Source organism: Scyliorhinus torazame, chromosome 5, assembly GCF_047496885.1.
Source record: "Scyliorhinus torazame isolate Kashiwa2021f chromosome 5, sScyTor2.1, whole genome shotgun sequence".
NCBI lineage: Eukaryota > Metazoa > Chordata > Chondrichthyes > Carcharhiniformes > Scyliorhinidae > Scyliorhinus > Scyliorhinus torazame.
In genome coordinates this window covers 134,229,407-134,373,585 of record NC_092711.1, presented here as the reverse complement: position 1 = coordinate 134,373,585, position 144,179 = coordinate 134,229,407, and positions in this window count along the sequence as shown.

Below are 144,179 nucleotides of genomic sequence, written 5' to 3'. Positions count from 1 at the left end.
CTATATAACACACCGTGCGTTACTGGGTGCGACACTGTGTATACTATAGAACATACCGTGCGTTACTGGGTGCGACACTGTGTATACTATATAACACACCGTGCGTTACTGGGTGCGACACGGTGAAAACTATACAGCACACCGTGCGTTACTGGGCGTGACACTGTGTATACTATATAAAACACCGTGCATTACTGGGCGTGACACTGTGTGTACTATATAACACACCGTGCGTTACTGGGTGCGACACTGTGTATACTATATAACACACCGTGCGTTACTGGGTGCGACACTGTGTATACTATATAACACACCGTGCATTACTGGGCGTGACACCGTGTGTACTATATAACACACCGTGCGTTACTGGGTGCGACACTGTGTATACTATATAACACACCGTGCGTTACTGGGTGCGACACTGTGTATACTATATAATAACACACCGTGCGTTACTGGGTGCGACACTGTGTATACTATATAACACACCGTGCGTTACTGGGTGCGACACTGTGTGTACTATATAACACATCGTGCGTTACTGGGCGTGACACTGTGTATACTATATAACACACCGTGCGTTACTGGGTGCGGCACTGCATATACTATATAACACACCGTGCGTTACTGGGCGTGACACTGTATATATTATATAATAACACACTGTGCGTTACTGGGTGCGACACTGTGTATACTATATAACACACCGTGCGTTACTGGGTGTGACACTGTATATACTATATAACACACCGTGCGTTACTGGGTGTGACACTGTGTATACTATATCATAACACACCGTGCGTTACTGGGTGTGACACAGTGTATACTATATAATAACACACCGTGCGTTACTGGGTGTGACACTGTATACTATAAAATAACACACCGTGCGTTACTGGGTGCGACACTGTGTATTCTATATAATAACACCGTGCGTTACTGGGTGTGACACTGTGAAAACTATATAACACACCGTGCGTTACTGGGTGCGGCACTGTATATACTATATAATAACACACCATGCGTTACTGGGTGCGACACTGTGTATACTATATAACACACCGTGCGTTACTGGGTGTGACACTGTGTATACTATATAATAACACACCGTGCGTTACTGGGTGTGACACAGTGTATACTATATAATAACACACCGTGCGTTACTGGGTGTGACACTGTATATATTATATAATAACACACCGTGCGTTACTGGGTGCGACACGGTGAAAACTATACAGCACACCGTGCGTTACTGGGCGTGACACTGTGTATACTATATAAAACACCGTGCATTACTGGGCGTGACACTGTGTGTACTATATAACACACCGTGCGTTACTGGGTGCGACACTGTGTATACTATATAACACACCGTGCGTTACTGGGTGCGACACTGTGTATACTATAGAACATACCGTGCGTTACTGGGTGCGACACTGTGTATACTATATAACACACCGTGCGTTACTGGGTGCGACACAGTGAAAACTATACAGCACACCGTGCGTTACTGGGCGTGACACTGTGTATACTATATAAAACACCGTGCATTACTGGGCGTGACACTGTGTGTACTATATAACACACCGTGCGTTACTGGGTGCGACACTGTGTATACTATATAACACACCGTGCGTTACTGGGTGCGACACTGTGTATACTATATAAAACACCGTGCATTACTGGGCGTGACACCGTGTGTACTATATAACACACCGTGCGTTACTGGGTGCGACACTGTGTATACTATATAACACACCGTGCGTTACTGGGTGCGACACTGTGTATACTATATAATAACACACCGTGCGTTACTGGGTGCGACACTGTGTATACTATATAACACACCGTGCGTTACTGGGTGCGACACTGTGTGTACTATATAACACATCGTGCGTTACTGGGCGTGACACTGTGTATACTATATAACACACCGTGCGTTACTGGGTGCGGCACTGCATATACTATATAACACACCGTGCGTTACTGGGCGTGACACTGTATATATTATATAATAACACACTGTGCGTTACTGGGTGCGACACTGTGTATACTATATAACACACCGTGCGTTACTGGGTGTGACACTGTATATACTATATAACACACCGTGCGTTACTGGGTGTGACACTGTGTATACTATATAATAACACACCGTGCGTTACTGGGTGTGACACAGTGTATACTATATAATAACACACCGTGCGTTACTGGGTGTGACACTGTATACTATAAAATAACACACCGTGCGTTACTGGGTGCGACACTGTGTATTCTATATAATAACACCGTGCGTTACTGGGTGTGACACTGTGAAAACTATATAACACACCGTGCGTTACTGGGTGCGGCACTGTATATACTATATAATAACACACCATGCGTTACTGGGTGCGACACTGTGTATACTATATAACACACCGTGCGTTACTGGGTGTGACACTGTGTATACTATATAATAACACACCGTGCGTTACTGGGTGTGACACAGTGTATACTATATAATAACACACCGTGCGTTACTGGGTGTGACACTGTATATATTATATAATAACACACTGTGCGTTACTGGGTGCGACACTGTGTATACTATATAACACACCGTGCGTTACTGGGTGCGACACTGTGTATACTATATAACATACCGTGCGTTACTGGGTGCGACACTGTGTATACTATATAACACACCGTGCGTTACAGGGTGCGACACGGTGAAAACTATACAACACACCGTGCGTTACTGGGCGTGACACTGTGTATACTATATAAAACAACGTGCATTACTGGGCGTGACACTGTGTGTACTATATAACACACCGTGCGTTACTGGGTGCGACACTGTGTATACTATATAACACACCGTGCGTTACTGGGTGCGACACTGTGTATACTATATAACACACCGTGCATTACTGGGATTCACAGTGTGTGTACTATATAACACACCGTGCGTTACTGGGTGCGACACTGTGTATACTATATAACACACCGTGCGTTACTGGGTGCGACACTGTGTGTACTGTATAACACACCGTGCGTTACTGGGTGCGACACTGTGTATACTATATAACACATCGTGCGTTACTGGGCGTGACACTGTGTATACTATATAACACACCGTGCGTTACTGGGTGCGGCACTGTATATACTATATAACACAACGTGCGTTACTGGGCGTGACACTGTATATATTATATAATAACACACCGTGCATTACTGGGTGCGACACTGTGTATACTATATAACACACCGTGCGTTACTGGGTGTGACACTGTATATATTATATAACACACCGTGCGTTACTGGGTGTGACACTGTGTATACTATATAATAACACACCGTGCGTTACTGGGTGTGACACAGTGTATACTATATAATGACACACCGTGCGTTACTGGGTGTGACACTGTATATACTATATAATAACACACCGTGCGTTACTGGATGTGACACTGTGTATACTATATAACACACCGTGCGGTACTGGGTGTGACACTGTATATACTATATAATAACACACCGTGCGTTACTGGGTGTGACACAGTGTATACTATATAATAACACACCGTGCGTTACTGGGTGTGACACTGTGTATACTATATAACACACCATGCGTTACTGGGTACGACACTGTGAAAACTATATAACACACCGTGCGTTACTGGGTGCGACACTGTGTGTACTATATAACACACCGTGCGTTACTGGGTGTGACACTGTATATATTATATAACACACCGTGCGTTACTGGGTGTGACACTGTGTATACTATATAATAACACACCGTGCGTTACTGGGTGTGACACAGTGTATACTATATAATGACACACCGTGCGTTACTGGGTGTGACACTGTATATACTATATAATAACACACCGTCCGTTACTGGGTGTGACACAGTGTATACTATATAATAACACACCGTGCGTTACTGGGTGTGACACTGTGTATACTATATAATAACACACCGTGCGTTACTGGATGTGACACTGTGTATACTATATAACACACCGTGCGTTACTGGGTGTGACACTGTGTATACTATATAACACACCGTGCGTTACTGGGCGTGACACTGTGTATACTATATAACACACCGTGCGTTACTGGGCGTGATACTGTGTATACTATATAACACACCGTGCGTTACTGGGTGTGACACTGTGTATACTATATAACACACCGTGCGTTACTGGGTGTGACACTGTATATACTATATAACACACCGTGCGTTACTGGGCGTGACACTGTGTATACTATATAACACACCGTGCGTTACTGGGCGTGATACTGTGTATACTATATAACACACCGTGCGTTACTGGGTGTGACACTGTGTATACTATATAACACACCGTGCGTTACTGGGTGTGACACTGTGTATACTATATAATAACACACCGTGCGTTACTGGGTGTGACACTGTGTATACTATATAACACACCGTGCGTTACTGGGTGTGACACTGTGTATACTATATAACACACCGTGCGTTACTGGGCGTGATACTGTGTATACTATATAACACACCGTGCGTTACTGGGCGTGACACTGTGTATACTATATAACACACCGTGCGTTACTGGCTGCGACATTGTGTATACTATATAACACACCGTGCGTTACTGGGTGTGACACTGTATATACTATATAACACACCGAGCGTTACTGGGCGTGACACTATGTATACTATATAACACACCGTGCGTTACTGGGTGTGATACTGTGTATACTATATAACACACCGTGCGTTACTGGGTGCGACACTGTGTATACTATATAACACACCGTGCGTTACTGGGTGTGACACTCTGTATACTATATAATAACACACCGTGCGTTACTGGGTGTGACACTGTGTATACTATATAATAACACACCGTGCGTTACTGGGTGCGACACTGTGTATACTATATAACACACTGTGCGTTACTGGGTGCGACACTGTGTATACTATATAATAACACACCGTGCGTTACTGGGCGTGATACTGTGTATACTATATAACACACCGTGCGTTACTGGGTGTGACACTGTGTATGCTATATAATAACACACCGTGCGTTACTGGGTGTGACACTGTGTATACTATATAACACACCGTGCGTTACTGGGTGTGATACTGTGTATACTATATAACACACCGTGCGCTACTGTGCGTGATACTGTGTATACTATATAACACACCGTGCGTTACTGGGTGTGATACTGTGTATACTATATAACCCACCGTGCGTTACTGGGTGTGACACTGTATATACTATATAACACACCGTGCGTTACTGGGCGTGATACTGTGTATACTATATAACACACCGTGCGTTACTGGGTGTGACACTGTGTATACTATATAACACACCGTGCGTTACTGGGTGCGACACTGTGTATACTATATAATAACACACCGTGCGTTACTGGGTGCGACACTGTGTATACTATATAACACACCGTGCGTTACTGGGCATGATACTGTGTATACTATATAACACACCGTGCGTTACTGGGTGTGACACTGTGTATACTATATAATAACACACCGTGCGTTACTGGGCGTGACACTGTGTATACTATATAATAACACACCGTGCGTTACTGGGCGTGACACTGTGTATACTATATAACACACCGTGCGTTACTGGGTGCGACACTGTATATACTATATAATAACACACCGTGCGTTACTGGGTGCGACACTGTGTATACTATATGACACACCGTGCGTGACTGGGTGTGACACTGTATATATATTATATAACACACCGTGCATTACTGGGTGTGACACTGTGTATACTATATAACACACCTTGCGTTACTGGGTGTGATACTGTATATACTATAAAACACACCATGCGTTACTGGGTGTGACACTGTATACTATATAATAACACACCGTGCGTTACTGGGTGTGACACTGTATATACTATATAACACACCGTGCGTTACTGGGTGTGACACTGTGTATACTATATAACACACCGTGCATTACTGGGTGCGACACTGTATATACTATATAACACACCGTGCGTTACTGGGTGCGACACTGTGTATACTATATAATAACACACCATGCGTTACTGGGTGTGACACTGTGTATGCTATATAATAACACACCGTGCGTTCCTGGGTGTGACACTGTATATATTATATAATAACACACCGTGCGTTACTGAGTGTGACACTGTATATATTATATAATAACACACCGTGCGTTACTGGGTGTGACACTGTGTATACTATATAACACACCGTGCGTTACTGGGTGCGACACTGTGTATATTATATAATAACACACCGTGCGTTACTGGGTGTGACACTGTGTATACTATATAACACACCGTGCGTCACTGGGTGCGACACTGTATATATTATATACTAACACACCGTGCGTTACTGGGCGTGACACTGTGTATACTATATAACACACCGTGCGTTACTGGGTGCGACACTGTGAAAACTATATAACACACCGTGCGTTACTGGGTGCAACACTGTGTATACTATATAATAACACACCGTGCGTTACTGGGTGTGACACTGTGTATACTATATAACACACCGTGCGTTACTGGGTGCGACACTGTGTATACTATATAACACACCGTGCGTTACTGGGTGCGACACGGTGAAAACTATATAACACACCGTGCGTTACTGGGTGCGACACTGTGTATACTATATAACACACCGTGCGTTACTGGGTGCGACACTGTGTATACTATATAATAACACACCGTGCGTTACTGGGTGTGACACTGTGTATACTATATAACACACCGTGCGTTACTGGGTGCAACACTGTGTATACTATATAATAACACACCGTGCGTTACTGGGTGTGACACTGTGTATACTATATAACACACCGTGCGTTACTGGGTGCGACACGGTGTATACTATATAACACACCGTGCGTTACTGGGTGCGACACTGTGTATACTATATAATAACACACCGTGCGTTACTGGGTGCGACACTGTGTATACTATATAACACACCGTGCGTTACTGGGTGCGACACTGTGTATACTATATAATAACACACCGTGCGTTACTGGGTGCGACACTGTGTATACGAGATAACACACCGTGCGTTACTGGGTGCGACACTGTGTATACTATATAAAACACCGTGCATTACTGGGCGTGCCACTGTGTGTACTATATAACACACCGTGCGTCACTGGGTGCGACACTGTATATATTATATAATAACACACCGTGCGTTACTGGGCGTGACACTGTGTATACTATATAACACACCGTGCGTTACTGGGTGCGACACTGTGAAAACTATATAACACACCGTGCGTTACTGGGTGCAACACCGTGTATACTATATAATAACACACCGTGCGTTACTGGGTGTGACACTGTGTATACTATATAACACACCGTGCGTTACTGGGTGCGACACTGTGTATACTATATAACACACCGTGCGTTACTGGGTGCGACACGGTGAAAACTATATAACACACCGTGCGTTACTGGGTGCGACACTGTGTATACTATATAACACACCGTGCGTTACTGGGTGCGACACTGTGTATACTATATAACACACCGTGCATTACTGGGCGTGCCACTGTGTGTACTATATAACACACCGTGCGTTACTGGGTGCGACACTGTGTATACTATATAACACACCGTGCGTTACTGGGTGCGACACTGTGTATAATATATAACACACCGTCCGTTACTGGGTGCGACACTGTGTATACTATATAACACACCGTGCGTTACTGGGTGCGTCACTGTGTGTACTATATAACACATCGTGCGTTACTGGGCGTGACACTGGGTATGCTATATAATAACACACAGTGCGTTACTGGGTGCGACACTGTGTATACTATATAACACACCGTGCGTTACTGGGCGTGACACTGTGTATACTATATAACACATCGAGCGTTACTGGGCGTGACACTGTGTATACTATATAACACACCGTGCGTTACTGGGTGCGACACTGTATATATTATATAATAACACACCGTGCGTTACTGGGTGTGACACTGTATATACTATATAACACACCGTACATTACTGGGTGTGACACTGTGTATACTATATAACACACCGTGCGTTACTGGGTGCGACACTGTGTATAATATATAATAACACACCGTGCGTTACTGGGTGCGACACTGTGTATACTATATAATACACCGTGCGCTACTGGGTGCGACACTGTGTATACTATATAAAAACACACCGTGCGTTACTGGGTGTGACACTGTGTATACTATATAATAACACACCGTGCGTTACTGGGTGTGACACTGTGTATACTATACAACACAGCGTGCGTTACTGGGTGTGACACTGTGTATACTATATAACACATCGTGCGTTACTGGGTGCGACACTGTGTATACTATATAACACACCGTGCGTTACTGGGCGTGACACTGTGTATACTATATAACACACCGTGCGTTACTGGGTGTGACACTGTGTATACTATATAACACACCGTGCGTTACTGGGTGCGACACTGTGTATACTATATAACACACCGTGCGTTACTGGGTGTGACACTGTGTATACTATATAATACACCGTGCGTTACTGGGCGTGACACTGTGTATACTATATAACACACCGTGCGTTACTGGGTGCGACACTGTGAAAACTATATAACACACCGTGCGTTACTGGGTGCAACACTGTGTATACTATATAATAACACACCGTGCGTTACTGGGTGTGACTCTGTGTATACTATATAACACACCGTGCGTTACTGGGTGCGACACTGTGTATACTATATAACACACCGTGCGTTACTGGGTGCGACACGGTGAAAACTATATAACACACCGTGCGTTACTGGGTGCGACACTGTGTATACTATATAATAACACACCGTGCGTTACTGGGTGCGACACTGTGTATACTATATAACACACCGTGCGTTACTGGGTGCGACACTGTGTATACTATATAATAACACACCGTGCGTTACTGGGTGCGACACTGTGTATACTATATAACACACCGTGCGTTACTGGGTGCGACACTGTGTATACTATATAACACACCGTGCATTACTGGGCGTGCCACTGTGTGTACTATATAACACACCGTGCGTTACTGGGTGCGACACTGTGTATACTATATAACACACCGTGCTTTACTGGGTGCGACACTGTGTATAATATATAACACACCGTCCGTTACTGGGTGCGACACTGTGTATACTATATAACACACCGTGCGTTACTGGGTGCGACACTGTGTGTACTATATAACACATCGTGCGTTACTGGGCGTGACACTGGGTATGCTATATAATAACACACAGTGCGTTACTGGGTGCGACACTGTGTATACTATATAACACACCGTGCGTTACTGGGCGTGACACTGTGTATAATATATAACACATCGAGCGTTACTGGGCGTGACACTGTGTATACTATATAACACACCGTGCGTTACTGGGTGCGACACTGTATATATTATATAATAACACACCGTGCGTTACTGGGTGTGACACTGTATATACTATATAACACACCGTACATTACTGGGTGTGACACTGTGTATACTATATAACACACCGTGCGTTACTGGGTGCGACACTGTGTATACTATATAACACACCGTGCGCTACTGGGTGCGACACTGTGTATACTATATAAAAACACACCGTGCGTTACTGGGTGTGACACTGTGTATACTATATAATAACACACCGTGCGTTACTGGGTGTGACACTGTGTATACTATATAATAACACACCGTGCGTTACTGGGTGTGACACTGTGTATACTATATAATAACACACCGTGCGTTACTGGGTGCGACACTGTGTATACTATATAACACACTGTGCGTTACTGGGTGCGACACTGTGTATACTATATAATAACACACCGTGCGTTACTGGGCGTGATACTGTGTATACTATATAACACACCGTGCGTTACTGGGTGTGACACTGTGTATGCTATATAATAACACACCGTGCGTTACTGGGTGTGACACTGTGTATACTATATAACACACCGTGCGTTACTGGGTGTGATACTGTGTATACTATATAACACACCGTGCGTTACTGTGCGTGATACTGTGTATACTATATAACACACCGTGCGTTACTGGGTGTGATACTGTGTATACTATATAACCCACCGTGCGTTACTGGGTGTGACACTGTATATACTATATAACACACCGTGCGTTACTGGGCGTGATACTGTGTATACTATATAACACACCGTGCGTTACTGGGTGTGACACTGTGTATACTATATAACACACCGTGCGTTACTGGGTGCGACACTGTGTATACTATATAATAACACACCGTGCGTTACTGGGTGCGACACTGTGTATACTATATAACACACCGTGCGTTACTGGGCATGATACTGTGTATACTATATAACACACCGTGCGTTACTGGGTGTGACACTGTGTATACTATATAATAACACACCGTGCGTTACTGGGCGTGACACTGTGTATACTATATAATAACACACCGTGCGTTACTGGGCGTGACACTGTGTATACTATATAACACACCGTGCGTTACTGGGTGCGACACTGTATATACTATATAATAACACACCGTGCGTTACTGGGTGCGACACTGTGTATACTATATGACACACCGTGCGTGACTGGGTGTGACACTGTATATATATTATATAACAAACCGTGCATTACTGGGTGTGACACTGTGTATACTATATAACACACCTTGCGTTACTGGGTGTGATACTGTATATACTATAAAACACACCATGCGTTACTGGGTGTGACACTGTATACTATATAATAACACACCGTGCGTTACTGGGTGTGACACTGTATATACTATATAACACACCGTGCGTTACTGGGTGTGACACTGTGTATACTATATAACACACCGTGCATTACTGGGTGCGACACTGTATATACTATATAACACACCGTGCGTTACTGGGTGCGACACTGTGTATACTATATAATAACACACCATGCGTTACTGGGTGTGACACTGTGTATGCTATATAATAACACACCGTGCGTTCCTGGGTGTGACACTGTATATATTATATAATAACACACCGTGCGTTACTGAGTGTGACACTGTATATATTATATAATAACACACCGTGCGTTACTGGGTGTGACACTGTGTATACTATATAACACACCGTGCGTTACTGGGTGCGACACTGTGTATATTATATAATAACACACCGTGCGTTACTGGGTGTGACACTGTGTATACTATATAACACACCGTGCGTCACTGGGTGCGACACTGTATATATTATATAATAACACACCGTGCGTTACTGGGCGTGACACTGTGTATACTATATAACACACCGTGCGTTACTGGGTGCGACACTGTGAAAACTATATAACACACCGTGCGTTACTGGGTGCAACACTGTGTATACTATATAATAACACACCGTGCGTTACTGGGTGTGACACTGTGTATACTATATAACACACCGTGCGTTACTGGGTGCGACACTGTGTATACTATATAACACACCGTGCATTACTGGGTGCGACACGGTGAAAACTATATAACACACCGTGCGTTACTGGGTGCGACACTGTGTATACTATATAACACACCGTGCGTTACTGGGTGCGACACTGTGTATACTATATAATAACACACCGTGCGTTACTGGGTGTGACACTGTGTATACTATATAACACACCGTGCGTTACTGGGTGCAACACTGTGTATACTATATAATAACACACCGTGCGTTACTGGGTGTGACACTGTGTATACTATATAACACACCGTGCGTTACTGGGTGCGACACTGTGTATACTATATAACACACCGTGCGTTACTGGGTGCGACACTGTGTATACTATATAATAACACACCGTGCGTTACTGGGTGCGACACTGTGTATACTATATAACACACCGTGCGTTACTGGGTGCGACACTGTGTATACTATATAATAACACACCGTGCGTTACTGGGTGCGACACTGTGTATACGAGATAACACACCGTGCGTTACTGGGTGCGACACTGTGTATACTATATAAAACACCGTGCATTACTGGGCGTGCCACTGTGTGTACTATATAACACACCGTGCGTCACTGGGTGCGACACTGTATATATTATATAATAACACACCGTGCGTTACTGGGCGTGACACTGTGTATACTATATAACACACCGTGCGTTCCTGGGTGCGACACTGTGAAAACTATATAACACACCGTGCGTTACTGGGTGCAACACCGTGTATACTATATAATAACACACCGTGCGTTACTGGGTGTGACACTGTGTATACTATATAACACACCGTGCGTTACTGGGTGCGACACTGTGTATACTATATAACACACCGTGCGTTACTGGGTGCGACACGGTGAAAACTATATAACACACCGTGCGTTACTGGGTGCGACACTGTGTATACTATATAACACACCGTGCGTTACTGGGTGCGACACTGTGTATACTATATAACACACCGTGCATTACTGGGCGTGCCACTGTGTGTACTATATAACACACCGTGCGTTACTGGGTGCGACACTGTGTATATTATATAATAACACACCGTGCGTTACTGGGTGTGACACTGTATATACTATATAACACACCGTACATTACTGGGTGTGACACTGTGTATACTATATAACACACCGTGCGTTACTGGGTGCGACACTGTGTATACTATATAATAACACACCGTGCGTTACTGGGTGCGACACTGTGTATACTATATAATACACCGTGCGCTACTGGGTGCGACACTGTGTATACTATATAATAACACACCGTGCGTTACTGGGTGTGACACTGTGTATACTATACAACACAGCGTGCGTTACTGGGTGTGACACTGTGTATACTATATAACACATCGTGCGTTACTGGGTGCGACACTGTGTATACTATATAACACACCGTGCGTTACTGGGCGTGACACTGTGTATACTATATAACACACCGTGCGTTACTGGGTGTGACACTGTGTATACTATATAACACACCGTGCGTTACTGGGTGCGACACTGTGTATACTATATAACACACCGTGCGTTACTGGGTGTGACACTGTGTATACTATATAATACACCGTGCGTTACTGGGCGTGACACTGTGTATACTATATAACACACCGTGCGTTACTGGGTGCGACACTGTGCAAACTATATAACACACCGTGCGTTACTGGGTGCAACACTGTGTATACTATATAATAACACACCGTGCGTTACTGGGTGTGACTCTGTGTATACTATATAACACACCGTGCGTTACTGGGTGCGACACTGTGTATACTATATAACACACCGTGCGTTACTGGGTGCGACACGGTGAAAACTATATAACACACCGTGCGTTACTGGGTGCGACACTGTGTATACTATATAATAACACACCGTGCGTTACTGGGTGCGACACTGTGTATACTATATAACACATCGTGCGTTACTGGGTGCGACACTGTGTATACTATATAATAACACACCGTGCGTTACTGGGTGCGACACTGTGTATACTATATAACACACCGTGCGTTACTGGGTGCGACACTGTGTATACTATATAACACACCGTGCATTACTGGGCGTGCCACTGTGTGTACTATATAACACACCGTGCGTTACTGGGTGCGACACTGTGTATACTGTATAACACACCGTGCGTTACTGGGTGCGACACTGTGTATAATATATAACACACCGTCCGTTACTGGGTGCGACACTGTGTATACTATATAACACACCGTGCGTTACTGGGTGCGACACTGTGTGTACTATATAACACATCGTGCGTTACTGGGCGTGACACTGGGTATGCTATATAATAACACACAGTGCGTTACTGGGTGCGACACTGTGTATACTATATAACACACCGTGCGTTACTGGCCGTGACACTGTGTATACTATATAACACATCGAGCGTTACTGGGCGTGACACTGTGTATACTATATAACACACCGTGCGTTACTGGGTGCGACACTGTATATATTATATAATAACACACCGTGCGTTACTGGGTGTGACACTGTATATACTATATAACACACCGTACATTACTGGGTGTGACACTGTGTATACTATATAACACACCGTGCGTTACTGGGTGCGACACTGTGTATACTATATAATAACACACCGTGCGTTACTGGGAGCGACACTGTGTATACTATATAACACACCGTGCGCTACTGGGTGCGACACTGTGTATACTATATAAAAACACACCGTGCGTTACTGGGTGTGACACTGTGTATACTATATAATAACACACCGTGCGTTACTGGGTGTGACACTGTGTATACTATACAACACAGCGTGCGTTACTGGGTGTGACACTGTGTATACTATGTAACACATCGTGCGTTACTGGGTGCGACACTGTGTATACTATATAACACACCGTGCGTTACTGGGCGTGACACTGTGTATACTATATAACACACCGTGCGTTACTGGGTGTGACACTGTGTATACTATATAACACACCGTGCGTTACTGGGTGCGACACTGTGTATACTATATAACACACCGTGCGTTACTGGGTTTGACACTGTGTATACTATATAATACACCGTGCGTTACTGGGTGCGACACTGTGTATACTATATAACACACCGTGCATTACTGGGCGTGACACTGTATATACTATATAACACACTGTGCGTTACTGGGCGTGACACTGTGTATACTGTATAACAGACCGTGCGTTACTGGGTGTGACACTGTGTATACTATATGACAAACCGTGCGTTACTGGGTGCGACACTGTGTATACTATATAACACACCGTGCGTTACTGGGTGCGACACTGTGTATATTATATAACACACCGTGCGTTACTGGGTGCGACACTGTGTATACTATATAATAACACACCGTGCGTTAATGGGTGCGACACTGAGTATACTATATAACACACCGTGCGTTACTGGGTGTGACACTGTATATACTATATAATAACACACCGTGCGTTAATGGGTGCGACACTGAGTATACTATATAACACACCGTGCGTTACTGGGTGCGACACTGTGTATACTATATAATAACACACCGTGCGTTACTGGGTGTGACACTGTGTATACTATATAACACACCGTGCGTTACTGGGTGCAACACTGTGTATACTATATAATAACACACCGTGCGTTACTGGGTGTGACACTGTGTATACTATATAACACACCGTGCGTTACTGGGTGCGACACTGTGTATACTATATAACACACCGTGCGTTACTGGGTGCGACACTGTGTATACTATATAATAACACACCGTGCGTTACTGGGTGCGACACTGTGTATACTATATAACACACCGTGCGTTACTGGGTGCGACACTGTGTATACTATATAATAACACACCGTGCGTTACTGGGTGCGACACTGTGTATACGAGATAACACACCGTGCGTTACTGGGTGCGACACTGTGTATACTAAATAAAACGCCGTGCATTACTGGGCGTGCCACTGTGTGTACTATATAACATACCGTGCGTCACTGGGTGCGACACTGTATATATTATATAATAACACACCGTGCGTTACTGGGCGTGACACTGTGTATACTATATAACACACCGTGCGTTACTGGGTGCGACACTGTGAAAACTATATAACACACCGTGCGTTACTGGGTGCAACACCGTGTATACTATATAATAACACACCGTGCGTTACTGGGTGTGACACTGTGTATACTATATAACACACCGTGCGTTACTGGGTGCGACACTGTGTATACTATATAACACACCGTGCGTTACTGGGTGCGACACGGTGAAAACTATATAACACACCGTGCGTTACTGGGTGCGACACTGTGTATACTATATAACACACCGTGCGTTACTGGGTGCGACACTGTGTATACTATATAACACACCGTGCATTACTGGGCGTGCCACTGTGTGTACTATATAACACACCGTGCGTTACTGGGTGCGACACTGTGTATACTATATAACACACCGTGCGTTACTGGGTGCGACACTGTGTATAATATATAATAACACACCGTGCGTTACTGGGAGCGACACTGTGTATACTATATAACACACCGTGCGCTACTGGGTGCGACACTGTGTATACTATATAAAAACACACCGTGCGTTACTGGGTGTGACACTGTGTATACTATATAATAACACACCGTGCGTTACTGGGTGTGACACTGTGTATACTATACAACACAGCGTGCGTTACTGGGTGTGACACTGTGTATACTATGTAACACATCGTGCGTTACTGGGTGCGACACTGTGTATACTATATAACACACCGTGCGTTACTGGGCGTGACACTGTGTATACTATATAACACACCGTGCGTTACTGGGTGTGACACTGTGTATACTATATAACACACCGTGCGTTACTGGGTGCGACACTGTGTATACTATATAACACACCGTGCGTTACTGGGTTTGACACTGTGTATACTATATAATACACCGTGCGTTACTGGGTGCGACACTGTGTATACTATATAACACACCGTGCATTACTGGGCGTGACACTGTATATACTATATAACACACTGTGCGTTACTGGGCGTGACACTGTGTATACTGTATAACAGACCGTGCGTTACTGGGTGTGACACTGTGTATACTATATGACAAACCGTGCGTTACTGGGTGCGACACTGTGTATACTATATAACACACCGTGCGTTACTGGGTGCGACACTGTGTATATTATATAACACACCGTGCGTTACTGGGTGCGACACTGTGTATACTATATAATAACACACCGTGCGTTAATGGGTGCGACACTGAGTATACTATATAACACACCGTGCGTTACTGGGTGTGACACTGTATATACTATATAATAACACACCGTGCGTTAATGGGTGCGACACTGAGTATACTATATAACACACCGTGCGTTACTGGGTGTGACACTGTGTATACTATATAATAACACACCGTGCGTTACTGGGTGTGACACTGTGTATACTATATAACACACCGTGCGTTACTGGGTGCAACACTGTGTATACTATATAATAACACACCGTGCGTTACTGGGTGTGACACTGTGTATACTATATAACACACCGTGCGTTACTGGGTGCGACACTGTGTATACTATATAACACACCGTGCGTTACTGGGTGCGACACTGTGTATACTATATAATAACACACCGTGCGTTACTGGGTGCGACACTGTGTATACTATATAACACACCGTGCGTTACTGGGTGCGACACTGTGTATACTATATAATAACACACCGTGCGTTACTGGGTGCGACACTGTGTATACGAGATAACACACCGTGCGTTACTGGGTGCGACACTGTGTATACTAAATAAAACGCCGTGCATTACTGGGCGTGCCACTGTGTGTACTATATAACATACCGTGCGTCACTGGGTGCGACACTGTATATGTTATATAATAACACACCGTGCGTTACTGGGCGTGACACTGTGTATACTATATAACACACCGTGCGTTACTGGGTGCGACACTGTGAAAACTATATAACACACCGTGCGTTACTGGGTGCAACACGGTGTATACTATATAATAACACACCGTGCGTTACTGGGTGTGACACTGTGTATACTATATAACACACCGTGCGTTACTGGGTGCGACACTGTGTATACTATATAACACACCGTGCGTTACTGGGTGCGACACGGTGAAAACTATATAACACATCGTGCGTTACTGGGTGCGACACTGTGTATACTATATAACACACCGTGCGTTACTGGGTGCGACACTGTGTATACTATATAACACACCGTGCATTACTGGGCGTGCCACTGTGTGTACTATATAACACACCGTGCGTTACTGGGTGCGACACTGTGTATACTATATAACACACCGTGCGTTACTGGGTGCGACACTGTGTATAATATATAACACACCGTCCGTTACTGGGTGCGACACTGTGTATACTATATAACACACCGTGCGTTACTGGGTGCGACACTGTGTGTACTATATAACACATCGTGCGTTACTGGGCGTGACACTGGGTATGCTATATAATAACACACAGTGCGTTACTGGGTGCGACACTGTGTATACTATATAACACACCGTGCGTTACTGGGCGTGACACTGTGTATACTATATAACACATCGAGCGTTACTGGGCGTGACACTGTGTATACTATATAACACACCGTGCGTTACTGGGTGCGACACTATATATATTATATATTAACACACCGTGCGTTACTGGGTGTGACACTGTATATACTATATAACACACCGTACATTACTGGGTGTGACACTGTGTATACTATATAACACACCGTGCGTTACTGGGTGCGACACTGTGTATACTATATAATAACACACCGTGCGTTACTGGGTGCGACACTGTGTATACTATATAATACACCGTGCGCTACTGGGTGCGACACTGTGTATACTATATAAAAACACACCGTGCGTTACTGGGTGTGACACTGTGTATACTATATAATAACACACCGTGCGTTACTGGGTGTGACACTGTGTATACTATACAACACAGCGTGCGTTACTGGGTGTGACACTGTGTATACTATATAACACATCGTGCGTTACTGGGTGCGACACTGTGTATACTATATAACACACAGTGCGTTACTGGGCGTGACACTGTGTATACTATATAACACACCGTGCGTTACTGGGTGTGACACTGTGTATACTATATAACACACCGTGCGTTACTGGGTGCGACACTGTGTATACTATATAACACACCGTGCGTTACTGGGTGTGACACTGTGTATACTATATAATACACCGTGCGTTACTGGGCGTGACACTGTGTATACTATATAACACACCGTGCGTTACTGGGTGCGACACTGTGAAAACTATATAACACACCGTGCGTTACTGGGTGCAACACTGTGTATACTATATAATAACACACCGTGCGTTACTGGGTGTGACTCTGTGTATACTATATAACACACCGTGCGTTACTGGGTGCGACACTGTGTATACTATATAACACACCGTGCGTTACTGGGTGCGACACGGTGAAAACTATATAACACACCGTGCGTTACTGGGTGCGACACTGTGTATACTATATAATAACACACCGTGCGTTACTGGGTGCGACACTGTGTATACTATATAACACACCGTGCGTTACTGGGTGCGACACTGTGTATACTATATAATAACACACCGTGCGTTACTGGGTGCGACACTGTTTATACTATATAACACACCGTGCGTTACTGGGTGCGACACTGTGTATACTATATAACACACCGTGCATTACTGGGCGTGCCACTGTGTGTACTATATAACACACCGTGCGTTACTGGGTGCGACACTGTGTATACTATATAACACACCGTGCGTTACTGGGTGCGACACTGTGTATAATATATAACACACCGTCCGTTACTGGGTGCGACACTGTGTATACTATATAACACACCGTGCGTTACTGGGTGCGACACTGTGTGTACTATATAACACATCGTGCGTTACTGGGCGTGACACTGGGTATGCTATATAATAACACACAGTGCGTTACTGGGTGCGACACTGTGTATACTATATAACACACCGTGCGTTACTGGGCGTGACACTGTGTATACTATATAACACATCGAGCGTTACTGGGCGTGACACTGTGTATACTATATAATACACCGTGCGTTACTGGGTGCGACACTGTATATATTATATAATAACACACCGTGCGTTACTGGGTGTGACACTGTATATACTATATAACACACCGTACATTACTGGGTGTGACACTGTGTATACTATATAACACACCGTGCGTTACTGGGTGCGACACTGTGTATACTATATAATAACACACCGTGCGTTACTGGGTGCGACACTGTGTATACTATATAACACACCGTGCGCTACTGGGTGCGACACTGTGTATACTATATAAAAACACACCGTGCGTTACTGGGTGTGACACTGTGTATACTATATAATAACACACCGTGCGTTACTGGGTGTGACACTGTGTATACTATACAACACAGCGTGCATTACTGGGTGTGACACTGTGTATACTATGTAACACATCGTGCGTTACTGGGTGCGACACTGTGTATACTATATAACACACCGTGCGTTACTGGGCGTGACACTGTGTATACTATATAACACACCGTGCGTTACTGGGTGTGACACTGTGTATACTATATAACACACCGTGCGTTACTGGGTGCGACACTGTGTATACTATATAACACACCGTGCGTTACTGGGTGTGACACTGTGTATACTATATAATACACCGTGCGTTACTGGGTGCGACACTGTGTATACTATATAACACACCGTGCATTACTGGGCGTGACACTGTATATACTATATAACACACCGTGCGTTACTGGGCGTGACACTGTGTATACTGTATAACAGACCGTGCGTTACTGGGTGTGACACTGTGTATACTATATGACAAACCGTGCGTTACTGGGTGCGACACTGTGTATACTATATAACACACCGTGCGTTACTGGGTGCGACACTGTGTATATTATATAACACACCGTGCGTTACTGGGTGCGACACTGTGTATACTATATAATAACACAACGTGTGTTAATGGGTGCGACACTGAGTATACTATATAACACACCGTGCGTTACTGGGTGTGACACTGTATATACTATATAATAACACACCGTGCGTTAATGGGTGCGACACTGAGTATACTATATAACACATCGTGCGTTACTGGGTGCGACACTGTGTATATTATATAACACACCGTGCGTTCCTGGGTGCGACACTGTGTATACTATAGAATAACACACCGTGCGTTAATGGGTGCGACACTGAGTATACTATATAACACACCGTGCGTTACTGGGTGTGACACTGTATATACTATATAACACACCGTGCGTTACTGGGCGTGACACTGTGTAAACTATATAACACACCGTGCGTTACTGGGTGCGACACTGTGTATACTATATAATAACACACCGTGCGTTACTGGGTGTGACTCTGTGTATACTATATAACACACCGTGCGTTACTGGGTGCGACACGGTGAAAACTATATAACACACCGTGCGTTACTGGGTGCGACACTGTGTATACTATATAATAACACACCGTGCGTTACTGGGTGCGACACTGTGTATACTATATAACACACCGTGCGTTACTGGGTGCGACACTGTGTATACTATATAACACACCGTGCGTTACTGGGTGCGACACTGTGTATACTATATAACACACCGTGCATTACTGGGCGTGCCACTGTGTGTACTATATAACACACCGTCCGTCACTGGGTGCGACACTGTGTATACTATATAACACACCGTGCGTTACTGGGTGCGACACTGTGTATAATATATAACACACCGTCCGTTACTGGGTGCGACACTGTGTATACTATATAACACACCGTGCGTTACTGGGTGCGACACTGTGTGTACTATATAACACATCGTGCGTTACTGGGCGTGACACTGGGTATGCTATATAATAACACACAGTGCGTTACTGGGTGCGACACTGTGTATACTATATAACACACCGTGCGTTACTGGGCGTGACACTGTGTATACTATATAACACATCGAGCGTTACTGGGCGTGACACTGTGTATACTATATAACACACCGTGCGTTACTGGGTGCGACACTGTGTATACTATATAACACACCGTGCGTTACTGGGTGTGACACTGTATATACTATATAACACACCGTACATTACTGGGTGTGACACTGTGTATACTATATAACACACCGTGCGTTACTGGGTGCGACACTGTGTATACTATATAATAACACACCGTGCGTTACTGGGTGCGACACTGTGTATACTATATAACACACCGTGCGCTACTGGGTGCGACACTGTGTATACTATATAAAAACACACCGTGCGTTACTGGGTGTGACACTGTGTATACTATATAATAACACACCGTGCGTTACTGGGTGTGACACTGTGTATACTATACAACACAGCGTGCGTTACTGGGTGTGACACTGTGTATACTATATAACACATCGTGCGTTACTGGGTGCGACACTGTGTATACTATATAACACACCGTGCGTTACTGGGCGTGACACTGTGTATACTATATAACACACCGTGCGTTACTGGGTGTGACACTGTGTATACTATATAACACACCGTGCGTTACTGGGTGCGACACTGTGTATACTATATAACACACCGTGCGTTACTGGGTGTGACACTGTGTATACTATATAATACACCGTGCGTTACTGGGTGCGACACTGTGTATACTATATAACACACCGTGCATTACTGGGCGTGACACTGTATATACTATATAACACACCGTGCGTTACTGGGCGTGACACTGTGTATACTGTATAACAGACCGTGCGTTACTGGGTGTGACACTGTGTATACTATATGACAAACCGTGCGTTACTGGGTGCGACACTGTGTATACTATATAACACACCGTGCGTTACTGGGTGCGACACTGTGTATATTATATAACACACCGTGCGTTACTGGGTGCGACACTGTGTATACTATATAATAACACACCGTGCGTTAATGGGTGCGACACTGAGTATACTCTATAACACACCGTGCGTTACTTGGTGTGACACTGTATATACTATATAATAACACACCGTGCGTTAATGGGTGCGACACTGAGTATACTATATAACACATCGTGCGTTACTGGGTGCGACACTGTGTATATTATATAACACACCGTGCGTTCCTGGGTGCGACACTGTGTATACTATAGAATAACACACCGTGCGTTAATGGGTGCGACACTGAGTATACTATATAACACACCGTGCGTTACTGGGTGTGACACTGTATATACTATATAACACAACGTGCGTTACTGGGCGTGACACTGTGTATACTATATAACACACCGTGCGTTACTGGGTGCGACACTGTGTATACTATATAACACACCATGCGTTACTGGGTGTGACACTGTGTATACTATATAACACACCGTGCGTTACTGGGTGCGACACTGTGTATACTATATAACACACCGTGCGTTACTGGGTGTGACACTGTGTATACTATATAACACACCGTGCGTTACTGGGTGTGACACTGTGTATACTATATAATAACACACCGTGCGTTACTGGGGGTGACACTGTGCATACTATATAACACACCGAGCGTTACTGGGCGTGACACTGTGTATACTATATAACACACCGTGCGTTACTGGGTGTGACACTGTGTATACTATATAACACACCGTGCGTTACTGGGTGTGACACTGTGTATACTATATAATAACACACCGTGCGTTACTCGGTGTGACACTGTGTATACTATATAACACACCGTGCGTTACTGGGTGTGACACTGTGTATACTATATAATAACACACCGTGCGTTACTGGGCGTGACACTGTGTATACTATATAACACACCGTGCGTTACTGGGTGCGACACTGTATATACTATATAACACACCGTGCGTAACTGGGTGTGCCATGTGTATACTATATAATAACACACCGTGCGTTACTGGGTGTGACACTGTGTATACTATATAATAACACACCGTGCGTTACTGGGTGCGACACTGTGTACACTATATAACACACCGTGCGTTACTGGGTGCGACACTGTATATACTATATAACACACCGTGCGTTACTGGGTGCGACACTGTGTATACTATATAACACACCGTGCGTTACTGGGTGCGACACTGTGTATAATATATAACACACCGTGCGTTACTGGGTGCGACACTGTGTATACTATATAACACACCGTGCATTACTGGGTGTGACACTGTGTGTACTATATAACACACCGTGCGTTACTGGGTGCGACACTGTGTATACTATATAACACACCGTGTGTTACTGGGTGCGACACTGTGTATACTATATAACACATCGTGCGTTACTGGGTGCGACACTGTGTATACTATATAACACACCATGCGTTACAGGGTGCGACACTGTGTATACTATATAACACATCGTGCATTACTGGGCGTGACACTGTGTGTACTATATAACACACCGTGCGTTACTGGGTGCGACACTGTGCATACTATATAACACACCGTGCGTTACTGGGTGCGACACTGTGTATACTATATAATAACACACCGTGCGTTACTGGGTGCGACACTGTGTATACTATATAACACACCGTGCGTTACTGGGTGCGACACTGTGTGTACTATATAACACATCGTGCGTTACTGGGCGTGACACTGTGTATACTATATAACACACCGTGCGTTACTGGGCGTGACACTGTATATATTATATAATAACACACCGTGCGTTACTGGGTGCGACACTGTGTTTACTATATAACACACCGTGCGTTACTGGGTGTGACACTGTATATATTATATAACACACCGTGCGTTACTGGGTGTGACACTGTGTATACTATATAATAACACACCGTGCGTTACTGGGTGTGACACAGTGTATACTATATAATAACACACCGTGCGTTACTGGGTGTGACACTGTGTATACTATATAACACACTGTGCGTTACTGGGCGTGATACTGTGTATACTATATAACACACCATGCGTTACTGGGTGCGACACTGTATATACTATATAATAACACACCGTGCGTTACTGGGTGCGACCCTGTGTATACTATATGACACACCGTGCGTGACTGGGTGTGACACTGTATATATATTATATAACACACCGTGCATTACTGGGTGTGACACTGTGAAAACTGTATAACACACCATGCGTTACTAGGTGTGACACTGTATATACTATAAAACACACCCTGCGTTACTGGGTGTGACACTGTATACTATATAATAACACACCGTGCGTTACTGGGTGTGACACTGTATATACTATATAACACACCGTGCGTTACTGGGTGTGACACTGTGTATACTATATAACACACCGTGCATTACTGGGTGCGACACTGTATATACTATATAACACACCGTGCGTTACTGGGTGCGACACTGTGTATACTATATAATAACACACCATGCGTTACTGGGTGTGACACTGTGTATGCTATATAATAACACACCGTGCGTTCCTGGGTGTGACACTGTATATATTATATAATAACACACCGTGCGTTACTGGGTGTGACACTGTGTGTACTATATAACACACCGTGCGTTACTGGGTGCGACACTGTGTATATTATATAATAACACACCGTGCGTTACTGGGTGTGACACTGTGTATACTATATAACACACCGTGCGTCACTGGGTGCGACACTGTATATATTATATAATAACACACCGTGCGTTACTGCACGTGACACTGTGTATACTATCTAACACACCGTGCGTTACTGGGTGCGACACTGTGAAAACTGTATAACACACCGTGCGTTACTGGGTGCAACACTGTGTATAATATATAACACACCGTCCGTTACTGGGTGTGACACTGTGTATACTATATAATAACACACCGTGCGTTACTGGGTGTGACACTGTGTATACTATATAACACACCGTGCGTTACTGGGTGCGGCACTGTATATACTATATAATAACACACCGTGCGTTACTGGGTGCGACACTGTGTATACTATATAACACACCGTGCGTTACTGGGTGCGACACTGTGTATACTATATAACACACCGTGCGTTACTGGGTGTGACACTGTGTATACTATATAACACACCGTGCGTTACTGGGTGCGACACTGTGTATACTATATAACACACCGTGCGTTACTGGGTGCGACATGGTGAAAACTATATAACACACCGTGCGTTACTGGGTGCGACACTGTGTATACTATATAATAACACACCGTGCGTTACTGGGTGCGACACTGTGTATACTATATAACACACCGTGCGTTACTGGGTGCGACACTGTGTATACTATATAATAACACACCGTGCGTTACTTAGTGCGACACTGTGTATACTATATAACACACCGTGCGTTACTGGGTGCGACACTGTGTATACTATATAACACACCGTGCGTTACTGGGCGTGCCACTGTGTGTACTATATAATAACACACCGTGCGTTACTGGGTGTGACACTGTGAAAACTATATAACACACGGTGCGTCACTGGGTGCGACACTGTATATATTATATAATAACACACCGTGCGTTACTGGGCGTGACACTGTGTATACTATAAAACACACCGTGCGTTACTGGGTGCGACACTGTGAAAACTATATAACACACCGTGCGTTACTGGGTGCAACACTGTGTATACTATATAATAACACACCGTGCGTTACTGGGTGTGACACTGTGTATACTATATAACACACCGTGCGTTACTGGGTGCGACACTGTGTATACTATATAACACACCGTGCGTTACTGGGTGCGACACGGTGAAAACTATATAACACACCGTGCGTTACTGGGTGCGACACTGTGTATACTATATAACACACCGTGCGTTACTGGGTGCGACACTGTGTATACTATATAACACACCGTGCGTTACTGGGTGCGACACTGTGTGTACTATATAATGACACACCGTGCGTTACTGGTTGCGACACTGTGTATACTATATAATAACACACCGTGCGTTACTGGGTGCGACACTGTGTATACTATATAACACACCGTGCGTTACTGGGTGCGACACTGTGTATACTATATAATAACACACCGTGCGTTACTGGGTGCGACACTGTGTATACTATATAACACACCGTGCCTTACTGGGTGCGACACTGTGTATACTATATAACACACCGTGCATTACTGGGCGTGCCACTGTGTGTACTATATAACACACCGTGCGTTACTGGGTGCGACACTGTGTATACTATATAACACACCGTGCGTTACTGGGTGCGACATGTGTATAATATATAACACACCGTCCGTTACTGGGTGCGACACTGTGTATACTATATAACACACCGTGCGTTACTGGGTGCGACACTGTGTGTACTATATAACACATCGTGCGTTACTGGGCGTGACACTGTGTATACTATATAATAACACACAGTGCGTTACTGGGTGCGACACTGTGTATACTATATAACACACCATGCGTTACTGGGCGTGACACTGTGTATACTATATAACACATCGAGCGTTACTGGGCGTGACACTGTGTATACTATATATCACACCATACATTACTGGGTGTGACACTGTGTATACTATATAACACACCGTGCGTTACTGGGTGCGACACTGTGTATACTATATAATAACACACCGTGCGTTACTGGGTGCGACACTGTGTATACGATATAACACACCGTGCGCTACTGGGTGCGACACTGTGTAAACTATATAACACATCGTGCGTTACTGTGTGCGACACTGTGTATACTATATAACACACCGTGCGTTACTGGGCGTGACACTGTGTATACTATATAACACACCGTGCGTTACTGGGTGTGACACTGTGTATACTATATAACACACCGTGCGTTACTGGGTGCGACACTGTGTATACTATATAACACACCGTGCGTTACTGGGTGTGACACTGTGTATACTATATAATACACCGTGCGTTACTGGGTGTGACACTGTGTATACTATATAACACACCGTGCGTTACTGGGCATGACACTGTGTATACTATATAATACACCGTGCGTTACTGGGTGCGACACTGTGTATACTATATAACACACCGTGCGTTACTGGGCGTGACACTGTGTATACTATATAACAGACCGTGCGTTACTGGGTGTGACACTCTGTATACTATATAACAAACCGTGCGTTACTGGGTGCGACACTGTGTATACTATATAACACATCGTGCGTTACTGGGTGCGACACTGTGTATATTATATAACACACCGTGCGTTCCTGGGTGCGACACTGTGTATACTATATAACACACCGAGAGTTACTGGGTGCGACACTGTGTATACTATATAATAACACACCGTGCGTTAATGGGTGCGACACTGAGTATACTATATAACACACCGTGCGTTACTGGGTGTGACACTGTGTATACTATATAACACACCATGCGTTACTGGGTGTGACACTGTGTATACTATATAACACACCGTGCGTTACTGGGTGCGACACTGTGTATACTATATAACACACCGTGCGTTACTGGGTGTGACACTGTGTATACTATATAACACACCGTGCGTTACTGGGCGTGACACTGTGTATACTATATAACACACCGTGCGTTACTGGGTGCGACACTGTGTATACTATATAACACACCATGCGTTACTGGGTGTGACACTGTGTATACTATATAACACACCGTGCGTTACTGGGTGCGACACTGTGTATACTATATAACACACCGTGCGTTACTGGGTGTGACACTGTGTATACTATATAACACACCGTGCGTTACTGGGTGTGACACTGTGTATACTATATAATAACACACCGTGCGTTACTGGGTGTGACACTGTGCATACTATATAACACACCGAGCGTTACTGGGCGTGACACTGTGTATACTATATAACACACCGTGCGTTACTGGGTGTGACACTGTGTATATTATATAACCCACCGTGCGTTACTGGGTGTGACACTGTGTATACTATATAACACACCGTGCGTTACTGGGTGTGACCCTGTGTATACTATATAATAACACACCGTGCGTTACTCGGTGTGACACTGTGTATACTATATAACACACCGTGCGTTACTGGGTGTGACACTGTGTATACTATATAATAACACACCGTGCGTTACTGGGCGTGACACTGTGTATACTATATAACACACCGTGCGTTACTGGGTGCGACACTGTATATACTATATAACACACCGTGCGTTACTGGGTGTGACACTGTGTATACTATATAATAACACACCGTGCGTTACTGGGTGTGACACTGTGTATACTAAAGAATAACACACCGTGCGTTACTGGGTGTGACACTGTGTACACTATATAACACACCGTGCGTTACTGGGTACGACACTGTACATACTATATAACACACCGTGCGTTACTGGGTGTGACACTGTGTATACTATATAACACACCGTGCGTTACTGGGTGCGACACTGTGTATACTATATAACACATCGTGCGTTACTGGGTGTGACACTGTGTATACTATATAACACACCGTGCGTTACTGGGTGCGACACTGTGTATACTATATAACACACCGTGCGTTACTGGGTGCGACACTGTGTATACTATATAACACACCGTGCGTTACTGGGTGCGACACTGTGTATACTATATAACACACCGTGCGTTACTGGGTGCGACACTGTGTATACTATATAACACACCGTGCGTTACTGGGTGTGACACTGTGTATACTATATAACACACCGTGCGTTACTGGGTGTGACACTGTGTATACTATATAACACACCGTGCGTTACTGGGTGTGACACTGTATATACTATATAACACACCGTGCGTTACTGGGTGTGACACTGTGTATACTATATAACACACCGTGCGTTACTGGGTGTGACACTGCATATATTATATAATAACACACCGTGCGTTAGTGGGTGTGAAACTGTATATATTATATAATAACACACCGTGCGTTACTGGGTGCGACACTGTGTATACTATATAACACACCGTGCGTTACTGAGTGTGATACTGTATATACTATATAACACACCGTGCGTTACTGGGCGTGAAACTGTGTATACTATATAACACACCGTGCGTTACTGGGTGCGACACTGTGTATACTATACAACACACCGTGCGTTACTGGGTGTGACACTGTGTATACTATATAACACACCGTGCGTTACTGGGTGCGACACTGTGTATACTATATAACACACCGTGCGTTACTGGGTGCGACACTCTGTATACTATATAACACATCGTGCGTTACTGGGTGCGACACTGTGTATATTATATAACACACCGTGCGTTCCTAGGTGCGACACTGTGTATACTATATAACACACCGTGAGTTACTGGGTGCGACACTGTGTATACTATATAATAACACACCGTGCGTTAATGGGTGCGACACTGAGTATACTATATAACACACCGTGCGTTACTGGGTGTGACACTGTGTATACTATATAACACACCATGCGTTACTGGGTGTGACACTGTGTATACTATATAACACACCGTGCGTTACTGGGTGCGACACTGTGTATACTATATAACACACCGTGCGTTACTGGGTGTGACACTGTGTATACTATATAACACACCGTGCGTTACTGGGCGTGACACTGTGTATACTATATAACACACCGTGCGTTACTGGGTGCGACACTGTGTATACTATATAACACACCATGCGTTACTGGGTGTGACACTGTGTATACTATATAACACACCGTGCGTTACTGGGTGCGACACTGTGTATACTATATAACACACCGTGCGTTACTGGGTGTGACACTGTGTATACTATATAACACACCGTGCGTTACTGGGTGTGACACTCTGTATACTATATAATAACACACCGTGCGTTACTGGGTGTGACACTGTGCATACTATATAACACACCGAGCGTTACTGGGCGTGACACTGTGTATACTATATAACACACCGTGCGTTACTGGGTGTGACACTGTGTATATTATATAACCCACCGTGCGTTACTGGGTGTGACACTGTGTATACTATATAACACACCGTGCGTTACTGGGTGTGACCCTGTGTATACTATATAATAACACACCGTGCGTTACTCGGTGTGACACTGTGTATACTATATAACACACCGTGCGTTACTGGGTGTGACACTGTGTATACTATATAATAACACACCGTGCGTTACTGGGCGTGACACTGTGTATACTATATAACACACCGTGCGTTACTGGGTGCGACACTGTATATACTATATAACACACCGTGCGTTACTGGGTGTGACACTGTGTATACTATATAATAACACACCGTGCGTTACTGGGTGTGACACTGTGTATACTAAAGAATAACACACCGTGCGTTACTGGGTGTGACACTGTGTACACTATATAACACACCGTGCGTTACTGGGTGCGACACTGTACATACTATATAACACACCGTGCGTTACTGGGTGTGACACTGTGTATACTATATAACACACCGTGCGTTACTGGGTGCGACACTGTGTATACTATATAACACATCGTGCGTTACTGGGTGTGACACTGTGTATACTATATAACACACCGTGCGTTACTGGGTGCGACACTGTGTATACTATATAACACACCGTGCGTTACTGGGTGCGACACTGTGTATACTATATAACACACCGTGCGTTACTGGGTGCGACACTGTGTATACTATATAACACACCGTGCGTTACTGGGTGCGACACTGTGTATACTATATAACACACCGTGCGTTACTGGGTGTGACACTGTGTATACTATATAACACACCGTGCGTTACTGGGTGTGACACTGTGTATACTATATAACACACCGTGCGTTACTGGGTGTGACACTGTATATACTATATAACACACCGTGCGTTACTGGGTGTGACACTGTGTATACTATATAACACACCGTGCGTTACTGGGTGCGACACTGTGTATACTATATAACACACCGTGCGTTACTGAGTGTGATACTGTATATACTATATAACACACCGTGCGTTACTGGGCGTGACACTGTGTATACTATATAACACACCGTGCGTTACTGGGTGCGACACTGTGTATACTATACAACACACCGTGCGTTACTGGGTGTGACACTGTGTATACTATATAACACACCGTGCGTTACTGGGTGCGACACTGTGTATACTATATAACACACCGTGCGTTACTGGGTGCGACACTGTATACTATATAATAACACACCGTGCGTTACTGGGCGTGACACTGTGTATACTATATAACACACCGTGCGTTACTGGGTGCGACACTGTGTATACTATATAACACACCGTGCGTTACAGGGTGTGACACTGTATATATTATATAATAACACACCGTGCATTATTGGGTGCGACACTGTATATTTTATATAATAACACACCGTGCGTTACTGGGTGCAACATTGTATATACTATATAACACACCGTGCGTTACTGGGTGCGACACTGTATATACTATATAACACACCGTGCGTTACTGGGTGCGACACTGTGTATACTATATAACACACCGTGCGTTACTGGGTACGACACTGTGTGTACTATATAACACATCGTGCGTTACTGGGCGTGACACTGTGTACACTATATAATAACACACAGTGCGTTACTGGGTGCGACACTGTGTATACTATATAACACACCGTGCGTTACTGGGTGCGACACTGTTTATACTATATAACACATCGAGCGTTACTGGGCGTGACACTGTGTATACTATATAACACACCGTGCATTACTGGGTGTGACACTGTGTATACTATATAACACACCGTGCGTTACTGGGTGTGACACTGTGTATACTATATAACGCACCGTGCGTTACTGGGTGCGACACTGTGTATACTATATAACACACCGTGCGTTTCTGGGTGTGACACTGTGTATACTATATAACACACCGTGCGTTACTGGGTGCGACACTGTGTATACTAAATAACACACCGTGCGTTACTGGGTGCGACACTGTGTATACTATATAACACATCGTGCGTTACTGGGTGCGACACTGTGTATATTATATAACACACCGTGCGTTACTGGGTGTGACACTGTGTATACTATATAATAACACACCGTGCGTTACTGGGCGTGACACTGTGTATACTATATAACACACCGTGCGTTACTGGGTGTGACACTGTGTATACTATATAACACACCGTGCGTTACTGGGTGTGACACTGTGTATACTATATAATAACACACCGTGCGTTACTCGGTGTGACACTGTGTATACTATATAACACACCGTGCGTTACTGGGTGTGACACTGTGTATACTATATAATAACACACCGTGCGTTACTGGGTGTGACACTGTGTATACTATATAACACACCGTGCGTTACTGGGTGCGACACTGTGTATACTATATAACACACCATGCGTTACTGGGTGCGACACGGTGAAAACTATATAACACACCGTGCGTTACTGGGTGCGACACTGTGTATACTATATAATAACACACCGTGCGTTACTGGGTGCGACACTGTGTATACTATATAACACACCGTGCGTTACTGGGTGCGACACTGTGTATACTATATAATAACACACCGTGCGTTACTGGGTGCGACACTGTGTATACTATATAACACACCGTGCCTTACTGGGTGCGACACTGTGTATACTATATAACACACCGTGCATTACTGGGCGTGCCACTGTGTGTAATATATAACACACCGTGCGTTACTGGGTGCGACACTGTGTATACTATATAACACACCGTGCGTTACTGGGTGCGACACTGTGTATAATATATAACACACCGTCCGTTACTGGGTGCGACACTGTGTATACTATATAACACACCATGCGTTTCTGGGTGCGACACTGTGTGTACTATATAACACATCGTGCGTTACTGGGCGTGACACTGTGTATACTATATAATAACACACAGTGCGTTACTGGGTGCGACACTGTGTATACTATATAACACACCATGCGTTACTGGGCGTGACACTGTGTATACTATATAACACATCGAGCGTTACTGGGCGTGACACTGTGTATACTATATAACACACCATACATTACTGGGTGTGACACTGTGTATACTATATAACACACCGTGCGTTAATGGGTGCGACACTGTGTATACTATATAATAACACACCGTGCGTTACTGGCTGCGACACTGTGTATACTATATAACACACCGTGCGCTACTGGGTGCGACACTGTGTATACTATATAACACACCGTGCGTTACTGGGCGTGACACTGTGTATACTATATAACACACCGTGCGTTACTGGGTGTGACACTGTGTATACTATATAACACACCGTGCGTTACTGGGTGCGACACTGTGTATACTATATAACACACCGTGCGTTACTGGGCGTGACACTGTGTATACTATATAACACACCGTGCGTTACTGGGTGTGACACTGTGTATACTATATAACACATCGTCCGTTACTGGGTGCGACACTGTGTATATTATATAACACACCGTGCGTTCCTGGGTGCGACACTGTGTATACTATATAACACACCGTGAGTTACTGGGTGCGACACTGTGTATACTATATAATAACACACCGTGCGTTAATGGGTGCGACACTGAGTATACTATATAAAACACCGTGCGTTACTGGGTGTGACACTGTATATACTATATAACACACCGTGCGTTACTGGGCGTGACACTGTGTATACTATATAACACATCGTGCGTTACTGGGTGCGACACTGTGTATACTATATAACACACCATGCGTTACTGGGTGTGACACTGTGTATACTATATAACACACCGTGCGTTACTGGGTGCGACACTGTGTATACTATATAACACACCGTGCGTTACTGGGTGTGACACTGTGTATACTATATAACACACCGTGCGTTACTGGGTGTGACACTGTGTATACTATATAATAACACACCGTGCGTTACTGGGTGTGACACTGTGCATACTATAAAACACACCGAGCGTTACTGGGCGTGACACTGTGTATACTATATAACACACCGTGCGTTACTGGGTGTGACACTGTGTATATTATATAACCCACCGTGCGTTACTGGGTGTGACACTGTGTATACTATATAACACACCGTGCGTTACTGGGTGTGACACTGTGTATACTATATAATAACACACCGTGCGTTACTCGGTGTGACACTGTGTATACTATATAACACACCGTGCGTTACTGGGTGTGACACTGTGTATACTATATAATAACACACCGTGCGTTACTGGGCGTGACACTGTGTATACTATATAACACACCGTGCGTTACTGGGTGCGACACTGTATATACTATATAACACACCGTGCGTTACTGGGTGTGACACTGTGTATACTATATAATAACACACCGTGCGTTACTGGGTGTGACACTGTGTATACTAAAGAATAACACACCGTGCGTTACTGGGTGTGACACTGTGTACACTATATAACACACCGTGCGTTACTGGGTGCGACACTGTACATACTATATAACACACCGTGCGTTACTGGGTGTGACACTGTGTATACTATATAACACACCGTGCGTTACTGGGTGCGACACTGTGTATACTATATAACACACCGTGCGTTACTGGGTGTGACACTGTGTATACTATATAACACATCGTGCGTTACTGGGTGCGACACTGTGTATACTATATAACACACCGTGCGTTACTGGGTGCGACACTGTGTATAATATATAACACACCGTGCGTTACTGGGTGCGACACTGTGTATACTATATAACACACCGTGCGTTACTGGGTGTGACACTGTGTATACTATAGAACACACCGTGCGTTACTGGGTGTGACACTGTGTATACTATATAACACACCGTGCGTTACTGGGTGTGACACTGTATATACTATATAACACACCGTGCGTTACTGGGTGTGACACTGTGTATACTATATAACACACCGTGCGTTACTGGGTGTGACACTGCATATATTATATAATAACACACCGTGCGTTAGTGGGTGTGAAACTGTATATATTATATAATAACACACCGTGCGTTACTGGATGTGACACTGTATATATTATATAATAACACACCGTGCGTTACTGGGTGCGACACTGTATATACTATATAACACACCGTGCGTTACTGGGCGTGACACTGTGTATACTATATAACACACCGTGCGTTACTGGGTGCGACACTGTGTATACTATATAATAACACACCGTGCGTTACTGGGTGTGACACTGTGTATACTATATAACACACCGTGCGTTACTGGGTGCGACACTGTGTATACTATATAACACATCGTGCGTTACTGGGTGTGACACTGTGTATACTATATAACACACCGTGCGTTACTGGGTGCGACACTGTGTATACTATATAACACACCGTGCGTTACTGGGTGCGACACTGTGTATACTATATAACACACCGTGCGTTACTGGGTGCGACACTGTGTATACTATATAACACACCGTGCGTTACTGGGTGCGACACTGTGTATACTATATAACACACCGTGCGTTACTGGGTGTGACACTGTGTATACTATATAACACACCGTGCGTTACTGGGTGTGACACTGTGTATACTATATAACACACCGTGCGTTACTGGGTGTGACACTGTATATACTATATAACACACCGTGCGTTACTGGGTGTGACACTGTGTATACTATATAACACACCGTGCGTTACTGGGTGTGACACTGCATATATTATATAATAACACACCGTGCGTTAGTGGGTGTGAAACTGTATATATTATATAATAACACACCGTGCGTTACTGGGTGCGACACTGTGTATACTATATAACACACCGTGCGTTACTGAGTGTGATACTGTATATACTATATAACACACCGTGCGTTACTGGGCGTGAAACTGTGTATACTATATAACACACCGTGCGTTACTGGGTGCGACACTGTGTATACTATACAACACACCGTGCGTTACTGGGTGTGACACTGTGTATACTATATAACACACCGTGCGTTACTGGGTGCGACACTGTGTATACTATATAACACACCGTGCGTTACTGGGTGCGACACTCTGTATACTATATAACACATCGTGCGTTACTGGGTGCGACACTGTGTATATTATATAACACACCGTGCGTTCCTGGGTGCGACACTGTGTATACTATATAACACACCGTGAGTTACTGGGTGCGACACTGTGTATACTATATAATAACACACCGTGCGTTAATGGGTGCGACACTGAGTATACTATATAACACACCGTGCGTTACTGGGTGTGACACTGTGTATACTATATAACACACCATGCGTTACTGGGTGTGACACTGTGTATACTATATAACACACCGTGCGTTACTGGGTGCGACACTGTGTATACTATATAACACACCGTGCGTTACTGGGTGTGACACTGTGTATACTATATAACACACCGTGCGTTACTGGGCGTGACACTGTGTATACTATATAACACACCGTGCGTTACTGGGTGCGACACTGTGTATACTATATAACACACCATGCGTTACTGGGTGTGACACTGTGTATACTATATAACACACCGTGCGTTACTGGGTGCGACACTGTGTATACTATATAACACACCGTGCGTTACTGGGTGTGACACTGTGTATACTATATAACACACCGTGCGTTACTGGGTGTGACACTCTGTATACTATATAATAACACACCGTGCGTTACTGGGTGTGACACTGTGCATACTATATAACACACCGAGCGTTACTGGGCGTGACACTGTGTATACTATATAACACACCGTGCGTTACTGGGTGTGACACTGTGTATATTATATAACCCACCGTGCGTTACTGGGTGTGACACTGTGTATACTATATAACACACCGTGCGTTACTGGGTGTGACCCTGTGTATACTATATAATAACACACCGTGCGTTACTCGGTGTGACACTGTGTATACTATATAACACACCGTGCGTTACTGGGTGTGACACTGTGTATACTATATAATAACACACCGTGCGTTACTGGGCGTGACACTGTGTATACTATATAACACACCGTGCGTTACTGGGTGCGACACTGTATATACTATATAACACACCGTGCGTTACTGGGTGTGACACTGTGTATACTATATAATAACACACCGTGCGTTACTGGGTGTGACACTGTGTATACTAAAGAATAACACACCGTGCGTTACTGGGTGTGACACTGTGTACACTATATAACACACCGTGCGTTACTGGGTGCGACACTGTACATACTATATAACACACCGTGCGTTACTGGGTGTGACACTGTGTATACTATATAACACACCGTGCGTTACTGGGTGCGACACTGTGTATACTATATAACACATCGTGCGTTACTGGGTGTGACACTGTGTATACTATATAACACACCGTGCGTTACTGGGTGCGACACTGTGTATACTATATAACACACCGTGCGTTACTGGGTGCGACACTGTGTATACTATATAACACACCGTGCGTTACTGGGTGCGACACTGTGTATACTATATAACACACCGTGCGTTACTGGGTGCGACACTGTGTATACTATATAACACACCGTGCGTTACTGGGTGTGACACTGTGTATACTATATAACACACCGTGCGTTACTGGGTGTGACACTGTGTATACTATATAACACACCGTGCGTTACTGGGTGTGACACTGTATATACTATATAACACACCGTGCGTTACTGGGTGTGACACTGTGTATACTATATAACACACCGTGCGTTACTGGGTGCGACACTGTGTATACTATATAACACACCGTGCGTTACTGAGTGTGATACTGTATATACTATATAACACACCGTGCGTTACTGGGCGTGACACTGTGTATACTATATAACACACCGTGCGTTACTGGGTGCGACACTGTGTATACTATACAACACACCGTGCGTTACTGGGTGTGACACTGTGTATACTATATAACACACCGTGCGTTACTGGGTGCGACACTGTGTATACTATATAACACACCGTGCGTTACTGGGTGCGACACTGTATACTATATAATAACACACCGTGCGTTACTGGGCGTGACACTGTGTATACTATATAACACACCGTGCGTTACTGGGTGCGACACTGTGTATACTATATAACACACCGTGCGTTACAGGGTGTGACACTGTATATATTATATAATAACACACCGTGCATTATTGGGTGCGACACTGTATATTTTATATAATAACACACCGTGCGTTACTGGGTGCAACATTGTATATACTATATAACACACCGTGCGTTACTGGGTGCGACACTGTATATACTATATAACACACCGTGCGTTACTGGGTGCGACACTGTGTATACTATATAACACACCGTGCGTTACTGGGTACGACACTGTGTGTACTATATAACACATCGTGCGTTACTGGGCGTGACACTGTGTACACTATATAATAACACACAGTGCGTTACTGGGTGCGACACTGTGTATACTATATAACACACCGTGCGTTACTGGGTGCGACACTGTTTATACTATATAACACATCGAGCGTTACTGGGCGTGACACTGTGTATACTATATAACACACCGTGCATTACTGGGTGTGACACTGTGTATACTATATAACACACCGTGCGTTACTGGGTGTGACACTGTGTATACTATATAACGCACCGTGCGTTACTGGGTGCGACACTGTGTATACTATATAACACACCGTGCGTTTCTGGGTGTGACACTGTGTATACTATATAACACACCGTGCGTTACTGGGTGCGACACTGTGTATACTAAATAACACACCGTGCGTTACTGGGTGCGACACTGTGTATACTATATAACACATCGTGCGTTACTGGGTGCGACACTGTGTATATTATATAACACACCGTGCGTTACTGGGTGTGACACTGTGTATACTATATAATAACACACCGTGCGTTACTGGGCGTGACACTGTGTATACTATATAACACACCGTGCGTTACTGGGTGTGACACTGTGTATACTATATAACACACCGTGCGTTACTGGGTGTGACACTGTGTATACTATATAATAACACACCGTGCGTTACTCGGTGTGACACTGTGTATACTATATAACACACCGTGCGTTACTGGGTGTGACACTGTGTATACTATATAATAACACACCGTGCGTTACTGGGTGTGACACTGTGTATACTATATAACACACCGTGCGTTACTGGGTGCGACACTGTGTATACTATATAACACACCATGCGTTACTGGGTGCGACACGGTGAAAACTATATAACACACCGTGCGTTACTGGGTGCGACACTGTGTATACTATATAATAACACACCGTGCGTTACTGGGTGCGACACTGTGTATACTATATAACACACCGTGCGTTACTGGGTGCGACACTGTGTATACTATATAATAACACACCGTGCGTTACTGGGTGCGACACTGTGTATACTATATAACACACCGTGCCTTACTGGGTGCGACACTGTGTATACTATATAACACACCGTGCATTACTGGGCGTGCCACTGTGTGTAATATATAACACACCGTGCGTTACTGGGTGCGACACTGTGTATACTATATAACACACCGTGCGTTACTGGGTGCGACACTGTGTATAATATATAACACACCGTCCGTTACTGGGTGCGACACTGTGTATACTATATAACACACCATGCGTTTCTGGGTGCGACACTGTGTGTACTATATAACACATCGTGCGTTACTGGGCGTGACACTGTGTATACTATATAATAACACACAGTGCGTTACTGGGTGCGACACTGTGTATACTATATAACACACCATGCGTTACTGGGCGTGACACTGTGTATACTATATAACACATCGAGCGTTACTGGGCGTGACACTGTGTATACTATATAACACACCATACATTACTGGGTGTGACACTGTGTATACTATATAACACACCGTGCGTTAATGGGTGCGACACTGTGTATACTATATAATAACACACCGTGCGTTACTGGCTGCGACACTGTGTATACTATATAACACACCGTGCGCTACTGGGTGCGACACTGTGTATACTATATAACACACCGTGCGTTACTGGGCGTGACACTGTGTATACTATATAACACACCGTGCGTTACTGGGTGTGACACTGTGTATACTATATAACACACCGTGCGTTACTGGGTGCGACACTGTGTATACTATATAACACACCGTGCGTTACTGGGCGTGACACTGTGTATACTATATAACACACCGTGCGTTACTGGGTGTGACACTGTGTATACTATATAACACATCGTCCGTTACTGGGTGCGACACTGTGTATATTATATAACACACCGTGCGTTCCTGGGTGCGACACTGTGTATACTATATAACACACCGTGAGTTACTGGGTGCGACACTGTGTATACTATATAATAACACACCGTGCGTTAATGGGTGCGACACTGAGTATACTATATAAAACACCGTGCGTTACTGGGTGTGACACTGTATATACTATATAACACACCGTGCGTTACTGGGCGTGACACTGTGTATACTATATAACACATCGTGCGTTACTGGGTGCGACACTGTGTATACTATATAACACACCATGCGTTACTGGGTGTGACACTGTGTATACTATATAACACACCGTGCGTTACTGGGTGCGACACTGTGTATACTATATAACACACCGTGCGTTACTGGGTGTGACACTGTGTATACTATATAACACACCGTGCGTTACTGGGTGTGACACTGTGTATACTATATAATAACACACCGTGCGTTACTGGGTGTGACACTGTGCATACTATAAAACACACCGAGCGTTACTGGGCGTGACACTGTGTATACTATATAACACACCGTGCGTTACTGGGTGTGACACTGTGTATATTATATAACCCACCGTGCGTTACTGGGTGTGACACTGTGTATACTATATAACACACCGTGCGTTACTGGGTGTGACACTGTGTATACTATATAATAACACACCGTGCGTTACTCGGTGTGACACTGTGTATACTATATAACACACCGTGCGTTACTGGGTGTGACACTGTGTATACTATATAATAACACACCGTGCGTTACTGGGCGTGACACTGTGTATACTATATAACACACCGTGCGTTACTGGGTGCGACACTGTATATACTATATAACACACCGTGCGTTACTGGGTGTGACACTGTGTATACTATATAATAACACACCGTGCGTTACTGGGTGTGACACTGTGTATACTAAAGAATAACACACCGTGCGTTACTGGGTGTGACACTGTGTACACTATATAACACACCGTGCGTTACTGGGTGCGACACTGTACATACTATATAACACACCGTGCGTTACTGGGTGTGACACTGTGTATACTATATAACACACCGTGCGTTACTGGGTGCGACACTGTGTATACTATATAACACACCGTGCGTTACTGGGTGTGACACTGTGTATACTATATAACACATCGTGCGTTACTGGGTGCGACACTGTGTATACTATATAACACACCGTGCGTTACTGGGTGCGACACTGTGTATACTATATAACACACCGTGCGTTACTGGGTGCGACACTGTGTATACTATATAACACACCGTGCGTTACTGGGTGTGACACTGTGTATACTATAGAACACACCGTGCGTTACTGGGTGTGACACTGTGTATACTATATAACACACCGTGCGTTACTGGGTGTGACACTGTATATACTATATAACACACCGTGCGTTACTGGGTGTGACACTGTGTATACTATATAACACACCGTGCGTTACTGGGTGTGACACTGCATATATTATATAATAACACACCGTGCGTTAGTGGGTGTGAAACTGTATATATTATATAATAACACACCGTGCGTTACTGGATGTGACACTGTATATATTATATAATAACACACCGTGCGTTACTGGGTGCGACACTGTATATACTATATAACACACCGTGCGTTACTGGGCGTGACACTGTGTATACTATATAACACACCGTGCGTTACTGGGTGCGACACTGTGTATACTATATAATAACACACCGTGCGTTACTGGGTGTGACACTGTGTATACTATATAACACACCGTGCGTTACTGGGTGCGACACTGTGTATACTATATAACACACCCTGCTTTACTGAGTGTGACACTGTATATACTATATAACACACCGTGCGTTACTGGGCGTGACACTGTGTATACTATATAACACACCGTGCGTTACTGGGTGCGACACTGTGTATACTATACAACACACCGTGCGTTACTGGGTGTGACACTGTGTATACTATATAACACACCGTGCGTTACTGGGTGCGACACTGTGTATACTATATAACACACCGTGCGTTACTGGGTGCGACACTGTGTATACTATATAACACATCAAGCATTACTGGGCGTGACACTGTCTCACACGCCGCACGTTACTGGGTGCGACACTGTGTATCCTATATAACACACCGTGCGTTACTGGGCGTGACACTGTGTATACTATATAACACACCGTGCGTTACTGGGTGCGACACTGTGTATACTATATAACACATCGTGCGTTACTGGGTGTGACACTGTGTATACTATATAATAACACACCGTGCGTTACTGGGTGCGACACTGTGTATACAATATAATAACACACCGTGCGTTCCTGGGTGCGACACTGTATATATTATATAATAACACACCGTGCGTTACTGGGTGCGACACTGTGTATACTATATAATAACACACAGTGCGTTACTGGGTGCGACACTGTGTATACTATATAACACACCGTGCGTTACTAGGTGCGACACTGTGTATACTATATAACACATCGAGCGTTACTGGCCGTGACACTGTGTATACTATATAACACACCGTGCATTACTGGGTGTGACCCTGTGTATACTATATAACACACCGTGCGTTACTGGGTGCAACACTGTTTATACTATATAATGACACACCGTGCGTTACTGGTTGCGACACTGTGTATACTATATAACACACCGTGCGTTACTGGGTGCGACACTGTGTATACTATATAACACATCGTGCGTTACTGGGTGCGACACTGTGTATACTATATAACACACCGTGCGTTACTGGGCGTGACACTGTGTATACTATATAACACACCGTGCGTTACTGGGTGTGACACTGTGTATACTATATAACACACCGTGCGTTACTGGGTGCGACACTGTGTATACTATATAACACACCGTGCGTTACTGGGTGCGACACTGTGTATACTATATAACACATCGTGCGTTACTGGGTGCGACACTGTGTATATTATATAACACACCGTGCGTTACTGGGTGTGACACTGTGTATACTATATAATAACACACCGTGCGTTACTGGGTGTGACACTGTGTATACTAAAGAATAACACACCGTGCGTTACTGGGTGTGACACTGTGTACACTATATAACACACCGTGCGTTACTGGGTGCGACACTGTACATACTATATAACACACCGTGCGTTACTGGGTGTGACACTGTGTATACTATATAACACACCGTGCGTTACTGGGTGTGACACTGTGTATACTATATAACACACCGTGCGTTACTGGGTGCGACACTGTGTATACTATATAACACACCGTGCGTTACTGGGTGCGACACTGTGTATACTATATAACACACCGTGCGTTACTGGGAGCGACACTGTGTATACTATATAACACACCGTGCGTTACTGGGTGTGACACTGTGTATACTATAGAACACACCGTGCGTTACTGGGTGTGACACTGTGTATACTATATAACACACCGTGCGTTACTGGGTGTGACACTGTATATACTATATAACACACCGTGCGTTACTGGGTGTGACACTGTGTATACTATATAACACACCGTGCGTTACTGGGTGTGACACTGCATATATTATATAATAACACACCGTGCGTTAGTGGCTGTGAAACTGTATATATTATATAATAACACACCGTGCGTTACTGGGTGTGACACTGTATATATTATATAATAACACACCGTGCGTTACTGGGTGCGACACTGTATATACTATATAACACACCGTGCGTTACTGGGCGTGACACTGTGTATACTATATAACACACCGTGCGTTACTGGGTGCGACACTGTGTATACTATATAATAACACACCGTGCGTTACTGGGTGTGACACTGTGTATACTAAAGAATAACACACCGTGCGTTACTGGGTGTGACACTGTGTACACTATATAACACACCGTGCGTTACTGGGTGCGACACTGTACATACTATATAACACACCGTGCGTTACTGGGTGTGACACTGTGTATACTATATAACACACCGTGCGTTACTGGGTGTGACACTGTGTATACTATATAACACACCGTGCGTTACTGGGTGCGACACTGTGTATACTATATAACACACCGTGCGTTACTGGGTGCGACACTGTGTATACTATATAACACACCGTGCGTTACTGGGTGCGACACTGTGTATACTATATAACACACCGTGCGTTACTGGGTGTGACACTGTGTATACTATAGAACACACCGTGCGTTACTGGGTGTGACACTGTGTATACTATATAACACACCGTGCGTTACTGGGTGTGACACTGTATATACTATATAACACACCGTGCGTTACTGGGTGTGACACTGTGTATACTATATAACACACCGTGCGTTACTGGGTGTGACACTGCATATATTATATAATAACACACCGTGCGTTAGTGGCTGTGAAACTGTATATATTATATAATAACACACCGTGCGTTACTGGGTGTGACACTGTATATATTATATAATAACACACCGTGCGTTACTGGGTGCGACACTGTATATACTATATAACACACCGTGCGTTACTGGGCGTGACACTGTGTATACTATATAACACACCGTGCGTTACTGGGTGCGACACTGTGTATACTATATAATAACACACCGTGCGTTACTGGGTGTGACACTGTGTATACTATATAACACACCGTGCGTTACTGGGTGCGACACTGTGTATACTATATAACACACCCTGCTTTTCTGAGTGTGACACTGTATATACTATATAACACACCGTGCGTTACTGGGCGTGACACTGTGTATACTATATAACACACCGTGCGTTACTGGGTGCGACACTGTGTATACTATACAACACACCGTGCGTTACTGGGTGTGACACTGTGTATACTATATAACACACCGTGCGTTACTGGGTGCGACACTGTGTATACTATATAACACACCGTGCGTTACTGGGTGCGACACTGTGTATACTATATAACACATCAAGCATTACTGGGCGTGACACTGTCTCACACGCCGCACGTTACTGGGTGCGACACTGTGTATCCTATATAACACACCGTGCGTTACTGGGCGTGACACTGTGTATACTATATAACACACCGTGCGTTACTGGGTGCGACACTGTGTATACTATATAACACATCGTGCGTTACTGGGTGTGACACTGTGTATACTATATAATAACACACCGTGCGTTACTGGGTGCGACACTGTGTATACAATATAATAACACACCGTGCGTTCCTGGGTGCGACACTGTATATATTATATAATAACACACCGTGCGTTACTGGGTGCGACACTGTATACTATATAATAACACACCGTGCGTTACTGGGCGTGACACTGTGTATACTATATAACACACCGTGCGTTACTGGGTGCGACACTGTGTATACTATATAACACACCGTGCGTTACAGGGTGTGACACTGTATATATTATATAATAACACACCGTGAATTATTGGGTGCGACACTGTATATTTTATATAATAACACACCGTGCGTTACTGGGTGCAACATTGTATATACTATATAACACACCGTGCGTTACTGGGTGCGACACTGTATATACTATATAACACACCGTGCGTTACTGGGTGCGACACTGTGTATACTATATAACACACCGTGCGTTACTGGGTGCGACACTGTGTGTACTATATAACACATCGTGCGTTACTGGGCGTGACACTGTGTATACTATATAATAACACACAGTGCGTTACTGGGTGCGACACTGTGTATACTATATAACACACCGTGCGTTACTGGGTGCGACACTGTGTATACTATATAACACATCGAGCGTTACTGGGCGTGACACTGTGTATACTATATAACACACCGTGCATTACTGGGTGTGACACTGTGTATACTATATAACACACCGTGCGTTACTGGGTGCGACACTGTTTATACTATATAATGACACACCGTGCGTTACTGGTTGCGACACTGTGTATACTATATAACACACCGTGCGTTACTGGGTGCGACACTGTGTATACTATATAACACATCGTGCGTTACTGGGTGCGACACTGTGTATACTATATAACACACCGTGCGTTACTGGGCGTGACACTGTGTATACTATATAACACACCGTGCGTTACTGGGTGTGACACTGTGTATACTATATAACACACCGTGCGTTACTGGGTGCGACACTGTGTATACTATATAACACACCGTGCGTTACTGGGTGCGACACTGTGTATACTATATAACACATCGTGCGTTACTGGGTGCGACACTGTGTATATTATATAACACACCGTGCGTTACTGGGTGTGACACTGTGTATACTATATAATAACACACCGTGCATTACTGGGCGTGACACTGTGTATACTATATAACACACCGTGCGTTACTGGGTGTGACACTGTATATACTATATAACACACCGTGCGTTTCTGGGTGTGACACTGTGTATACTATATAACACACCGTGCGTTACTGGGTGCGACACTGTGTATACTATATAACACACCGTGCGTTACTGGGTGCGACACTGTGTATACTATATAACACATCGTGCGTTAATGGGTGCGACACTGTGTATATTATATAACACACCGTGCGTTACTGGGTGTGACACTGTGTATACTATATAATAACACACCGTGCGTTACTGGGCGTGACACTGTGTATACTATATAACACACCGTGCGTTACTGGGTGTGACACTGTGTATACTATATAACACACCGTGCGTTACTGGGTGTGACACTGTGTATACTATATAATAACACACCGTGCGTTACTCGGTGTGACACTGTGTATACTATATAACACACCGTGCGTTACTGGGTGTGACACTGTGTATACTATATAATAACACACCGTGCGTTACTGGGCGTGACACTGTGTATACTATATAACACACCGTGCGTTACTGGGTGCGACACTGTGAAAACTATATAACACACCGTGCGTTACTGGGTGCAACACTGTGTATACTATATAATAACACACCGTGCGTTACTGGGTGTGACACTGTGTATACTATATAACACACCGTGCATTACTGGGCGTGCCACTGTGTGTACTATATAACACACCGTGCGTTACTGGGTGCGACACTGTGTATACTATATAACACACCGTGCGTTACTGGGTGCGACACTGTGTATAATATATAACACACCGTCCGTTACTGGGTGCGACACTGTGTATACTATATAACACACCGTGCGTTACTGGGTGCGACACTGTGTGTACTATATAACACATCGTGCGTTACTGGGCGTGACACTGTGTATACTATATAATAACACACAGTGCGTTACTGGGTGCGACACTGTGTATACTATATAACACACCATGCGTTACTGGGCGTGACACTGTGTATACTATATAACACATCGAGCGTTACAGGGCGTGACACTGTGTATACTATATAACACACCATACATTACTGGGTGTGACACTGTGTATACTATATAACACACCGTGCGTTACTGGGTGTGACACTGTGTATACTATATAACACACCGTGCGTTACTGGGTGCGACACTGTGTATACTATATAACACACCGTGCGTTACTGGGTGCGACACTGTGTATACTATATAACACACCGTGCGTTACTGGGTGCGACACTGTGTATACTATATAACACACCGTGCGTTACTGGGTGTGACACTGTGTATACTATAGAACACACCGTGCGTTACTGGGTGCGACACTGTGTATACTATATAACACACCGTGCGTTACTGGGTGTGACACTGTATATACTATATAACACACCGTGCGTTACTGGGTGTGACACTGTGTATACTATATAACACACCGTGCGTTACTGGGTGTGACACTGCATATATTATATAATAACACACCGTGCGTTAGTGGGTGTGAAACTGTATATATTATATAATAACACACCGTGCGTTACTGGATGTGACACTGTATATATTATATAATAACACACCGTGCGTTACTGGGTGCGACACTGTATATACTATATAACACACCGTGCGTTACTGGGCGTGACACTGTGTATACTATATAACACACCGTGCGTTACTGGGTGCGACACTGTGTATACTATATAATAACACACCGTGCGTTACTGGGTGTGACACTGTGTATACTATATAACACACCGTGCGTTACTGGGTGCGACACTGTGTATACTATATAACACACCCTGCTTTACTGAGTGTGACACTGTATATACTATATAACACACCGTGCGTTACTGGGCGTGACACTGTGTATACTATATAACACACCGTGCGTTACTGGGTGCGACACTGTGTATACTATACAACACACCGTGCGTTACTGGGTGTGACACTGTGTATACTATATAACACACCGTGCGTTACTGGGTGCGACACTGTGTATACTATATAACACACCGTGCATTACTGGGTGCGACACTGTGTATACTATATAACACATCAAGCATTACTGGGCGTGACACTGTCTCACACGCCGCACGTTACTGGGTGCGACACTGTGTATCCTATATAACACACCGTGCGTTACTGGGCGTGACACTGTGTATACTATATAACACACCGTGCGTTACTGGGTGCGACACTGTGTATACTATATAACACATCGTGCGTTACTGGGTGTGACACTGTGTATACTATATAATAACACACCGTGCGTTACTGGGTGCGACACTGTGTATACAATATAATAACACACCGTGCGTTCCTGGGTGCGACACTGTATATATTATATAATAACACACCGTGCGTTACTGGGTGCGACACTGTGTATACTATATAATAACACACAGTGCGTTACTGGGTGCGACACTGTGTATACTATATAACACACCGTGCGTTACTAGGTGCGACACTGTGTATACTATATAACACATCGAGCGTTACTGGGCGTGACACTGTGTATACTATATAACACACCGTGCATTACTGGGTGTGACACTGTGTATACTATATAACACACCGTGCGTTACTGGGTGCAACACTGTTTATACTATATAATGACACACCGTGCGTTACTGGTTGCGACACTGTGTATACTATATAACACACCGTGCGTTACTGGGTGCGACACTGTGTATACTATATAACACATCGTGCGTTACTGGGTGCGACACTGTGTATACTATATAACACACCGTGCGTTACTGGGCGTGACACTGTGTATACTATATAACACACCGTGCGTTACTGGGTGTGACACTGTGTATACTATATAACACACCGTGCGTTACTGGGTGCGACACTGTGTATACTATATAACACACCGTGCGTTACTGGGTGCGACACTGTGTATACTATATAACACATCGTGCGTTACTGGGTGCGACACTGTGTATATTATATAACACACCGTGCGTTACTGGGTGTGACACTGTGTATACTATATAATAACACACCGTGCGTTACTGGGTGTGACACTGTGTATACTAAAGAATAACACACCGTGCGTTACTGGGTGTGACACTGTGTACACTATATAACACACCGTGCGTTACTGGGTGCGACACTGTACATACTATATAACACACCGTGCGTTACTGGGTGTGACACTGTGTATACTATATAACACACCGTGCGTTACTGGGTGTGACACTGTGTATACTATATAACACACCGTGCGTTACTGGGTGCGACACTGTGTATACTATATAACACACCGTGCGTTACTGGGTGCGACACTGTGTATACTATATAACACACCGTGCGTTACTGGGTGCGACACTGTGTATACTATATAACACACCGTGCGTTACTGGGTGTGACACTGTGTATACTATAGAACACACCGTGCGTTACTGGGTGTGACACTGTGTATACTATATAACACACCGTGCGTTACTGGGTGTGACACTGTATATACTATATAACACACCGTGCGTTACTGGGTGTGACACTGTGTATACTATATAACACACCGTGCGTTACTGGGTGTGACACTGCATATATTATATAATAACACACCGTGCGTTAGTGGCTGTGAAACTGTATATATTATATAATAACACACCGTGCGTTACTGGGTGTGACACTGTATATATTATATAATAACACACCGTGCGTTACTGGGTGCGACACTGTATATACTATATAACACACCGTGCGTTACTGGGCGTGACACTGTGTATACTATATAACACACCGTGCGTTACTGGGTGCGACACTGTGTATACTATATAATAACACACCGTGCGTTACTGGGTGTGACACTGTGTATACTAAAGAATAACACACCGTGCGTTACTGGGTGTGACACTGTGTACACTATATAACACACCGTGCGTTACTGGGTGCGACACTGTACATACTATATAACACACCGTGCGTTACTGGGTGTGACACTGTGTATACTATATAACACACCGTGCGTTACTGGGTGTGACACTGTGTATACTATATAACACACCGTGCGTTACTGGGTGCGACACTGTGTATACTATATAACACACCGTGCGTTACTGGGTGCGACACTGTGTATACTATATAACACACCGTGCGTTACTGGGTGCGACACTGTGTATACTATATAACACACCGTGCGTTACTGGGTGTGACACTGTGTATACTATAGAACACACCGTGCGTTACTGGGTGTGACACTGTGTATACTATATAACACACCGTGCGTTACTGGGTGTGACACTGTATATACTATATAACACACCGTGCGTTACTGGGTGTGACACTGTGTATACTATATAACACACCGTGCGTTACTGGGTGTGACACTGCATATATTATATAATAACACACCGTGCGTTAGTGGCTGTGAAACTGTATATATTATATAATAACACACCGTGCGTTACTGGGTGTGACACTGTATATATTATATAATAACACACCGTGCGTTACTGGGTGCGACACTGTATATACTATATAACACACCGTGCGTTACTGGGCGTGACACTGTGTATACTATATAACACACCGTGCGTTACTGGGTGCGACACTGTGTATACTATATAATAACACACCGTGCGTTACTGGGTGTGACACTGTGTATACTATATAACACACCGTGCGTTACTGGGTGCGACACTGTGTATACTATATAACACACCCTGCTTTTCTGAGTGTGACACTGTATATACTATATAACACACCGTGCGTTACTGGGCGTGACACTGTGTATACTATATAACACACCGTGCGTTACTAGGTGCGACACTGTGTATACTATACAACACACCGTGCGTTACTGGGTGTGACACTGTGTATACTATATAACACACCGTGCGTTACTGGGTGCGACACTGTGTATACTATATAACACACCGTGCGTTACTGGGTGCGACACTGTGTATACTATATAACACATCAAGCATTACTGGGCGTGACACTGTCTCACACGCCGCACGTTACTGGGTGCGACACTGTGTATCCTATATAACACACCGTGCGTTACTGGGCGTGACACTGTGTATACTATATAACACACCGTGCGTTACTGGGTGCGACACTGTGTATACTATATAACACATCGTGCGTTACTGGGTGTGACACTGTGTATACTATATAATAACACACCGTGCGTTACTGGGTGCGACACTGTGTATACAATATAATAACACACCGTGCGTTCCTGGGTGCGACACTGTATATATTATATAATAACACACCGTGCGTTACTGGGTGCGACACTGTATACTATATAATAACACACCGTGCGTTACTGGGCGTGACACTGTGTATACTATATAACACACCGTGCGTTACTGGGTGCGACACTGTGTATACTATATAACACACCGTGCGTTACAGGGTGTGACACTGTATATATTATATAATAACACACCGTGAATTATTGGGTGCGACACTGTATATTTTATATAATAACACACCGTGCGTTACTGGGTGCAACATTGTATATACTATATAACACACCGTGCGTTACTGGGTGCGACACTGTATATACTATATAACACACCGTGCGTTACTGGGTGCGACACTGTGTATACTATATAACACACCGTGCGTTACTGGGTGCGACACTGTGTGTACTATATAACACATCGTGCGTTACTGGGCGTGACACTGTGTATACTATATAATAACACACAGTGCGTTACTGGGTGCGACACTGTGTATACTATATAACACACCGTGCGTTACTGGGTGCGACACTGTGTATACTATATAACACATCGAGCGTTACTGGGCGTGACACTGTGTATACTATATAACACACCGTGCATTACTGGGTGTGACACTGTGTATACTATATAACACACCGTGCGTTACTGGGTGCGACACTGTTTATACTATATAATGACACACCGTGCGTTACTGGTTGCGACACTGTGTATACTATATAACACACCGTGCGTTACTGGGTGCGACACTGTGTATACTATATAACACATCGTGCGTTACTGGGTGCGACACTGTGTATACTATATAACACACCGTGCGTTACTGGGCGTGACACTGTGTATACTATATAACACACCGTGCGTTACTGGGTGTGACACTGTGTATACTATATAACACACCGTGCGTTACTGGGTGCGACACTGTGTATACTATATAACACACCGTGCGTTACTGGGTGCGACACTGTGTATACTATATAACACATCGTGCGTTACTGGGTGCGACACTGTGTATATTATATAAGACACCGTGCGTTACTGGGTGTGACACTGTGTATACTATATAATAACACACCGTGCATTACTGGGCGTGACACTGTGTATACTATATAACACACCGTGCGTTACTGGGTGTGACACTGTATATACTATATAACACACCGTGCGTTTCTGGGTGTGACACTGTGTATACTATATAACACACCGTGCGTTACTGGGTGCGACACTGTGTATACTATATAACACACCGTGCGTTACTGGGTGCGACACTGTGTATACTATATAACACATCGTGCGTTAATGGGTGCGACACTGTGTATATTATATAACACACCGTGCGTTACTGGGTGTGACACTGTGTATACTATATAATAACACACCGTGCGTTACTGGGCGTGACACTGTGTATACTATATAACACACCGTGCGTTACTGGGTGTGACACTGTGTATACTATATAACACACCGTGCGTTACTGGGTGTGACACTGTGTATACTATATAATAACACACCGTGCGTTACTCGGTGTGACACTGTGTATACTATATAACACACCGTGCGTTACTGGGTGTGACACTGTGTATACTATATAATAACACACCGTGCGTTACTGGGCGTGACACTGTGTATACTATATAACACACCGTGCGTTACTGGGTGCGACACTGTGAAAACTATATAACACACCGTGCGTTACTGGGTGCAACACTGTGTATACTATATAATAACACACCGTGCGTTACTGGGTGTGACACTGTGTATACTATATAACACACCGTGCATTACTGGGCGTGCCACTGTGTGTACTATATAACACACCGTGCGTTACTGGGTGCGACACTGTGTATACTATATAACACACCGTGCGTTACTGGGTGCGACACTGTGTATAATATATAACACACCGTCCGTTACTGGGTGCGACACTGTGTATACTATAAAACACACCGTGCGTTACTGGGTGCGACACTGTGTGTACTATATAACACATCGTGCGTTACTGGGCGTGACACTGTGTATACTATATAATAACACACAGTGCGTTACTGGGTGCGACACTGTGTATACTATATAACACACCATGCGTTACTGGGCGTGACACTGTGTATACTATATAACACATCGAGCGTTACTGGGCGTGACACTGTGTATACTATATAACACACCATACATTACTGGGTGTGACACTGTGTATACTATATAACACACCGTGCGTTAATGGGTGCGACACTGTGTATACTATATAATAACACACCGTGCGTTACTGGGTGCGACACTGTGTATACTATATAACACACCGTGCGCTACTGGGTGCGACACTGTGTATACTATATAACACATCGTGCATTACTGGGTGCGACACTGTGTATACTATATAACACACCGTGCGTTACTGGGCGTGACACTGTGTATACTATATAACACACCGTGCGTTACTGGGTGTGACACTGTGTATACTATATAACACACCGTGCGTTACTGGGTGCGACACTGTGTATACTATATAACACACCGTGCGTTACTGGGTGTGACACTGTGTATACTATATAATACACCGTGCGTTACTAGGTGCGACACTGTGTATACTATATAACACACCGTGCGTTACTGGGCGTGACACTGTGTATACTATATAACAGACCGTGCGTTACTGGGTGCGACACTGTGTATACTATATAATAACACACCGTGCGTTAATAGGTGCGACACTGAGTATACTATATAACACACCGTGCGTTACTGGGTGTGACACTGTGTGTACTATATAACACATCGTGCGTTACTGGGTGCGACACTGTGTATACTATATAACACACCGTGCGTTACTGGGTGCGACACTGTGTATACTATATAACACACCGTGAGTTACTGGGTGCGACACTGTGTATACTATATAATAACACACCGTGCGTTAATGGGTGCGACACTGTGTATACTATATAACACACCATACATTACTGGGTGTGACACTGTGTATACTATATAACACACCGTGCGTTACTGGGTGCGACACTGTGTATACTATATAACACACCGTGCGTTACTGGGTGCGACACTGTGTATACTATATAACACACCGTGCGTTACTGGGTGCGACACTGTGTATACTATATAACACATCGTGCGTTACTGGGTGCGACACTGTGTATATTATATAACACACCGTGCGTTCCTGGGTGCGACACTGTGTATACTATATAACACACCGTGAGTTACTGGGTGCGACACTGTGTATACTATATAATAACACACCGTGCGTTAATAGGTGCGACACTGAGTATACTATATAACACACCGTGCGTTACTGGGTGTGACACTGTGTGTACTATATAACACACCGTGCGTTACTGGGTGCGACACTGTGTATACTATATAACACACCGTGCGTTACTGGGTGCGACACTGTGTATACTATATAACACACCGTGAGTTACTGGGTGCGACACTGTGTATACTATATAATAACACACCGTGCGTTAATGGGTGCGACACTGTGTATACTATATAACACACCATACATTACTGGGTGTGACACTGTGTATACTATATAACACACCGTGCGTTACTGGGTGCGACACTGTGTATACTATATAACACACCGTGCGTTACTGGGTGCGACACTGTGTATACTATATAACACACCGTGCGTTACTTGGCGTGACACTGTGTATACTATATAACACACCGTGCGTTACTGGGTGCGACACTGTGTATACTATATAACACACCATGCGTTACTTGGTGTGACACTGTGTATACTATATAACACACTGTGCGTTACTGGGTGCGACACTGTGTATACTATATAACACACCGTGCGTTACTGGGTGTGACACTGTGTATACTATATAACACACCGTGCGTTACTGGGTGTGACACTGTGTATACTATATAATAACACACCGTGCGTTACTGGGTGTGACACTGTGCATACTATATAACACACCGAGCGTTACTGGGCGTGACACTGTGTATACTATATAACACACCGTGCGTTACTGGGTGTGACACTGTGTATACTATATAACACACCGTGCGTTACTGGGTGTGACACTGTGTATACTATATAATAACACACCGTGCGTTACTCGGTGTGACACTGTGTATACTATATAACACACCGTGCGTTACTGGGTGTGACACTGTGTATACTATATAATAACACACCGTGCGTTACTGGGCGTGACACTGTGTATACTATATAACACACCGTGCGTTACTGGGTGCGACACTGTATATACTATATAACACACCGTGCGTTACTGGGTGTTACACTGTGTATACTATATAATAACACACCGTGCGTTACTGGGTGTGACACTGTGTATACTAAAGAATAACACACCGTGCGTTACTGGGTGTGACACTGTGTACACTATATAACACACCGTGCGTTACTGGGTGCGACACTGTATATACTATATAGCACACCGTGCGTTACTGGGTGTGACACTGTGTATACTATATAACACACCGTGCGTTACTGGGTGCGACACTGTGTATACTATATAACACACCGTGCGTTACTGGGTGTGACACTGTGTATACTATATAACACACCGTGCGTTACTGGGTGCGACACTGTGTATACTATATAACACACCGTGCGTTACTGGGTGCGACACTGTGTATAATATATAACACACCGTGCGTTACTGGGTGCGACACTGTGTATACTATATAACACACCGTGCGTTACTGGGTGCGACACTGTGTATACTATATAACACACCGTGCGTTACTGGGTGTGACACTGTGTATACTATATAACACATCGTGCGTTACTGGGTGTGACACTGTATATACTATATAACACACCGTGCGTTACTGGGTGTGACACTGTATAACTATATAACACACCGTGCGTTACTGGGTGTGACACTGCATATATTATATAATAACACACCGTGCGTTAGTGGGTGTGAAACTGTATATATTATATAATAACACACCGTGCGTTACTGGGTGCGACACTGTGTATACTATATAACACACCGTGCGTTACTGGGTGCGACACTGTGTATACTATATAACACATCGTGCGTTATTGGGTGTGACACTGTGTATACTATATAACACACCGTGCGTTACTGGGTGCGACACTGTGTATACTATATAACACACCGTGCGTTACTGGGCGTGATACTGTGTATACTATATAACACACCGTGCGTTACTGGGTGTGACACTGTGTATACTATATAACACACCGTGCGTTACTGGGTGTGACACTGTGTATACTATATAACCCACCGTGCGTTACTGGGTGCGACACTGTGTATACTATATAACACATCGTGCGTTACTGGGTGCGACACTGTGTATACTATATAATAACACACCGTGCGTTCCTGGGTGCGACACTGTATATATTATATAATAACACACCGTGCGTTACTGGGTGCGACACTGTATACTATATAATAACACACCGTGCGTTACTGGGCGTGACACTGTGTATACTATATAACACACCGTGCGTTACTGGGTGTGACACTGTGTATACTATATAACACACCGTGCGTTACTGGGTGTGACACTGTGTATACTATATAACACACCGTGCGTTACTGGGTGCGACACTGTGTATACTTTATAACACATCGTGCGTTACTGGGTGCGACACTGTGTATACTATATAATAACACACCGTGCGTTCCTGGGTGCGACACTGTATATATTATATAATAACACACCGTGCGTTACTGGGTGCGACACTGTATACTATATAATAACACACCGTGCGTTACTGGGCGTGACACTGTGTATACTATATAACACACCGTGCGTTACTGGGTGTGACACTGTATATATTATATAATAACACACCGTGCGTTATTGGGTGCGACACTGTATATTTTATATAATAACACACCGTGCGTTACTGGGTGCAACATTGTATATACTATATAACACACCGTGCGTTACTGGGTGCGACACTGTGTATACTATATAACACACCGTGCGTTACTGGGCGTGACACTGTGTATACTATATAACAGACCGTGCGTTACTGGGTGTGACACTCTGTATACTATATAACAAACCGTGCGTTACTGGGTGCGACACTGTGTATACTATATAACACATCGTGCGTTACTGGGTGCGACACTGTGTATATTATATAACACACCGTGCGTTCCTGGGTGCGACACTGTGTATACTATATAACACACCGTGAGTTACTGGGTGCGACACTGTGTATACTATATAATAACACACCGTGCGTTAATAGGTGCGACACTGAGTATACTATATAACACACCGTGCGTTACTGGGTGTGACACTGTGTGTACTATATAACACACCGTGCGTTACTGGGTGCGACACTGTGTATACTATATAACACACCGTGCGTTACTGGGTGCGACACTGTGTATACTATATAACACACCGTGAGTTACTGGGTGCGACACTGTGTATACTATATAATAACACACCGTGCGTTAATGGGTGCGACACTGTGTATACTATATAACACACCATACATTACTGGGTGTGACACTGTGTATACTATATAACACACCGTGCGTTACTGGGTGCGACACTGTGTATACTATATAACACACCGTGCGTTACTGGGTGCGACACTGTGTATACTATATAACACACCGTGCGTTACTTGGCGTGACACTGTGTATACTATATAACACACCGTGCGTTACTGGGTGCGACACTGTGTATACTATATAACACACCATGCGTTACTGGGTGTGACACTGTGTATACTATATAACACACTGTGCGTTACTGGGTGCGACACTGTGTATACTATATAACACACCGTGCGTTACTGGGTGTGACACTGTGTATACTATATAACACACCGTGCGTTACTGGGTGTGACACTGTGTATACTATATAATAACACACCGTGCGTTACTGGGTGTGACACTGTGCATACTATATAACACACCGAGCGTTACTGGGCGTGACACTGTGTATACTATATAACACACCGTGCGTTACTGGGTGTGACACTGTGTATACTATATAACACACCGTGCGTTACTGGGTGTGACACTGTGTATACTATATAATAACACACCGTGCGTTACTCGGTGTGACACTGTGTATACTATATAACACACCGTGCGTTACTGGGCGTGATACTGTGTATACTATATAACACACCGTGCGTTACTGGGTGTGACACTGTGTATACTATATAACACACCGTGCGTTACTGGGTGTGACACTGTGTATACTATATAACCCACCGTGCGTTACTGGGTGCGACACTGTGTATACTATATAACACATCGTGCGTTACTGGGTGCGACACTGTGTATACTATATAATAACACACCGTGCGTTCCTGGGTGCGACACTGTATATATTATATAATAACACACCGTGCGTTACTGGGTGCGACACTGTATACTATATAATAACACACCGTGCGTTACTGGGCGTGACACTGTGTATACTATATAACACACCGTGCGTTACTGGGTGTGACACTGTGTATACTATATAACACACCGTGCGTTACTGGGTGTGACACTGTGTATACTATATAACACACCGTGCGTTACTGGGTGCGACACTGTGTATACTTTATAACACATCGTGCGTTACTGGGTGCGACACTGTGTATACTATATAATAACACACCGTGCGTTCCTGGGTGCGACACTGTATATATTATATAATAACACACCGTGCGTTACTGGGTGCGACACTGTATACTATATAATAACACACCGTGCGTTACTGGGCGTGACACTGTGTATACTATATAACACACCGTGCGTTACTGGGTGTGACACTGTATATATTATATAATAACACACCGTGCGTTATTGGGTGCGACACTGTATATTTTATATAATAACACACCGTGCGTTACTGGGTGCAACATTGTATATACTATATAACACACCGTGCGTTACTGGGTGCGACACTGTGTATACTATATAACACACCGTGCGTTACTGGGCGTGACACTGTGTATACTATATAACAGACCGTGCGTTACTGGGTGTGACACTCTGTATACTATATAACAAACCGTGCGTTACTGGGTGCGACACTGTGTATACTATATAACACATCGTGCGTTACTGGGTGCGACACTGTGTATATTATATAACACACCGTGCGTTCCTGGGTGCGACACTGTGTATACTATATAACACACCGTGAGTTACTGGGTGCGACACTGTGTATACTATATAATAACACACCGTGCGTTAATAGGTGCGACACTGAGTATACTATATAACACACCGTGCGTTACTGGGTGTGACACTGTGTGTACTATATAACACACCGTGCGTTACTGGGTGCGACACTGTGTATACTATATAACACACCGTGCGTTACTGGGTGCGACACTGTGTATACTATATAACACACCGTGAGTTACTGGGTGCGACACTGTGTATACTATATAATAACACACCGTGCGTTAATGGGTGCGACACTGTGTATACTATATAACACACCATACATTACTGGGTGTGACACTGTGTATACTATATAACACACCGTGCGTTACTGGGTGCGACACTGTGTATACTATATAACACACCGTGCGTTACTGGGTGCGACACTGTGTATACTATATAACACACCGTGCGTTACTTGGCGTGACACTGTGTATACTATATAACACACCGTGCGTTACTGGGTGCGACACTGTGTATACTATATAACACACCATGCGTTACTGGGTGTGACACTGTGTATACTATATAACACACTGTGCGTTACTGGGTGCGACACTGTGTATACTATATAACACACCGTGCGTTACTGGGTGTGACACTGTGTATACTATATAACACACCGTGCGTTACTGGGTGTGACACTGTGTATACTATATAATAACACACCGTGCGTTACTGGGTGTGACACTGTGCATACTATATAACACACCGAGCGTTACTGGGCGTGACACTGTGTATACTATATAACACACCGTGCGTTACTGGGTGTGACACTGTGTATACTATATAACACACCGTGCGTTACTGGGTGTGACACTGTGTATACTATATAATAACACACCGTGCGTTACTCGGTGTGACACTGTGTATACTATATAACACACCGTGCGTTACTGGGTGTGACACTGTGTATACTATATAATAACACACCGTGCGTTACTGGGCGTGACACTGTGTATACTATATAACACACCGTGCGTTACTGGGTGCGACACTGTATATACTATATAACACACCGTGCGTTACTGGGTGTTACACTGTGTATACTATATAATAACACACCGTGCGTTACTGGGTGTGACACTGTGTATACTAAAGAATAACACACCGTGCGTTACTGGGTGTGACACTGTGTACACTATATAACACACCGTGCGTTACTGGGTGCGACACTGTATATACTATATAGCACACCGTGCGTTACTGGGTGTGACACTGTGTATACTATATAACACACCGTGCGTTACTGGGTGCGACACTGTGTATACTATATAACACACCGTGCGTTACTGGGTGTGACACTGTGTATACTATATAACACACCGTGCGTTACTGGGTGCGACACTGTGTATACTATATAACACACCGTGCGTTACTGGGTGCGACACTGTGTATAATATATAACACACCGTGCGTTACTGGGTGCGACACTGTGTATACTATATAACACACCGTGCGTTACTGGGTGCGACACTGTGTATACTATATAACACACCGTGCGTTACTGGGTGTGACACTGTGTATACTATATAACACATCGTGCGTTACTGGGTGTGACACTGTATATACTATATAACACACCGTGCGTTACTGGGTGTGACACTGTATAACTATATAACACACCGTGCGTTACTGGGTGTGACACTGCATATATTATATAATAACACACCGTGCGTTAGTGGGTGTGAAACTGTATATATTATATAATAACACACCGTGCGTTACTGGGTGCGACACTGTGTATACTATATAACACACCGTGCGTTACTGGGTGCGACACTGTGTATACTATATAACACATCGTGCGTTATTGGGTGTGACACTGTGTATACTATATAACACACCGTGCGTTACTGGGTGCGACACTGTGTATACTATATAACACACCGTGCGTTACTGGGCGTGATACTGTGTATACTATATAACACACCGTGCGTTACTGGGTGTGACACTGTGTATACTATATAACACACCGTGCGTTACTGGGTGTGACACTGTGTATACTATATAACCCACCGTGCGTTACTGGGTGCGACACTGTGTATACTATATAACACATCGTGCGTTACTGGGTGCGACTCTGTGTATACTATATAATAACACACCGTGCGTTCCTGGGTGCGACACTGTATATATTATATAATAACACACCGTGCGTTACTGGGTGCGACACTGTATACTATATAATAACACACCGTGCGTTACTGGGCGTGACACTGTGTATACTATATAACACACCGTGCGTTACTGGGTGTGACACTGTGTATACTATATAACACACCGTGCGTTACTGGGTGTGACACTGTGTATACTATATAACACACCGTGCGTTACTGGGTGCGACACTGTGTATACTATATAACACATCGTGCGTTACTGGGTGCGACACTGTGTATACTATATAATAACACACCGTGCGTTCCTGGGTGCGACACTGTATATATTATATAATAACACACCGTGCGTTACTGGGTGCGACACTGTATACTATATAATAACACACCGTGCGTTACTGGGCGTGACACTGTGTATACTATATAACACACCGTGCGTTACTGGGTGTGACACTGTATATATTATATAATAACACACCGTGCGTTATTGGGTGCGACACTGTATATTTTATATAATAACACACCGTGCGTTACTGGGTGCAACATTGTATATACTATATAACACACCGTGCGTTACTGGGTGCGACACTGTGTATACTATATAACACACCGTGCGTTACTGGGCGTGACACTGTGTATACTATATAACAGACCGTGCGTTACTGGGTGTGACACTCTGTATACTATATAACAAACCGTGCGTTACTGGGTGCGACACTGTGTATACTATATAACACATCGTGCGTTACTGGGTGCGACACTGTGTATATTATATAACACACCGTGCGTTCCTGGGTGCGACACTGTGTATACTATATAACACACCGTGAGTTACTGGGTGCGACACTGTGTTTACTATATAATAACACACCGTGCGTTAATGGGTGCGACACTGAGTATACTATATAACACACCGTGCGTTACTGGGTGTGACACTGTGTGTACTATATAACACACCGTGCGTTACTGGGTGCGACACTGTGTATACTATATAACACACCGTGCGTTACTGGGTGCGACACTGTGTATACTATATAACACACCGTGAGTTACTGGGTGCGACACTGTGTATACTATATAATAACACACCGTGCGTTAATGGGTGCGACACTGTGTATACTATATAACACACCATACATTACTGGGTGTGACACTGTGTATACTATATAACACACCGTGCGTTACTGGGTGCGACACTGTGTATACTATATAACACACCGTGCGTTACTGGGTGCGACACTGTGTATACTATATAACACACCGTGCGTTACTTGGCGTGACACTGTGTATACTATATAACACACCGTGCGTTACTGGGTGCGACACTGTGTATACTATATAACACACCATGCGTTACTGGGTGTGACACTGTGTATACTATATAACACACCGTGCGTTACTGGGTGCGACACTGTGTATACTATATAACACACCGTGCGTTACTGGGTGTGACACTGTGTATACTATATAACACACCGTGCGTTACTGGGTGTGACACTGTGTATACTATATAATAACACACCGTGCGTTACTGGGTGTGACACTGTGCATACTATATAACACACCGAGCGTTACTGGGCGTGACACTGTGTATACTATATAACACACCGTGCGTTACTGGGTGTGACACTGTGTATACTATATAACACACCGTGCGTTACTGGGTGTGACACTGTGTATACTATATAATAACACACCGTGCGTTACTCGGTGTGACACTGTGTATACTATATAACACACCGTGCGTTACTGGGTGTGACACTGTGTATACTATATAATAACACACCGTGCGTTACTGGGCGTGACACTGTGTATACTATATAACACACCGTGCGTTACTGGGTGCGACACTGTATATACTATATAACACACCGTGCGTTACTGGGTGTGACACTGTGTATACTATATAATAACACACCGTGCGTTACTGGGTGTGACACTGTGTATACTAAAGAATAACACACCGTGCGTTACTGGGTGTGACACTGTGTACACTATATAACACACCGTGCGTTACTGGGTGCGACACTGTATATACTATATAGCACACCGTGCGTTACTCGGTGTGACACTGTGTATACTATATAACACACCGTGCGTTACTGGGTGCGACACTGTGTATACTATATAACACACCGTGCGTTACTGGGTGTGACACTGTGTATACTATATAACACACCGTGCGTTACTGGGTGCGACACTGTGTATACTATATAACACACCGTGCGTTACTGGGTGCGACACTGTGTATACTATATAACACACCGTGCGTTACTGGGTGCGACACTGTGTATACTATATAACACACCGTGCGTTACTGGGTGCGACACTGTGTATACTATATAACACACCGTGCGTTACTGGGTGTGACACTGTGTATACTATATAACACATCGTGCGTTACTGGGTGTGACACTGTATATACTATATAACACACCGTGCGTTACTGGGTGTGACACTGTATAACTATATAACACACCGTGCGTTACTGGGTGTGACACTGCATATATTATATAATAACACACCGTGCGTTAGTGGGTGTGAAACTGTATATATTATATAATAACACACCGTGCGTTACTGGGTGCGACACTGTGTATACTATATAACACACCGTGCGTTACTGGGTGTGACACTGTGTATACTATATAACCCACCGTGCGTTACTGGGCGTGACACTTTGTATACTATATAACACACCGTGCGTTACTGGGTGCGACACTGTGTATACTATATAACACATCGTGCGTTACTGGGTGTGACACTGTGTATACTATATAACACACCGTGCGTTACTGGGTGCGACACTGTGTATACTATATAACACACCGTGCGTTACTGGGCGTGATACTGTGTATACTATATAACACACCGTGCGTTACTGGGTGTGACACTGTGTATACTATATAACCCACCGTGCGTTACTGGGTGTGACACTGTGTATACTATATAACCCACCGTGCGTTACTGGGTGCGACACTGTGTATACTATATAACACATCGTGCGTTACTGGGTGCGACACTGTGTATACTATATAATAACACACCGTGCGTTCCTGGGTGCGACACTGTATATATTATATAATAACACACCGTGCGTTACTGGGTGCGACACTGTATACTATATAATAACACACCGTGCGTTACTGGGCGTGACACTGTGTATACTATATAACACACCGTGCGCTACTGGGTGTGACACTGTGTATACTATATAACACACCGTGCGTTACTGGGTGTGACACTGTGTATACTATATAACACACCGTGCGTTACTGGGTGCGACACTGTGTATACTATATAACACATCGTGCGTTACTGGGTGCGACACTGTGTATACTATATAATAACACACCGTGCGTTCCTGGGTGCGACACTGTATATATTATATAATAACACACCGTGCGTTACTGGGTGCGACACTGTATACTATATAATAACACACCGTGCGTTACTGGGCGTGACACTGTGTATACTATATAACACACCGTGCGTTACTGGGTGTGACACTGTATATATTATATAATAACACACCGTGCGTTATTGGGTGCGACACTGTATATTTTATATAATAACACACCGTGCGTTACTGGGTGCAACATTGTATATACTATATAACACACCGTGCGTTACTGGGTGCGACACTGTGTATACTATATAACACACCGTGCGTTACTGGGTGTGACACTGTATATATTATATAATAACACACCGTGCGTTATTGGGTGCGACACTGTATATTTTATATAATAACACACCGTGCGTTACTGGGTGCAACATTGTATATACTATATAACACACCGTGCGTTACTGGGTGTGACACTGTATATACTATATAACACACCGTGCGTTACTGGGTGCGACACTGTGTATACTATATAACACACCGTGCGTTACTGGGTGCGACACTGTGTATACTATATAACACATCGAGCGTTACTGGGCGTGACACTGTGTATACTATATAACACACCGTGCATTACTGGGTGTGACACTGTGTATACTATATAACACACCGTGCGTTACTGGGTGCGACACTGTTTATACTATATAATGACACACCGTGCGTTACTGGTTGCGACACTGTGTATACTATATAACACACCGTGCGTTACTGGGTGCGACACTGTGTATACTATATAATAACACACCGTGCGTTACTGGGTGTGACACTGTTTATACTATATAATGACACACCGTGCATTACTGGTTGCGACACTGTGTATACTATATAACACACCGTGCGTTACTGGGTGCGACACTGTGTATACTATATAATGACACACCGTGGGTTACTGGTTGCGACACTGTGTATACTATATAACACACCGTGCGTTACTGGGCGTGACACTGTGTATACTATATAACACACCGTGCATTACTGGGTGTGACACTGTGTATACTATATAACACATCGTGCGTTACTGGGTGCGACACTGTGTATACTATATAACACACCGTGCGTTACTGGGCGAGACACTGTGTATACTATATAACACACCGTGCGTTACTGAGTGTGACACTGTGTATACTGTATAACACACCGTGCGTTACTGGGTGCGACACTGTGTATACTATATAACACACCGTGCGTTTCTGGGTGTGACACTGTGTATACTATATAACACACCGTGCGTTACTGGGTGTGACACTGTGTATACTATATAATAACACACTGTGCGTTACTGGGTGTGACACTGTGTATACTAAAGAATAACACACCGTGCGTTACTGGGTGTGACACTGTGTACACTATATAACACACCGTGCGTTACTGGGTGCGACACTGTACATACTATATAACACACCGTGCGTTACTGGGTGTGACACTGTGTATACTATATAACACACCGTGCGTTACTGGGTGCGACACTGTGTATACTATATAACACACCGTGCGTTACTGGGTGTGACACTGTGTATACTATATAACACACCGTGCGTTACTGGGTGCGACACTGTGTATACTATATAACACACCGTGCGTTACTGGGTGCGACACTGTGTATACTATATAACACACCGTGCGTTACTGGGTGTGACACTGTGTATACTATAGAACACACCGTGCGTTACTGGGTGTGACACTGTGTATACTATATAACACACCGTGCGTTACTGGGTGTGACACTGTATATACTATATAACACACCGTGCGTTACTGGGTGTGACACTGTGTATACTATATAACACACCGTGCGTTACTGGGTGTGACACTGCATATATTATATAATAACACACCGTGCGTTAGTGGGTGTGAAACTGTATATATTATATAATAACACACCGTGCGTTACTGGGTGCGACACTGTGTATACTATATAACACACCCTGCTTTACTGAGTGTGACACTGTATATACTATATAACACACCGTGCGTTACTGGGCGTGACACTGTGTATACTATATAACACACCGTGCGTTACTGGGTGCGACACTGTGTATACTATACAACACACCGTGCGTTACTGGGTGTGACACTGTGTATACTATATAACACACCGTGCGTTATTGGGTGCGACACTGTGTATACTATATAACACACCGTGCGTTACTGGGTGCGACACTGTGTATACTATATAACACATCAAGCATTACTGGGCGTGACACTGTCTCACACGCCGCACGTTACTGGGTGCGACACTGTGTATACTATATAACACACCGTGCGTTACTGGGTGCGACACTGTGTATCCTATATAACACACCGTGCGTTACTGGGCGTGACACTGTGTATACTATATAACACACCGTGCGTTACTGGGTGCGACACTGTGTATACTATATAACACATCGTGCGTTACTGGGTGTGACACTGTGTATACTATATAATAACACACCGTGCGTTACTGGGTGCGACACTGTGTATACAATATAATAACACACCGTGCGTTCCTGGGTGCGACACTGTATATATTATATAATAACACACCGTGCGTTACTGGGTGCGACACTGTATACTATATAATAACACACCGTGCGTTACTGGGCGTGACACTGTGTATACTATATAACACACCGTGCGTTACTGGGTGCGACACTGTGTATACTATATAACACACCGTGCGTTACAGGGTGTGACACTGTATATATTATATAATAACACACCGTGCATTATTGGGTGCGACACTGTATATTTTATATAATAACACACCGTGCGTTACTGGGTGCAACATTGTATATACTATATAACACACCGTGCGTTACTGGGTGCGACACTGTATATACTATATAACACACCGTGCGTTACTGGGTGCGACACTGTGTATACGAGATAACACACCGTGCGTTACTGGGTGCGACACTGTGTGTACTATATAACACATCGTGCGTTACTGGGCGTGACACTGTGTATACTATATAATAACACACAGTGCGTTACTGGGTGCGACACTGTGTATACTATATAACACACCGTGCGTTACTGGGTGCGACACTGTGTATACTATATAACACATCGAGCGTTACTGGGCGTGACACTGTGTATACTATATAACACACCGTGCATTACTGGGTGTGACACTGTGTATACTATATAACACAGCGTGCGTTACTGGGTGCGACACTGTTTATACTATATAATGACACACCGTGCGTTACTGGTTGCGACACTGTGTATACTATATAACACACCGTGCGTTACTGGGTGCGACACTGTGTATACTATATAACACATCGTGCGTTACTGGCTGCGACACTGTGTATACTATATAACACACCGTGCGTTACTGGGCGTGACACTGTGTATACTATATAACACACCGTGCGTTACTGGGTGTGACACTGTATATACTATATAACACACCGTGCGTTACTGGGTGTGACACTGTATATACTATATAACACACCGTGCGTTACTGGGTGTGACACTGCATATATTATATAATAACACACCGTGCGTTAGTGGGTGTGAAACTGTATATATTATATAATAACACACCGTGCGTTACTGGTTGCGACACTGTGTATACTATATAACACACCGTGCGTTACTGGGTGCGACACTGTGTATACTATATAATAACACACCGTGCGTTACTGGGTGTGACACTGTTTATACTATATAATGACACACCGTGCATTACTGGTTGCGACACTGTGTATACTATATAACACACCGTGCGTTACTGGGTGCGACACTGTGTATACTATATAATGACACACCGTGCGTTACTGGTTGCGACACTGTGTATACTATATAACACACCGTGCGTTACTGGGCGTGACACTGTGTATACTATATAACACACCGTGCATTACTGGGTGTGACACTGTGTATACTATATAACACATCGTGCGTTACTGGGTGCGACACTGTGTATACTATATAACACACCGTGCGTTACTGGGCGTGACACTGTGTATACTATATAACACACCGTGCGTTACTGGGTGTGACACTGTGTATACTATATAACACACCGTGCGTTACTGGGTGCGACACTGTGTATACTATATAACACACCGTGCGTTTCTGGGTGTGACACTGTGTATACTATATAACACACCGTGCGTTACTGGGTGTGACACTGTGTATACTATATAATAACACACCGTGCGTTACTGGGTGTGACACTGTGTATACTAAAGAATAACACACCGTGCGTTACTGGGTGTGACACTGTGTACACTATATAACACACCGTGCGTTACTGGGTGCGACACTGTACATACTATATAACACACCGTGCGTTACTGGGTGTGACACTGTGTATACTATATAACACACCGTGCGTTACTGGGTGCGACACTGTGTATACTATATAACACACCGTGCGTTACTGGGTGTGACACTGTGTATACTATATAACACACCGTGCGTTACTGGGTGCGACACTGTGTATACTATATAACACACCGTGCGTTACTGGGTGCGACACTGTGTATACTATATAACACACCGTGCGTTACTGGGTGCGACACTGTGTATACTATATAACACACCGTGCGTTACTGGGTGCGACACTGTGTATACTATATAACACACCGTGCGTTACTGGGTGTGACACTGTGTATACTATAGAACACACCGTGCGTTACTGGGTGTGACACTGTGTATACTATATAACACACCGTGCGTTACTGGGTGTGACACTGTATATACTATATAACACACCGTGCGTTACTGGGTGTGACACTGTGTATACTATATAACACACCGTGCGTTACTGGGTGTGACACTGCATATATTATATAATAACACACCGTGCGTTAGTGGGTGTGAAACTGTATATATTATATAATAACACACCGTGCGTTACTGGGTGCGACACTGTGTATACTATATAACACACCGTGCGTTACTGGGTGTGACACTGTGTATACTATATAACCCACCGTGCGTTACTGGGCGTGACACTTTGTATACTATATAACACACCGTGCGTTACTGGGTGCGACACTGTGTATACTATATAACACATCGTGCGTTACTGGGTGTGACACTGTGTATACTATATAACACACCGTGCGTTACTGGGTGCGACACTGTGTATACTATATAACACACCGTGCGTTACTGGGCGTGATACTGTGTATACTATATAACACACCGTGCGTTACTGGGTGTGACACTGTGTATACTATATAACACACCGTGCGTTACTGGGTGTGACACTGTGTATACTATATAACCCACCGTGCGTTACTGGGTGCGACACTGTGTATACTATATAACACATCGTGCGTTACTGGGTGCGACACTGTGTATACTATATAATAACACACCGTGCGTTCCTGGGTGCGACACTGTATATATTATATAATAACACACCGTGCGTTACTGGGTGCGACACTGTATACTATATAATAACACACCGTGCGTTACTGGGCGTGACACTGTGTATACTATATAACACACCGTGCGTTACTGGGTGTGACACTGTGTATACTATATAACACACCGTGCGTTACTGGGTGTGACACTGTGTATACTATATAACACACCGTGCGTTACTGGGTGCGACACTGTGTATACTATATAACACATCGTGCGTTACTGGGTGCGACACTGTGTATACTATATAATAACACACCGTGCGTTCCTGGGTGCGACACTGTATATATTATATAATAACACACCGTGCGTTACTGGGTGCGACACTGTATACTATATAATAACACACCGTGCGTTACTGGGCGTGACACTGTGTATACTATATAACACACCGTGCGTTACTGGGTGTGACACTGTATATATTATATAATAACACACCGTGCGTTATTGGGTGCGACACTGTATATTTTATATAATAACACACCGTGCGTTACTGGGTGCAACATTGTATATACTATATAACACACCGTGCGTTACTGGGTGCGACACTGTGTATACTATATAACACACCGTGCGTTACTGGGTGTGACACTGTATATATTATATAATAACACACCGTGCGTTATTGGGTGCGACACTGTATATTTTATATAATAACACACCGTGCGTTACTGGGTGCAACATTGTATATACTATATAACACACCGTGCGTTACTGGGTGTGACACTGTATATACTATATAACACACCGTGCGTTACTGGGTGCGACACTGTGTATACTATATAACACACCGTGCGTTACTGGGTGCGACACTGTGTATACTATATAACACATCGAGCGTTACTGGGCGTGACACTGTGTATACTATATAACACACCGTGCATTACTGGGTGTGACACTGTGTATACTATATAACACACCGTGCGTTACTGGGTGCGACACTGTTTATACTATATAATGACACACCGTGCGTTACTGGTTGCGACACTGTGTATACTATATAACACACCGTGCGTTACTGGGTGCGACACTGTGTATACTATATAACACACCGTGCGTTACTGGGTACGACACTGTGTATATTATATAACACACCGTGCATTACTGGGTGTGACACTGTGTATACTATATAACACACCGTGCGTTACTGGGTGCGACACTGTGTATACTATATAATAACACACCGTGCGTTACTGGGTGCGACACTGTGTATACTATATAACACACCGTGCGTTACTGGGTGCGACACTGTGTATATTATATAACACACCGTGCGTTACTGGGTGTGACACTGTGTATACTATATAACACACCGTGCGTTACTGGATGTGACACGGTATATACTATATAACACACCGTGCGTTACTGGGTGCGACACTGTGTATACTATATAACACACCGTGCGTTACTGGGTGCGACACTGTGTATACTATATAATAACACACCGTGCGTTACTGGGTGCAACACTGTGTATACTATATAACACACCGTGCGTTACTGGGTGTGACACTGTATACTATATAATAACACACCGTGCGTTACTGGGCGTGACACTGTGTATACTATATAAAACACCGTGCGTTACTGGGTGCGACACTGTGTATATTATATAACACACCGTGCGTTACTGGTTGTGACACTGTATACTATATAATAACACACCGTGCGTTACTGGGCGTGACACTGTGTATACTATATAAAACACCGTGCGTTACTGGGTGCGACACTGTGTATATTATATAACACACCGTGCGTTACTGGGTGTGACACTGTATACTATATAATAACACACCGTGCGTTACTGGGTGCGACACTGTATATACTATATAACACACCGTGCGTTACTGGGTGTGACACTGTATACTATATAATAACACACCGTGCGTTACTGGGTGCGACACTGTATATACTATATAACACACCGTGCGTTACTGGGTGTGACACTGTGTATATTATATAACACACCGTGCGTTACTGGGCGTGATACTGTGTATACTATATAACACACCGTGCGTTACTGGGTGCGACACTGTGCATACTATATAACACACCGTGCGTTACTGGGTGCGACACTGTGTATACTATATAATAACACATTGTGCGTTACTGGGTGCGACACTGTGTATACTATATAACACACCGTGCGTTACTGGGCGTGACACTGTGTATACTATATAACACACCGTGCGTTACTGGGTGCGACACTGTGTATACTATATAATAACACACCGTGCGTTACTGGGCGTGATACTGTGTATACTATATAACACACCGTGCGTTACTGGGTGCGACACTGTGCATACTATATAACACACCGTGCGTTACTGGGTGCGACACTGTGTATACTATATAATAACACACCGTGCGTTACTGGGTGCGACACTGTGTATACTATATAACACACCGTGCGTTACTGGGCGTGACACTGTGTATACTATATAACACACCGTGCGTTACTGGGTGCGACACTGTGTATACTATATAATAACACACCGTGCGTTACTGGGTGCGACACTGTGTATACTATATAACACACCGTGCGTTACTGGGCGTGATACTGTGTATACTATATAACACATCATGCGTTACTGGGTGCGACACTGTGAAAACTATATAACACGCCGCACGTTACTGGGTGTGACACTGTCTCACACGCCGCACGTTACTGGGCGTGACACTGTCTCACACGCCGCACGTTACTGGGCGTGACACTGTCTCACACGCCGCACGTTACTGGGCGTGACACTGTCTCACACGCCGCACGTTACTGGGTGTGACACTGTCTCACACGCCGCACGTTACTGGGCGTGACACTGTCTCACACGCCGCACGTTACTGGGCGTGACACTTTCTCACACGCCGCACGTTACTGGGCGTGACACTGTCTCACACGCCGCACGTTACTGGGTGTGACACTGTCTCACACGCCGCTTTACTGGGCGTGACACTGTCTCACACGCCGCACGTTACTGGGCGTGACACTGTCTCACACGCCGCACGTTACTGGGCGTGACACTGTCTCACACGCCGCACGTTACTGGGTGTGACACTGTCTCACACGCCGCACGTTACTGGGTGTGACACTGTCTCACACGCCGCACGTTACTGGGTGTGACACTGTCTCACACGCCGCACGTTACTGGGTGTGACACTGTCTCACACGCCGCACGTTACTGGGTGTGACACTGTCTCACACGCCGCACGTTACTGGGTGTGACACTGTCTCACACGCCGCACGTTACTGGGTGTGACACTGTGTATACTATAGAACACACCGTGCGTTACTGGGTGTGACACTGTGTATACTATATAACACACCGTGCGTTACTGGGTGTGACACTGTATATACTATATAACACACCGTGCGTTACTGGGTGTGACACTGTGTATACTATATAACACACCGTGCGTTACTGGGTGTGACACTGCATATATTATATAATAACACACCGTGCGTTAGTGGGTGTGAAACTGTATATATTATATAATAACACACCGTGCGTTACTGGGTGCGACACTGTGTATACTATATAACACACCGTGCGTTACTGGGTGTGACACTGTGTATACTATATAACCCACCGTGCGTTACTGGGCGTGACACTCTGTATACTATATAACACACCGTGCGTTACTGGGTGCGACACTGTGTATACTATATAACACATCGTGCGTTACTGGGTGTGACACTGTGTATACTATATAACACACCGTGCGTTACTGGGTGCGACACTGTGTATACTATATAACACACCGTGCGTTACTGGGCGTGATACTGTGTATACTATATAACACACCGTGCGTTACTGGGTGTGACACTGTGTATACTATATAACACACCGTGCGTTACTGGGTGTGACACTGTGTATACTATATAACCCACCGTGCGTTACTGGGTGCGACACTGTGTATACTATATAACACATCGTGCGTTACTGGGTGCGACACTGTGTATACTATATAATAACACACCGTGCGTTCCTGGGTGCGACACTGTATATATTATATAATAACACACCGTGCGTTACTGGGTGCGACACTGTATACTATATAATAACACACCGTGCGTTACTGGGCGTGACACTGTGTATACTATATAACACACCGTGCGTTACTGGGTGTGACACTGTGTATACTATATAACACACCGTGCGTTACTGGGTGTGACACTGTGTATACTATATAACACACCGTGCGTTACTGGGTGCGACACTGTGTATACTATATAACACATCGTGCGTTACTGGGTGCGACACTGTGTATACTATATAATAACACACCGTGCGTTCCTGGGTGCGACACTGTATATATTATATAATAACACACCGTGCGTTACTGGGTGCGACACTGTATACTATATAATAACACACCGTGCGTTACTGGGCGTGACACTGTGTATACTATATAACACACCGTGCGTTACTGGGTGTGACACTGTATATATTATATAATAACACACCGTGCGTTATTGGGTGCGACACTGTATATTTTATATAATAACACACCGTGCGTTACTGGGTGCAACATTGTATATACTATATAACACACCGTGCGTTACTGGGTGCGACACTGTGTATACTATATAACACACCGTGCGTTACTGGGTGTGACACTGTATATATTATATAATAACACACCGTGCGTTATTGGGTGCGACACTGTATATTTTATATAATAACACACCGTGCGTTACTGGGTGCAACATTGTATATACTATATAACACACCGTGCGTTACTGGGTGTGACACTGTATATACTATATAACACACCGTGCGTTACTGGGTGCGACACTGTGTATACTATATAACACACCGTGCGTTACTGGGTGCGACACTGTGTATACTATATAACACATCGAGCGTTACTGGGCGTGACACTGTGTATACTATATAACACACCGTGCATTACTGGGTGTGACACTGTGTATACTATATAACACACCGTGCGTTACTGGGTGCGACACTGTTTATACTATATAATGACACACCGTGCGTTACTGGTTGCGACACTGTGTATACTATATAACACACCGTGCGTTACTGGGTGCGACACTGTGTATACTATATAACACACCGTGCGTTACTGGGTACGACACTGTGTATATTATATAACACACCGTGCATTACTGGGTGTGACACTGTGTATACTATATAACACACCGTGCGTTACTGGGTGCGACACTGTGTATACTATATAATAACACACCGTGCGTTACTGGGTGCGACACTGTGTATACTATATAACACACCGTGCGTTACTGGGTGCGACACTGTGTATATTATATAACACACCGTGCGTTACTGGGTGTGACACTGTGTATACTATATAACACACCGTGCGTTACTGGATGTGACACGGTATATACTATATAACACACCGTGCGTTACTGGGTGCGACACTGTGTATACTATATAACACACCGTGCGTTACTGGGTGCGACACTGTGTATACTATATAATAACACACCGTGCGTTACTGGGTGCAACACTGTGTATACTATATAACACACCGTGCGTTACTGGGTGTGACACTGTATACTATATAATAACACACCGTGCGTTACTGGGCGTGACACTGTGTATACTATATAAAACACCGTGCGTTACTGGGTGCGACACTGTGTATATTATATAACACACCGTGCGTTACTGGTTGTGACACAGTATACTATATAATAACACACCGTGCGTTACTGGGCGTGACACTGTGTATACTATATAAAACACCGTGCGTTACTGGGTGCGACACTGTGTATATTATATAACACACCGTGCGTTACTGGGTGTGACACTGTATACTATATAATAACACACCGTGCGTTACTGGGTGCGACACTGTATATACTATATAACACACCGTGCGTTACTGGGTGTGACACTGTATACTATATAATAACACACCGTGCGTTACTGGGTGCGACACTGTATATACTATATAACACACCGTGCGTTACTGGGTGTGACACTGTGTATATTATATAACACACCGTGCGTTACTGGGCGTGATACTGTGTATACTATATAACACACCGTGCGTTACTTGGTGCGACACTGTGCATACTATATAACACACCGTGCGTTACTGGGTGCGACACTGTGTATACTATATAATAACACATTGTGCGTTACTGGGTGCGACACTGTGTATACTATATAACACACCGTGCGTTACTGGGCGTGACACTGTGTATACTATATAACACACCGTGCGTTACTGGGTGCGACACTGTGTATACTATATAATAACACACCGTGCGTTACTGGGCGTGATACTGTGTATACTATATAACACACCGTGCGTTACTGGGTGCGACACTGTGCATACTATATAACACACCGTGCGTTACTGGGTGCGACACTGTGTATACTATATAATAACACACCGTGCGTTACTGGGTGCGACACTGTGTATACTATATAACACACCGTGCGTTACTGGGCGTGACACTGTGTATACTATATAACACACCGTGCGTTACTGGGTGCGACACTGTGTATACTATATAATAACACACCGTGCGTTACTGGGTGCGACACTGTGTATACTATATAACACACCGTGCGTTACTGGGCGTGATACTGTGTATACTATATAACACATCATGCGTTACTGGGTGCGACACTGTGTATACTATATAATAACACACCGTGCGTTCCTGGGTGCGACACTGTATATATTATATAATAACACACCGTGCGTTACTGGGTGCGACACTGTATACTATATAATAACACACCGTGCGTTACTGGGCGTGACACTGTGTATACTATATAACACACCGTGCGTTACTGGGTGTGACACTGTATATATTATATAATAACACACCGTGCGTTATTGGGTGCGACACTGTATATTTTATATAATAACACACCGTGCGTTACTGGGTGCAACATTGTATATACTATATAACACACCGTGCGTTACTGGGTGCGACACTGTGTATACTATATAACACACCGTGCGTTACTGGGTGTGACACTGTATATATTATATAATAACACACCGTGCGTTATTGGGTGCGACACTGTATATTTTATATAATAACACACCGTGCGTTACTGGGTGCAACATTGTATATACTATATAACACACCGTGCGTTACTGGGTGTGACACTGTATATACTATATAACACACCGTGCGTTACTGGGTGCGACACTGTGTATACTATATAACACACCGTGCGTTACTGGGTGCGACACTGTGTATACTATATAACACATCGAGCGTTACTGGGCGTGACACTGTGTATACTATATAACACACCGTGCATTACTGGGTGTGACACTGTGTATACTATATAACACACCGTGCGTTACTGGGTGCGACACTGTGTATACTACATAACACACCGTGCGTTACTGGGCGTGATACTGTGTATACTATATAACACATCATGCGTTACTGGGTGCGACACTGTGTATACTATATAATAACACACCGTGCGTTCCTGGGTGCGACACTGTATATATTATATAATAACACACCGTGCGTTACTGGGTGCGACACTGTATACTATATAATAACACACCGTGCGTTACTGGGCGTGACACTGTGTATACTATATAACACACCGTGCGTTACTGGGTGTGACACTGTATATATTATATAATAACACACCGTGCGTTATTGGGTGCGACACTGTATATTTTATATAATAACACACCGTGCGTTACTGGGTGCAACATTGTATATACTATATAACACACCGTGCGTTACTGGGTGCGACACTGTGTATACTATATAACACACCGTGCGTTACTGGGTGTGACACTGTATATATTATATAATAACACACCGTGCGTTATTGGGTGCGACACTGTATATTTTATATAATAACACACCGTGCGTTACTGGGTGCAACATTGTATATACTATATAACACACCGTGCGTTACTGGGTGTGACACTGTATATACTATATAACACACCGTGCGTTACTGGGTGCGACACTGTGTATACTATATAACACACCGTGCGTTACTGGGTGCGACACTGTGTATACTATATAACACATCGAGCGTTACTGGGCGTGACACTGTGTATACTATATAACACACCGTGCATTACTGGGTGTGACACTGTGTATACTATATAACACACCGTGCGTTACTGGGTGCGACACTGTTTATACTATATAATGACACACCGTGCGTTACTGGTTGCGACACTGTGTATACTATATAACACACCGTGCGTTACTGGGTGCGACACTGTGTATACTATATAACACACCGTGCGTTACTGGGTACGACACTGTGTATATTATATAACACACCGTGCATTACTGGGTGTGACACTGTGTATACTATATAACACACCGTGCGTTACTGGGTGCGACACTGTGTATACTATATAATAACACACCGTGCGTTACTGGGTGCGACACTGTGTATACTATATAACACACCGTGCGTTACTGGGTGCGACACTGTGTATATTATATAACACACCGTGCGTTACTGGGTGTGACACTGTGTATACTATATAACACACCGTGCGTTACTGGATGTGACACGGTATATACTATATAACACACCGTGCGTTACTGGGTGCGACACTGTGTATACTATATAACACACCGTGCGTTACTGGGTGCGACACTGTGTATACTATATAATAACACACCGTGCGTTACTGGGTGCAACACTGTGTATACTATATAACACACCGTGCGTTACTGGGTGTGACACTGTATACTATATAATAACACACCGTGCGTTACTGGGCGTGACACTGTGTATACTATATAAAACACCGTGCGTTACTGGGTGCGACACTGTGTATATTATATAACACACCGTGCGTTACTGGTTGTGACACAGTATACTATATAATAACACACCGTGCGTTACTGGGCGTGACACTGTGTATACTATATAAAACACCGTGCGTTACTGGGTGCGACACTGTGTATATTATATAACACACCGTGCGTTACTGGGTGTGACACTGTATACTATATAATAACACACCGTGCGTTACTGGGTGCGACACTGTATATACTATATAACACACCGTGCGTTACTGGGTGTGACACTGTATACTATATAATAACACACCGTGCGTTACTGGGTGCGACACTGTATATACTATATAACACACCGTGCGTTACTGGGTGTGACACTGTGTATATTATATAACACACCGTGCGTTACTGGGCGTGATACTGTGTATACTATATAACACACCGTGCGTTACTGGGTGCGACACTGTGCATACTATATAACACACCGTGCGTTACTGGGTGCGACACTGTGTATACTATATAATAACACATTGTGCGTTACTGGGTGCGACACTGTGTATACTATATAACACACCGTGCGTTACTGGGCGTGACACTGTGTATACTATATAACACACCGTGCGTTACTGGGTGCGACACTGTGTATACTATATAATAACACACCGTGCGTTACTGGGCGTGATACTGTGTATACTATATAACACACCGTGCGTTACTGGGTGCGACACTGTGCATACTATATAACACACCGTGCGTTACTGGGTGCGACACTGTGCATACTATATAACACACCGTGCGTTACTGGGTGCGACACTGTGTATACTATATAACACACCGTGCGTTACTGGGCGTGACACTGTGTATACTATATAACACACCGTGCGTTACTGGGTGCGACACTGTGTATACTATATAATAACACACCGTGCGTTACTGGGTGCGACACTGTGTATACTATATAACACACCGTGCGTTACTGGGCGTGATACTGTGTATACTATATAACACATCATGCGTTACTGGGTGCGACACTGTGAAAACTATATAACACGCCGCACGTTACTGGGTGTGACACTGTCTCACACGCCGCACGTTACTGGGCGTGACACTGTCTCACACGCCGCACGTTACTGGGCGTGACACTGTCTCACACGCCGCACGTTACTGGGCGTGACACTGTCTCACACGCCGCACGTTACTGGGTGTGACACTGTCTCACACGCCGCACGTTACTGGGCGTGACACTGTCTCACACGCCGCACGTTACTGGGCGTGACACTTTCTCACACGCCGCACGTTACTGGGCGTGACACTGTCTCACACGCCGCACGTTACTGGGTGTGACACTGTCTCACACGCCGCTTTACTGGGCGTGACACTGTCTCACACGCCGCACGTTACTGGGCGTGACACTGTCTCACACGCCGCACGTTACTGGGCGTGACACTGTCTCACACGCCGCACGTTACTGGGTGTGACACTGTCTCACACGCCGCACGTTACTGGGTGTGACACTGTCTCACACGCCGCACGTTACTGGGTGTGACACTGTCTCACACGCCGCACGTTACTGGGTGTGACACTGTCTCACACGCCGCACGTTACTGGGTGTGACACTGTCTCACACGCCGCACGTTACTGGGTGTGACACTGTCTCACACGCCGCACGTTACTGGGTGTGACACTGTCTCACACGCCGCACGTTACTGGGTGTGACACTGTCTCACACGCCGCACGTTCCTGGGTGTGACACTGTCTCACACGCCGCACGTTACTGGGTGTGACACTGTCTCACACGCCGCACGTTACTGGGTGTGGTGTATCTAGATATTAAGATGGTTTGTTTTATTTGGTGCTATCGTGCACAGATCCTTTCTGTAACTCTCTGTATTGCTCCGTTTAATGATTCTCAGCGGACACACACTGCTCTAAATGATACCGAGCTGCCAATCTCTCTAATGATGGGGATTGAAGATTGAATGTGGTGATGGTCCTGATTATTAGCCTGTTTGATGGACCGTTATAATTGACTCTCCGCTGTTTGAAGTAGAGCGTTGCAATCTCTGGGTGGGTGCTAATTAGCCATATGCTTCCTGTCGTTGGCCTGTTGTCAAGGGTAACCGGCCTCTCAAGGCAACACATTCGCACAACACCTTTCCTTGCAAATGTCAGGCGGCCCTGCCTCGCGCTGGTTGAGTTTCATACCCAGCAGTTGGGACGACAGTTAACCCCTTCCACGCCTGTCGGGAATGAAGGCGGCGAAAGGGTCAGCGGTCGCAACTCTCCGCTTGTGTTGCAGTTCACCTTTCCCGCAGTGGGGGGCGGGGGGGGGGGGGGGGGGTGTTACAATGGGAAATCCCACTGACAATCATAGATTATCACAGAATTTACAGTGCAGAAGGAGGCCATTCGGCCCATCGAGTCTGCACCGGCTCTTGGAAAGAGCACCCTACCTAAGCCCACACCTCCACCCTATCCCCATAACCCAGTAACCCCACCCAACACTAAGGGAAATTTTGGACACTAAGGGCAATTTATCACGGCCAATCCACCGAACCTGCACATCTTTGGACTGTGGGAGGAAACCGGAGCACCCGGAGGAAACCCACGCAGACACGGGGAGAACGTGCAGACTCCGCACAGACAGTGACCCAAGCTGGAATCAAACCTGGGACCCTGGAGCTGTGAAGCAATTGTGCTAAACACTGTGCTACCGTGCAAGATACAATTCTGCCGCCAGCAAACGGCATTCCGGCACGAATGAAGCAGCTGGGGAAGCGGAGAATCCCGTGTTAGTCAGTGTGTGTGGGACTGTACCCCAGTGAGAGTCAGTGAGTGTGGGACCCATATCCCAGTGAGAGTCAGTGTGTGTGGGACCCGTACCCCAGTGAGAGTCAGTGTGTGTGGGACCCATATCCCAGTGAGAGTCAGTGTGTGTGGGACCCATATCCCAGTGAGAGTCAGTGTGTGTAGGACCCGTACCCCAGTGAGAGTCAGTGTGTGTGGGACCCATATCCCAGTGAGAGTCAGTGAGTGTGGAACCCGTACCCCAGTGAGAGTCAGTGTGTGTAGGACCCGTACCCCAGTGAGAGTCAGTGTGTGTGGGACCCGTACCCCAGTGAGAGTCAGTGTGTGTGGGACCCATATCCCAGTGAGAGTCAGTGAGTGTGGGACCCATATCCCAGTGAGAGTCAGTGTGTGTAGGACCCGTACCCCAGTGAGAGTCAGTGTGTGTGGGACCCGTACCCCAGTGAGAGTCAGTGTGTGTGGGACCCATATCCCAGTGAGAGTCAGTGTGTGTGGGACTGTACCCCAGTGAGAGTCGGTGTGTGTGGGACCCGTATCCCAGTGAGAGTCAGTGTGTGTGGGACCCGTACCCCAGTGAGAGTCAGTGTGTGTGGGACCCATATCCCAGTGAGAGTCAGTGTGTGTGGGACTGTACCCCAGTGAGAGTCGGTGTGTGTGGGACCCGTATCCCAGTGAGAGTCCGTGTGTGTGGGACCCGTACCCCAGTGAGAGTCAGTGTGTGTGGGACCCATATCCCAGTGAGAGTCAGTGTGTGTGGGACCCGTACCCCAGTGAGAGTCAGTGTGTGTGGGACCCGTACCCCAGTGAGAGTCAGTGTGTGTGGGACTGTACCCCAGTGAGAGTCGGTGTGTGTGGGACCCGTATCCCAGTGAGAGTCAGTGCGTGTGGGACCCATATCCCAGTGAGAGTCAGAGTGTGTGGGACCCGTACCCCAGTGAGAGTCAGTGTGTGTGGGACCCGTACCCCAGTGAGAGTCAGTGTGTGTGGGACCCGTACCCCAGTGAGAGTCAGTGTGTGTGGGACCCATATCCCAGTGAGAGTCGGTGTGTGTGGGACCCGTATCCCAGTGAGAGTCAGTGCGTGTGGGACCCATATCCCAGTGAGAGTCGGTGTGTGTGGGACCCGTACCCCAGTGAGAGTCAGTGAGTGTGGGACACATATCTCAGTGAGAGTCGGTGTGTGTGGGACACATATCTCAGTGAGAGTCGGTGTGTGTGGGACCCGTATCCCAGTGAGAGTCAGTGCGTGTGGGACCCATATCCCAGTGAGAGTCAGTGTGTGTGGGACACATATCTCAGTGAGAGTCGGTGTGTGTGGGACCCGTATCCCAGTGAGAGTCAGTGTGTGTGGGACCCATATCCCAGTGAGAGTCAGTGTGTGTGGGACTGTACCCCAGTGAGAGTCAGTGTGTGTGGGACCCATACCCCACTGAGAGTCAGTGTGTGTGGGACCCGTACCCCAGTGAGAGTCAGTGTGTGTGGGACCCGTATCCCAGTGAGAGTCAGTGTGTGTGGGACCCATATCCCAGTGAGAGTCAGTGTGTGTGGGACTGTACCCCAGTGAGAGTCAGTGTGTGTGGGACCCATACCCCACTGAGAGTCAGTGTGTGTGGGACCCGTACCCCAGTGAGAGTCAGTGTGTGTGGGACCCGTATCCCAGTGAGAGTCAGTGCGTGTGGGACCCATATCCCAGTGAGAGTCAGTGTGTGTGGAACCCATACCCCAGTGAGAGTCAGTGTGTGTGGGACCCGTACCCCAGTGAGAGTCAGTGTGTGTGGGACACATATCCCAGTGAGAGTCAGTGTGTGTGGGACACATATCCCAGTGAGAGTCAGTGTGTGTGGGACACATATCCCAGTGAGAGTCAGTGTGTGTGGGACCCATATCCCAGTGAGAGTCAGTGTGTGTGGGACACATATCCCAGTGAGAGTCAGTGTGTGTGGGACACATATCCCAGTGAGAGTCAGTGTGTGTGGGACCCATATCCCAGTGAGAGTCAGTGTGTGTGGGACTGTACCCCAGTGAGAGTCAGTGTGTGTGGGACCCATACCCCAGTGAGAGTCAGTGTGTGTGGGACACATATCCCAGTGAGAGTCAGTGTGTGTGGGACCCGTACCCCAGTGAGAGTCAGTGTGTGTATAACCCGTTCCCCAGTGAGAGTCAGTGTGTGTGGAACCCGTACCCCAGTGAGAGTCAGTGTGTGTGGGACACATATCCCAGTGAGAGTCAGTGTGTGTGGGACCCATATCCCAGTGAGAGTCAGTGTGTGTGGGACCCATATCCCAGTGAGAGTCAGTGTGAGTGGGACACATATCCCAGTGAGAGTCAGTGTGTGTGGGACACATATCCCAGTGAGTCAGTGTGTGTGGGACACATATCCCAGTGAGAGTCAGTGTGTGTGGGACACATACCCCAGTGAGAGCCAGTGCGTGTGGGACCCGTGACCCAGTGAGAGTCAGTGTGTGTGGGACCCATATCCCAGTGAGAGTCAGTGTGTGTGGGACCAATACCCCAGTGAGAGTCAGTGTGTGTGGGACCCGTACCCATGTGAGAGTCAGTGTGTGTGGGACCCGTACCCCAGTGAGAGTCAGTGTGTGTGGGACCCATATCCCAGTGAGAGTCAGTGTGTGTGGGACCCATATCCCAGTGAGAGTCAGTGTGTGTGGGACCCGTACCCCAGTGAGGGACAGTGTGTGTGGGACCCATATCCCAGTGAGAGTCAGTGTGTGTGGGACCCATATCCCAGTGAGAGTCAGTGTGTGTGGGACCCGTACCCCAGTGAGAGTCAGTGTGTGTGGGACCCATATCCCAGTGAGAGTCAGTGCGTGTCGGACCCATACCCCAGTGAGAGTCAGTGTGTGTGGGACCCGTACCCCAGTGAGAGTCCGTGTGTGTGGGACCCGTACCCCAGTGAGAGTCAGTGTGTGTGGGACCCGTACCCCAGTGAGAGTCAGTGTGTGTGGAACCCGTACCCCAGTGAGGGTCAGTGTGATTGGGACCCATACCCCAGTGAGAGTCAGTGCGTGTCGGACCCGTACCCCAGTGAGAGTCAGTGTGTGTGGGACCCGTACCCAAGTGAGAGTCCGTGTGTGTGGGACCCGTACCCCAGTGAGAGTCAGTGTGTGTGGGACCCGTACCCCAGTGAGAGTCCGTGTGTGTGGGACCCGTACCCCAGTGAGAGTCAGTGTGTGTGGGACCCGTACCCCAGTGAGAGTCAGTGTGTGTGGGACCCGTACCCCAGTGAGAGTCAGTGTGTGTGGAACCCGTACCCCAGTGAGGGTCAGTGTGTGTGGGACCCATATCCCAGTGAGAGTCAGTGCGTGTCGGACCCGTACCCCAGTGAGAGTCAGTGTGTGTGGGACCCGTACCCCAGTGAGAGTCCGTGTGTTTGGGACCCGTACCCCAGTGAGAGTCAGTGTGTGTGGGACCCGTACCCCAGTGAGAGTCAGTGTGTGTGGGACCCGTACCCCAGTGAGAGTCAGTGTGTGTGGAACCCGTACCCCAGTGAGGGTCAGTGTGTGTGGGACCCGTACCCCAGTGAGAGTCAGTGTGTGTGGGACCCATATCCCAGTGAGAGTCAGTGCGTGTGGGACCCTTACCCCAGTGAGAGTCAGTGTGTGTGGGACCCATATCCCAGTGAGAGTCAGTGCGTGTCGGACCCGTACCCCAGTGAGAGTCAGTGTGTATGGGACCCTTATCCCAGTGAGAGTCAGTCTGTGTGGGACCCATATCCAAGTGAGAGTCAGTGAGTGTGGGACCCGTACCCCAGTGAGAGTCGGTGTGTGTGGGACCCATATCCCAGTGAGAGTCAGTGTGTGTGGGACTGTACCCCAGTGAGAGTCAGTGAGTGTGGGACCCATATCCCAGTGAGAGTCAGTGTGTGTGGGACCCGTACCCCAGTGAGAGTCAGTGTGTGTGGGACTGTACCCCAGTGAGAGTCAGTGTGTGTGGGACCCATATCCCAGTGAGAGTCAGTGTGTGTGGGACCCATATCCCAGTGAGAGTCAGTGTGTGTGGGACTGTACCCCAGTGAGAGTCAGTGTGTGTGGGACCCGTACCCCAGTGAGAGTCAGTGTGTGTGGGACCCGTACCCCAGTGAGAGTCAGTGTGTGTGGGACCCATATCCCAGTGAGAGTCAGTGTGTGTGGGACCCGTACCCCAGTGAGAGTCAGTGTGTGTGGGACCCGTACCCCAGTGAGAGTCAGTGTGTGTGGGACTGTACCCCAGTGAGAGTCGGTGTGTGTGGGACCCGTATCCCAGTGAGAGTCAGTGCGTGTGGGACCCATATCCCAGTGAGAGACAGAGTGTGTGGGACCCGTACCCCAGTGAGAGTCAGTGTGTGTGGGACCCGTACCCCAGTGAGAGTCAGTGTGTGTGGGACCCGTACCCCAGTGAGAGTCAGTGTGTGTGGGACCCATATCCCAGTGAGAGTCGGTGTGTGTGGGACCCGTATCCCAGTGAGAGTCAGTGCGTGTGGGACCCATATCCCAGTGAGAGTCAGTGTGTGTGGGACCCGTATCCCAGTGAGAGTCAGTGTGTGTGGGACACATATCTCAGTGAGAGTCGGTGTGTGTGGGACACATATCTCAGTGAGAGTCGGTGTGTGTGGGACCCGTATCCCAGTGAGAGTCAGTGCGTGTGGGACCCATATCCCAGTGAGAGTCAGTGTGTGTGGGACACATATCTCAGTGAGAGTCGGTGTGTGTGGGACCCGTATCCCAGTGAGAGTCAGTGTGTGTGGGACCCATATCCCAGTGAGAGTCAGTGTGTGTGGGACTGTACCCCAGTGAGAGTCAGTGTGTGTGGGACCCATACCCCACTGAGAGTCAGTGTGTGTGGGACCCGTACCCCAGTGAGAGTCAGTGTGTGTGGGACCCGGATCCCAGTGAGAGTCAGTGTGTGTGGGACCCATATCCCAGTGAGAGTCAGTGTGTGTGGGACTGTACCCCAGTGAGAGTCAGTGTGTGTGGGACCCATACCCCACTGAGAGTCAGTGTGTGTGGGACCCGTACCCCAGTGAGAGTCAGTGTGTGTGGCACCCGTATCCCAGTGAGAGTCAGTGTGTGTGGGACACATATCCCAGTGAGAGTCAGTGTGTGTGGGACACATATCCCAGTGAGAGTCAGTGTGTGTGGGACACATATCCCAGTGAGAGTCAGTGTGTGTGGGACCCATATCCCAGTGAGAGTCAGTGTGTGTGGGACACATATCCCAGTGAGAGTCAGTGTGTGTGGGACACATATCCCAGTGAGAGTCAGTGTGTGTGGGACCCATATCCCAGTGAGAGTCAGTGTGTGTGGGACTGTACCCCAGTGAGAGTCAGTGTGTGTGGGACCCATACCCCAGTGAGAGTCAGTGTGTGTGGGACACATATCCCAGTGAGAGTCAGTGTGTGTGGGACCCGTACCCCAGTGAGAGTCAGTGTGTGTATAACCCGTTCCCCAGTGAGAGTCAGTGTGTGTGGAACCCGTACCCCAGTGAGAGTCAGTGTGTGTGGGACACATATCCCAGTGAGAGTCAGTGTGTGTGGGACCCATATCCCAGTGAGAGTCAGTGTGTGTGGGACCCATATCCCAGTGAGAGTCAGTGTGAGTGGGACACATATCCCAGTGAGAGTCAGTGTGTGTGGGACACATATCCCAGTGAGTCAGTGTGTGTGGGACCCATATCCCAGTGAGAGTCAGTGTGTGTGGGACACATACCCCAGTGAGAGCCAGTGCGTGTGGGACCCGTAACCCAGTGAGAGTCAGTGTGTGTGGGACCCATATCCCAGTGAGAGTCAGTGTGTGTGGGACCAATACCCCAGTGAGAGTCAGTGTGTGTGGGACCCGTACCCCAGTGAGAGTCAGTGTGTGTGGGACCCGTACCCCAGTGAGAGTCAGTGTGTGTGGGACCCATATCCCAGTGAGAGTCAGTGTGTGTGGGACCCATATCCCAGTGAGAGTCAGTGTGTGTGGGACCCGTACCCCAGTGAGGGACAGTGTGTGTGGGACCCATATCCCAGTGAGAGTCAGTGTGTGTGGGACCCATATCCCAGTGAGAGTCAGTGTGTGTGGGACACGTACCCCAGTGAGAGTCAGTGTGTGTGGGACCCATATCCCAGTGAGAGTCAGTGCGTGTCGGACCCATACCCCAGTGAGAGTCAGTGTGTGTGGGACCCGTACCCCAGTGAGAGTCCGTGTGTGTGGGACCCGTACCCCAGTGAGAGTCAGTGTGTGTGGGAACCGTACCCCAGTGAGAGTCAGTGTGTGTGGAACCCGTACCCCAGTGAGGGTCAGTGTGATTGGGACCCATACCCCAGTGAGAGTCAGTGCGTGTCGGACCCGTACCCCAGTGAGAGTCAGTGTGTGTGGGACCCGTACCCAAGTGAGAGTCCGTGTGTGTGGGACCCGTACCCCAGTGAGAGTCAGTGTGTGTGGGACCCGTACCCCAGTGAGAGTCCGTGTGTGTGGGACCCGTACCCCAGTGAGAGTCAGTGTGTGTGGGACCCGTACCCCAGTGAGAGTCAGGATGTGTGGGACCCGTACCCCAGTGAGAGTCAGTGTGTGTGGAACCCGTACCCCAGTGAGGGTCAGTGTGTGTGAGACCCATATCCCAGTGAGAGTCAGTGCGTGTCGGACCCGTACCCCAGTGAGAGTCAGTGTGTGTGGGACCCGTACCCCAGTGAGAGTCCGTGTGTTTGGGACCCGTACCCCAGTGAGAGTCAGTGTGTGTGGGACCCGTACCCCAGTGAGAGTCAGTGTGTGTGGGACCCGTACCCCAGTGAGAGTCAGTGTGTGTGGAACCCGTACCCCAGTGAGGGTCAGTGTGTGTGGGACCCGTACCCCAGTGAGAGTCAGTGTGTGTGGGACCCATATCCCAGTGAGAGTCAGTGCGTGTGGGACCCTTACCCCAGTGAGAGTCAGTGTGTGTGGGACCCATATCCCAGTGAGAGTCAGTGCGTGTCGGACCCGTACCCCAGTGAGAGTCAGTGTGTATGGGACCCTTATCCCAGTGAGAGTCAGTCTGTGTGGGACCCATATCCAAGTGAGAGTCAGTGAGTGTGGGACCCGTACCCCAGTGAGAGTCAGTGTGTGTGGGACCCATATCCGAGTGAGAGTCAGTGTGTGTGGGACCCGTACCCCAGTGAGAGTCAGTGTGTGTGGGACCCGTACCCCAGTGAGAGTCAGTGTGTGTGGGACCCGTACCCAGGTGAGAGTCAGTGTGTGTGGGACCCGTACCCCAGTGAGAGTCAGTGTGTGTGGGACCCATATCTGAGTGAGAGTCAGTGTGTGTGGGACCCGTACCCCAGTGAGAGTCAGTGTGTGTGGGACCCACACCCCAGTGAGAGTCAGTGTGTGTGGGACCCATATCCGAGTGAGAGTCAGTGTGTGTGGGACCCGTACCCCAGTGAGAGTCAGTGTGTGTGGGACCCATATCCCAGTGAGAGTGAGTGTGTGTGGGACCCATATCCCAGTGAGAGTCAGTGTGTGTGGGACCCATATCCCAGTGAGAGTCAGTGTGTGTGGAACCCGTTCCCCAGTGAGAGTCAGTGTGTGTGGAACCCGTACCCCAGTGAGAGTCAGTGTGTGTGGGACACATATCCCAGTGAGAGTCAGTGTGTGTGGGACCCATATCCCAGTGAGAGTCAGTGTGTGTGGGACCCATATCCCAGTGAGAGTCAGTGTGTGTGGGACACACATCCCAGTGAGAGTCAGTGTGTGTGGGACACATATCCCAGTGAGTCAGTGTGTGTGGGACACATATCTCAGTGAGAGTCGGTGTGTGTGGGACCCGTATCCCAGTGAGAGTCAGTGTGTGTGGGACCCGTACCCCAGTGAGAGTCCGTGTGTGTGGGACCCGTACCCCAGTGAGAGTCAGTGTGTGTGGGACCCGTACCCCAGTGAGAGTCAGTGTGTGTGGGACCCGTACCCCAGTGAGAGTCAGTGTGTGTGGGTACCCATACCCCACTGAGAGTCAGTGTGTGTGGGACCCGTACCCCAGTGAGAGTCGGTGTGTGTGGGACCCGTATCCCAGTGAGAGTCAGTGCGTGTGGGACCCATATCCCAGTGAGAGTCAGTGTGTGTGGAACCCATACCCCAGTGAGAGTCAGTGTGTGTGGGACCCGTACCCCAGTGAGAGTCAGTGTGTGTGGGACCCATATCCCAGTGAGAGTCAGTGTGTGTGGGACACATATCCCAGTGAGAGTCAGTGTGTGTGGGACACATATCCCAGTGAGAGTCAGTGTGTGTGGGACACATATCCCAGTGAGAGTCAGTGTGTGTGGGACCCATATCCCAGTGAGTGTCAGTGTGTGTGGGACACCAATCCCAGTGAGAGTCAGTGTGTGTGGGAGCCATATCCCAGTGAGAGTCAGTGTGTGTGGGACTGTACCCCAGTGAGAGTCAGTGTGTGTGGGACCCATACCCCAGTGAGAGTCAGTGTGTGTGGGACACATATCCCAGTGAGAGTCAGTGTGTGTGAGACCCGTACCCCAGTGAGAGTCAGTGTGTGTATAACCCGTTCCCCAGTGAGAGTCAGTGTGTGTGGAACCCGTACCCCAGTGAGAGTCAGTGTGTGTGGGACACATATCCCAGTGAGAGTCAGTGTGTGTGGGACCCATATCCCAGTGAGAGTCAGTGTGTGTGGGACCCATATCCCAGTGAGAGTCAGTGTGAGTGGGACACATATCCCAGTGAGAGTCAGTGTGTGTGGGACACATATCCCAGTGAGTCAGTGTGTGTGGGACCCATATCCCAGTGAGAGTCAGTGTGTGTGGGACACATATCCCAGTGAGAGCCAGTGCGTGTGGGACCCGTAACCCAGTGAGAGTCAGTGTGTGTGGGACCCATATCCCAGTGAGAGTCAGTGTGTGTGGGACCCATACCCCAGTGAGAGTCAGTGTGTGTGGGACCCGTACCCCAGTGAGAGTCAGTGTGTGTGGGACCCGTACCCCAGTGAGAGTCAGTGTGTGTGGGACCCATATCGCAGTGAGAGTCAGTGTGTGTGGGACCCATATCCCAGTGAGAGTCAGTGTGTGTGGGACCCGTACCCCAGTGAGGGACAGTGTGTGTGGGACCCATATCCCAGTGAGAGTCAGTGTGTGTGGGACCCATATCCCAGTGAGAGTCAGTGTGTGTGGGACCCGTACCCCAGTGAGAGTCAGTGTGTGTGGGACCCATATCCCAGTGAGAGTCAGTGCGTGTCGGACCCATACCCCAGTGAGAGTCAGTGTGTGTGGGACCCGTACCCCAGTGAGAGTCCGTGTGTGTGGGACCCGTACCCCAGTGAGAGTCAGTGTGTGTGGGACCCGTACCCCAGTGAGAGTCAGTGTGTGTGGAACCCGTACCCCAGTGAGGGTCAGTGTGATTGGGACCCATACCCCAGTGAGAGTCAGTGCGTGTCGGACCCGTACCCCAGTGAGAGTCAGTGTGTGTGGGACCCGTACCCAAGTGAGAGTCCGTGTGTGTGGGACCCGTACCCCAGTGAGAGTCAGTGTGTGTGGGACCCGTACCCCAGTGAGAGTCCGTGTGTGTGGGACCCGTACCCCAGTGAGAGTCAGTGTGTGTGGGACCCGTACCCCAGTGAGAGTCAGTGTGTGTGGGACCCGTACCCCAGTGAGAGTCAGTGTGTGTGGAACCCGTACCCCAGTGAGGGTCAGTGTGTGTGGGACCCATATCCCAGTGAGAGTCAGTGCGTGTCGGACCCGTACCCCAGTGAGAGTCAGTGTGTGTGGGACCCGTACCCCAGTGAGAGTCCGTGTGTGTGGGACCTGTACCCCAGTGAGAGTCAGTGTGTGTGGGACCCCTACCCCAGTGAGAGTCAGTGTGTGTGGGACCCGTACCCCAGTGAGAGTCAGTGTGTGTGGAACCCGTACCCCAGTGAGGGTCAGTGTGTGTGGGACCCGTACCCCAGTGAGAGTCAGTGTGTGTGGGACCCATATCCCAGTGAGAGTCAGTGCGTGTGGGACCCTTACCTCAGTGAGAGTCAGTGTGTGTGGGACCCATATCCCAGTGAGAGTCAGTGCGTGTCGGACCCGTACCCCAGTGAGAGTCAGTGTGTATGGGACCCTTATCCCAGTGAGAGTCAGTCTGTGTGGGACCCATATCCAAGTGAGAGTCAGTGAGTGTGGGACCCGTACCCCAGTGAGAGTCAGTGTGTGTGGGACCCATATCCGAGTGAGAGTCAGTGTGTGTGGGACCCATATCCCAGTGAGAGTCAGTGTGTGTGGGACCCATATCCCAGTGAGAGTCAGTGTGTGTGGGACCCGTACCCCAGTGAGGGACAGTGTGTGTGGGACCCATATCCCAGTGAGAGTCAGTGTGTGTGGGACCCATATCCCAGTGAGAGTCAGTGTGTGTGGGACCCGTACCCCAGTGAGAGTCAGTGTGTGTGGGACCCACATCCCAGTGAGAGTCAGTGCGTGTCGGACCCATACCCCAGTGAGAGTCAGTGTGTGTGGGACCCGTACCCCAGTGAGAGTCCGTGTGTGTGGGACCCGTACCCCAGTGAGAGTCAGTGTGTGTGGGACCCGTACCCCAGTGAGAGTCAGTGTGTGTGGAACCCGTACCCCAGTGAGGGTCAGTGTGTGTGGGACCCGTACCCCAGTGAGAGTCAGTGTGTGTGGGACCCATATCCCAGTGAGAGTCAGTGCGTGTGGGACCCTTACCCCAGTGAGAGTCAGTGTGTGTGGGACCCATATCCCAGTGAGAGTCAGTGCGTGTCGGACCCGTACCCCAGTGAGAGTCAGTGTGTATGGGACCCTTATCCCAGTGAGAGTCAGTCTGTGTGGGACCCATATCCAAGTGAGATTCAGTGAGTGTGGGACCCGTACCCCAGTGAGAGTCAGTGTGTGTAGGACCCATATCCGAGTGAGAGTCAGTGTGTGTGGGACCCATATCCCAGTGAGAGTCAGTGTGTGTGGGACCCATATCCCAGTGAGAGTCAGTGTGTGTGGGACCCGTACCCCAGTGAGGGACAGTGTGTGTGGGACCCATATCCCAGTGAGAGTCAGTGTGTGTGGGAGCCATATCCCAGTGAGAGTCAGTGTGTGTGGGACCCGTACCCCAGTGAGAGTCAGTGTGTGTGGGACCCATATCCCAGTGAGAGTCAGTGTGTGTCGGACCCATACCCCAGTGAGAGTCAGTGTGTGTGGGACCCGTACCCCAGTGAGAGTCCGTGTGTGTGGGACCCGTACCCCAGTGAGAGTCAGTGTGTGTGGGACCCGTACCCCAGTGAGAGTCAGTGTGTGTGGAACCCGTACCCCAGTGAGAGTCAGTGTGTGTGGGACCCGTACCCCAGTGAGAGTCAGTGTGTGTGGGACCCGTACCCCAGTGAGAGTCAGTGTGTGTGGGACCCATACCCCACTGAGAGTCAGTGTGTGTGGGACCCGTACCCCAGTGAGAGTCAGTGTGTGTGGGACCCGTATCCCAGTGAGAGTCAGTGCGTGTGGGACCCATATCCCAGTGAGAGTCAGTGTGTGTGGAACCCATACCCCAGTGAGAGTCAGTGTGTGTGGGACCCGTACCCCAGTGAGAGTCAGTGTGTGTGGGACCCATATCCCAGTGAGAGTCAGTGTGTGTGGGACACATATCCCAGTGAGAGTCAGTGTGTGTGGGACACATATCCCAGTGAGAGTCAGTGTGTGTGGGACACATATCCCAGTGAGAGTCAGTGTGTGTAGGACCCATATCCCAGTGAGAGTCAGTGTGTGTGGGACACATATCCCAGTGAGAGTCAGTGTGTGTGGGACACATATCCCAGTGAGAGTCAGTGTGTGTGGGACCCATATCCCAGTGAGAGTCAGTGTGTGTGGGACTGTACCCCAGTGAGAGTCAGTGTGTGTGGGACCCATACCCCAGTGAGAGTCAGTGTGTGTGGGACACATATCCCAGTGAGAGTCAGTGTGTGTGGGACCCGTATCCCAGTGAGAGTCAGTGTGTGTATAACCCGTTCCCCAGTGAGAGTCAGTGTGTGTGGAACCCGTACCCCAGTGAGAGTCAGTGTGTGTGGGACACATATCCCAGTGAGAGTCAGTGTGTGTGGGACCCATATTCCAGTGAGAGTCAGTGTGTGTGGGACCCATATCCCAGTGAGAGTCAGTGTGAGTGGCACACATATCCCAGTGAGAGTAATTGTGTGTGGGACACATATCCCAGTGAGTCAGTGTGTGTGGGACCCATATCCCAGTGAGAGTCAGTGTGTGTGGGACACATATCCCAGTGAGAGCCAGTGCGTGTGGGACCCGTAACCCAGTGAGAGTCAGTGTGTGTGGGACCCATATCCCACTGAGAGTCAGTGTGTGTGGGACCCGTACCCCAGTGAGAGTCAGTGTGTGTGGGACCCGTATCCCAGTGAGAGTCAGTGCCTGTGGGACCCATATCCCAGTGAGAGTCAGTGTGTGTGGGACCCATACCCCACTGAGAGTCAGTGTGTGTGGGACCCGTACCCCAGTGAGAGTCAGTGTGTGTGGGACCCGTATCCCAGTGAGAGTCAGTGCGTGTGGGACCCATATCCCAGTGAGAGTCAGTGTGTGTGGAACCCATACCCCAGTGAGAGTCAGTGTGTGTGGGACCCGTACCCCAGTGAGAGTCAGTGTGTGTGGGACTGTACCCCAGTGAGAGTGAGTGTGTGTGGGACCCATACCCCAGTGAGAGTCAGTGTGTGTGGGACCCGTACCCCAGTGAGAGTCAGTGTGTGTGGGACCCATATCCCAGTGAGAGTCAGTGCGTGTCGGACCCATACCCCAGTGAGAGTCAGTGTGTGTGACCCGTACCCCAGTGAGAGTCCGTGTGTGTGGCACCCGTACCCCAGTGAGAGTCAGTGTGTGTGGGACCCGTACCCCAGTGAGAGTCAGTGTGTGTGGTACCCGTACCCCAGTGAGGGTCAGTGTGATTGGGACCCATACCCCAGTGAGAGTCAGTGCGTGTCGGACCCGTACCCCAGTGAGAGTCAGTGTGTGTGGGACCCGTACCCAAGTGAGAGTCCGTGTGTGTGGGACCCGTACCCCAGTGAGAGTCAGTGTGTGTGGGACCCGTACCCCAGTGAGAGTCCGTGTGTGTGGGACCCGTACCCCAGTGAGAGTCAGTGTGTGTGGGACCCGTACCCCAGTGAGAGTCAGTGTGTGTGGGACCCGTACCCCAGTGAGAGTCAGTGTGTGTGGAACCCGTACCCCAGTGAGGGTCAGTGTGTGTGGGACCCGTATCCCAGTGAGAGTCAGTGCGTGTCGGACCCGTACCCCAGTGAGAGTCAGTGTGTGTGGGACCCGTACCCCAGTGAGAGTCCGTGTGTGTGGGACCCGTACCCCAGTGAGAGTCAGTGTGTGTGGGACCCGTACCCCAGTGAGAGTCAGTGTGTGTGGGACCCGTACCCCAGTGAGAGTCAGTGTGTGTGGGACCCATATCCCAGTGAGAGTCAGTGCGTGTCGGACCCGTACCCCAGTGAGAGTCAGTGTGTATGGGACCCTTATCCCAGTGAGAGTCAGTCTGTGTGGGACCCATATCCAAGTGAGAGTCAGTGAGTGTGGGACCCGTACCCCAGTGAGAGTCAGTGTGTGTGGGACCCATATCTGAGTGAGAGTCAGTGTGTGTGGGACCCGTACCCCAGTGAGAGTCAGTGTGTGTGGGACCCGTACCACAGTGAGAGTCAGTGTGTGTGGGACCCGTACCCCAGTGAGAGTCAGTGTGTGTGGGACCCGTACCCCAGTGAGAGTCAGTGTGTGTGGGACCCATATCTGAGTGAGAGTCAGTGTGTGTGGGACCCGTACCCCAGTGAGAGTCAGTGTGTGTGGGACCCATACCCCAGTGAGAGTCAGTGTGTGTGGGACCCATATCCGAGTGAGAGTCAGTGTGTGTGGGACCCGTACCCCAGTGAGAGTCAGTGTGTGTGGGACCCATATCCCAGTGAGAGTGAGTGTGTGTGGGACCCATATCCCAGTGAGAGTCAGTGTGTGTGGGACCCATATCCCAGTGAGAGTCAGTGTGTGTGGAACCCGTTCCCCAGTGAGAGTCAGTGTGTGTGGAACCCGTACCCCAGTGAGAGTCAGTGTGTGTGGGACACATATCCCAGTGAGAGTCAGTGTGTGTGGGACCCATATCCCAGTGAGAGTCAGTGTGTGTGGGACCCATATCCCAGTGAGAGTCAGTGTGTGTGGGACACATATCCCAGTGAGAGTCAGTGTGTGTGGGACACATATCCCAGTGAGTCAGTGTGTGTGGGACACATATCTCAGTGAGAGTCGGTGTGAGTGGGACCCGTATCCCAGTGAGAGTCAGTGTGTGTGGGACCCGTACCCCAGTGAGAGTCCGTGTGTGTGGGACCCGTACCCCAGTGAGAGTCAGTGTGTGTGGGACCCGTACCCCAGTGAGAGTCAGTGTGTGTGGGACCCGTACCCCAGTGAGAGTCAGTGTGTGTGGAACCCGTACCCCAGTGAGGGTCAGTGTGTGTGAGACACATATCTCAGTGAGAGTCGGTGTGTGTGGGACCCGTATCCCAGTGAGAGTCAGTGCGTGTGGGACCCATATCCCAGTGAGAGTCAGTGTGTGTGGGACCCATATCCCAGTGAGAGTCAGTGTGTGTGGGACTGTACCCCAGTGAGAGTCAGTGTGTGTGGGACCCATACCCCACTGAGAGTCAGTGTGTGTGGGACCCGTACCCCAGTGAGAGTCAGTGTGTGTGGGACCCGTATCCCAGTGAGAGTCAGTGCGTGTGGGACCCATATCCCAGTGAGAGTCAGTGTGTGTGGGACCCATACCCCACTGAGAGTCAGTGTGTGTGGGACCCGTACCCCAGTGAGAGTCAGTGTGTGTGGGACCCGTATCCCAGTGAGAGTCAGTGCGTGTGGGACCCATATCCCAGTGAGAGTCAGTGTGTGTGGAACCCATACCCCAGTGAGAGTCAGTGTGTGTGGGACCCGTACCCCAGTGAGAGTCAGTGTGTGTGGGACTGTACCCCAGTGAGAGTGAGTGTGTGTGGGACCCATACCCCAGTGAGAGTCAGTGTGTGTGGGACCCATATCTCAGTGAAGGTCAGTTTGTGTGGGACACATATCCCAGTGAGAGTCAGTGTGTGTGGGACCCGTACCCCAGTGAGAGTCAGTGTGTGTGGGACCCATATCCCAGTGAGAGTCAGTGTGTGTGGGACACATATCCCAGTGAGAGTCAGTGTGTGTGGGACACATATCCCAGTGAGAGTCAGTGTGTGTGGGACACACATCCCAGTGAGAGTCAGTGTGTGTGGGACCCATATCCCAGTGAGAGTCAGTGTGTGTGGGACACATATCCCAGTGAGAGTCAGTGTGTGTGGGACACATATCCCAGTGAGAGTCAGTGTGTGTGGGACCCATATCCCAGTGAGAGTCAGTGTGTGTGGGACTGTACCCCAGTGAGAGTCAGTGTGTGTGGGACCCATACCCCAGTGAGAGTCAGTGTGTGTGGGGCACATATCCCAGTGAGAGTCAGTGTGTGTGGGACCCGTACCCCAGTGAGAGTCAGTGTGTGTATAACCCGTTCCCCAGTGAGAGTCAGTGTGTGTGGAACCCGTACCCCAGTGAGAGTCATTGTGTGTGGGACACATATCCCAGTGAGAGTCAGTGTGTGTGGGACCCATATCCCAGTGAGAGTCAGTGTGTGTGGGACCCATATCCCAGTGAGAGTCAGTGTGAGTGGGACACATATCCCAGTGAGAGTCAGTGTGTGTGGGACACATATCCCAGTGAGTCAGTGTGTGTGAGACCCATATCCCAGTGAGAGTCAGTGTGTGTGGGACACATATCCCAGTGAGAGCCAGTGCGTGTGGGACCCGTAACCCAGTGAGAGTCAGTGTGTGTGGGACCCATATCCCAGTGAGAGTCAGTGTGTGTGGGACCCATACCCCAGTGAGAGTCAGTGTGTGTGGGACCCGTACCCCAGTGAGAGTCAGTGTGTGTGGGACCCGTACCCCAGTGAGAGTCAGTGTGTGTGGGACCCATATCCCAGTGAGAGTCAGTGTGTGTGGGACCCATATCCCAGTGAGAGTCAGTGTGTGTGGGACCCGTACCCCAGTGAGGGACAGTGTGTGTGGGACCCATATCCCAGTGAGAGTCAGTGTGTGTGGGACCCGTACCCCAGTGAGAGTCAGTGTGTGTGGGACCCATATCCCAGTGAGAGTCAGTGCGTGTCGGACCCATACCCCAGTGAGAGTCAGTGTGTGTGGGACCCGTACCCCAGTGAGAGTCCGTGTGTGTGGGACCCGTACCCCAGTGAGAGTCAGTGTGTGTGGGACCCGTACCCCAGTGAGAGTCAGTGTGTGTGGAATCCGTACCCCAGTGAGGGTCAGTGTGATTGGGACCCATACCCCAGTGAGAGCCAGTGCGTGTCGGACCCGTACCCCAGTGAGAGTCAGTGTGTATGGGACCCGTACCCAAGTGAGAGTCCGTGTGTGTGGGACCCGTACCCCAGTGAGAGTCAGTGTGTGTGGGACCCGTACCCCAGTGAGAGTCCGTGTGTGTGGGACCCGTACCCCAGTGAGAGTCAGTGTGTGTGGGACCCGTACCCCAGTGAGAGTCAGTGTGTGTGGGACCCGTACCCCAGTGAGAGTCAGTGTGTGTGGAACCCGTACCCCAGTGAGGGTCAGTGTGTGTGGGACCCATATCCCAGTGAGAGTCAGTGCGTGTCGGAACCGTAGCCCAGTGAGAGTCAGTGTGTGTGGGACCCGTACCCCAGTGAGAGTCCGTGTGTGTGGGACCCGTACCCCAGTGAGAGTCAGTGTGTGTGGGACCCGTACCCCAGTGAGAGTCAGTGTGTGTGGGATCCGTACCCCAGTGAGAGTCAGTGTGTGTGGAACCCGTACCCCAGTGAGGGTCAGTGTGTGTGGGACCCGTACCCCAGTGAGAGTCAGTGTGTGTGGGACCCATATCCCAGTGAGAGTCAGTGCGTGTGGGACCCTTACCCCAGTGAGAGTCAGTGTGTGTGGGACCCATATCCCAGTGAGAGTCAGTGCGTGTCGGACCCGTACCCCAGTGAGAGTCAGTGTGTATGGGACCCTTATCCCAGTGAGAGTCAGTCTGTGTGGGACCCATATCCAAGTGAGATTCAGTGAGTGTGGGACCCGTACCCCAGTGAGAGTCAGTGTGTGTAGGACCCATATCCGAGTGAGAGTCAGTGTGTGTGGGACCCATATCCCAGTGAGAGTCAGTGTGTGTGGGACCCATATCCCAGTGAGAGTCAGTGTGTGTGGGACCCGTACCCCAGTGAGGGACAGTGTGTGTGGGACCCATATCCCAGTGAGAGTCAGTGTGTGTGGGAGCCATATCCCAGTGAGAGTCAGTGTGTGTGGGACCCGTACCCCAGTGAGAGTCAGTGTGTGTGGGACCCATATCCCAGTGAGAGTCAGTGTGTGTCGGACCCATACCCCAGTGAGAGTCAGTGTGTGTGGGACCCGTACCCCAGTGAGAGTCCGTGTGTGTGGGACCCGTACCCCAGTGAGAGTCAGTGTGTGTGGGACCCGTACCCCAGTGAGAGTCAGTGTGTGTGGAACCCGTACCCCAGTGAGAGTCAGTGTGTGTGGGACCCGTACCCCAGTGAGAGTCAGTGTGTGTGGGACCCGTACCCCAGTGAGAGTCAGTGTGTGTGGGACCCATACCCCACTGAGAGTCAGTGTGTGTGGGACCCGTACCCCAGTGAGTCAGTGTGTGTGGGACCCGTATCCCAGTGAGAGTCAGTGCGTGTGGGACCCATATCCCAGTGAGAGTCAGTGTGTGTGGAACCCATACCCCAGTGAGAGTCAGTGTGTGTGGGACCCGTACCCCAGTGAGAGTCAGTGTGTGTGGGACCCATATCCCAGTGAGAGTCAGTGTGTGTGGGACACATATCCCAGTGAGAGTCAGTGTGTGTGGGACACATATCCCAGTGAGAGTCAGTGTGTGTGGGACACATATCCCAGTGAGAGTCAGTGTGTGTAGGACCCATATCCCAGTGAGAGTCAGTGTGTGTGGGACACATATCCCAGTGAGAGTCAGTGTGTGTGGGACACATATCCCAGTGAGAGTCAGTGTGTGTGGGACCCATATCCCAGTGAGAGTCAGTGTGTGTGGGACTGTACCCCAGTGAGAGTCAGTGTGTGTGGGACCCATACCCCAGTGAGAGTCAGTGTGTGTGGGACACATATCCCAGTGAGAGTCAGTGTGTGTGGGACCCGTACCCCAGTGAGAGTCAGTGTGTGTATAACCCGTTCCCCAGTGAGAGTCAGTGTGTGTGGAACCCGTACCCCAGTGAGAGTCAGTGTGTGTGGGACACATATCCCAGTGAGAGTCAGTGTGTGTGGGACCCATATTCCAGTGAGAGTCAGTGTGTGTGGGACCCATATCCCAGTGAGAGTCAGTGTGAGTGGCACACATATCCCAGTGAGAGTAATTGTGTGTGGGACACATATCCCAGTGAGTCAGTGTGTGTGGGACCCATATCCCAGTGAGAGTCAGTGTGTGTGGGACACATATCCCAGTGAGAGCCAGTGCGTGTGGGACCCGTAACCCAGTGAGAGTCAGTGTGTGTGGGACCCATATCCCACTGAGAGTCAGTGTGTGTGGGACCCGTACCCCAGTGAGAGTCAGTGTGTGTGGGACCCGTATCCCAGTGAGAGTCAGTGCCTGTGGGACCCATATCCCAGTGAGAGTCAGTGTGTGTGGGACCCATACCCCACTGAGAGTCAGTGTGTGTGGGACCCGTACCCCAGTGAGAGTCAGTGTGTGTGGGACCCGTATCCCAGTGAGAGTCAGTGCGTGTGGGACCCATATCCCAGTGAGAGTCAGTGTGTGTGGAACCCATACCCCAGTGAGAGTCAGTGTGTGTGGGACCCGTACCCCAGTGAGAGTCAGTGTGTGTGGGACTGTACCCCAGTGAGAGTGAGTGTGTGTGGGACCCATACCCCAGTGAGAGTCAGTGTGTGTGGGACCCGTACCCCAGTGAGAGTCAGTGTGTGTGGGACCCATATCCCAGTGAGAGTCAGTGCGTGTCGGACCCATACCCCAGTGAGAGTCAGTGTGTGTGACCCGTACCCCAGTGAGAGTCCGTGTGTGTGGCACCCGTACCCCAGTGAGAGTCAGTGTGTGTGGGACCCGTACCCCAGTGAGAGTCAGTGTGTGTGGTACCCGTACCCCAGTGAGGGTCAGTGTGATTGGGACCCATACCCCAGTGAGAGTCAGTGCGTGTCGGACCCGTACCCCAGTGAGAGTCAGTGTGTGTGGGACCCGTACCCAAGTGAGAGTCCGTGTGTGTGGGACCCGTACCCCAGTGAGAGTCAGTGTGTGTGGGACCCGTACCCCAGTGAGAGTCCGTGTGTGTGGGACCCGTACCCCAGTGAGAGTCAGTGTGTGTGGGACCCGTACCCCAGTGAGAGTCAGTGTGTGTGGGACCCGTACCCCAGTGAGAGTCAGTGTGTGTGGAACCCGTACCCCAGTGAGGGTCAGTGTGTGTGGGACCCGTATCCCAGTGAGAGTCAGTGCGTGTCGGACCCGTACCCCAGTGAGAGTCAGTGTGTGTGGGACCCGTACCCCAGTGAGAGTCCGTGTGTGTGGGACCCGTACCCCAGTGAGAGTCAGTGTGTGTGGGACCCGTACCCCAGTGAGAGTCAGTGTGTGTGGGACCCGTACCCCAGTGAGAGTCAGTGTGTGTGGGACCCATATCCCAGTGAGAGTCAGTGCGTGTCGGACCCGTACCCCAGTGAGAGTCAGTGTGTATGGGACCCTTATCCCAGTGAGAGTCAGTCTGTGTGGGACCCATATCCAAGTGAGAGTCAGTGAGTGTGGGACCCGTACCCCAGTGAGAGTCAGTGTGTGTGGGACCCATATCTGAGTGAGAGTCAGTGTGTGTGGGACCCGTACCCCAGTGAGAGTCAGTGTGTGTGGGACCCGTACCCCAGTGAGAGTCAGTGTGTGTGGGACCCGTACCCCAGTGAGAGTCAGTGTGTGTGGGACCCGTACCCCAGTGAGAGTCAGTGTGTGTGGGACCCATATCTGAGTGAGAGTCAGTGTGTGTGGGACCCGTACCCCAGTGAGAGTCAGTGTGTGTGGGACCCATACCCCAGTGAGAGTCAGTGTGTGTGGGACCCATATCCGAGTGAGAGTCAGTGTGTGTGGGACCCGTACCCCAGTGAGAGTCAGTGTGTGTGGGACCCATATCCCAGTGAGAGTGAGTGTGTGTGGGACCCATATCCCAGTGAGAGTCAGTGTGTGTGGGACCCGTATCCCAGTGAGAGTCAGTGTGTGTGGAACCCGTTCCCCAGTGAGAGTCAGTGTGTGTGGAACCCGTACCCCAGTGAGAGTCAGTGTGTGTGGGACACATATCCCAGTGAGAGTCAGTGTGTGTGGGACCCATATCCCAGTGAGAGTCAGTGTGTGTGGGACCCATATCCCAGTGAGAGTCAGTGTGTGTGGGACACATATCCCAGTGAGAGTCAGTGTGTGTGGGACACATATCCCAGTGAGTCAGTGTGTGTGGGACACATATCTCAGTGAGAGTCGGTGTGAGTGGGACCCGTATCCCAGTGAGAGTCAGTGTGTGTGGGACCCGTACCCCAGTGAGAGTCCGTGTGTGTGGGACCCGTACCCCAGTGAGAGTCAGTGTGTGTGGGACCCGTACCCCAGTGAGAGTCAGTGTGTGTGGGACCCGTACCCCAGTGAGAGTCAGTGTGTGTGGAACCCGTACCCCAGTGAGGGTCAGTGTGTGTGAGACACATATCTCAGTGAGAGTCGGTGTGTGTGGGACCCGTATCCCAGTGAGAGTCAGTGCGTGTGGGACCCATATCCCAGTGAGAGTCAGTGTGTGTGGGACCCATATCCCAGTGAGAGTCAGTGTGTGTGGGACTGTACCCCAGTGAGAGTCAGTGTGTGTGGGACCCATACCCCACTGAGAGTCAGTGTGTGTGGGACCCGTACCCCAGTGAGAGTCAGTGTGTGTGGGACCCGTATCCCAGTGAGAGTCAGTGCGTGTGGGACCCATATCCCAGTGAGAGTCAGTGTGTGTGGGACCCATACCCCACTGAGAGTCAGTGTGTGTGGGACCCGTACCCCAGTGAGAGTCAGTGTGTGTGGGACCCGTATCCCAGTGAGAGTCAGTGCGTGTGGGACCCATATCCCAGTGAGAGTCAGTGTGTGTGGAACCCATACCCCAGTGAGAGTCAGTGTGTGTGGGACCCGTACCCCAGTGAGAGTCAGTGTGTGTGGGACTGTACCCCAGTGAGAGTGAGTGTGTGTGGGACCCATACCCCAGTGAGAGTCAGTGTGTGTGGGACCCATATCTCAGTGAAGGTCAGTTTGTGTGGGACACATATCCCAGTGAGAGTCAGTGTGTGTGGGACCCGTACCCCAGTGAGAGTCAGTGTGTGTGGGACCCATATCCCAGTGAGAGTCAGTGTGTGTGGGACACATATCCCAGTGAGAGTCAGTGTGTGTGGGACACATATCCCAGTGAGAGTCAGTGTGTGTGGGACACATATCCCAGTGAGAGTCAGTGTGTGTGGGACCCATATCCCAGTGAGAGTCAGTGTGTGTGGGACACATATCCCAGTGAGAGTCAGTGTGTGTGGGACACATATCCCAGTGAGAGTCAGTGTGTGTGGGACCCATATCCCAGTGAGAGTCAGTGTGTGTGGGACTGTACCCCAGTGAGAGTCAGTGTGTGTGGGACCCATACCCCAGTGAGAGTCAGTGTGTGTGGGGCACATATCCCAGTGAGAGTCAGTGTGTGTGGGACCCGTACCCCAGTGAGAGTCAGTGTGTGTATAACCCGTTCCCCAGTGAGAGTCAGTGTGTGTGGAACCCGTACCCCAGTGAGAGTCATTGTGTGTGGGACACATATCCCAGTGAGAGTCAGTGTGTGTGGGACCCATATCCCAGTGAGAGTCAGTGTGTGTGGGACCCATATCCCAGTGAGAGTCAGTGTGAGTGGGACACATATCCCAGTGAGAGTCAGTGTGTGTGGGACCCATATCCCAGTGAGAGTCAGTGTGTGTGGGACCCATATCCCAGTGAGAGTCAGTGTGTGTGGAACCCGTTCCCCAGTGAGAGTCAGTGTGTGTGGAACCCGTACCCCAGTGAGAGTCAGTGTGTGTGGGACACATATCCCAGTGAGAGTCAGTGTGTGTGGGACCCATATCCCAGTGAGAGTCAGTGTGTGTGGGACCCATATCCCAGTGAGAGTCAGTGTGTGTGGGACACATATCCCAGTGAGAGTCAGTGTGTGTGGGACACATATCCCAGTGAGTCAGTGTGTGTGGGACACATATCTCAGTGAGAGTCGGTGTGAGTGGGACCCGTATCCCAGTGAGAGTCAGTGTGTGTGGGACCCGTACCCCAGTGAGAGTCCGTGTGTGTGGGACCCGTACCCCAGTGAGAGTCAGTGTGTGTGGGACCCGTACCCCAGTGAGAGTCAGTGTGTGTGGGACCCGTACCCCAGTGAGAGTCAGTGTGTGTGGAACCCGTACCCCAGTGAGGGTCAGTGTGTGTGAGACACATATCTCAGTGAGAGTCGGTGTGTGTGGGACCCGTATCCCAGTGAGAGTCAGTGCGTGTGGGACCCTTATCCCAGTGAGAGTCAGTGTGTGTGGGACCCATATCCCAGTGAGAGTCAGTGTGTGTGGGACTGTACCCCAGTGAGAGTCAGTGTGTGTGGGACCCATACCCCACTGAGAGTCAGTGTGTGTGGGACCCGTACCCCAGTGAGAGTCAGTGTGTGTGGGACCCGTATCCCAGTGAGAGTCAGTGCGTGTGGGACCCATATCCCAGTGAGAGTCAGTGTGTGCGGGACCCATACCCCACTGAGAGTCAGTGTGTGTGGGACCAGTACCCCAGTGAGAGTCAGTGTGTGTGGGACCCGTATCCCAGTGAGAGTCAGTGCGTGTGGGACCCATATCCCAGTGAGAGTCAGTGTGTGTGGAACCCATACCCCAGTGAGAGTCAGTGTGTGTGGGACCCGTACCCCAGTGAGAGTCAGTGTGTGTGGGACTGTACCCCAGTGAGAGTGAGTGTGTGTGGGACCCATACCCCAGTGAGAGTCAGTGTGTGTGGGACCCATATCTCAGTGAAGGTCAGTTTGTGTGGGACACATATCCCAGTGAGAGTCAGTGTGTGTGGGACCCGTACCCCAGTGAGAGTCAGTGTGTGTGGGACCCATATCCCAGTGAGAGTCAGTGTGTGTGGGACACATATCCCAGTGAGAGTCAGTGTGTGTGGGACACATATCCCAGTGAGAGTCAGTGTGTGTGGGACACATATCCCAGTGAGAGTCAGTGTGTGTGGGACCCATATCCCAGTGAGAGTCAGTGTGTGTGGGACACATATCCCAGTGAGAGTCAGTGTGTGTGGGACACATATCCCAGTGAGAGTCAGTGTGTGTGGGACCCATATCCCAGTGAGAGTCAGTGTGTGTGGGACTGTACCCCAGTGAGAGTCAGTGTGTGTGGGACCCATACCCCAGTGAGAGTCAGTGTGTGTGGGGCACATATCCCAGTGAGAGTCAGTGTGTGTGGGACCCGTACCCCAGTGAGAGTCAGTGTGTGTATAACCCGTTCCCCAGTGAGAGTCAGTGTGTGTGGAACCCGTACCCCAGTGAGAGTCATTGTGTGTGGGACACATATCCCAGTGAGAGTCAGTGTGTGTGGGACCCATATCCCAGTGAGAGTCAGTGTGTGTGGGACCCATATCCCAGTGAGAGTCAGTGTGAGTGGGACACATATCCCAGTGAGAGTCAGTGTGTGTGGGACACATATCCCAGTGAGTCAGTGTGTGTGGGACCCATATCCCAGTGAGAGTCAGTGTGTGTGGGACACATATCCCAGTGAGAGCCAGTGCGTGTGGGACCCGTAACCCAGTGAGAGTCAGTGTGTGTGGGACCCATATCCCAGTGAGAGTCAGTGTGTGTGGGACCCATACCCCAGTGAGAGTCAGTGTGTGTGGGACCCGTACCCCAGTGAGAGTCAGTGTGTGTGGGACCCGTACCCCAGTGAGAGTCAGTGTGTGTGGGACCCATATCCCAGTGAGAGTCAGTGTGTGTGGGACCCATATCCCAGTGAGAGTCAGTGTGTGTGGGACCCGTACCCCAGTGAGGGACAGTGTGTGTGGGACCCATATCCCAGTGAGAGTCAGTGTGTGTGGGACCCGTACCCCAGTGAGAGTCAGTGTGTGTGGGACCCATATCCCAGTGAGAGTCAGTGCGTGTCGGACCCATACCCCAGTGAGAGTCAGTGTGTGTGGGACCCGTACCCCAGTGAGAGTCCGTGTGTGTGGGACCCGTACCCCAGTGAGAGTCAGTGTGTGTGGGACCCGTACCCCAGTGAGAGTCAGTGTGTGTGGAATCCGTACCCCAGTGAGGGTCAGTGTGATTGGGACCCATACCCCAGTGAGAGTCAGTGCGTGTCGGACCCGTACCCCAGTGAGAGTCAGTGTGTATGGGACCCGTACCCAAGTGAGAGTCCGTGTGTGTGGGACCCGTACCCCAGTGAGAGTCAGTGTGTGTGGGACCCGTACCCCAGTGAGAGTCCGTGTGTGTGGGACCCGTACCCCAGTGAGAGTCAGTGTGTGTGGGACCCGTACCCCAGTGAGAGTCAGTGTGTGTGGGACCCGTACCCCAGTGAGAGTCAGTGTGTGTGGAACCCGTACCCCAGTGAGGGTCAGTGTGTGTGGGACCCATATCCCAGTGAGAGTCAGTGCGTGTCGGAACCGTAGCCCAGTGAGAGTCAGTGTGTGTGGGACCCGTACCCCAGTGAGAGTCCGTGTGTGTGGGACCCGTACCCCAGTGAGAGTCAGTGTGTGTGGGACCCGTACCCCAGTGAGAGTCAGTGTGTGTGGGATCCGTACCCCAGTGAGAGTCAGTGTGTGTGGAACCCGTACCCCAGTGAGGGTCAGTGTGTGTGGGACCCGTACCCCAGTGAGAGTCAGTGTGTGTGGGACCCATATCCCAGTGAGAGTCAGTGCGTGTGGGACCCTTACCCCAGTGAGAGTCAGTGTGTGTGGGACCCATATCCCAGTGAGAGTCAGTGCGTGTCGGACCCGTACCCCAGTGAGAGTCAGTGTGTATGGGACCCTTATCCCAGTGAGAGTCAGTCTGTGTGGGACCCATATCCAAGTGAGAGTCAGTGAGTGTGGGACCCGTACCCCAGTGAGAGTCAGTGTGTGTGGGACCCATATCCGAGTGAGAGTCAGTGTGTGTGGGACCCGTACCCCAGTGAGAGTCAGTGTGTGTGGGACCCGTACCCCAGTGAGAGTCAGTGTGTGTGGGACCCGTACCCCAGTGAGAGTCAGTGTGTGTGGGACCCGTACCCCAGTGAGAGTCAGTGTGTGTGGGACCCATATCTGAGTGAGAGTCAGTGTGTGTGGGACCCGTACCCCAGTGAGAGTCAGTGTGTGTGGGACCCATACCCCAGTGAGAGTCAGTGTGTGTGGGACCCATATCCGAGTGAGAGTCAGTGTGTGTGGGACCCGTACCCCAGTGAGAGTCAGTGTGTGTGGGACCCATATCCCAGTGAGAGTGAGTGTGTGTGGGACCCATATCCCAGTGAGAGTCAGTGTGTGTGGGACCCATATCCCAGTGAGAGTCAGTGTGTGTGGAACCCGTTCCCCAGTGAGAGTCAGTGTGTGTGGAACCCGTACCCCAGTGAGAGTCAGTGTGTGTGGGACACATATCCCAGTGAGAGTCAGTGTGTGTGGGATCCATATCCCAGTGAGAGTCAGTGTGTGTGGGACCCATATCCCAGTGAGAGTCAGTGTGTGGGACACATATCCCAGTGAGAGTCAGTGTGTGTGGGACACATATCCCAGTGAGTCAGTGTGTGTGGGACCCAAAAGCCCAGTGAGAGTCAGTGTGTGTGGGAAACATATCCCAGTGAGAGCCAGTGTGTGTGGGACCCATATCCCAGTGACAGTCAGTGTGTGTGGAATCCGTTCCCCAGTGAGAGTCAGTGTGTGTGGAACCCGTACCCAAGTGAGAGTCAGTGTGTGTGGGACCCTTACCCCAGTGAGAGTCAGTGTGTGTGGAACCCGTACCCCAGTGAGGGTCAGTGTGATTGGGACCCATATCCCAGTGAGAGTCAGTGCGTGTCGGACCCGTACCCCAGTGAGAGTCAGTGTGTCTGGGACCCGTACCCAAGTGAGAGTCCGTGTGTGTGGGACCCGTACCCCAGTGAGAGTCAGTGTGTGTGGGACCCGTACCCCAGTGAGAGTCCGTGTGTGTGGGACCCGTACCCCAGTGAGAGTCAGTGTGTGTGGGACCCGTACCCCAGTGAGAGTCAGTGTGTGTGGGACCCGTACCCCAGTTAGAGTCAGTGTGTGGAACCCGTACCCCAGTGAGGGTCAGTGTGTGCGGGACCCATATCCCAGTGAGAGTCAGTGCGTGTCGGACCCGTACCCAAGTGAGAGTCAGTGTGTGTGGGACCCGTACCCCAGTGAGAGTCCGTGTGTGTGGGACCCTTACCCCAGTGAGAGTCAGTGTGTGTGGGACCTGTACCCCGGTGAGAGTCAGTGTGTGTGGGACCCGTACCCCAGTGAGAGTCAATGTGTGTGGAACCCGTACCCCAGTGAGGGTCAGTTTGTGTGGGACCCGTACCCCAGTGAGAGTCAGTTTGTGTGGGACCCATATCCCAGTGAGAGTCAGTGCGTGTGGGACCCTTACCCCAGTGAGAGTCAGTGTGTGTGGGACCCATATCCCAGTGAGAGTCAGTGCGTGTCGGACCCGTACCCCAGTGAGAGTCAGTGTGTGTGAGACCCGTACCCCAGTGAGAGTCAGTGTGTGTGGGACCCATAGCCAAGTGAGAGTCAGTGAGTGTGGGACCCGTACCCCAGTGAGAGTCAGTGTGTGTGGGACCCATATCCGAGTGAGAGTCAGTGTGTGTGGGACCCGTACCCCAGTGAGAGTCAGTGTGTGTGGGACCCGTACCCCAGTGAGAGTCAGTGTGTGTGGGACCCGTACCCCAGTGAGAGTCAGTGTGTGTGGGACCCATATCCGAGTGAGAGTCAGTGTGTGTAGGACGGGTACCCCAGTGAGAGTCAGTGTGTGTGGGACCCATATCCCAGTGAGAGTGAGTGTGTGTGGGACCCATATCCCAGTGAGAGTCAGTGTGTGTGGGACCCATATCCCAGTGAGAGTCAGTGTGTGTGGAACCCGTTCCCCAGTGAGAGTCAGTGTGTGTGGAACCCGTACCCCAGTGAGAGTCAGTGTGTGTATAACCCGTTCCCCAGTGAGATTCAGTGTGTGTGGAACCCGTACCCCAGTGAGAGTCAGTGTGTGTGTGACACATATCCCAGTGAGAGTCAGTGTGTGTGGGACCCATATCCCAGTGAGAGTCAGTGTGTGTGGGACCCATATCCCAGTGAGAGTCAGTGTGTGTGGGAGACATATCCCAGTGAGAGTCAGTGTGTGTGGGACACATATCCCAGTGAGTCAGTGTGTGTGGGACCCATATCCCAGTGAGAGTCAGTGTGTGTGGGAAACATATCCCAGTGAGAGCCAGTGTGTGTGGGACCCGTACCCCAGTGAGAGTCAGTGTGTGTGGGACCTGTACCCCAGTGAGAGTCAGTGTGTGTGGGACCCGTACCCCAGTGAGAGTCAGTGTGTGTGGAACCCGTACCCCAGTGAGGGTCAGTGTGTGTGGGACCCGTACCCCAGTGAGAGTCAGTTTGTGTGGGACCCATATCCCAGTGAGAGTCAGTGCGTGTGGGACCCTTACCCCAGTGAGAGTCAGTGTGTGTGGGACCCATATCCCAGTGAGAGTCAGTGCGTGTCGGACCCGTACCCCAGTGAGAGTCAGTGTGTGTGGGACCCGTACCCCAGTGAGAGTCAGTGTGTGTGGGACCCATATCCAAGTGAGAGTCAGTGAGTGTGGGACCCGTACCCCAGTGAGAGTCAGTGTGTGTGGGACCCATATCCGAGTGAGAGTCAGTGTGTGTGGGACCCGTACCCCAGTGAGAGTCAGTGTGTGTGGGACCCGTACCCCAGTGAGAGTCAGTGTGTGTGGGACCCGTACCCCAGTGAGAGTCAGTGTGTGTGGGACCCATATCCCAGTGAGAGTCAGTGCGTGTCGGACCCGTACCCCAGTGAGAGTCAGTGTGTATGGGACCCTTATCCCAGTGAGAGTCGGTGTGTGTGGGACCCATACCCCAGTGAGAGTCAGTGTGTGTGGGACCCGTACCCCAGTGAGAGTCAGTGTGTGTGGGACCCATATCCAAGTGAGAGTCAGTGAGTGTGGGACCCGTACCCCAGTGAGAGTCAGTGTGTGTGGGACCCATATCCGAGTGAGTCAGTGTGTGTGGGACCCGTACCCCAGTGAGAGTCAGTGTGTGTGGGACCCGTACCCCAGTGAGAGTCAGTGTGTGTGGGACCCGTACCCCAGTGAGAGTCAGTGTGTGTGGGACCCGTACCCCAGTGAGAGTCAGTGTGTGTGGGACCCGTACCCCAGTGAGAGTCAGTGTGTGTGGGACCCATATCTGAGTGAGAGTCAGTGTGTGTGGGACCCGTACCCCAGTGAGAGTCAGTGTGTGTGGGACCCATACCCCAGTGAGAGTCAGTGTGTGTGGGACCCATATCCGAGTGAGAGTCAGTGTGTGTGGGACCCGTACCCCAGTGAGAGTCAGTGTGTGTGGGACCCATATCCCAGTGAGAGTGAGTGTGTGTGGGACCCATATCCCAGTGAGAGTCAGTGTGTGTGGGACCCATATCCCAGTGAGAGTCAGTGTGTGTGGGACCCATATCCCAGTGATAGTCAGTGTGTGTGGGACACATATCCCAGTGAGAGTCAGTGTGTGTGGGACACATATCCCAGTGAGTCAGTGTGTGTGGGACCCAAAAGCCCAGTGAGAGTCAGTGTGTGTGGGAAACATATCCCAGTGAGAGCCAGTGTGTGTGGGACCCATATCCCAGTGAGAGTCAGTGTGTGTGGAATCCGTTCCCCAGTGAGAGTCAGTGTGTGTGGAACCCGTACCCCAGTGAGAGTCAGTGTGTGTGGGACCCTTACCCCAGTGAGAGTCAGTGTGTGTGGAACCCGTACCCCAGTGAGGGTCAGTGTGATTGGGACCCATATCCCAGTGAGAGTCAGTGCGTGTGGGACCCTTACCCCAGTGAGAGTCAGTGTGTGTGGGACCCATATCCCAGTGAGAGTCAGTGCGTGTCGGACCCGTACCCCAGTGAGAGTCAGTGTGTGTGGGACCCTTACCCCAGTGAGAGTCAGTGTGTGTGGAACCCGTACCCCAGTGAGGGTCAGTGTGATTGGGACCCATATCCCAGTGAGAGTCAGTGCGTGTGGGACCCTTACCCCAGTGAGAGTCAGTGTGTGTGGGACCCATATCCCAGTGAGAGTCAGTGCGTGTCGGACCCGTACCCCAGTGAGAGTCAGTGTGTGTGGGACCCGTACCCCAGTGAGAGTCAGTGTGTGTGGGACCCATATCCAAGTGAGAGTCAGTGAGTGTGGGACCCGTACTCCAGTGAGAGTCAGTGTGTGTGGGACCCATATCCGAGTGAGAGTCAGTGTGTGTGGGACCAGTACCCCAGTGAGAGTCAGTGTGTGTGGAACCCGTACCCCAGTGAGAGTCAGTTTGTGTGGGACCCATATCCCAGTGAGAGTGAGTGTGTGTGGGACCCATATCCCAGTGAGAGTCAGTGTGTGTGGGACCCATATCGCAGTGAGAGTCAGTGTGTGTGGAACCCGTTCCCCAGTGAGAGTCAGTATGTGTGGAACTCGTACCCCAGTGAGAGTCAGTGTGTGTGGGACACATATCCCAGTGAGAGTCACTGTGTGTGGGACCCATATCCCAGTGAGAGTCAGTGTGTGTGGGAAACATATCCCAGTGAGAGCCAGTGTGTGTGGGACCCGTACCCCAGTGAGAGTCAGTGTGTGTGGGACCCATATCCCAGTGAGAGTCAGTGCGTGTCGGACCCGTACCCCAGTGAGAGTCAGTGTGTGTGGAACCCGTACCCCAGTGAGAGTCAGTGTGTGTGGGACCCATACCCCAGTGAGAGTCAGTGTGTGTGGGACCCGTACCCCAGTGAGAGTCAGTGTGTGTGGGACCCGTACCCCAGTGAGAGTCAGTGTGTGTGGGACCCGTACCCCAGTGAGAGTCAGTGTGTGTAGGACCCGTACCCCAGTGAGAGTCACGTCCCAGTGAATCTCCTCTGCAGCCTCTCCAGTGCAACACATCCTTCCTGTAGTGTGGTGACCAGAACTGCACACAGTACTCCAGCTGGAGCCTCACCAGTGTTTTATACAGCTCCACCATAACCTCCCTGCTCTGATACCTCCCCGTACCCGAGTGAGAGTCAATGTGTGTGGAACCCATACCCCAGTGAGAGTCAGTGTGTGTGGGACCCGTACCCCAGTGAGAGTCAGTGTGTGTGGGACCCGAACCCCAGTGAGAGTCAGTGTTTGGGACCCGTACCCCAGTGAGAGTCAGTGTGTGTAGGACCCGTACCCCAGTGAGAGTCACGTCCCAGTGAATCTCCTCTGCAGCCTCTCCAGTGCAACACATCCTTCCTGTAGTGTGGTGACCAGAACAGCACACAGTACTCCAGCTGGAGCCTCACCAGTGTTTTATACAGCTCCACCATAACCTCCCTGCTCTTATACCTCCCCGTACCCGAGTGAGAGTCAATGTGTGTGGGACCCATACCCCAGTGAGAGTCAGTGTGTGTGGGACCCTTACCCCAGTGAGAGTCAGTGTGTGTGGAACCCGTACCCCAGTGAGGGTCAGTGTGATTGGGACCCATATCCCAGTGAGAGTCAGTGCGTGTGGGACCCTTACCCCAGTGAGAGTCAGTGTGTGTGGGACCCATATCCCAGTGAGAGTCAGTGCGTGTCGGACCCGTACCCCAGTGAGAGTCAGTGTGTGTGGGACCCGTACCCCAGTGAGAGTCAGTGTGTGTGGGACCCATATCCAAGTGAGAGTCAGTGAGTGTGGGACCCGTACTCCAGTGAGAGTCAGTGTGTGTGGGACCCATATCCGAGTGAGAGTCAGTGTGTGTGGGACCAGTACCCCAGTGAGAGTCAGTGTGTGTGGAACCCGTACCCCAGTGAGAGTCAGTTTGTGTGGGACCCATATCCCAGTGAGAGTGAGTGTGTGTGGGACCCATATCCCAGTGAGAGTCAGTGTGTGTGGGACCCATATCGCAGTGAGAGTCAGTGTGTGTGGAACCCGTTCCCCAGTGAGAGTCAGTATGTGTGGAACCCGTACCCCAGTGAGAGTCAGTGTGTGTGGGACACATATCCCAGTGAGAGTCACTGTGTGTGGGACCCATATCCCAGTGAGAGTCAGTGTGTGTGGGAAACATATCCCAGTGAGAGCCAGTGTGTGTGGGACCCGTACCCCAGTGAGAGTCAGTGTGTGTGGGACCCATATCCCAGTGAGAGTCAGTGCGTGTCGGACCCGTACCCCAGTGAGAGTCAGTGTGTGTGGAACCCGTACCCCAGTGAGAGTCAGTGTGTGTGGGACCCATACCCCAGTGAGAGTCAGTGTGTGTGGGACCCGTACCCCAGTGAGAGTCAGTGTGTGTGGGACCCGTACCCCAGTGAGAGTCAGTGTGTGTGGGACCCGTACCCCAGTGAGAGTCAGTGTGTGTAGGACCCGTACCCCAGTGAGAGTCACGTCCCAGTGAATCTCCTCTGCAGCCTCTCCAGTGCAACACATCCTTCCTGTAGTGTGGTGACCAGAACAGCACACAGTACTCCAGCTGGAGCCTCACCAGTGTTTTATACAGCTCCACCATAACCTCCCTGCTCTGATACCTCCCCGTACCCGAGTGAGAGTCAATGTGTGTGGAACCCATACCCCAGTGAGAGTCAGTGTGTGTGGGACCCGTACCCCAGTGAGAGTCAGTGTGTGTGGGACCCGAACCCCAGTGAGAGTCAGTGTTTGGGACCCGTACCCCAGTGAGAGTCAGTGTGTGTAGGACCCGTACCCCAGTGAGAGTCAGTGTGTGTGGGACCCGTACCCCAGTGAGAGTCAGTGTGTGTGGGACCCGAACCCCAGTGAGAGTCAGTGTTTGGGACCCGTACCCCAGTGAGAGTCAGTGTGTGTAGGACCCGTACCCCAGTGAGAGTCACGTCCCAGTGAATCTCCTCTGCAGCCTCTCCAGTGCAACACATCCTTCCTGTAGTGTGGTGACCAGAACAGCACACAGTACTCCAGCTGGAGCCTCACCAGTGTTTTATACAGCTCCACCATAACCTCCCTGCTCTTATACCTCCCCGTACCCGAGTGAGAGTCAATGTGTGTGGGACCCATACCCCAGTGAGAGTCAGTGTGTGTGGGACCCATACCCCAGTGAGAGTCAGTGTGTGTGGGACCCATACCCCAGTGAGAGTCAGTGTGTGTGGGACCCGATATCCCAGTGAGAGTCAGTGTGTGTGGGACCCGAACCCCAGTGAGAGTCAGTGTGTGTGGGACCCATACCCCAGTGAGAGTCAGTGTGTGTGGGACCCGATATCCCAGTGAGAGTCAGTGTGTGTGGGACCCGAACCCCAGTGAGAGTCAGTGTGTGTGGGACACGTACCCCAGTGTGAGTCAGTGTGTGTGGGACCCGTACCCCAGTGAGAGTCAGTGTGTGTGGGACCCGTACCCCAGTGAGAGTCACGTCCCAGTGAATCTCCTCTGCAGCCTCTCCAGTGCAACACATCCTTCCTGTAGTGTGGTGACCAGAACTGCACACAGTACTCCAGCTGGAGCCTCACCAGCGTTTTATACAGCTCCACCATAACCTCCCTGCTCTTATAGTCTTTAAAAAAAAAAAATTTAGAGTATCCAATTCATTTTTGCCCAGTTACGGGGCAATTTAGCGTGGCCAATCCACCTAGCCTGCGCATCTTTGGGTTGTGGGGGCGAAACCCACGCAAACACGGGGAGAATGTGCAAACTCCACACGGACAGTGACCCAGAGCAGGGATTGACCCTGGGACCTCGGCTCCGTGAGGCAGCAGTGCTAACCACTGCGCCACCGTGCTGCCCACCTGCTCTTATGTTCAATGCCTCGGCTAATAAAGACAAGTACCCATCGGCCTTCTTAACCACCGTATCAATCGATCCTGCTCTCTTCAGGGATATGTGGACCTGCACCTTAAGGTCCTTCTGGCCTTTGTTATGACCCCCTTGGGGGCCAAGGACTGTGCTCCATAGATTTCCCCTCTTAGACCGCTGAGTATGAACTCCCCCCGGTAATTGGGGGCGGGGTTCCCCTCAATCAGGGGGAAGTTACTCTGTATATAACGCCTGAGCTGGATGCAGGTCGGGGAGGGTGGCATTTCGGGCAGAGTAGTCTCTTGCATGATCTTGCGTGGACCATAGTAAACCAGTCGTTCATTTCTCCTCCACCGTGTGTTCCTGTTGTCTCTGCAATTTGGGTTCTACACTCTACTTCCTGGGGTCCTACCATTTATCCCCTTGCCTTGTTCGTCTCTCGAAATTCACTTTTCAGGGTTAAATTCCGTTTGTCACTGTCCTGCCCACCTAATTAACCCGTCGATTTTGTCCTGAATTCGAAGGCTTTCCTCCTCGTTCTTTACCACACCACACATTTTTGTGTCATCTGTAAACTTACTGATTATTAATGTACATTATGTGGTAGTCACCACTGATGTGTATATATAGGATGTTGATATCGGTGCTTTACGGTAAGGCCCCTGTACTACTGGCACGGGGGTAGATCCCTGCCTGCTGGCTCCGCCCAGTGGGCGGAGTATAAATATGTGTGCTCCCAGTACAGCAGCCATTTTGTCAGCTGCTGCAGGAGGCCACACATCTTAGAGTAACAAAGCCTCGGTTACATCCTACTCTCATCTTTATGTCATTGACCGTGCATCACACCACAAACAGCAAAGGACCCAGCACCAATCCCTGCAGAACACCACCGGACACAGTCACCGAAACAACCTTCAGCCATCCGCCTCTGCTTCCTGCCAGTCCGCCAACCTTGGATCCAATTTCCCCTGGATTCCGTGACCAGTTTCCCATGTGAGACCCTTGTCGAAATCCTCACTGAAGTCCATACAGACTACGGGGCGGGATTCGCGCCGCCCCCCCCCCCCCCGGGATTCTCCGACCGCCCCCCCCCCCCCCCCCCCCGCCCCGCCGCGTCGGAGAATCCCGGGGGGGGGGGGGGGCGGCGCGAATCCCGCCCCGACACCGGCTGCCGTATTCTCCGGTGCCGTTTTTTTTGGCCGAGGGCGGGGTTCCCGCGACGCCAGTCGGGGGCCGTTGGCAGCAGCCCCCCCCCCCGGCCATTCTCCGTGCTCCGACGGGCCGAGCGGCCGTCCATTTTTGGCCAGTCCCGCCGGCGTGAATTACCCGACTCACGTACTGGCGGGACCTGGCAGGTGAGTATGCGTGGGCGGTCCTCGGCAGGGGGGGGGGGGGGGGGGGGGGGAGGGGGGAGGGCGCGGGGGATCCAATCCCAGGGGGGGGGGGGGCCGCCACGGTGGCCTGGTCGCGATCGGGGCCCACCAAGCTGCGGGCGGGCCTGTTCCGTGGGGGCACGTCTTTCCTATGCCCCGGCCCCTGTAGGGCTCCGTCATGGCCGGCGCGGAGAAGAGAACACGCCACGCGTGCGCCAAAATACGCCGGCCGACCTGCGCTTGCGCGAGATCACGTCAGCCCTTCGGCGCCAGCTGGAGCGGCGCCAACCCCTCCGAAAATGGGGAGAATTCAGCACTTTCGGGGGCTGTTGACGCCGGAGCGGTTGGCGCCGGAGGGATTTCCGCCCCGCCAGCTGGCGCGGAAATGATATCCCCGGGTGGCGCATGCGCGGGAGCGTCAGCGGCCGCCGACAGTTTCCCACGCATGCGCAGTGGGGAGAGTCTCTTCCGCCTCCGCCATGGTGGAGGCCGTGGCGGAGGCGGAAGGGAAGGAGTGCCCCCACGGCACAGGCCCGCCCGCGGATCGGTGGGCCCCGATCGCGGGCCAGGCCACCGTGGGGGCACCCCCCCCCGGGGCCAGATCGCCCCGCGCTGCCCCCCAGGACCCCGGAGCCCGCCCGCGCCGCCTTGTCCCGCCGGTAAATACATACTTTAATTTACGCCGGCGGGACAGGCAATTTCTCGGCGGGACTTCGGCCCATCCGGGCCGGGGAATTGAGCGGGGGGGGGGGGGGCCGCCAACCGGCGCGGCCCGATTCCCGCCCAATCTCCGGTACCGGAGACTTCGGCAACCGGCGGGGGCGGGATTCACGGCGGCCAACGGCCATTCTCCGACCCTCTGGGGGGTTGGAGAATGACGCCCATTCTCCCTGACAATGCCACGCTGACTATCCTTGATGAGTTCTTGCCTCCCCAAGTGGAGATTAATTCTGACCCTCTTTTTGAGATGTACAAGATTCTGAAGGGGGGAGGGGTTGACAGGGTGGATGCAGAGAAGATCTTTCCCCCCTCATAGGGGGGGGTCACAGTTTAGAAATGAGGGGGGTCTCCGATTGAAGACGGAGGAATTACTTCCCTCAGAGGGAGGTCAGGCTGTGGAATCCTCTCCCCAGGCGAAGCAGCCCTCTGGTACCGGCCACAAGCCAAGGAGAGATTGGACGGAGCTGGACAAGATTCATGACAGGGTGAGGTCATGTGGGCAAACAAAGGCTGTTCCCGGTCGCTGACAGTGCGAGGACGAGGGGCGCGGGACTGATTTGCGGGTTTAGGAGGGAGATGCAGGGTTGGGGGAGAGGAAAGCTAAGGGCACGGGATCGCTGAACGGGAGGTGCCGGGAGCGGGGGCTGCGATTAATTTCAGAGGTCGGAGGGACATGCGCTCGATGGACAGCAGATGTGCTGGGTTACCTGGGAGGCGGACAGAGAGGGATAAAGGGATGGCTGCACAGAGATCCCGTAGGAATTGGAGGGCCCGAATGGCCACTTTAGATTTGGCCAGTCGGCGACGAGGCTTTAACGCGGGGGAGGGGGGTTGGAAGCGTTCGATATGCAATGGTGGCTCGTGTGAATATGCCGCACAATGCTTAAACTGAGACACAGCGCGACGACACACAGGGGTGGGGGGCGGAAGCAGGGTGGAAGAGAAATTAATTAAATGCTGCTGCCCAGTGAATGGCAAGGACAGCGGTTGGGATCCGGAGGGTGGGGAGCGCAGCTGGGACGAGGGAACACTCCGAGGGAGCCCAGACATAACAATCAATTAACAGCAGTAAGAGGGCAGACAGAAACTAAGATTGGGAATAATTGCATTGTTTACCAGGAAAGTGGGCGGGGATTTCCCCAGGAGAGTTAACCAGGAGGAGATCGGACAATTCCAGTTGTCGGGAAAACCAGCACAGTAACTGACCGACTCCAATCCCAGGACAGTAACTGACCGACTCCAATCCCAGGACAGTAACTGACCGACTCCAATCCCAGGACAGTAACTGACCGACTCCAATCCCAGGACAGTAACTGACCGACACCAATCCCAGGAGAGTAACTGACCGACTCCAATCCCAGGACAGTAACTGACCGACTCCAATCCCAGGACACTAACTGACCGACTCCAATCCCAGGACAGTAACTGACCGACTCCAATCCCAGGACAGTAACTGACCGACTCCAATCCCAGGACAGTAACTGACCGACTCCAATCCCAGGACAGTAACTGACCGAATCCAATCCCAGGACAGTAACTGACCGACTCCAATCCCAGGACAGTAACTGACCGACTCCAATCCCAGGACAGTAACTGACCGACACCAATCCCCGGACAGTAACTGACCGACTCCAATCCCAGGACAGTAACTGACCGACACCAATCCCAGGAGAGTAACTGACCGACTCCAATCCCAGGACAGTAACTGACCGACTCCAATCCCAGGACAGTAACTGACTGACTCCAATCCCAGGACAGTAACTGACCGACTCCAATCCCAGGACAGTAACTGACCGACTCCAATCCCAGGACAGTAACTGACCGACACCAATCCCAGGACAGTAACTGACCGAATCCAATCCCAGGACAGTAACTGACCGACTCCAATCCCAGGACAGTAACTGACCGACTCCAATCCCAGGACAGTAACTGACCGACTCCAATCCCAGGACAGCAACTGACCGAATCCAATCCCAGGACAGTAACTGACCGACTCCAATCCCAGGACAGTAACTGACCGACTCCAATCCCAGGACAGTAACTGACCGACTCCAACCCCAGGACAGTAACTGACCGACACCAATCCCAGTACAGTAACTGACCGACTCCAATCCCAGGACAGTAACTGACCGACACCAATCCCAGGACAGTAACTGACCGACTCCAATCCCAGGACAGTAACTGACCGACTCCAATCCCAGGACAGTAACTGACCGACTCCAATACCAGGCCAGTAACTGACCGACTCCAATCCCAGGACAGTAACTGACCGACACCAATCCCAGGACAGTAACTGACCGACTCGAATCCCAGGACAGTAACTGACTGACTCCAATCCCAGGACAGTAACTGACCGACACCAATCCCAGGACAGTAACTGACCGAATCCAGTCCCAGGACAGTAACTGACCGACTCCAATCCCAGGACAGTAACTGACCGACTCCAGTCCCAGGACAGTAACTGACCGACACCAATCCCAGGACAGTAACTGACTGACTCCAATCCCAGGACAGTAACTGACCGACTCCAATCCCAGGACAGTAATTGACCGACACCAATCCCAGGACAGTAACTGACCGACACGAATCCCAGGACAGTAACTGACCGACTCCAATCCCAGGACAGTAACTGACCGACTCCAATCCCAGGACAGTAACTGACCGACACCAATCCCAGGCCAGTAACTGACCGACTCCAATCACAGGACAGTAACTGACCGACTCCAATCCCAGGACAGTAACTGACCGACTCCAATCCCAGGACAGTAACTGACCGACTCCAATCCCAGGACAGTAACTGACCGACTCCAATCCCAGGACAGTAACTGACCGACTCCAATCCCAGGACAGTAACTGACCGACTCCAATCCCAGGACAGTAACTGACCGACTCCAATCCCAGGACAGTAACTGACCGACTCCAATCCCAGGACAGTAACTGACCGACTCCAATCCCAGGACAGTAACTGACCGACTCCAATCCCAGGACAGTAACTGACCGACTCCAATCCCAGGACAGTAACTGACCGACACTAATCCCAGGACAGTAAATGACCGACACTAATCCCAGGACAGTAACTGACCGACTCCAACCCCAGGACAGTAACTGACCGACTCCAATCCCAGGACAGTAACTGACCGACTCCAATCGCAGGACAGTAACTGACCGACTCCAATCCCAGGACAGTAACTGACCGACTCCAATCCCAGGACAGTAACTGACCGACTCCAATCCCAGGACAGTAACTGACCGACTCCAATCCCAGGACAGTAACTGACCGACTCCAATCCCAGGACAGTAACTGACCGACTCCAATCCCAGGACAGTAACTGACCGACTCCAATCAAAGGACAGTAACTGACCGACTCCAATCCCTGGACAGTAACTGACCGACTCCAATCCCAGGACAGTAACTGACCGACTCCAATCCCAGGACAGTAACTGACCGACACCAATCCAAGGACAGTAACTGACCGACTCCAATCCCAGGACAGTAACTGACCGACTCCAATCCCAGGACAGTAACTGACCGACTCGAATCCCAGGACAGTAACTGACCGACTCCAATCGCAGGACAGTAACTGACCGACTCCAATCCCAGGAGAGTAACTGACTGACACCAGTCCCAGGACAGTAACTGACCGACTCCAATCCCAGGACAGTAACTGACCGACTCCAATCCCAGGACAGTAACTGACCGACTCCAATCCCAGGACAGTAACTGACCGACTCCAATCCCAGGACAGTAACTGACCGACTCCAATCCCAGGACAGTAACTGACCGACTCCAATCCCAGGACAGTAACTGACCGACTCCAATCCCAGGACAGTAACTGACCGACTCCAATCCCAGGACAGTAACTGACCGACTCCAATCCCAGGACAGTAACTGACTGACACCAATCCCAGGACAGTAACTGACCGACACCAATCCCAGGACAGTAACTGACCGACTCCAATCCCAGGACAGTAACTGACCGACTCCAATCCCAGGACAGTAATTGACCAACTCCAATCCCAGGACAGTAACTGACCGACTCCAATCCCAGGACAGTAACTGACCGACACCAATCCCAGGACAGTAACTGACCGACACCAATCCCAGGACAGTAACTGACCGACTCCAATCCCAGGACAGTAACTGACCGACTCCAATCCCAGGACAGTAACTGACCGACTCCAATCCCAGGACAGTAACTGACCGACTCCAATCCCAGGACAGTAACTGACCGACTCCAATCCCAGGACAGTAACTGACCGACTCCAATCCCAGGACAGTAACTGACCGACACCAACCCCAGGACAGTAACTGACCGACACCAACCCCAGGACAGTAACTGACCAACACCAATCCCAGGACAGTAACTGACCGACACCAATCCCAGGACAGTAACTGACCGACTCCAATCCCAGGACAGTAACTGACCGACACCAATCCCAGGACAGTAACTGACCGACTCCAATCCCAGGACAGTAACTGACCGACTCCAATCCCAGGACAGTAACTGACCGACTCCAATCCCAGGACAGTAACTGACCGACTCCAATCCCAGGACAGTAACTGACCGACTCCAATCGCAGGACAGTAATTGACCGACACCAACCCCAGGACAGTAACTGACTGACTCCAATCCCAGGACAGTAACTGACCGACTCCAATCCCAGGACAGTAACTGACCGACTCCAATCCCAGGACAGTAACTGACCGACTCCAATCCCAGGACAGTAACTGACCGACTCCAATCCCAGGACAGTAACTGACCGACTCCAATCCCAGGACAGTAACTGACCGACTCCAATCCCAGGACAGTAACTGACCGACTCCAATCCCAGGACAGTAACTGACTGACACCAATCCCAGGACAGTAACTGACCGACACCAATCCCAGGACAGTAACTGACCGACTCCAATCCCAGGACAGTAACTGACCGACTCCAATCCCAGGACAGTAACTGACCGACTCCAATCCCAGGACAGTAACTGACCGACTCCAATCCCAGGACAGTAACTGACCGACACCAATCCCAGGACAGTAACTGACCGACACCAATCCCAGGACAGTAACTGACCGACTCCAATCCCAGGACAGTAACTGACCGACTCCAATCCCAGGACAGTAACTGACCGACTCCAATCCCAGGACAGTAACTGACCGACTCCAATCCCAGGACAGTAACTGACCGACTCCAATCCCAGGACAGTAACTGACCGACTCCAATCCCAGGACAGTAACTGACCGACACCAACCCCAGGACAGTAACTGACCGACACCAACCCCAGGACAGTAACTGACCAACACCAATCCCAAGACAGTAACTGACCGACACCAATCCCAGGACAGTAACTGACCGACTCCAATCCCAGGACAGTAACTGACCGACACCAATCCCAGGACAGTAACTGACCGACTCCAATCCCAGGACAGTAACTGACCGACTCCAATCCCAGGACAGTAACTGACCGACTCCAATCCCAGGACAGTAACTGACCGACTCCAATCCCAGGACAGTAACTGACCGACTCCAATCCCAGGACAGTAACTGATCGACTCCAATCGCAGGACAGTAACTGACCGACACCAACCCCAGGACAGTAACTGACTGACTCCAATCCCAGGACAGTAACTGACCGACTCCAATCCCAGGACAGTAACTGACCGACTCCAATCCCAGCTCAGTAACTGACCGACACCAATCCCAGGACAGTAACTGACCGACTCCAATCCCAGGACAGTAACTGACCGACTCCAATCCCAGGACAGTAACTGACCGACTCCAATCCCAGGACAGTAACTGACCGACTCCAATCCCAGGACAGTAACTGACCGACTCCAATCCCAGGACAGTAACTGACCGACACCAAACCCAGGACAGTAACTGACCGACTCCAATCCCAGGACAGTAACTGACCGACTCCAATCCCAGGACAGTAACTGACCGACACCAATCCCAGGACAGTAACTGACCGACTCCAATCCCAGGACAGTAACTGACTGACTCCAATCCCAGGACAGTAACTGACCGACTCCAATCCCAGGACAGTAACTGACCGACTCCAATCCCAGGACAGTAACTGACCGACTCCAATCCCAGGACAGTAACTGACCGACACTAATCCCAGGACAGTAACTGACCGACTCCAATCCCAGGACAGTAACTGACCGACTCCAATCCCAGGACAGTAACTGACCGACACCAATCCCAGGACAGTGACTGACCGACTCCAATCCCAGGACAGTAACTTACCGACTCCAATTCCAGGACAGTAACTGACCGACTCCAATCCCAGGACAGTAACTGACCGACTCCAATCCCAGGACAGTAACTGACCGACTCCAATCCCAGGACAGTAACTGACCGACTCCAATCCCAGGACAGTAACTGACCGACTCCAATCCCAGGACAGTAACTGACCGACTCCAATCCCAGGACAGTAACTGATCGACACCAATCCCAGGACAGTAACTGACCGACTCCAATCCCAGGACAGTAACTGACCGACACCAATCCCAGGACAGTAACTGACCGACTCCAATCACAGGACAGTAACTGACCGACTCCAATCCCAGGACAGTAACTGACCGACTCCAATCCCAGGACAGTAACTGACCGACACTAATCCCAGGACAGTAACTGACCGACTCCAATCCCAGGACAGTAACTGACCAACTCCAGTCCCAGGACAGTAACTGACCGACACCAATCCCAGGACAGTAACTGACCGACTCCAATCCCAGGACAGTAACTGACCGACTCCAATCCCAGGACAGTAACTGACCGACTCCAATCCCAGGACAGTAACTGACCGTCTCCAATCCCAGGACAGTAACTGACCGACTCCAATCCCAGGACAGTAACTGACCGACTCCAATCCCAGGACAGTAACTGACCGACACCAATCCCAGGACAGTAACTGACCGACTCCAATCACAGGACAGTAACTGACCGACTCCAATCCCAGGACAGTAACTGACCGACTCCAATCCCAGGACAGTAACTGACCGACTCCTATCCCAGGACAGTAACTGACCGACACCAATCCCAGGACAGTAACTGACCGACTCCAATCCCAGGACAGTAACTGACCGACTCGAATCCCAGGACAGTAACTGACCGACACTAATCCCAGGACAGTAAATGACCGACACTAATCCCAGGACAGTAACTGACCGACTCCAACCCCAGGACAGTAACTGACCGACACCAACCCCAGGACAGTAACTGACCGACTCCAATCCCAGGACAGTAACTGACCGACTCCAATCCCAGGACAGTAACTGACCGACTCCAATCCCAGGACAGTAACTGACCGACTCCAATCCCAGGACAGTAACTGACCGACTCGAATCCCAGGACAGTAACTGACCGACTCCAATCCCAGGACAGTAACTGACCGACTCCAATCCCAGGACAGTAACTGACCGACTCCAATCCCAGGACAGTAACTGACCGACTCCAATCCCAGGACAGTAACTGACCGACTCCAATCCCAGGACAGTAACTGACCGACTCCAATCCCAGGACAGTAACTGACCGACTCCAATCCCAGGACAGTAACTGACCGACACCAATCCAAGGACAGTAACTGACCGACTCCAATCCCAGGACAGTAACTGACCGACTCCAATCCCAGGACAGTAACTGACCGACTCCAATCCCAGGACAGTAACTGACCGACTCCAATCGCAGGACAGTAACTGACCGACTCCAATCCCAGGACAGTAACTGACTGACACCAGTCCCAGGACAGTAACTGACCGACTCCAATCCCAGGACAGTAACTGACCGACTCCAATCCCAGGACAGTAACTGACCGACTCCAATCCCAGGACAGTAACTGACCGACTCCAATCCCAGGACAGTAACTGACCGACTCCAATCCCAGGACAGTAACTGACCGACTCCAATCCCAGGACAGTAACTGACCGACTCCAATCCCAGGACAGTAACTGACCGACTCCAATCCCAGGACAGTAACTGACCGACTCCAATCCCAGGACAGTAACTGACTGACACCAATCCCAGGACAGTAACTGACCGACACCAATCCCAGGACAGTAACTGACCGACTCCAATCCCAGGACAGTAACTGACCGACTCCAATCCCAGGACAGTAACTGACCGACTCCAATCCCAGGACAGTAACTGACCGACACCAATCCCAGGACAGTAACTGACCGACACCAATCCCAGGACAGTAACTGACCGACTCCAATCCCAGGACAGTAACTGACCGACTCCAATCCCAGGACAGTAACTGACCGACTCCAATCCCAGGACAGTAACTGACCGACTCCAATCCCAGGACAGTAACTGACCGACTCCAATCCCAGGACAGTAACTGACCGACTCCAATCCCAGGACAGTAACTGACCGACACCAACCCCAGGACAGTAACTGACCGACACCAACCCCAGGACAGTAACTGACTGACTCCAATCCCAGGACAGTAACTGACCGACTCCAATCCCAGGACAGTAACTGACCGACTCCAACCCCAGGACAGTAACTGACCGACTCCAATCCCAGGACAGTAACTGACCGACTCCAATCCCAGGACAGTAACTGACCGACTCCAATCCCAGGACAGTAACTGACCGACTCCAATCCCAGGACAGTAACTGACCGACTCCAATCCCAGGACAGTAACTGACCGACTCCAATCCCAGGACAGTAACTGACTGACACCAATCCCAGGACAGTAACTGACCGACACCAATCCCAGGACAGTAACTGACCGACTCCAATCCCAGGACAGTAACTGACCGACTCCAATCCCAGGACAGTAACTGACCGACTCCAATCCCAGGACAGTAACTGACCGACTCCAATCCCAGGACAGTAACTGACCGACACCAATCCCAGGACAGTAACTGACCGACACCAATCCCAGGACAGTAACTGACCGACTCCAATCCCAGGACAGTAACTGACCGACTCCAATCCCAGGACAGTAACTGACCGACTCCAATCCCAGGACAGTAACTGACCGACTCCAATCCCAGGACAGTAACTGACTGACTCCAATCCCAGGACAGTAACTGACCGACACCAACCCCAGGACAGTAACTGACCGACACCAACCCCAGGACAGTAACTGACCAACACCAATCCCAGGACAGTAACTGAGCGACACCAATCCCAGGACAGTAACTGACCGACTCGAATCCCAGGACAGTAACTGACCGACACCAATCCCAGGACAGTAACTGACCGACTCCAATCCCAGGACAGTAACTGACCGACTCCAATCCCAGGACAGTAACTGACCGACTCCAATCCCAGGTCAGTAACTGACCGACTCCAATCCCAGGACAGTAACTGACCGACTCCAATCCCAGGACAGTAACTGACCGACACCAATCCCAGGACAGTAACTGACCGACTCCAATCCCAGGACAGTAACTGACTGACTCCAATCCCAGGACAGTAACTGACCGACTCCAATCCCAGGACAGTAACTGACCGACTCCAATCCCAGGACAGTAACTGACCGACTCCAATCCCAGGACAGTAACTGACCGACACTAATCCCAGGACAGTAACTGACCGACTCCAATCCCAGGACAGTAACTGACCGACTCCAATCCCAGGACAGTTACTGACCGACACCAATCCCAGGACAGTAACTGACCGACTCCAATCCCAGGACAGTAACTGACCGACTCCAATCCCAGGACAGTAACTGACCGACTCCAATCCCAGGACAGTAACTGACCGACACCAATCCCAGGACAGTAACTGACCGACTCCAATCCCAGGACAGTAACTGACCGACTCCAATCCCAGGACAGTAACTGACCGACACCAATCCCAGGACAGTAACTGACCGACTCCAATCCCAGGACAGTAACTGACCGACTCCAATCCCAGGACAGTAACTGATCGACACCAATCCCAGGACAGTAACTGACCGACTCCAATCCCAGGACAGTAACTGACCGACACCAATCCCAGGACAGTAACTGACCGACTCCAATCCCAGGACAGTAACTGACCGACTCCAATCCCAGGACAGTAACTGACCGACTCCAATCCCAGGACAGTAACTGACCGACACTAATCCCAGGACAGTAACTGACCGACTCCAATCCCAGGACCGTAACTGACCGACTCCAGTCCCAGGACAGTAACTGACCGACACCAATCCCAGGACAGTAACTGACCGACACCAATCCCAGGACAGTAACTGACCGACTCCAATCCCAGGACAGTAACTGACCGACTCCAATCCCAGGACAGTAACTGACCGACTCCAATCCCAGGACAGTAACTGACCGACTCCAATCCCAGGACAGTAACTGATCGACACCAATCCCAGGACAGTAACTGACCGACTCCAATCCCAGGACAGTAACTGACCGACACCAATCCCAGGACAGTAACTGACCGACTCCAATCACAGGACAGTAACTGACCGACTCCAATCCCAGGACAGTAACTGACCGACTCCAATCCCAGGACAGTAACTGACCGACACTAATCCCAGGACAGTAACTGACCGACTCCAATCCCAGGACAGTAACTGACCAACTCCAGTCCCAGGACAGTAACTGACCGACACCAATCCCAGGACAGTAACTGACCGACTCCAATCCCAGGACAGTAACTGACCGACTCCAATCCCAGGACAGTAACTGACCGACTCCAATCCCAGGACAGTAACTGACCGTCTCCAATCCCAGGACAGTAACTGACCGACTCCAATCCCAGGACAGTAACTGACCGACTCCAATCCCAGGACAGTAACTGACCGACACCAATCCCAGGACAGTAACTGACCGACTCCAATCACAGGACAGTAACTGACCGACTCCAATCCCAGGACAGTAACTGACCGACTCCAATCCCAGGACAGTAACTGACCGACTCCTATCCCAGGACAGTAACTGACCGACACCAATCCCAGGACAGTAACTGACCGACTCCAATCCCAGGACAGTAACTGACCGACTCGAATCCCAGGACAGTAACTGACCGACACTAATCCCAGGACAGTAAATGACCGACACTAATCCCAGGACAGTAACTGACCGACTCCAACCCCAGGACAGTAACTGACCGACACCAACCCCAGGACAGTAACTGACCGACTCCAATCCCAGGACAGTAACTGACCGACTCCAATCCCAGGACAGTAACTGACCGACTCCAATCCCAGGACAGTAACTGACCGACTCCAATCCCAGGACAGTAACTGACCGACTCGAATCCCAGGACAGTAACTGACCGACTCCAATCCCAGGACAGTAACTGACCGACTCCAATCCCAGGACAGTAACTGACCGACTCCAATCCCAGGACAGTAACTGACCGACTCCAATCCCAGGACAGTAACTGACCGACTCCAATCCCAGGACAGTAACTGACCGACTCCAATCCCAGGACAGTAACTGACCGACTCCAATCCCAGGACAGTAACTGACCGACACCAATCCAAGGACAGTAACTGACCGACTCCAATCCCAGGACAGTAACTGACCGACTCCAATCCCAGGACAGTAACTGACCGACTCCAATCCCAGGACAGTAACTGACCGACTCCAATCGCAGGACAGTAACTGACCGACTCCAATCCCAGGACAGTAACTGACTGACACCAGTCCCAGGACAGTAACTGACCGACTCCAATCCCAGGACAGTAACTGACCGACTCCAATCCCAGGACAGTAACTGACCGACTCCAATCCCAGGACAGTAACTGACCGACTCCAATCCCAGGACAGTAACTGACCGACTCCAATCCCAGGACAGTAACTGACCGACTCCAATCCCAGGACAGTAACTGACCGACTCCAATCCCAGGACAGTAACTGACCGACTCCAATCCCAGGACAGTAACTGACCGACTCCAATCCCAGGACAGTAACTGACTGACACCAATCCCAGGACAGTAACTGACCGACACCAATCCCAGGACAGTAACTGACCGACTCCAATCCCAGGACAGTAACTGACCGACTCCAATCCCAGGACAGTAACTGACCGACTCCAATCCCAGGACAGTAACTGACCGACACCAATCCCAGGACAGTAACTGACCGACACCAATCCCAGGACAGTAACTGACCGACTCCAATCCCAGGACAGTAACTGACCGACTCCAATCCCAGGACAGTAACTGACCGACTCCAATCCCAGGACAGTAACTGACCGACTCCAATCCCAGGACAGTAACTGACCGACTCCAATCCCAGGACAGTAACTGACCGACTCCAATCCCAGGACAGTAACTGACCGACACCAACCCCAGGACAGTAACTGACCGACACCAACCCCAGGACAGTAACTGACTGACTCCAATCCCAGGACAGTAACTGACCGACTCCAATCCCAGGACAGTAACTGACCGACTCCAACCCCAGGACAGTAACTGACCGACTCCAATCCCAGGACAGTAACTGACCGACTCCAATCCCAGGACAGTAACTGACCGACTCCAATCCCAGGACAGTAACTGACCGACTCCAATCCCAGGACAGTAACTGACCGACTCCAATCCCAGGACAGTAACTGACCGACTCCAATCCCAGGACAGTAACTGACTGACACCAATCCCAGGACAGTAACTGACCGACACCAATCCCAGGACAGTAACTGACCGACTCCAATCCCAGGACAGTAACTGACCGACTCCAATCCCAGGACAGTAACTGACCGACTCCAATCCCAGGACAGTAACTGACCGACTCCAATCCCAGGACAGTAACTGACCGACACCAATCCCAGGACAGTAACTGACCGACACCAATCCCAGGACAGTAACTGACCGACTCCAATCCCAGGACAGTAACTGACCGACTCCAATCCCAGGACAGTAACTGACCGACTCCAATCCCAGGACAGTAACTGACCGACTCCAATCCCAGGACAGTAACTGACTGACTCCAATCCCAGGACAGTAACTGACCGACACCAACCCCAGGACAGTAACTGACCGACACCAACCCCAGGACAGTAACTGACCAACACCAATCCCAGGACAGTAACTGAGCGACACCAATCCCAGGACAGTAACTGACCGACTCGAATCCCAGGACAGTAACTGACCGACACCAATCCCAGGACAGTAACTGACCGACTCCAATCCCAGGACAGTAACTGACCGACTCCAATCCCAGGACAGTAACTGACCGACTCCAATCCCAGGACAGTAACTGATCGACTCCAATCCCAGGACAGTAACTGACCGACTCCAATCCCAGGACAGTAACTGATCGACTCCAATCGCAGGACAGTAACTGACCGACACCAACCCCAGGACAGTAACTGACTGACTCCAATCCCAGGACAGTAACTGACCGACTCCAATCCCAGGACAGTAACTGACCGACTCCAATCCCAGGTCAGTAACTGACCGACTCCAATCCCAGGACAGTAACTGACCGACTCCAATCCCAGGACAGTAACTGACCGACACCAATCCCAGGACAGTAACTGACCGACTCCAATCCCAGGACAGTAACTGACTGACTCCAATCCCAGGACAGTAACTGACCGACTCCAATCCCAGGACAGTAACTGACCGACTCCAATCCCAGGACAGTAACTGACCGACTCCAATCCCAGGACAGTAACTGACCGACACTAATCCCAGGACAGTAACTGACCGACTCCAATCCCAGGACAGTAACTGACCGACTCCAATCCCAGGACAGTTACTGACCGACACCAATCCCAGGACAGTAACTGACCGACTCCAATCCCAGGACAGTAACTGACCGACTCCAATCCCAGGACAGTAACTGACCGACTCCAATCCCAGGACAGTAACTGACCGACACCAATCCCAGGACAGTAACTGACCGACTCCAATCCCAGGACAGTAACTGACCGACTCCAATCCCAGGACAGTAACTGACCGACACCAATCCCAGGACAGTAACTGACCGACTCCAATCCCAGGACAGTAACTGACCGACTCCAATCCCAGGACAGTAACTGATCGACACCAATCCCAGGACAGTAACTGACCGACTCCAATCCCAGGACAGTAACTGACCGACACCAATCCCAGGACAGTAACTGACCGACTCCAATCCCAGGACAGTAACTGACCGACTCCAATCCCAGGACAGTAACTGACCGACTCCAATCCCAGGACAGTAACTGACCGACACTAATCCCAGGACAGTAACTGACCGACTCCAATCCCAGGACCGTAACTGACCGACTCCAGTCCCAGGACAGTAACTGACCGACACCAATCCCAGGACAGTAACTGACCGACACCAATCCCAGGACAGTAACTGACCGACTCCAATCCCAGGACAGTAACTGACCGACTCCAATCCCAGGACAGTAACTGACCGACTCCAATCCCAGGACAGTAACTGACCGTCTCCAATCCCAGGACAGTAACTGACCGACTCCAATCCCAGGACAGTAACTGACCGACTCCAATCCCAGGACAGTAACTGACCGACACCAATCCCAGGACAGTAACTGACCGACTCCAATCATAGGACAGTAACTGACCGACTCCAATCCCAGGACAGTAACTGACCGACTCCAATCCCAGGACAGTAACTGACCGACTCCTATCCCAGGACAGTAACTGACCGACTCCAATCCCAGGACAGTAACTGACCGACTCCAGTCCCAGGACAGTAACTGACCGACACCAATCCCAGGACAGTAACTGACCGACACCAATCCCAGGACAGTAACTGACCGACTCCAATCCCAGGACAGTAACTGACCGACTCCAATCCCAGGACAGTAACTGACCGACTCCAGTCCCAGGACAGTAACTGACCGACACCAATCCCAGGACAGTAACTGACCGACACCAATCCCAGGACAGTAACTGACCGACTCCAATCCCAGGACAGTAACTGACCGACTCCAATCCCAGGACAGTAACTGACCGACTCCAATCCCAGGACAGTAACTGACCGTCTCCAATCCCAGGACAGTAACTGACCGACTCCAATCCCAGGACAGTAACTGACCGACTCCAATCCCAGGACAGTAACTGACCGACACCAATCCCAGGACAGTAACTGACCGACTCCAATCACAGGACAGTAACTGACCGACTCCAATCCCAGGACAGTAACTGACCGACTCCAATCCCAGGACAGTAACTGACCGACTCCTATCCCAGGACAGTAACTGACCGACACCAATCCCAGGACAGTAACTGACCGACTCCAATCCCAGGACAGTAACTGACCGACTCCAATCCCAGGACAGTAACTGACTGACACCAATCCCAGGACAGTAACTGACCGACACCAATCCCAGGACAGTAACTGACCGACTCCAATCCCAGGACAGTAACTGACCGACTCCAATCCCAGGACAGTAACTGACCGACTCCAATCCCAGGACAGTAACTGACCGACTCCAATCCCAGGACAGTAACTGACCGACACCAATCCCAGGACAGTAACTGACCGACACCAATCCCAGGACAGTAACTGACCGACTCCAATCCCAGGACAGTAACTGACCGACTCCAATCCCAGGACAGTAACTGACCGACTCCAATCCCAGGACAGTAACTGACCGACTCCAATCCCAGGACAGTAACTGACCGACTCCAATCCCAGGACAGTAACTGACCGACTCCAATCCCAGGACAGTAACTGACCGACAACAACCCCAGGACAGTAACTGACCGACACCAACCCCAGGACAGTAACTGACCAACACCAATCCCAGGACAGTAACTGACCGACACCAATCCCAGGACAGTAACTGACCGACTCCAATCCCAGGACAGTAACTGACCGACACCAATCCCAGGACAGTAACTGACCGACTCCAATCCCAGGACAGTAACTGACCGACTCCAATCCCAGGACAGTAACTGACCGACTCCAATCCCAGGACAGTAACTGACCGACTCCAATCCCAGGACAGTAACTGACCGACTCCAATCCCAGGACAGTAACTGACCGACTCCAATCGCAGGACAGTAATTGACCGACACCAACCCCAGGACAGTAACTGACTGACTCCAATCCCAGGACAGTAACTGACCGACTCCAATCCCAGGACAGTAACTGACCGACTCCAATCCCAGGACAGTAACTGACCGACTCCAATCCCAGGACAGTAACTGACCGACTCCAATCCCAGGACAGTAACTGACCGACTCCAATCCCAGGACAGTAACTGACCGACTCCAATCCCAGGACAGTAACTGACCGACTCCAATCCCAGGACAGTAACTGACTGACACCAATCCCAGGACAGTAACTGACCGACACCAATCCCAGGACAGTAACTGACCGACTCCAATCCCAGGACAGTAACTGACCGACTCCAATCCCAGGACAGTAACTGACCGACTCCAATCCCAGGACAGTAACTGACCGACTCCAATCCCAGGACAGTAACTGACCGACACCAATCCCAGGACAGTAACTGACCGACACCAATCCCAGGACAGTAACTGACCGACTCCAATCCCAGGACAGTAACTGACCGACTCCAATCCCAGGACAGTAACTGACCGACTCCAATCCCAGGACAGTAACTGACCGACTCCAATCCCAGGACAGTAACTGACCGACTCCAATCCCAGGACAGTAACTGACCGACTCCAATCCCAGGACAGTAACTGACCGACACCAACCCCAGGACAGTAACTGACCGACACCAACCCCAGGACAGTAACTGACCAACACCAATCCCAAGACAGTAACTGACCGACACCAATCCCAGGACAGTAACTGACCGACTCCAATCCCAGGACAGTAACTGACCGACACCAATCCCAGGACAGTAACTGACCGACTCCAATCCCAGGACAGTAACTGACCGACTCCAATCCCAGGACAGTAACTGACCGACTCCAATCCCAGGACAGTAACTGACCGACTCCAATCCCAGGACAGTAACTGACCGACTCCAATCCCAGGACAGTAACTGATCGACTCCAATCGCAGGACAGTAACTGACCGACACCAACCCCAGGACAGTAACTGACTGACTCCAATCCCAGGACAGTAACTGACCGACTCCAATCCCAGGTCAGTAACTGACCGACACCAATCCCAGGACAGTAACTGACCGACTCCAATCCCAGGACAGTAACTGACCGACTCCAATCCCAGGACAGTAACTGACCGACTCCAATCCCAGGACAGTAACTGACCGACTCCAATCCCAGGAGAGTAACTGACCGACTCCAATCCCAGGACAGTAACTGACCGACACCAAACCCAGGACAGTAACTGACCGACTCCAATCCCAGGACAGTAACTGACCGACTCCAATCCCAGGACAGTAACTGACCGACACCAATCCCAGGACAGTAACTGACCGACTCCAATCCCAGGACAGTAACTGACTGACTCCAATCCCAGGACAGTAACTGACCGACTCCAATCCCAGGACAGTAACTGACCGACTCCAATCCCAGGACAGTAACTGACCGACTCCAATCCCAGGACAGTAACTGACCGACACTAATCCCAGGACAGTAACTGACCGACTCCAATCCCAGGACAGTAACTGACCGACTCCAATCCCAGGACAGTAACTGACCGACACCAATCCCAGGACAGTAACTGACCGACTCCAATCCCAGGACAGTAACTGACCGACTCCAATTCCAGGACAGTAACTGACCGACTCCAATCCCAGGACAGTAACTGACCGACACCAATCCCAGGACAGTAACTGACCGACTCCAATCCCAGGACAGTAACTGACCGACTCCAATCCCAGGACAGTAACTGACCGACTCCAATCCCAGGACAGTAACTGACCGACTCCAATCCCAGGACAGTAACTGACCGACTCCAATCCCAGGACAGTAACTGATCGACACCAATCCCAGGACAGTAACTGACCGACTCCAATCCCAGGACAGTAACTGACCGACACCAATCCCAGGACAGTAACTGACCGACTCCAATCACAGGACAGTAACTGACCGACTCCAATCCAAGGACAGTAACTGACCGACTCCAATCCCAGGACAGTAACTGACCGACACTAATCCCAGGACAGTAACTGACCGACTCCAATCCCAGGACAGTAACTGACCGACTCCAGTCCCAGGACAGTAACTGACCGACACCAATCCCAGGACAGTAACTGACCGACTCCAATCCCAGGACAGTAACTGACCGACTCCAATCCCAGGACAGTAACTGACCGACTCCAATCCCAGGACAGTAACTGACCGTCTCCAATCCCAGGACAGTAACTGACCGACTCCAATCCCAGGACAGTAACTGACCGACTCCAATCCCAGGACAGTAACTGACCGACACCAATCCCAGGACAGTAACTGACCGACTCCAATCACAGGACAGTAACTGACCGACTCCAATCCCAGGACAGTAACTGACCGACTCCAATCCCAGGACAGTAACTGACCGACTCCTATCCCAGGACAGTAACTGACCGACACCAATCCCAGGACAGTAACTGACCGACTCCAATCCCAGGACAGTAACTGACCGACTCGAATCCCAGGACAGTAACTGACCGACACTAATCCCAGGACAGTAAATGACCGACACTAATCCCAGGACAGTAACTGACCGACTCCAACCCCAGGACAGTAACTGACCGACACCAACCCCAGGACAGTAACTGACCGACTCCAATCCCAGGACAGTAACTGACCGACTCCAATCCCAGGACAGTAACTGACCGACTCCAATCCCAGGACAGTAACTGACCGACTCCAATCCCAGGACAGTAACTGACCGACTCGAATCCCAGGACAGTAACTGACCGACTCCAATCCCAGGACAGTAACTGACCGACTCCAATCCCAGGACAGTAACTGACCGACTCCAATCCCAGGACAGTAACTGACCGACTCCAATCCCAGGACAGTAACTGACCGACTCCAATCCCAGGACAGTAACTGACCGACTCCAATCCCAGGACAGTAACTGACCGACTCCAATCCCAGGACAGTAACTGACCGACACCAATCCAAGGACAGTAACTGACCGACTCCAATCCCAGGACAGTAACTGACCGACTCCAATCCCAGGACAGTAACTGACCGACTCCAATCCCAGGACAGTAACTGACCGACTCCAATCGCAGGACAGTAACTGACCGACTCCAATCCCAGGACAGTAACTGACTGACACCAGTCCCAGGACAGTAACTGACCGACTCCAATCCCAGGACAGTAACTGACCAACTCCAATCCCAGGACAGTAACTGACCGACTCCAATCCCAGGACAGTAACTGACCGACTCCAATCCCAGGACAGTAACTGACCGACTCCAATCCCAGGACAGTAACTGACCGACTCCAATCCCAGGACAGTAACTGACTGACACCAATCCCAGGACAGTAACTGACCGACACCAATCCCAGGACAGTAACTGACCGACTCCAATCCCAGGACAGTAACTGACCGACTCCAATCCCAGGACAGTAACTGACCGACTCCAATCCCAGGACAGTAACTGACCGACACCAATCCCAGGACAGTAACTGACCGACTCGAATCCCAGGACAGTAACTGACCGACACTAATCCCAGGACAGTAAATGACCGACACTAATCCCAGGACAGTAACTGACCGACTCCAACCCCAGGACAGTAACTGACCGACACCAACCCCAGGACAGTAACTGACCGACTCCAATCCCAGGACAGTAACTGACCGACTCCAATCCCAGGACAGTAACTGACCGACTCCAATCCCAGGACAGTAACTGACCGACTCCAATCCCAGGACAGTAACTGACCGACTCCAATCCCAGGACAGTAACTGACCGACTCCAATCCCAGGACAGTAACTGACCGACTCCAATCCCAGGACAGTAACTGACCGACTCCAATCCCAGGACAGTAACTGACCGACTCCAATCCCAGGACAGTAACTGACCGACTCCAATCCCAGGACAGTAACTGACCGACACCAATCCAAGGACAGTAACTGACCGACTCCAATCCCAGGACAGTAACTGACCGACTCCAATCCCAGGACAGTAACTGACCGACTCCAATCCCAGGACAGTAACTGACCGACTCCAATCGCAGGACAGTAACTGACCGACTCCAATCCCAGGACAGTAACTGACTGACACCAGTCCCAGGACAGTAACTGACCGACTCCAATCCCAGGACAGTAACTGACCGACTCCAATCCCAGGACAGTAACTGACCGACTCCAATCCCAGGACAGTAACTGACCGACTCCAATCCCAGGACAGTAACTGACCGACTCCAATCCCAGGACAGTAACTGACCGACTCCAATCCCAGGACAGTAACTGACCGACTCCAATCCCAGGACAGTAACTGACCGACTCCAATCCCAGGACAGTAACTGACCGACTCCAATCCCAGGACAGTAACTGACTGACACCAATCCCAGGACAGTAACTGACCGACACCAATCCCAGGACAGTAACTGACCGACTCCAATCCCAGGACAGTAACTGACCGACTCCAATCCCAGGACAGTAACTGACCGACTCCAATCCCAGGACAGTAACTGACCGACTCCAATCCCAGGACAGTAACTGACCGACACCAATCCCAGGACAGTAACTGACCGACACCAATCCCAGGACAGTAACTGACCGACTCCAATCCCAGGACAGTAACTGACCGACTCCAATCCCAGGACAGTAACTGACCGACTCCAATCCCAGGACAGTAACTGACCGACTCCAATCCCAGGACAGTAACTGACCGACTCCAATCCCAGGACAGTAACTGACCGACACCAACCCCAGGACAGTAACTGACCGACACCAACCCCAGGACAGTAACTGACAGACTCCAATCCCAGGACAGTAACTGACCGACTCCAATCCCAGGACAGTAACTGACCGACTCCAATCCCAGGACAGTAACTGACCGACTCCAATCCCAGGACAGTAACTGACCGACTCCAATCCCAGGACAGTAACTGACCGACTCCAATCCCAGGACAGTAACTGACCGACTCCAATCCCAGGACAGTAACTGACCGACTCCAATCCCAGGACAGTAACTGACCGACTCCAATCCCAGGACAGTAACTGACCGACTCCAATCCCAGGACAGTAACTGACTGACACCAATCCCAGGACAGTAACTGACCGACACCAATCCCAGGACAGTAACTGACCGACTCCAATCCCAGGACAGTAACTGACCGACTCCAATCCCAGGACAGTAACTGACCGACTCCAATCCCAGGACAGTAACTGACCGACTCCAATCCCAGGACAGTAACTGACCGACACCAATCCCAGGACAGTAACTGACCGACACCAATCCCAGGACAGTAACTGACCGACTCCAATCCCAGGACAGTAACTGACCGACTCCAATCCCAGGACAGTAACTGACCGACTCCAATCCCAGGACAGTAACTGACCGACTCCAATCCCAGGACAGTAACTGACTGACTCCAATCCCAGGACAGTAACTGACCGACACCAACCCCAGGACAGTAACTGACCGACACCAACCCCAGGACAGTAACTGACCAACACCAATCCCAGGACAGTAACTGACCGACACCAATCCCAGGACAGTAACTGACCGACTCGAATCCCAGGACAGTAACTGACCGACACCAATCCCAGGACAGTAACTGACCGACTCCAATCCCAGGACAGTAACTGACCGACTCCAATCCCAGGACAGTAACTGACCGACTCCAATCCCAGGACAGTAACTGACCGACTCCAATCCCAGGACAGTAACTGACCGACTCCAATCCCAGGACAGTAACTGATCAACTCCAATCGCAGGACAGTAACTGACCGACACCAACCCCAGGACAGTAACTGACCGACTCCAATCCCAGGACAGTAACTGACCGACTCCAATCCCAGGACAGTAACTGACCGACTCCAATCCCAGGTCAGTAACTGACCGACACCAATCCCAGGACAGTAACTGACCGACTCCAATCCCAGGACAGTAACTGACCGACTCCAATCCCAGGACAGTAACTGACCGACTCCAATCCCAGGACAGTAACTGACCGACTCCAATCCCAGGACAGTAACTGACCGACTCCAATCCCAGGACAGTAACTGACCGACACCAATCCCAGGACAGTAACTGACCGACTCCAATCCCAGGACAGTAACTGACCGACTCCAATCCCAGGACAGTAACTGACCGACACCAATCCCAGGACAGTAACTGACCGACTCCAATCCCAGGACAGTAACTTACTGACTCCAATCCCAGGACAGTAACTGACCGACTCCAATCCCAGGACAGTAACTGACCGACTCCAATCCCAGGACAGTAACTGACCGACTCCAATCCCAGGACAGTAACTGACCGACACTAATCCCAGGACAGTAACTGACCGACTCCAATCCCAGGACAGTAACTGACCGACTCCAATCCCAGGACAGTAACTGACCGACACCAATCCCAGGACAGTAACTGACCGACTCCAATCCCAGGACAGTAACTGACCGACTCCAATCCCAGGACAGTAACTGACCGACTCCAATCCCAGGACAGTAACTGACCGACACCAATCCCAGGACAGTAACTGACCGACTCCAATCCCAGGACAGTAACTGACCGACTCCAATCCCAGGACAGTAACTGACCGACACCAATCCCAGGACAGTAACTGACCGACTCCAATCCCAGGACAGTAACTGACCGACTCCAATCCCAGGACAGTAACTGATCGACACCAATCCCAGGACAGTAACTGACCGACTCCAATCCCAGGACAGTAACTGACCGACACCAATCCCAGGACAGTAACTGACCGACTCCAATCACAGGACAGTAACTGACCGACTCCAATCCCAGGACAGTAACTGACCGACTCCAATCCCAGGACAGTAACTGACCGACACTAATCCCAGGACAGTAACTGACCGACTCCAATCCCAGGACAGTAACTGACCGACTCCAGTCCCAGGACAGTAACTGACCGACACCAATCCCAGGACAGTAACTGACCGACACCAATCCCAGGACAGTAACTGACCGACTCCAATCCCAGGACAGTAACTGACCGACTCCAATCCCAGGACAGTAACTGACCGACTCCAATCCCAGGACAGTAACTGACCGACTCCAATCCCAGGACAGTAACTGACCGACTCCAATCCCAGGACAGTAACTGACCGACACCAATCCCAGGACAGTAACTGACCGACTCCAATCACAGGACAGTAACTGACCGACTCCAATCCCAGGACAGTAACTGACCGACTCCAATCCCAGGACAGTAACTGACCGACTCCTATCCCAGGACAGTAACTGACCGACTCCAATCCCAGGACAGTAACTGACCGACTCCAGTCCCAGGACAGTAACTGACCGACACCAATCCCAGGACAGTAACTGACCGACACCAATCCCAGGACAGTAACTGACCGACTCCAATCCCAGGACAGTAACTGACCGACTCCAATCCCAGGACAGTAACTGACCGACTCCAGTCCCAGGACAGTAACTGACCGACACCAATCCCAGGACAGTAACTGACCGACACCAATCCCAGGACAGTAACTGACCGACTCCAATCCCAGGACAGTAACTGACCGACTCCAATCCCAGGACAGTAACTGACCGACTCCAATCCCAGGACAGTAACTGACCGTCTCCAATCCCAGGACAGTAACTGACCGACTCCAATCCCAGGACAGTAACTGACCGACTCCAATCCCAGGACAGTAACTGACCGACACCAATCCCAGGACAGTAACTGACCGACTCCAATCACAGGACAGTAACTGACCGACTCCAATCCCAGGACAGTAACTGACCGACTCCAATCCCAGGACAGTAACTGACCGACTCCTATCCCAGGACAGTAACTGACCGACACCAATCCCAGGACAGTAACTGACCGACTCCAATCCCAGGACAGTAACTGACCGACTCGAATCCCAGGACAGTAACTGACCGACACTAATCCCAGGACAGTAAATGACCGACACTAATCCCAGGACAGTAACTGACCGACTCCAACCCCAGGACAGTAACTGACCGACACCAACCCCAGGACAGTAACTGACCGACTCCAATCCCAGGACAGTAACTGACCGACTCCAATCCCAGGACAGTAACTGACCGACTCCAATCCCAGGACAGTAACTGACCGACTCCAATCCCAGGACAGTAACTGACCGACTCGAATCCCAGGACAGTAACTGACCGACTCCAATCCCAGGACAGTAACTGACCGACTCCAATCCCAGGACAGTAACTGACCGACTCCAATCCCAGGACAGTAACTGACCGACTCCAATCCCAGGACAGTAACTGACCGACTCCAATCCCAGGACAGTAACTGACCGACTCCAATCCCAGGACAGTAACTGACCGACTCCAATCCCAGGACAGTAACTGACCGACACCAATCCAAGGACAGTAACTGACCGACTCCAATCCCAGGACAGTAACTGACCGACTCCAATCCCAGGACAGTAACTGACCGACTCAAATCCCAGGACAGTAACTGACCGACTCCAATCGCAGGACAGTAACTGACCGACTCCAATCCCAGGACAGTAACTGACTGACACCAGTCCCAGGACAGTAACTGACCGACTCCAATCCCAGGACAGTAACTGACCGACTCCAATCCCAGGACAGTAACTGACCGACTCCAATCCCAGGACAGTAACTGACCGACTCCAATCCCAGGACAGTAACTGACCGACTCCAATCCCAGGACAGTAACTGACCGACTCCAATCCCAGGACAGTAACTGACCGACTCCAATCCCAGGACAGTAACTGACCGACTCCAATCCCAGGACAGTAACTGACCGATTCCAATCCCAGGACAGTAACTGACTGACACCAATCCCAGGACAGTAACTGACCGACACCAATCCCAGGACAGTAACTGACCGACTCCAATCCCAGGACAGTAACTGACCGACTCCAATCCCAGGACAGTAACTGACCGACTCCAATCCCAGGACAGTAACTGACCGACTCCAATCCCAGGACAGTAACTGACCGACACCAATCCCAGGACAGTAACTGACCGACACCAATCCCAGGACAGTAACTGACCGACTCCAATCCCAGGACAGTAACTGACCGACTCCAACCCCAGGACAGTAACTGACCGACTCCAATCCCAGGACAGTAACTGACCGACTCCAATCCCAGGACAGTAACTGACCGACTCCAATCCCAGGACAGTAACTGACCGACTCCAATCCCAGGACAGTAACTGACCGACACCAACCCCAGGACAGTAACTGACCGACACCAACCCCAGGACAGTAACTGACTGACTCCAATCCCAGGACAGTAACTGACCGACTCCAATCCCAGGACAGTAACTGACCGACTCCAATCCCAGGACAGTAACTGACCGACTCCAATCCCAGGACAGTAACTGACCGACTCCAATCCCAGGACAGTAACTGACCGACTCCAATCCCAGGACAGTAACTGACCGACTCCAATCCCAGGACAGTAACTGACCGACTCCAATCCCAGGACAGTAACTGACCGACTCCAATCCCAGGACAGTAACTGACTGACACCAATCCCAGGACAGTAACTGACCGACACCAATCCCAGGACAGTAACTGACCGACTCCAATCCCAGGACAGTAACTGACCGACTCCAATCCCAGGACAGTAACTGACCGACTCCAATCCCAGGACAGTAACTGACCGACACCAATCCCAGGACAGTAACTGACCGACACCAATCCCAGGACAGTAACTGACCGACTCCAATCCCAGGACAGTAACTGACCGACTCCAATCCCAGGACAGTAACTGACCGACTCCAATCCCAGGACAGTAACTGACCGACTCCAATCCCAGGACAGTAACTGACCGACACCAACCCCAGGACAGTAACTGACCGACACCAACCCCAGGACAGTAACTGACCAACACCAATCCCAGGACAGTAACTGACCGACACCAATCCCAGGACAGTAACTGACCGACTCGAATCCCAGGACAGTAACTGACCGACACCAATCCCAGGACAGTAACTGACCGACTCCAATCCCAGGACAGTAACTGACCGACTCCAATCCCAGGACAGTAACTGACCGACTCCAATCCCAGGACAGTAACTGACCGACTCCAATCCCAGGACAGTAACTGACCGACTCCAATCCCAGGACAGTAACTGATCGACTCCAATCGCAGGACAGTAACTGACCGACACCAACCCCAGGACAGTAACTGACTGACTCCAATCCCAGGACAGTAACTGACCGACTCCAATCCCAGGACAGTAACTGACCGACTCCAATCCCAGGTCAGTAACTGACCGACACCAATCCCAGGACAGTAACTGACCGACTC